Genomic DNA, 127,000 nt, shown 5'->3' on the forward strand with positions numbered 1-127,000 from the left:
CCATCACTGTAAAGAAGTCTTTCGCACATTCCGTGCGGAAACTTCCTATGCTGTACTTTCATCCCATTACCCCTAAGTCCTGTCCACACACTGAGAAAAGAGACCCAGCCTCACTCAAACGATTCAGCCCACTTCATACTTATAGGTGTTCCTCGACAGACATCCTTCAGGTTAAATTTATATAAATTCTGGAAGTCTAAGTCCATCCACTCAGTACCTTATATATTCCGCAGGGCTAACAAACCAGTTCCCTAAGTTCCTTCCTCAATTAGGGAGAATGCCTTCCAGGCCCTTCACCAACTTTGTGGCCCTCTGCTGGACTCTATCCAAGAGGATCCCTGTCTTTTTGTACTGGGGAGTGCCAGAAACTGGAAACACAATATCCAGATGAGGCCAATTACGAGGGCATAGAAGTAGATGGGGAGGATCACCCTCCCTTGACCTGCTGCCAGTGCTGCTTTGCTTAATGCACCCAGAATTGCCATTTGGCCTTTTTGGCGCACGGATGAGAACACTGACGGCTCATGGCCAACCTGCCGTCACACCAGGAACACAAGAGCGTCCCTCTCTGCAGAGCTCCCGCCCCTCCAGCAGGTCATCCCCCACTACCTTTATACTATGTATGCATATTACTGCCCTCCTTAGGTGCAAGACTTCTACACTTGGCTTTTGTTGACCCTCATTCTGGTTTCTTACTGCCCAGCTCTCCAGCCTGTCCAGGTCTCGCTGAATGGCAGACACAGCCTTCAGGCGGTCAGCCAATTCTCCCAACTTCGTATCATCAGCAAACCATGCTGAGGGTGGTCACTATCCCCTCATCAAGGTCGTTATGAAGATGTTGAAACAAGACTGGACCCAGCACAAGCCCCTGTGGGACGCCGCTAGTTACAGGCGCTCCAGCCAGACACCGCACCGCCAACGACAACCCTCTGCACTCTGCCAGACAGCCAGTTCTCAACCCACTTCACCGTCTGCTCACCTATCCCATACTTCCTCAGCTTTGTTACAAGGATGTCATGGGGGACAGTAACAAAAGCCTTACTGAAATCAAGGTAGACTACATCCACCACCTTCCCCCTGTCCACCCAGCTAGTGACATCAATGTCAGAGAGCTGGCAGTTGCCACATCCTTTGGCAGGCAAGAATCAGCTCCCTCCCCAGTATCAACATACCATGCCATCCTTAGCAAACACCAGACACTGATTTTGGCTATGATTTGGTGCATCCGAAGAGATAGGCTGGAACAACATGCAGTCAAGAACCATGGACTTCAAGTGAACAGGAAATCCAGTCTAGGCATGGCAAAGTGTGTGGCCATCCATTGTCTCTTTGGCTGCCTTTCTGTCTTTTTTGTTCCCCAGAGCAATGCATTCCAGAAATGCACAACCTAATAACTCTGACACCAGGTTTAAGTCTAAGACCGCCATCATTGCAACTGTCAGCTTGTGCCACAATATTCACCAACCCACGTCCAAGTGTGTGTACAAACACACAGAGATATCCATAGACAAGGATATATTAGTCCTTCTTTTGAGCAGGTGTTGAAATTACATGGCTGCTATGCTCAGATGGACAAAGTGGGGGTTTCTGTGCGTGTGTGCTTCTGTGCAAACCTCACCTTCAAAAACTCAGTATCTTTTTGACAGTAAATAGGCTAATCCCCAAACTGAAGGATGAGAGAAGGGCCCCACAGTAAGGGAGAGAAAGAAACTGTCACATAAACTGGGATTCTGCAAGTCAGTTCATGTAGACTACAGGGAAGCCTGTACTTGTGAAATGGTCCCTTGTGCTGCAAGAATCCCTCTGACTTTCTCACACTGTACAGAGACACAGCTAATAAATAAAGAACAGACCTTGTCCTAGGCCATGAAAAGGCAGGTGTGCACGAAGCAAAGCAAAGGGAAGTGCATGCATGCTTCCAAAGCAAAGGCAGGAAGGAGCTTGCAATGCATAGGCAGGCAGGTGCTTGCTTAGTGAAGACAGGTAAGGACATGCTTGCTTGCCTAGCAAGGCAGGCAAGTGTTTGCTTGCTTAGATGCATGCTTCTGAAGCAAAGGCATATAGGGGCTTGCAAAGCAATGGTAGGCATGTGTTTGTGTGGCAAAGCGTCTCACTCCAATTTATAGGAGAGAGGAGAGGTTCTTTTAAAATACACATACCCAACATTGAAATTAAGACACAGCAGGTCAAATGTGAGCCCAACCAGTTTGTTACAAATCCTAGTTGCTTAGGGGTATGGGGAAGGGAAGATGGACTCTCCGAAGTCCTTAGTTTAGTGAGGGCCTTTTATCCCCCATTTCTCTGTTGTTTTTGTTTCTTCTTTTCTCTGTTAGTGTGACACACCTGGCCCAACAGATAAGCCAGCAGGGAGTGGTGCCTTGGTTGCCATGCACAAGCATTATCGCCTTTTGCAGTGATCAGCTCCTTCAAGCTGCACCCCCTCACACCACCCCCCACCTCCCCTTTAAGCAGAAGTTCTGTGGCATGGTGTGTTTCCAGGTTTGGATGGGAACATGGGCTATTTTCTGTATACCCTGGTCATTTTGTTTAGCAGCTTTAGTTATCATCAATCTTTAGACAACAATTAGAGCCATTCAGTTTGCCACAGACACCACCTGGTGACTCCTCAGGAGTGGTGACATGAATGTGATGGAACAGATAGAAGAGGGAAAGTGAAGAGACACAGGAAAGCAGGTGAATAATCATACATCTAACAATAGCTATACCAACTAATAAAAATAATACCTTAGGAAAGGACAGATGTCCACTTTGACAGTACTCAGACTTGCCAGATAACATTTTCAAAGATGATCTAGTGTCTTCTCAGGACTGTAGATAAAGCAAATACGTTTTTTGACAAAAAGGGGTGAAATAAGGGGTCAGAAGGAATGGTGTCGCTGTGCAGGGAGTACCAGTAACCCAGGATGACCTGCAAAAACTCAGAACCCAAGTGTGAAGTTGAACAGATTCAGCAAATCATGCTTCTGGTTATGTATGCAGCAAGGTCCCTTCCTCCTTGCTAGGGGCCCAGCAAGACCCTTCCTTCTGGGTTTCTGCCTATGAAGCCCTCCTGCTTCTAGGTTTTGGCCCACCAAGGCCTCTTCCTTCTGGGTAACAGCCCAGCAAAGATGCATTCCACTTGGGATCTGGGACACCAAACCCCCTTCCTTCTGTATTTTGGACCAGAAAATCCCATTCCTTCTTATGCTTTACCCAACAAGCTCCCTTTCTTCTGGGTTTTGGTCCAGCAAGCCCCTTCTGTCTGCACTTCGCACCAGCCAGCCCACTTCCATGTGGCATGGAGCCCAACAAGCCCCCATCCATCTGGGTTTCAACATGTCAAGCCCCCCTCCTTCTGAATTTCTGTTCAGGAAGATTTCCTTTTGGGTTTTGGTCCAGCAAGCCCCTTCTGTCTGTGCTTTGCACCAACAAGCTGGCTTCCTTTTCTGTTATGGCCCAGCAATACACCTCCCTTCTGGGTACTGGCCCACCAAGTGTGCTTCTTCTGGTTTGCACCCCAGACAGCCCATTTCCTTCATTTCAGCCCAGCAAGCCACTTTCCTTCTGGTTTAGGGTCAGAAATCTCCCTTCCTTCTGGCTTTCTACCCTACAAGACTCCTTCCTTCAGGCTTTTGGCACAGCAAGTCCAATTACTTCTGGTTTTTGTACAAGCAAGCCCCCTTTCATTTGGATTTCTGTCCAGCAACTCATTCCTTCTCAGTTTCTATCCAGCAATGTCTGTCGCTTATGGATTTCCACACAGCCAGCTCCATTCCTTCTACATTTCACTCCAGAAAAAATCCCTTCTTTTTGGTTTGGGCATAGCAAGCACCCTTCATTTTGCTTTGTGGCGCAGCCCACCCACAACAATGCGCTAAGGTCACCCTCTCCCGTGCTCCATTTTAAGTTTGCCATAGACAAACTGGTAAATTACTTGTTTGAAGACTTGACTTTGGAACCAAATTGCTCTGGTGATGTTCCTAGCTCTTACTTGGCACAAGAAGCTTTTGCTTTGTTCTTTAACTTATTCACAGCAAACCTGAATTTAAGGTACGGGTAAACTGCCTGGAAGGTGAGTACAGTGGTGTATCCTCCAGCTCTTCTCCCTTCATGTTGCATGAGCTGCTTCTTCAAATACAAGACAGTCACAGTAGCACATCCATGTGAACTCAGAATCCATTACAGCCCAAAACAGCAGTTTATTTCTGATATTCTAGGTTTTAGGTTATTTTATTCAAATCTGTTCGTTCACATTTGTAGCTATTATTTTAACAGACACGTGTTTGCTTTTATTGTATTTTTGACTGGCAGAGGCTGTGAAGCTGCCTCGTTGTTGAGCACATTCCAGTGAAAATCAGTGAGTTTCCAGCATTCTGGAAAATCCATTTTTTATGTATTTCAGCATAACTTCAAACATGTTATACAAAGTACAGAATGAGTTGTCTGAAAGTTCTATAAAAACAAGTGTGAGATACTTGAAAACAAACCCGTTCCGTTATTGGTTATGTAATTCATTCTAAAAGATGCCTGTGCTCTGGAGAGATCTGCAATGAGCTTCTCAAAACTACCGCTTGTTAATAACTTCTTCTTTTAGTTTTTCTGCGAGCACTTTCCTCTTCTGCAGTAATTTTTGCTTCTCTTCTGAAATTTCCTACAAACAAAATGGAAAACAAAAATACTGCAATAAATAAACTGCATGACTTCCTAATACCTATTGTGGCTTCTAACACTTACTGCTACCCAGGCAGGTGAGCCACAGCAGACAGTGCTGGCAGAGAACTTTTCTCCTAACAAGGAACAGCCAAACAGCATCACTTTCAAACCTGATGCTGCATGCCCACTCCTTCAAACTCGTTTGCAACCCAGAATGATGGAAAAAGTTCCTTCATTTCTTGGGAAGCAGATCCTGCAGCGTGGATGACCTTATGTAAGTCTGCCTCCTTTTCCACTGGAAAGAGTTTATCTCCCTGCACTGCCCAGAAGACTGTGTTTTATACACGGCATTTGCCTAACAGACTGAAAAGCAGCACATGGAAGTAGGATTTAATACAAGAGTGGCTCTGTTGTTATCACCGCTGTTTCTCCTTGCACTCAGAACTTACTGTTACCATCACCGGTTTCACCTCCTTGCACTACACTCACAAGGACAAAGCCCTCTTTAGGAGAGATCTTCTGATTGTAAGGTCAGCACTGTGATAAGTGCTTCAGCCATTACTGCAGATGGAACCAGGATGGTTTTGTAGTGACAGGATGACCTGCTGAAACAGTAGAAACACGCTGCAACCCAGCCTGGTGCTGCTGCATTTTTTTTACCAACTAGAATAATGGGATGAGGATCTCTTGAGGACATGGTCTTATTATTACAGTCACAATTAAATCTTCCTTCTGAGGTGCAGAACTATCCCACAGAGCTCTCCCTGCCCTTGATGCATCTGAACAGAGGACACTCTTTATAGCTATCAACCAACATTGTTGGGGGAGTGATCATTTTGTTTGTATGTGGGACAAAAACACCACAAAGAATGGAATCTCTCTTGTATCTCTACAAGTTTACTATTCCCTTTCCTATAGTTCTTATTCTTCCACAAGTATTTGCTTGTATCGGAGGCAGCTGGATAGATGACAGCAGCATCTAATGCTTGTATTGGAAGCAGCTGGATAGATGACAGCAGCATCTATTCCTCAGAGTGCCTTGTCATTCTAAATTGCATTATCACATCACTTCTACTCCAGTGGCTGATTTGTTAACTGAAAATTTATTTATTTAAAAAAAGAAGCAAAACCCCTCTGAGATCAAGAAAACTAAGTAAGTTTTTCTACATAAAATAGGACTTCAAAAAATAATTTATTTTCCTGTCTTAGCTGGAAAAAAATGTCCCAGGGATTTAAGGAATCCCAAACAGTTGGTCAAAGGATTAGAAGAAAGCCAGCACTCTTAACAGTTCATAAACTTAATCAACAGGATTTGACAATACAGAGGTGAAATGTTATCTTAAACATTAAAACTTTTAGCTTGTACTCATCTGCAAAAACAGTGACTTGAAAATAATTCCACTGCTCCCACCACTTGCTCCTTTAATACTGCTACAACAATCAGCTAAACCTTCACTGAAACTGCCTGGCTGTTAGAAAGCAATCAGGATGATTTTAAGTATTTAAGGGTTTTAAGAACCCTTTACCTCTTTGGGAGATGGTTCCTCTTCCTTCTGGTCTGTGCTTGGGGGTGGTAATATATTATTTCTTGACTCTTTCTTTGCAGCTATTAGCATATCTCGTTTTTTCTTAAGGTAGTCCTCCCGTTGTTTCAGCTGCTGCTCATCGAGTTCTGGAGTACTCTGGATGTTCTTGAAGTACATTGGGAAATAATACACATAACATAATTAATTTATGTATTCTTTGAAGAAGCCAAGTGAAAACTTCAAACCACAGCTGTCTTACTCAGAACTTACCACAAGGTTAAAGGCTGAACACTAAGTTCTAGGATTCTACTCTTAAAAATGGAGTGTTGATCTTCATGCAATTAAAGTGCTGCATACCATAAACAGTGCTTGCATTATGAAATGCATTACAATAATAAAAAACAATATTATGACTTTCTGTCATTCTAGTTTACGTTTTGGGGCAGAAGGCATTGCTGGTTGTTTTAAACTCACTTGTCCTTCTGTTACAGTTTTCTGTGCTGCATTTTCTGCACATTTTCCAGATGCTCTTTTCTTTGTGTCTTCCTTCCCTTTGGCAGGCTGAGGTAAGCTCTCTGGACCTCTCTGTAATGGGCGGACTGCAGATTTCCGAGATTCCTCTAAACAGCAATTTCACATTAAAAAAAAAAAAAAAAAAAAAAAAAAAAGAAAAAAAAAAAGAAAAGAAAACAGTAACACATCAAATAAAAAATAAACTGTTTTCTCTCTTCCTTCTCTTCTCTTGCTGGAGATCCTTCCTTAGCAAAGCTTTCCCCTGTGAACCTGGAATTTCTTGATATGGGTAAGCAATCTTCCATTATGGCACTTTTCTATTGTGCTGATCCTCCTATCATATTGATCTGCCCCACTGCTACAGTTTGGAATGTAATTTCACATGCAGTATTCCAGTGGGCTGTTTATAGTATGATTGTACTTTCACTTTCTGTGTTCATTAGGAGTCAGTAATCAGCAGCCCACACAACAAACTTCATCCAGCTCCAAGTAAAGGGTGCTGGTTTAGCTTTCAGTTTCATCTTGATCAACCTTTCCACTTGATCGTGCCTCTAGGTGAGGATAAATTGGAAGCTGGCTTCATGCCTGACCCCAGCTGAGCTCAGAGCCCAAGGTGGGCTGGCTGGGGGCTGCCAGGAGAGCTCTGGACAGGGAGGTTCCAGCAAGCCTCAGGTGATCCCAATGTCTTCCCTCCTCAATCAGCTCCCCTCACCTCATGCAAGGCAGCTGTCCTGCATGCCACCCTGCTTAGTTCTGGCTGGTTTTTATTTGACAAATGCTGCCTGTGTTAACAAATAAACCCTCTACTGATCCCAGCTGTGCTTTTCATATCTGCAGATACAAAGGATAATTTTGCCTTGCAATTCCATAGAACTCCACTGTGTGTTTAAGATGGTTGCTGAGACTAGAGTCAGTTTTCCAGTCATTAGGCTACAGAGCAGACTATGTTTCCAGAACTTTACCAGGACTTCTCCTGAACTTACCTATGGCTATTTCTGAGTAAGGTAAGCTGCTGCCCCTACTATATTTTTATTAAAAATGGAGGGTCTTAGAGCTGTTTAAATAAAACAGTCATTTTGAGTGTATCTGTGATCTCTGAGTTGAGTTGTGCAAATGAATGCAGCTAATTATAATTCTACAGTCATGCACTACAGTATTTTTCAGTAGCGTTTAGAAATAATTGGCTTGAGTATTAAAGTATGAGCAGTTTCCCTGGCCTCTACCAAAGCACAGTAAGAGATGGCAAAACCTTGCTTCACTGACACTATTGCAGAGCAAACAGTTGTTCGCTCAATTGTTTGTAGGTTTTTTGTTGTAGGAAGTTGCTGTTGTTTTAAGTGAAAGCATGGAATAGTTTAGTCCTTCAATGCTGCTGATTTCTCTAGTACAGAAAACAACAATAACTGAAAAAAAAAACAGCGGGAAAGGCAAAGGTGAAAGAATGCTTGAAGTACAGAAAACAAGATAGGAAAGAAATGTAAAATAAAGATGAAGATTTTGTGTTTCACTGAAGTATGTCTATCTTTTTGTGATAAATAAAATTACTTAGAGTTACAGTGAGAGCTAAAAATACTAGGAAAATGTCCTCACACCAGGGCTGCCTTCTTTAAAAAGCAGAGGAGGGGGGAAAAAAAGACCTGAAGAACATACGTTGCATGCCAAAAACCTACCCCAGAACCAACACCACAAACAAGGAAAACTACTTACCAGGAAGTAGTTCTTTGAAATGTGTTGTGTGTATATGCATTTATGCTGTTGCTTTCCATACAGCAAATACTCAAGCTGGAGATGTTTATATCCTAGCAGTACCTGTAGGATGTGATCATAGGACCCACAGTTTCACTTAACCCATGAATCTGAAGAGACACTAAGAAGACAAGTGAAGGAGGGTCGACAGCAAATGTGCAAATAAGCAATGTCCCAAAGAACTGTAAGTTACTGGCATATAATCTGTTTTTTCCTTTGAGAATTTGTCTGTATGTACATTCATACTGTGGGTGACTAAGCAACGCTGTTCTTGATATGGGCAATTACTTTAGTCTTCTCAAAAGACAAGCACCCTGGGCCACTCTAGCAGATGCTGCATACTTATCCGTGCTGGGTGCAAACACAATTGCAGGTATCAAGAAAGGGAGGTGTTCTTCAGGAATGCTGGAAAGATCACCTGCACTCCAAGGTGCTGTGTGTGACTATTATTATGAACTTACCTTTATATAGGGGTGGGGGGGAGGCTATTTTTCCCTGACTGAGGACTGTTTTGTGTAAGGGGTCACATTGCCAAGGCAGCTGATGCTCCCTTGGTATGGGATACCTCCCTCAGATAAGAAATGCAAGCTACTCTATTCTGCAATAAGGTAACTCTTCAAGTGAGAATACAGCCAGGATCTGAGAGTAGGTCTGGTAGACAGTGAGGGTCTGGGACCAACCACACCGAAGAGAAAATAGAGAGGCACAAAGTGCTTTGCCTTTTCCCAGTGTTGTGTGGTACTGTGCAGAAGAGATTCAGGCTGAAGTTATGACCCTGTTATCCAAGATGGAGTTTTAGATGGGACCCCATGCTTTGGAGTTAGGTATTAAGAGACTGACCTGAAAGGCAGTCCTCAGTTCTGTATGAGAATAGTCTGGAAGAAGATGAATGGTATGCACTCTCCATGATTTCTGCCCTCAGTATCGGCTTTTCTAAGAGGTTATACTGGAAGGTAAGCTGTGACAAACTTTCATAGTAGCCTCTTGGGACAGGTATGTTGTCACATGATGCCAGTTTGACAAAGCAAGAAGATTCTCAAAGAGCTGTTTGTAGACTTGTCTCTTATTTGGAGTTTAAGGAGCATAGAAATGCTCAGCTTCAGTTGAGTAGGCTCAGCAAATGAGTTTTGACTTCCAGGCTCCAAGATCCCCTGTCTCTCAAATACAGGATTAAGTCCTGCAGATCTGTAATCTAATGGTGCCACTGAAAGGTGGCATAACTACGCAAAAATAAGAGGAATCAGAGAAGAATACAAGCATACCTGCAAGTCTTCTGCATTTGTACAAGAGTGGAAAGTAGAGAATCAGAGTTTAAACAACTGTAACAAAACTTTTCAAGAAAGGCACAAAAGATGAGATGGGGAAAAAAGAGATATTTTAAAAGGTGACACTTTTTTCATTTACATTTCCTAACGTGAAGGACACCAATGCAGTTTTAAATAACTGAGGGTCCTACAATGACTTTGTGTATTAACAGCCATAAAATGGAAAGTGCCCTACAGGTACTACCAAGGCTAAAAGTATCCAGCTCAAGTGTCTGTGATATGAAAACTTAGTGTGAATGCATACAAAGACAAGGAATAGACACATGGAAAAATAACTAAGGACAGCGCAGACTTTAAGAAACAAGCTGGAACTATGTTATTGGAGAATATCAAGCTATAAATCCTTCACAAACTCTCTTTAATAGTAAATCCCACTGAGATACAATGCCTGCTTTTGAGGATCACCTGTGTGTGTATGCTGTACATTCAGTATTGAACTTCCCCATAAAATTACCTAATGATAATTTTGGAGTTTCTTCAGAACCATCAGCTCCATCAGTAGACTCCTTAACTTCCACAGTTTCTCTTGAATCTCCTGGAATACTGGTCACAGCTGGTGACTTGCTTTTAGCACATGCCTTAAATTGAAACAGCAAACAAAACCAAGCATTACAATTCCTACTGCTGTATTCCAGCTATTAAACTACTGATACACAGGAAACTCCTAAAAACTCCTAATTAAAATGATGTTGTTTACACTATGTATACTGCATTGTCAAGTGAAGAAGGCAAAATACTCATTTTGCTTTACCTGACAGGAGTGTTTGTGCTAGCTTATAGTTATAAATGAGCTTCTTTGTTTTAGCTCAAAACTTATTCTCTACTCAACAACCAAAATCAAGAACATCAGATAAATTGACATTTTGTTTCTCAGCTACAAATGGGTAACTTGGGTGTTTGGGTCTTTTTTCCATGCTTTGCTTGTGACTTTCAAACAGACCTTCACCTACCATAAAAACACGTCATACAGTAAAAGAACTTAGGAGAATATACTGAAGTTAGCACAGAAATAAACATAATCACCTGAATAGAAATAACAGGTTGGATGATTTCTGATACTGCTTTACCTCTATGCTTGTCTGAGAAATCTTGACAATACAATCCACCTCTGAAGAAGCTGGAAGCTGACCAGAAAATGTCTATAATATTCATTAGCCCTCTCATTCATGCTTTTCTGTTGAGTTAAACTGATGTACTGAGTGAATTTGAAGTAATTCTTTAGCCAGACTTCCTGCCAATGCCTTCCAAATAAGTTTTGCATTATTAAACTCTTAAGGTCTGGTCTTGCAACTGAAAGAAGTGGCAGAAGGCATCCCAACAGGATCAGTCATGGTAAGGCAAGTTTAAATTGCATTTTTCATGTGTTCTTTACTACAGTTTTCTATGGATAGAAAGATTTAGGAATTCCACCTTTGAGTAAATAAAGCTGAAGTGCCAAGTTTTATTGTTATGAAATATGCAGAACAGTCTTCCAATAATTAAGTAGTTTGGCTGACAGAATTACATACACTGGGAAGTATGTCTTTAAAAAAAAAAAAAGAACTACTAAATAGGTGTTGTAAACCATAAAGTGCATTTCATGAGATATTACAGCCCCATACATGCATTTCTATTCCAAGAATAAACAGTTCAGTGGCTAGGCTGAAAAATGAGACCCTACTGTAATCTGGGTTGTCTATCAGGAATACTGATATTCCTGGCTGGTCTGTATGGATTTGGATAAGCCTTTACCTGAGATAGAACATCAGTTGTTAAAATTAGACAAAGAGCTTCTAGATTTGTAAAAATAGGTGACTCATTTCCTGTAATGCATCGCTGTAACATAGGAAACAATGTGTTTTTTCACCATTTTTCTGCAGTGTCAGTAGGAGAGGTTACTTTGGTGGAATTTCACTAGCATGACTATCACCTGCATGTGTCATGGGTTTGAACTAAGGAGTAAGCTTGGAAATAAAGTGGAAACCTCTACAGTAGTTACATTTGGTCTCCAGGTAGCTTCCTCTGTCAATCAGGCTGAAGAAACAGACAATGCTTTCTCTTTTCAAATCTGCTAGGCTCAATTTCCTATGATGGAGAAGAACAGAAAAGCAATTCTGTTCCCTCCCTTTATAAACAGCCTCCAATTTTGTTTTTTTTTTCCTATACTTGAACTATATGCTCCTGCTGAAGGGGAGGTTTACTGACACATTTTCACTGCTGCTTCCTCAGAGAAGCCTTACTCAGACTTCAATCTGCTTCTCAGTTGCTTAACAACTGGCAGTTCAGTCAGTCCCCACTTACATTCAGTTACCTGAGTGATGGTTTAAGTTGGAAGGGATTTCTAGCTCCTGGTGATTAAGTTTTGGCAGGGCTGGGCTGACTTAATGAATAACTATACTGTCTATGAAGCAATTCTTAACATTCCTGAAAGATTAGGAATGCTGTAGTCACTAAGAAGCTTACACTTTGAAGTTTCTTTGATCTTGACAAAATTGATAATTCAGATGTTCTCTAAATCTGAAAGGCTGATAGCCATTGCCAGAATCTTACAATTCAAATACTAAAGGAATATGTTTATGAGCTGCACCAAATGACTGGTGGATACTGGCATTATACATGGTATTAATGTCAATTATACCATCAAGAAAAATGTAAACAGAACAGACCCTTCAAATTGAAGGCCTTATTGATAGAGCTCTTATTTGCTTAGGGTGGCATGTGCTGGCTTGGAGAGATACCGTTGATGCCTGGGACAAGAATATTCAAAGTATTTCTCAATTCTCAGCATAAACCATCTAGAAAGATAAGATACTCACTTCTTCTGTCCTTCTCCTTTCTTGCTCTATTTCATATTCCTCCTTAGATTTCCTGTAATACGGGACATAAGTTGAGACTTTAATACCAATGACTTTTATGGAAGTTTAGCACTGCTTACATAGTTGGGGACTATCAAATCAATTGTTGGATAATGTGAATGTGTTTAAGTGTCCAGAATACACAGGTCACTCTGAAAGCAGAGTCTCCTATTTATGTCCATAGAAATGACAACAGATACAATGGAGCCCAATGACACAATTTGATAAGAGTAAATTCTTAGCTACAAAACAATATTTTTCAACACAATCACTATTAACTAAGCATTTTCACTGGAAATGAACAAGATCCTGTGTTCAGTGCTCCTAAAAATCTTTGTGGCTGTCTGAAGCATCTGAAGGTGTGTTGTTAGATTCCTTTATGCAGAAAAAAAAAATTGCACCCATTGACATTTGTAGATGCTTGTTCAGTGTTTACGGAGACCAGGCACTGGATATTAGCACAGTGAGGTGCTTGATGATGTGTTTCAGCAGTGGTGACAGCAGCATGTTCTGGACAGCTAAAGAAAAAGTACTTCCAGAACACAGAGGGCAAAATAATTTAATATAACCCAAATGGGTTAATATGTTATTATTTGTTCATGAGTCTTTATACATGGGTGAACCGGGAGTGGAGGAGAATCTATAGAAGTTGTATCAGTCCTCATGCATCTTAGATCACAATCAGAGTCATTAAAGACAGCTAAGGAGGCAGCTGTGGAAACTAATAAAGACTACTGCAGAAGCAGAGTTTGCCATTCCAAGGTTTTAAAGGACACAGAACGAAGTATGGTACCCTTGTTAAGGAGTAATAAAGCTGCTTTAAGCAGTGTTGGTTTATATCTCCAGACCTGGGTTTAGGGTGCTCGCAGAACAGCTTATAGCTAGTGTGCTTCTGTTGACCAGAGTCACTGAACACAGCTCTGCCTTGTGATTCAGAGGAGAATGGAACCAGTGGGGCTTTTAAAGTTGAACATCATTCCACAAATCACTAAGATGGTTCCATCATGGCAGAGTGGTAATTCTTATGTCTTCAGATACCTTTGATCACATCCACTGTCTAGTATAATTCATTTTTCTGATACCATCTTAAAGCAGTTTCTTAGAAAAGGCTAGAAGCATTAGATCCTATATCCTTTGCTTTTAAAGGAAGGTGGAAAGTAGGACTGTTTTCTTATTTTACCTTAAAACCTCCCTGAGTACTTTCATTTCTTCTTGTTCAATTTCACTGAATACATCAGAACCCTCTGTCAAACAGTCAGGCAACACACCTACCAAAAATATAAAAGTATGCATTACTCTAAAGGATGTTGTTTTGTACTCCGTTGGCATTAGTCTTCAGCCAAAGATAAGAAATAAATCTTGTCGGCAAAGGAGAGAAACTAAAAAATATACCTAATTCTTCCTTATTGTAAACTGTTTACAAAAAAGATTCCACATCCTCAGCACCAAGTTACAAAAAGGCACAAGTTTCTGAAACAAAAATGTTTTGATATCTGAGGGCAAAATATTAGGCTTAGTCTGCATTGATTGTTATATGGTATTTCCTGCAGGCTACAAATCAACCATGGTTATTCAAACCATTTTCTAATCTAGGTATTGCATCAAGCTTAAAATTTAAGAGTTATTCTCTGGAAAAAACATGTGCACGGTAAGACAAAGCAAAGTAATAACACTGAAGACATGGATTAAATGAAGGAGAGGATAAAAATACTTCTAGAAACATCAACAGAGCAGTAGAGTTGAGTGTAAAACATGTTTTCCTAACAGCACTGATCTATTACAATGACAGAGACCAAATTTCTGCTCTGTCCATAGATTTTTTCACAGTGTGGTAGGCATGAGAGACAGTACACCAACACCACTCTGCAAATAGCACAGCTCAGCTATTGGCACTTCGCTCCTGATGAGCTGATGCAATTAACACTCAATAAAATTCTCTAGCAAAAAACAGACCAAGTTTCACACAAAATCTTATAGAGTTCACAATCTGCTACTTTAAAGAGGATAATGAATTGCTGTGTCTGAGAATATAATCCAAAAACTAAATATTGAACTCCTGGTCCCATTAAAACCAGCTCACTGTTCTCCCTTAACTTCAACTAGACCAGCATTCTGTTTTCATTTCTAACTGTATTACACAGTCTTTTAAAAGAAAAAAAAGAAAGAAAGAAACCTCACATTACTACTTCTTACCATTTCTTTCTTTCATGACTCTAATGGCTTGCAACTGCATTTCCATATTTTTCTGTACCATCATTTTTTTAAATAGTCTAAAATCTTCTGCTGCCAGTACTGTTTGCAAAATGGCCTGTGGGAAGGAAGATACACGCAAATTAATTAAGCTACAGAAATCGAAACCTTCTCGGTTTGCTTGAAATTATATCAAATTTCATTCTTTTATCTGTCTGTTTTTTCTAGCTGTACAAGTAGAGTTTACAGGCAAGAAAACAATTTGAGGGTTTATTTCCTTGCATCATCATGGCTACAATATTATCACAAAGCCTGGAGGGTTACCCAGTGTAAGTTTACAATCACAGTTTGTTGGATTTCTAGAACAAATCTGTAAGCTTGAGCAAGGAATGTGCACTCTGACAAATCTTGCTAGAGGAGATATTTCAACAAAGCAAACTTGACACTGGCAGGAGAAGCTCCCACTTCTCTGCCCCATATACCTGAGACAGTTCCTAAAGATAACCTTCAGCAGGCTAAGCAGTGCAGAATCATGCCTTGTCTTCTCAGGGTAATCTCTGTCTTATAGATTTTACTGTTTATTTTTTACAAAATTGGAGGAAAACACATTTTGCTTTTATGTCTGTTTTTTTTAATCTTAAAGTTTTTCTGCTACTATAAACAGGCTGAAGGCTACCATAAAGCTAACAAATCTGCAAATAAAGGTGGCGGGCATACCTTTAAGCTTAGGGGTTTGGTTTAGATAGTACAAAGCATGGATGACAAATCTCAAAAGAGCGACTCCACACAAGTACCTGCTGCTGTTTTAAAGACACACATTTTGCCGGTCAAAGTTTATAATATAAACAGATACATTAGGTTTTAGAACATGGAAGTTTTAAAAAGAAAGCTTTTCAAATGTGTATCTGTTTGCATGTTCAAACATGCATCTGTGGAAAGACAAAGCTAAAAAATTAAATCTATGCATTCCTTAGCAAAGGAAAATATACCTGAGAAGTGTGAGTCTTTGCAAGAGGAGATGAAAAAGCTTCCTGAAATTTCTCTTCAGTAATGCCAACTTCTGTAAGATAACCTTCTAATAATTTTTCAACCTGTAAGAAATATAAACCTTACTTTCTAAGAGATTTTTCCCTATGAATCATGGTGTATCTTCTTTCTTGCTGCAATTGTGTTTTTTAAAAACTCACAAAGAAATCACTGCAATAACATAACTGATTTCTCCAATACTTCTGGCTTATTTGCTTCTATAATCCGTTGTAAACCAACGCTGATTTTTGTTGCTGAAACTGGTTATTGCTTAACTGAACCTCTACAACTTCCAGGGACCTCACCTCTCCACCTTCTCTCCAGACTCCCAGCTGATATTACTCAACATCTGTACTTGTTATGTAAAAAGATTTTCATTCTGCCAGTCTTTGTATCCAATATGCTTCAGGACCACAGCAGAAATCACTGCTGGCCTATATTCATTCCACTCATGGTTCCTGACATCGAGTACTACCAAGTCTTGTCATAAGGAAACACTTTAGAAAACTGCATGCATTGATTTATAAGTTATTTTCAGCATGCTCCAAAAACATTCTGTATTTTGTTCTGATACTTGAAATAATTCAATAGGTTTACTGGTCTCATAAGGAAACAAGTTTTACATGTTTTCTAACATTGTGCTGTTTGTCATTTTAACTTTGCATAACGTGTGAAGACTCTCCAGCTTATAAACAGTGTTCTAGCTAGCCAATGCACTAACATTAAGGAAAAATAGGTAACTGTGTAAGAAAAAATAACATTCCTGCATTTCTGTGTTTAAGCCAAAAATGCAAAGATGACTATGGCTCAAAGGATACCTAAATATTTATGGCATGCAACATTAGAAAATTCTGAATAACAAATATAACACAACTAGAAATATTATTATTATTATTATTTCTGTCAGCATATTATTTCTTAGAAATCTACCACTAATAGCAAATAACACTCACCAGCGCTTGGTATTCCTGATAAATTTCTGTGTAAGACAGCTTGCTTTCTTCTTCATCGTCAAATACTGAAAAACAAACATCTCCGAGTCAGTGTCACAAGTACCAGTACATCCAATACCAGCACCACAAAATAATTTAGAGTAAAACTGATCTTTAAAAGTTCATACATTTAATCATGTGATAAGTTAAGACATGATCTATAATAAAAACTTATTTTTCACACATTCAGGCTAAGACACGTATTTGTGGTAATTTTTTAAGACTTTTAATTTAATACTAAAAAACGCATCTTCACAACAGAAGTGATCTCTAAGCAAGCTGAGGATTCAGCAGATAGATGCATTAAGAAGTAAGACTTAATGTAAGAGCTACCATGAGAACTTGCGTGAGGTTGTTCTAATACAGCAGATGACATTGAATCGGGTTATTTGTCTCTGCATACGTTTAAATGAAGGCTGTGCTAATGACCTGAACCTTTATTTTAAATGCCGTTTGCTTATCAAGTCAGTGTGACACAGGAAAGAGAGATCCTGCTTGCAAAACAATTAAGAGAGAGCCGCAAGGAGAAGATCTGGTGCTGGTGATTTACTATTATTTGCTAAATTGTTATCTACCCTGGTCCAGACAAAAATGGGAATCCACGCAGCAGACACTATTATTATTCATATAGACTAGCATTAACAACTCTTGACTGGAAATCCCAAGCTAACAATCTCTGTACCATAGAATAGAAGCAGCAGAAGGAAAGAGAAATGGAAGAGTGGGGGTTTTACACTTACAATTTGCATTTTTATCATGTCAGCATGAACACAAGTAATGTAAAACCCAGCAATTAAAGCAGAGGCTTAGGAGTTAAGACATCATCAGTTCCCTTCAAGATTAGCCACTCCACCTTGGACACTTCCCATTTGCATGCTTTGAAGTCATTCAAAGAATGGGAATTCTGTCTTACAAATTGGTGAACATACGATATCTGCAGTGGTGATGCTATTTGTGTGACAGAATTAGTGCAACTCTGTCAAAAATTCAGAGTGACTCTTAGAAAGATCATTTTCCAGCTGCCACAACACTGAGGCATCAGTCAGAACCTCGATGTGATGTGAGATGGCTGTTCCTAATTGCTAGCATCAATTTATTACAACCTACAGCAAACAAGAATCTAATCAGAGTTCTGGCCCTCTAAATAACACAAGGAAGCTTGCTTTTCAACAGATAGAATCTGGAAAGCCAACAGTTGCTTTTGTTTCATTTCTCCATGTAGGAAAATGTGAGTCTGAGTCCTGACAAAACACTTCCAGTAGCAGTGGTGGAATGAGCACCTTTATCGAACGGAAAAGCAAACAAACACAGGACTGCAATTAAAAGTTTGCATTTCTTCAGCTGTGCTTCTTAGCAACCCTGACGCTGCAGCAACACTTCCTCAGCCTTATCTTTTCTCTCAGCAGCTGCTGGGAGTTGTCCAATGAAACCCTGGAAGACCATTTGTTCCCATTTCTCTTCTTTGCTCTTCTAATTTCTTACACAGCAACAAACCGGCAGGGGGCCATTATATAAGCCTGCTTCACGCTACATGGAAATGTACAGAGGTTCCATAAATCTTCTTACTGCCAGTAAATTCCACTCAACCTTCTAAGGAGAGATCATTGCTACAAAGAGGGATAATGCACACCCTGATTCCTAAAACAAGAGAGGCAGCTCCCACCTATCCCACTTTTGTGGCAATCAAAACACCTGAATGCCATGAGGTCTGAGCAGATATTGAGGCAAAAACTCCATCCACGCTTTCTCTGTTGCTTCCTCGTGGCAGACTCTGGTAACTTTACCCAGCCTTCTCATTTACCGCTGTACCAGGGAAAGGTGTGAGCTCTCACAGTCATCTTGCTTCAGAGCTCACAAAGAGTGGAAACAACTCTCAGGTTCATAGCAGCACGAGTTGCTGCACAGCACAAGGTGACAGCACCAGGAAGCCTTCGTGTCAATGTCCGTGTGTCAACACTGAGGTGCACTGATGAAGGCTTAAATGATTCTCCTTAAAGAAAGCACTCCTTCTATTTCATGCTGAATAACTCAGGATAGGTGACTGTTAACGGGTTTTTATTTTATAATATAACTTCATCATCACCGGGGGTTTTCTACGCGTGTGCTCGTCTGACACCTGCTTGAGCAGAGCATGCCTGGCCCACCCCACCCAGGATGCTGTGGCTTTGGGATGACAAAGAACGGCCCATACAGCTGATGAGCTGCCTTCACCCAAACCACTGACAGCTTTCCCAGCCTCTTACCACTTAAAGCAGCTGCTAATACGTCTTTGTTTCCCTTCATACCGTCCTCCTACTTAATAAACGCCCCGTTCTTAAGATACAGCCGATTGGAATGAGGGAGTAGCTCAAGCACGGCGGTTTATCAGACGCGACCCGGAAAGCCGCATTTTATTCCTCGTACCACAGAACGATGCCTTCAGCCCCTCAGCGCTGAGTGCCGGCCTACCTCAGCGGCGCGGCGCCCCCTGCTCCCACAGCACCCCCCGCCCGCCAACCCGGCTCCTTCTCCGCCGGGAAGGGCCGCATAACCCGCCGCTCACCCTCGCACTTCTGCTCCATGAACTCCAGCACGGGGACGGACCAGGCGGGCCCGCGCAGGAACCCGGCGATGCTGTCTACCACCCACTCCACGTCGGCCTCCTCCTCCTCCGCCGCCATGGTCGGGCCGCCCGGCGGAGCCGCCGGTTTTGGGATTGGGGTCGGGCGGGGAGAGCGCGCGCGCCTTGCCACGGCAACCGGCGTCACGGGCCCGCAGTGCGAGGAGGGGAGCGGGGCTGCGGGGGGCAGAGGGCCGCTGTAATGGCCTGTGGCCGTAATCAGATCATGGCTTCAGGGGAGGGGCGCGGCATTAACAGATAGACTGGAAACGAGGCCTGGCGTGAGGTCAGCGCTTCACGCAGAGCCGCGATCGCCAAACAGACTGCGTGTGCAGCGGGATGAGGTGAGACGAGATGAGGGACAGGGCGGGCGCGGAGCTCACGGTCCCTCACAGCCTCATCCGGCATTGCGGGTGAGTGAGCTGCTTTAACCATCTCCGAGTCCGCCTTCTTGCCTTTAACTTCAGTCACTATCCGCCCCCACGACGTGGCTGAAAGGCTGAAGTGCTCTCCTGGCGTTTAAATGTATTCCCCTCCTGATGCTTTGCTGCTGCTGAGTGACTGGGAAGTTGGGTTGCTTTCACAGGCAAGCAGTTTGTTTTTATAACCCAAACGCCTATTTTAAATGCATTTACCCGTCATTTCTGCTTTTTTGTTCCAAGTGAGGAACAAGTACTGTCACCATCCTGGTTGCCTCATGCACTATTCTTGTTCTTGCTTAAGAATATCTGTTGTAGACCTTAATGAGATTTTACCTGCACATAGATACAGCACAATTAATTTAGTATAATCTCAAAGAGAGATAACAATTCTATGCTGTCTTCACTACAGAGCCATACCTGATGTGGTGCACATAACTCCTTTAGGTAGCCCACCAGTGCTTCCATTTCTACAGTCAGTTTTATGGTATGATACCATTTGTAGCATAAAGGTACTGCTTGCCTCCTGTAGAACAGCCCCTTCAGGTTTGATGGTTGGCATAGTTTGATTACTAACTCAGACTTACAAGATTGTACAGTATGTTCACCTCTTCTGCTCAGTCTGCTATATAGGAACAGCGTCATTTTAAGTTTGCTCAGTAGCTGCCAGCAGTCACTTATGTTAGACCAACTTATGTTAGCTCTGTTTACACCAACAGAAAACAATGCCATTTTTCTACAGTCTTTTTCTAAAGCCCTTTCCACATCTTGCAATGCTGAGCAACTACTGTCTCTAGAAAATAAGTCGCTTTATGAGGAGTGTATTGCACCTTCACTGCAGTCATTTCTTCCCTTAGCATCCCCACCAAAGCCATGATGAAGGCAGCCCTTCCAGCTGGCTGCATGGATGCCAGAAGTGTCAGGTAATGGAGAGTGTGATGCCACAGCTGTGCACATATTAGTGCACATAGGTGAGTTGTATCACGTGCCAAAAACATGTTTTCTTGCTTATGCTAACAGTATACTTGCCTCTACTGGTGTCAGCTGAAATGTTTCTAACACACAGTGAGAAAAATCTGCTTATACTTTCAGCGCAGGTGATCTTACTTTTCACTTTTAATTTGTTGCATAACATTTAAAGTGTTTCTGAAAATTGCTGGAGTAATTATGAGGGAATTCTGTCCACTGTAATCAAAATCATTCTCCCTGCCAAGTATTGTGTTCTGCTTTCAGATCTCAGGGGAGCTCTTAGTGTTTTGGGGCTTTTTTGTTGTTGATAGCATGGAAGGTAGAGGAGGAAATGCTCTCCTGCAGCAGCTACTGCTTAATTTTCTGTCTTCTCTGTACACGTTGCTTTGGAAGACATTTTGACATACTCTTGGGTCACTGCATTATATATACACTGATGAACAAATGTGACAGGCCTTTCCAGTCTCTGCATTCCACTGAATTCTTTATGTCAGTACCCAGTTCTTTTCACCTCCAATAGGTTCCACTCATATTCATAATGCAGCAAATCACAAAGAGCCCAAAGCATCTTTCCTTCAGTCTCTTTAGTGGAAGAATTCTTGCACCAGTAGCTACAATTTGACTTACTTTTACTATGAGTATTGGGGAAAAAATATGCAAATCCATAATTTCTATTACTTTAGTAGTGGTACTTTGAAGTTATCTCTTACCCTAATGTGCTAAGTATAAAATTAAGCTTATCAATGATTGTTTTATGTTTATAGAACAGGAGTCATAAATAGTCACAGTCAAAATGTAGTCCAAATCTGAACATAGTCTGTCAATCCTTGAACATGTTATTAGATTGCATCTTGAGGGTCTAGTTGAAGCATTTTCCTCTGGATCAAAAATGGCTTTGAAAAAAGCCTTAAGTCCAGGAGAAAATCAGTTCGATTAGCAGTTCTGATTGATTCTTGACATAACCTATTGCTGTCTGTCTCTTTGCATTACATTTAACACATTTAAAATGCAGAAAATACTATAATGTTCTCCTGTGTTGCTTTTTAGATTTCTCCACAGGAACTCAAGCTCAAACTGTGACTTCTTAAGGCTTCTATATTTGTGCGGTTCACAAATACTTAAGCTGTTGTTTTTGTTTAGAGAAGATGGAGCAGAGCTTATGATGGCTGTGAGGCAGCTCTGAAGCATTAGTTTGTCAGGCTATGCTGTATGACTCTTAGCTTGCTCACTCAGATTTTGTGCTTGCATGCACTTGATCTTCTATGTGACCTCTCCAGAGAGAAGCAGCCTGAAGTCAGTAACCAGAGGATTTAAGAGTAGCACGTTTCGTTTGTCTGAGAACTCAGTCAAGACCTGCTTCTTGACCAACCAGCTACAAGATATTTACAATACAAAGAGAAGAGGCACAGCAGTCTGTTTTATGACAGCAAGGCTGTGCTTCCAAAAGAATCTGTATGTAAAATAAGGGAAAAGCTGTCTACGAAGCACTGTCTTCTCATGTGTGTTTTGGCTCATTGTGCAAACATTATAAAGTTCCGCATCCTGTTTGTCATAGAATCATGGAATCAACAAGGTTGGAAAAGACCTCTGAGATCATCCAGTCCAACTGTCCACCTATCACCAATAGTTCTCATTAGATCATGTCCCTTAGCACAACATATAAATGTTCCTTGAACCCCTCCAGCGTCAGTGACTCCACCACCTCCCTGGGCAGCCCATTCATTTCAGAGAAGCAGTATTTCGTAACATCCGACTTGAATCTCCCCCAGCACAACCTGAGGCTACATACATCAGTCTCATGTTCCTGGCACATATGTTTTCACTGTCACTGTTATTTTGCCCCAGGAAGAAAGAGTATGTTCTAGCAGATGTGGGGGGTTTTGTGTGCATCATTTAACATGCACTTAGGAAAGTGCTTTGTCCTTATATAAAATGTTTAATTAAGCTGTTTGCTGGTATCAGTATGTTTGTACAGTAGATGCCTTTGGCACCTAATTTAGCACATGAACATTCTCATCTTCTCCCCAGCAATATTCTTCAGTGTGATTGGCGGCATTAAATTTGACTTTTGAATAGGAGGTGAAAAAATAAAACTCTAATTGGAGTGGTTTTGTTTGCAATTACTTATTGATGAGGTTTCTGACAAACATTATATACTTTAGTGACTTCACTGTGCTTCAGTTAAAGGTAAAATAGAAGTGAAAATGGTTCTAAGGAAAGCAAACAAAGTAAAGAAATACGCATTAAGGGAAGATGACCTAGGGCAAGGTGAATTCTGTTTTGATTTGAATCTATGTGCTTTGTATTCTAATTGTTTCTGGCACCATGTTTTGCAGCCCTGAAGAAGTTAATGAAATAAATGAATCAATACACTGAAAAAGAAAAATCCCTGTCCTTTTTATTTTGAAGCAGATAATCAACAAGGCAAGAAAGGTAGCATGGGGAGTCCTAACCATGGAGCCCGAAGCGGTGCCAATAAAGGTACAAGATGCTTAGAAACCCTATGTGCAAAGTGGTGAAATTCATTGACCAGTACAGACATAAGCATGTTGGTTATTCTTCCACTTGTTCCATGTATGTGGCAAAAATGGAAATCCTCTCAAATAAGTAGTAAGTTATTATGGTTACTGTGGTTGTTACTATCTGAACAGAAGAAATCTTCTGGTAGGAGGCTACACAGCTAAAGATAACTCAGAGACTGGTAGAACAAAATAAGCCATTTCTCTCATGACCTCTCACTTCTCCATTTACCATTCCTTCCTGGAAAAGCAATACTGTAAGACAAAAAGGCAAAACATCTGGCCTTGGGAAACTGCAGGTGACAAAACCTGGCACATGTATACACATACAAACTTCTGACATGCACCAGCATTGGAAAAGGAAGATCTAAGAAATAACTAACTGTGGTAATAGTTCTGTGTGTTTTGAAGCGTTTAACTCTTCTCACGAGCGATTCTTCTGTTCAAAGGTTATTCTTGGTCTGGTTTTTCAGCCAACAACAGATTTCAGTCATTAACAAGGCCGGGAAACATTTTATCATGACTCTCCATTTTTAATTACAAAGAAATGCACGACCTTCCGTTAGTGTACAGGTGGAAGAGGAGGTCAGAAGTGCCTGTCAGCAGGTTGTTATTGACTGCATGAAGGTTTCTACCTCAACAAACAAAGCCGTATGGCCTGGGACATACATTTGTGTCACGCAAACAGAAGCATTTTCTGCACCCACTTTAATGTGGTTGGAACAGGTTCGTAACATGCAGCAGTGTATCTAGTGGTCTTAGAAAAATTTCTGACATTTACTATTTCTCTCCATGCTTTGAGCTGCTGTAAAGTACAGTAGAACTTCTCAGTAAGATAATACTGTATTTCAGTCTGACCAGCAATTCTGCATAATCAGTATAATTAGATTAAGGTTGATTACTGCGTAATGGGTCAAGGGCTCTGAAGATCGCTCTGACCAGAGTTTTGTCATTTTCCTTGTGAGCTGAAAATAAATCCTAAGCACGCATGTTACCTGTGACTTCAGCATTTTAAATATCCAACAGGGTGCTTTTCTTCTCATAGGATGCTGTTTCTTTCAGCAAGAACTTGACTGTCTGTTTTTCTCTGCCATGGAAAGGGTAGTCAGAGATCCAGCAGAAAGACATTCAGTAAGAAATGCTTCTTAGAATCCAGGACCTGAAAAGTCACAGGTCCATCCCAAATGTAGTGGAAGCAAAATGAGACTGTTACAGCAAATTCAAACTGTTTGCTGCTTTTATGAATAATTAAAATGAAAATCCGGAGTGTGTGTAGAAATGATGTGTTCTAATAATTAAGATGTATTGTGAGGTTTTTTTTTCCACTCTGATGGGATACATACACACTCAATGGCTCTTCTCTGATACCTGTATGATGCACATGAATGCATCTTCTTTGTTGTCTAAGTTCCTTCTGCATGAGGGATTGAGGTATTATTGTAGTTATGAAGTTAATTTCCAGTAGTTTGTCACAGCTGAGCACTGAATACCCTCCTCTTCCTAAGAAGTTCCAAAGCAATGGCAATTCCATGGGGTGGCTCTGAACCATGTGTGAGCTGGTTTAGAGGACCAGCCTAAAGCTACTCTCAGCTACAGTTCTTGAACTTGATATATGGTATTCACAACACCATTTACTGATTTTATTCTATTCTACTGAATATGTAACAGATACAGCTTTCATTTTGGTCAGTCTGAGCTGTGAATCTTACTGATAACACAGTAATATTTAAACTCCTTCAAAGCTGAGGGTCACACAAGATAAACAGAATGACTTCCTTTACATCAAGTGTCATTTTCAGTTCCTTACACTTAGGAAAGGTGCACTTTAATTTCTTTCCAGAGCCTCCCTAAAGAAAAGGCTACTCAATATTAGGATCACTGAAGTGTTACTTAAGAATATAAGGAGAGTGAAACTTCACAGTAAATCTGAAAGCTGCCCAGCCTTGAAGTTTCATAGTCTGCAAAGTGAGAAGTGTCTTAGAGGCAGTGGTTAGGGACATTAATTTGTCTTGAGCCATTTAACCTTACTGCAGTTTTCACATGTGTAGGACTTGTAATTTCCTAATTTACTTTGCACAATTCTTCCAGTATCTAACTTGCAACAAGTTCTATAAGATAAGATGTTGCTTGTGTTCCGAGTTGGAGGTTAGACTGCATGCTGAATTCCAGTGCACCCATGGTTTTCATTAAACTTGGTGTAAATTTTCATAGCTGGGTTTTGTGAAGGTCCCGTAAGTTGTGTATTAAGTGGTTTAAATTTGTGGGCTGTATATTCAGGATACAGGATTTTTTAGTAGTGGCTCTGTAGTGAAACATCAAAAAAGCTGTTTGGAAACTGTGGTCCTATGGAACGTTCACTGTCAAATGGTTCTGTCTGTAGCTGTGGGTTACGTTTTTCTGTCATGGACTGTTTCATAGTAGGAGTCAAAGCTGAGAGCTATACCGTGATTATATAGGGCTTATTTTACCCAATGCGTGTTTTATTCACACTTCTTTAAGCTCATAAAACTTTGGTAGTATGACAAGTGTATAAATCTACTGTACATAACCATTGTTTTTACAATGAGTGAACAAGAAGGGTAGATGTTGTAGAAAATAAAGACAAGAAATTAAGTTGGATGCATAATTTAGTAATGTGTGGTTTCATGCAAGTGGGACAGTACAAATCAGGTAGCATGAAGTTCGAGCTGTGCAAGCATTTTGCTGTAGCCTTTTCTTGTTTCTAGTCACCATTACACTTTCTCAAGAGCACAAGACTGAAAGTCACCCTCCTTTTGAGCTGAAAAGATCAAAGGGCTGCTGCTAATTTTTGTTTTCCATTGCATGTGAAAAGAAAAGTTCACTGGACAGTCTTCAGGACTGTTATTCCCAATAGGAAGAGGCTTTGACTATATTAAGACCATGTTTATAACTCATTCCCTCCCAGAGGTGCTCATGTTGTTTTCTTAGCTGGGTCCTAATACTGGAGTACTCTCACATGCAAGGTTACTCCAGGCTCAGTATCCACTCTTTAAGATGTTAACAATGATTTGGCTGTAGTAGCTGGCTCTCTGCAAGGTTCTATGGCCTGCTGCTGTTTTCCATATTACCATTATGGGTTGGCAAGCTGGGTATTGAGACTCATAGGGTGAAGCTAATCCCTGCTTTTGCACTCTTGCAGAAATATTGGCAGGACTTTAGGCTATGAAGAGAAATGGATGGAGAAGGGTTGGGGAGAGGCTGGAAACAGCATTTGAGACTCTGCTGTGAGTCTTACTACTGGCAGTTTGTGTTCAGTGCAATAAAGTGCTAAAAGTGCTTGTTTAGGAAAGCTGACAGGAGAACAGAAAGGTAAACTTTGCTGCTCCAGATCCAGAGCTCCTTCCTGACGCTTTGACTGGATAGGCTTAGCTTACTGTTTTAGAGCAAACAAAGCAACATTGCGTTGTGGTGCCAGAGAAGTAATAGAGCGCTTCCTGTACTTAAAAATCAATTCTACATTCCCTGCAGAAATGCACATGGTTTTCTGTGGAATAAATACAGTTCAACATGTTTGGTATTAATATTGTTGGCTTCTTGCTGTTCATATGTATTTTTGTGCCAGAATAATTTTATACAAGAAAAATATGTCTTGAAAGCTTTCATACAGATGAAAAGCAGTACTTTTCACTTGGAAAAGGCGTCCAAAACGCCTCGTGGGGCATTCTGTTCTGTATCTCAATCTATAATATGACCTTCCCAAAACATTTAGCTCCTTGCCATACACCCAGTAGGCACCTTCAGTGGGAGAGCTGGCATCCAAGATACCAAAGGAGATCTTTGATGGGAAAGAGAAGTATTTTAACTGGCAGACTGAGAAGGTGAATCTACATGAAACTAAGTCACTAAGCAAAAAGTTACTGTTTACTCCTGAAGATAACAGTGATATTTATATTTATTTATTTACTTTTGACAGGCCTTTGATTCATTCACCACCGAATACATCACAAGTGAGTAGGTTTGGCACTAGGAGGTCAGGACAGGGAGCTCATAAAGATAAGGTAATACATTGTGACAAGATGAGCGCTGTTTGGTGGATTAGGAGCACATTACTCTAGATATGTAGAATAAAACTGAGTCTAAACAGAACCCTTTGCAGTCACCACTTTTGCATGCCTGATTAGGAAGGGAAAAAAAAAAATAAAGCTTTTACTGATACCTAACCAATATGTCGTTATTGGACATGATTCTTTAAGGTATATATTACGTCTTTATTGTGAAGTGTAGCATTCATGGTATATAGGAATGGGTGTGTAACATGTCAAAAAAGATAAATGCCAACAAGCCAAGGTCTCAACTGTAGTTCAGGGTGTTTGGGTGTCAGGCTATTGGTACCTGAATCTAAGGAGTCCCACAAGCACAAAAGATGGCAGGGCTCTAATCACAACAGTAGATCTAATAAGGAAACCAGATGATTTTGTGAAAAAACAAGATATGTAGGAAGGCACCTAGAAGACTGCGAAGTAATATATCCCTTAGAGGCATCAGCATGAAAGTTAGTACCAGCTTGCTGTGCAGTCATATCACTGCTTTCTAAAAGAAGCACACATGCAACATATCTTGGCTGAGCATCACTTTGGTGGGGGCTGGCATTCAAGGCTGCTTATTAGTTGTGAAGGTGTTTTAAATTTTTTTTTTTCTATCATCTTAGGTTTTACACTTCATGGCATGGCAAACATTGCAAGTGAGGGAAAAATTATTATTCTGTGTTCCTCTAGTGGTGTCTACACATAGTTATTTGTCAAGGTAATTATAGCTTGAGTATGTATTAGGGAGATGTGTTCAAATTAGCCTGCTCAGATAAGAGTAGAAATGTAGCTGGGACAGTGTAGGCTGTGCAGCATACCAGGGGCTGTCAGTAGATGAATCCATAGTCACCGTGGCTGTGCTGCTAATAGCATAACCAGTCTACTGGTTTCCAGTCTGGATAGATCTTCTTGTGCTGCAGTCACACTTGGTGTTTGCAGGCAGCTGTCTGTATTCCTGGGGTGAGGTGAGTGTCTCAGCACTAGCAGGCCAAAGTGCAAGGCATATGGAAACTGTAAAGGTATTTTATTAGAATTCTGAGGTCTCGGAGATTTCAGTTTGGTCCTACAAGCATCATCTTCAATACAACGCTGCAGAGTTAGTCCTTTAGGTGGGTTCAACAAACAAAATTATTAACAAAATTACAGACTGGTTTGGGAGCAAAAAGGTTTGTTTGCATGTCTTAGCAGAAATATTGTGAATATGTGCCGTTTCCTGGGCTCACTCTTTCGATTTGCCTTGTGAATGTGTTGTCTACTCCTCTGCACATAAAAGAATCTCCTCCAGAGGGCATCATTGGTTCAAGCACGATGTCCAGGGTGCAGCTTCATCCTTTTTTTTCCTCCTTTGTAGTCTATTGACAAGAAAGCTTAAAAGCCTAATGATTTTCAAATCTAGTTAAAACGCCATAGAAGGTAAAGAATCTTCAATTCTATAATTTTAGTATAAAGTAAAACTGGATTTTTAGCGTCTACAGCCAGCATTTTAATTTTCACTTAAAATAGGGCCGTAGTAAAATAAAAAGGGTTGTTCATTCAGAAATTTGCTTGGTTTACCTGTTTCATTGCCACTCTCATTTCTAGCTACTACTTCAATCAGCCACTATTTGTGTGCGTGTGTCAAATTTGCATCAGTAAAATTAACTGTCACCGTCCATCCCATCATGGATTTCCTGCTGTTATGCACTATGGTTCGTAAATTGAGCAGATTCATTCTAAGAGTGACAAATGTGATAATTCTCAGGAGATTCCATCTGGTACTTTGCAGAGAGCTTCCTGTCTGCTATCTTCTCAGGTTCCCAAACCCACGATAATTAAATGAACTGCAATTTATCTCTAAACCCGTATACTACTAAATTTCTCTTATTCCTTCTGGAGGAACAGCTGTATTTCTCTATCACTGTATTGTTAATAAGCACTGGGCTAATGATTAGTTCTTCAAAGAGTAGGCTTCTAAATAAGATGATATAACACTGGCATCAGAAAGCAAGCCAAGAAAGAAATGGCAGCAAGAAAACAAAGTCACATTTAACCCCCATTTTTACTTTTGTATGATTGTCTTGCTGCAAGAGGATTTAGAAGATAGAACTGAACTACATCCTGGGTCCTGGAGTGAGAAATTCCTTCGAAGAACCAAGCCTTGTATTCCTCACAAAAAGGATTAACAGTCTCTGAATGCCTGACTAATTTCTTAAACATGGTTCATGCAGCTATAAGGAAAACTATAGCAATTCTAATACTCCACTGCTGTTTGCTTCCTCAGAGAAGACAGAGGCAGAGAAAGAAAGAAATAGATGGAGCAAAAGACCTGAGACAGAACAGTGCTGAAGTCAAGTCAGCTCATATCATTTGCGGAATTGTACATGCACTTGGTGTAGAAGGATCAGCTCTGAAATGTGAATTAAAAAAATAATAAGCTTCAGAAGCTGAAGGCACGTCAGTCATTTCTAATGGAAACTGTGGATAAATTGGATGAAGTATCAAGGGTTCGGGTGCTAATAATTCCCGTGTCAGAGGTCAGTTGTTTGCTATTTGCACTATTAGTGCTTGTGCCCTCTGCAACAGCTTCTGCTGTCCTGCCAGCTGCTGTCTGCTCCGCACTGCACACGCACCGCCGGGGGATGGAGCAGGGATCTCATCACAGTCAGACCTCTTGATATTTTGAGATAATGATTATTATTAGTGCCAACACCCCTTTCAGGGGGACCGTCGCACTAAACTACTGCACAAAATTGGCCGTCCCCATTTGTTAATTAATTTTGTTTGTAAAATACTCCTCTGAGGGAGAGGGAATAAATGTTACCATTAAGGACTTAAATGGGCTTTCAGATGAAATACCATAACCAGCTGCAGGTCAGCAACAAACCATTCTTTGTTAAGGTGTTTTCCTTTCACAGAGATACAGACTTAACAAGCTGAATAATCTCATCCTTTTAAGGTAGACTGTTAAGGTAGACTATGTCTGCGGTCAAAAATACCCTACAGCAGAAAGGAACAAGCATTGGTTCTTTCCAACCGGCCATTGCTTTTAGTATTAAATGTTCTGAAAAGAACTGTGCAAAGGGCTACAGTGTCCTCCTGCTCGTGGTTCATATCTTACACCTCCTTAGCTGCTATTAACATTATAAAGTAATCTTCAGCAAAAAAAAAATCCCTAACTGGCCCATACAAGAGCATATAAAGTATAATCTTACCCAGGTTATAAAAACAACCAGCCAACCAAATGAACAAAAAACCTCGATACTTGCTAATACTATAAGCATCGTGAAATCAGTAGTGTGTGAAATTGCCTTAGAATAAGGCTCCCCCTACAGCCCCCCTCCCTCCAAAAACCATCAGCTTAACACAAGCCTGAAATCTTGAAATTACAAGGAGAAATTACTTTTTGGCCTAACCATCCTCCGACCTTTAAGCCACCAGCACACCGTGCTATGGCCTTAACCCAGATAACCTCAGGCGTTCTGTTAGAGCATTGTTTAAGTATCCTTAAGAACCCCAGTATTGCATAACAAACTTACCAAAAAATATGGAGTTTTGTAGGTATATCGGGCATGCAAGAGGAATCTTCCTAGGGAAGATGGAAAAATATTTAGACATTAGAAAGGAATGTGCAGGAAACAACTGTTGACACAGTGGTTCAGAGAAGTCTGAACAAAATAAGCAAATACATCACCGTAGGTATTAGCAGAAGAAAACCAACTCTCACACAAACTACCTGGATACAATTCTTAAACTAAAGAGGGTAAAAAAAAAATGTCAAAAGATACATGAAATGGGAATAGCAATGAGGTGAGGTTGTTTTTCACATATGGCAGCGGTTGTGCTATGTTTATTGCTTCTACTCAACATCATTTTACTAGTTAGTGTAGCAGCAGATACTGCACTGATAGCATACATAATAGGAGCCTTGGATTTCCCTCTCAAGGCAAGCAATAGTTCACAGAAAATAACTACACAACATTAGTAGGCATAACACAAGAGAAGATGTGAATGTGTCATTAATTGTGTGCGACCAAAAACTGCCCCCACACTTACTGTGATTCACTAAACCTACTCTGAATCGATGATCTATATTTTTGAGGTGCCTTTACAAACCTTTGTGGCACAACATTTCCCAGACATGGACAGAAATAGGTAAAAATTCCAATTTTGTATTCGTCTTCAATTAAATGGAATTCACAATTAAACTGGCGACAGGGTACATTGAACCATCTGGATGTAATGCAAACAAAGGGTCCTTGCAGCTAACTATGGCCTCTGAAAGAGGTGTGAATGAGCAGGCTGTTCCCACCCTTGCAAGGAGCCTTATCAGGAATGCTATCTAGCAATTTTATTACCTTTTGTTATTATTACTCAGCAGTAGTTTTCTTGACACTTTAGTTTTTATATTAATTAACACTAATGTTTTAATATGCCTTTTTAATGTAGCGATGTAAAAGAGTAACTTGTGTTTTCTTGTTCCACAAGCACCTTGGCAGATTTTTTCTTAAGCCAGAATAGGTATTTCTTAAAAGCTTTTAATTGTCTCATTAGTACTTCATACAGAGAAAAGCCGTTATCAGAGGTAAATAATTTTACATGTACCCAGGGGTACAATCAGATATGAAAATTATTAGACAATCCTGAGGAAAGAGCTGAAAGAAAAGATTTGGATGGAGTACTATTCTACTAACAATTACATTCTTAGCATCATGTATTTTTAGTCCTTATGCGCATAACTAAGCCTGAAAGCAAATGAATCAAACACAAAGTACTCCATCCAGTTCATTATTTACTGACCTTGGGAAGATCCTGTAAACCAGTTTCATCTGATGAGGAATGCCTCTCTAATGAGACATACTAACATGAAAGGTGACCCAGGGCTCTGCGTGAGATGGAGCTAATAACTTCTGCTGAGCTGATAAATATGGGTTTCACACCAGCATTGCCCAAGCTAGTGGGGTCTAGTGATGCTGTGGCTGTAAAAATATGGATGAAAGAAAGGAGGCATCAGCAAGAGTACAAGGGAAAGGGTGGGGAGGCAATTAACAGTAACATGGTGCTGGGTGAAGCAAAGTAAACGATGTCATAATAAAATGAAACTGAGGTAAATGGATTTTGAAGAGGTAAATAAGTCTTTCACTGGAGGTACAAAACCCTTTCTGTTTTGTTAAGCTGAATGGTGAGAGTGCTCTATATGGAAGGAAAACACTAGAGAAGAAAATCAGCCCAACGTTTCTGTGCATTAGGGATCTAAAATGGCGTTGCGCTGTTGATATAATTATGTTGTCTTGCTTTTCTAGCTACCTATCTGCATATACTAGCGGTAATTGCTAACAATTATGAGACTGGGCTGCACTTTGCTGCTTCTCAGAGGGGATGCAGAACATGCCCTATAATTCATCTTCCTGACCCAGTTCAGGAGAAGCACTGGCAGGAACTTCTTTGACAGACGGCATGTCAGCAAGAGCTTTTTGCTCTGTCTCACTCCACTAGCCGTGACCAAAGCTATTGCCCTAGATAAATGCTGTTCTTGCCATAATGCTTAAGGCTTGGGTTTTTGGCTGTTTGTTTTCAAGTATTTTTAAGGGGAAGAAAGTGGATGACATTAGTAGATGTTCTTGTAGTTAGATAAAAGTCTAAATGTTCACAGATAAGGCTAAACAACAAAAAGACCTGAATTAATATAATTCTATATATTCTATGGTACAGACAATTTTTGCAGTGCGTTGAAGACAACTTTCTGATGCAGGTGCTGGAGGAACCGATGAGGGGAAGGGTGTTACTGGGCCTTATTCTCATTAACAAGGAAAGACTTGTTAAGGAAGTAAAGGTCGGGGGCAGCTTGGGTTGTAGTGACCATGAGATGGTGGAGTTTGAGATCCTGAGTGGAAGAATTAAAGCAAAAAGTAGGACTGCTACCCTGGACTTTAGGAAAGCCAAGTTTAATCTCTTCTGGGACCTACTTGGGGCTTTCCTGTTGGCCAGGGTGCTAGAAGGCAAGGGGGCCTGTGAGAGCTGGTCAGCATTTAAACAGCTCTTCTTCCAAACTCAGGATTGGTGTGTCCCTGTGAGCAAGAAATCAGGAAAAGGTGGCAGGAGACCTGTGTGGGTGAGCAAGGAGCTCATGCGCAATCTCAAAGGGAAGAAGAAGGTCCATGAAATGTGGGAAAAGGGTCTGACCACTTGGGAAGAATATAGAAATGTTGTCAGGGCCTGCAGGGATGCAACAAGGAAGGCTAAAGCCCACCTGGAATTGAATCTGGCAAAAGTGATAAAGGATAATAAAAAAGGCTTTTTTTAAGTACGTTAACAGTAAAAGGAAGACTAGGGAGAATGTGGGCCCACTACTAAGTGAGGGGGGTGTTCTGGTAATGGGGGATGCTGAGAAGGTGAAGGTAATGAACACTTTCTTTGCTTCTGCCTTTGGTGAAAAAGCTCTCCCTCAGGAATCCCATACCCTGGAGGTTAGTGAGAGGGTCCGGGGAATGGGAAACTTCCCTTCAGCCAGGGAAGAGGTGGTCTGTGAGTGCTTAGGCAGCACTAATGTTCATAAATCCATGGGACCCACTGGAGTGCATCCATGGGTGCTGAGGGAGCTGGCAGAGGTGATTGCTGAACAGCTCTCAATCATCTTTGAGAGGTCTCAGTGAATGGGGGAGGTGCCTGTAGACTGGAGGACAGCCAGTGTCACTCCAGTCTTCAAAAAGGGCAAGAAGGAAAATCTGGGTAATTATAGGCCAGTCAGCCTCACCTCTGTCCCTGGAAAGGTGATGAACAGCTTGTGTTGGATGCCATCTCCAGGCAACTGGAAGAAAAGGAGGTTATCAGGAGTAGTCAGTGTGAGTTCACCAAGGGGAGGTCGTGCTTGACCAACCTGGTGGCCTTTTATGAAGATGTCACTGGCTGGGTGGGGGGAGGGCGGTGGATGTAGTCTACCATGATTTCAGCAAGGCATTTGGTACTGTCTCCCAGGACATCCTTATAGCAAAGCTGAGGAAGTGTGGGATAGATGAGTGGTCAGAGAGGTGGGTTGAGAACTGGCTGACTGGCAGAGCACAGAGGGATGTTGTTGGCAGTGCAGAGTCCAGGTGGCGATCTGTAAGTAGCAATGTCCCCCAGGGGTCAGTGCTGGGTCCAGTCTTGTTCAACATCTTCATCGATGATCTTGATGAGGGGACAGCGGCCACCCTCAGCAAGTTTGCTGATGATACGAAGTTGGGAGGAGTGGCTGACACGCCTGAATGCTGTGCTGCCATTCAGCGAGACTTGATGATCTCTGGAGGTCCCATCCAACCCCTGTGATTCTGTGATCAGACCAGCTGACTTGCCAGAGTAACATCCCTCCTGCCAGTCCAACCAAATGAACAGGAACAAAAAGTCCTACGTGCTTCTGTCTATGGATGAACAACAATATTAAATATAACGCTTCCACCAACTGCTTTGCAGTTTGAATACCAACCTAGCTTAAGGAAATTGATACTAAAAAAGATAAAATAAATAGTCCGGGGTGCCATTCAGTGAGTTAAAGCTGACATTAAATCTGTCTCTAATTTTGCAGTTCTATCCCTGTCAACTTATGGCATTAAATTTTCTCCATTTTCTTTAAATGTGGTGCATTTAAAAAATTCTAATTGCAATTCAGTAGAAAATTATAGGTTTGGTCTCCACACAACTAAAAGAGAATCAGATCGATCTGGATGTGTTACCTACAGATGTCTGGAAATGGTAAATATCTTTTTTTTTTTTTTTTTGCAATTAGCATCCTGCCCCATGGGAAGTGTTACATATCCATATTGAGGCTGACACAGAGGACTGTTCTTTATTGCAGATACCCTTACAAAATGTTCTCTGTCTGCCATTTTGATACCTACTTCTTACCAGTTGGTACAGTTGGACAAAGTTGTAAGGTGTCTGTTTTAAGAAAGAAATGAAATGGACAGCAGCCGCTCTCCCCGAGTCCCACCTGCTTTATTCTTCAGTTTTCAATCAAAGTACTCTCATTCTGAGGGGTCTTACAGTTCTTACTCTGAAAGTTCCCTTATAGTTGACGGGAATTTTGGTCACTCAAAGATATGAAATCTTGAACTGTTCTGGAATTTCCACTTTACTTTTCATGCCACAGAGGACTTCCCCTTCTTTCCACTCCTGTGAAACTAAAAGCAACTTAGACTAGTGTAGATTCTGGGATCTTTATGAATTCCTAGCCAGACTCAACCCCTCTGTGCCTTACTCTTCATGGTATTGTCCCACCTATTCCAGTAGCCTTGGTTTGATAGGGTAACAGATTTCTCTGAGCACAAGCGTAGGAACTAACAAGGTGAATGTCCTTGTTACTTTTCAATGTCCAATGGTCACAGTCCTACTAAATCGGCCCAAGCATCCACACTTGCTTCCTATTTTGCCTTAATCTGAAGTTTTGTGAGGTCAGGCAGATCTGTGGGGGAAAGCAGCAGTGAAAGCTCTCTCTGCATCCTTCCTTTGCTTATGCACAACAGGAAGAGAAAACCACCAGGTTTTGCTTCAGATGAAGATGAGCAGGTTGTTTGCACTCTTCTTAAAAAGCAGTCCACGTGGGCAGGACCCATCAGAAATCCTTTGACAAACTCTGATAAGGTAAATGAGGCAGTAAGCAGATAGTTAAGCTATCACACAGTCTGCCTGCAGGTCTGAGGCCTTGCTTTGTGTTTCTGATGCTCTCTTTAATTTAGTATTTCTACCTTTTATTCTCTCAAAGTCTAATAATTTAAACTATCTTACCAGATCTATTGCAGCTAACATATATTTGACTTTCCAAGGTGAGGATTGAGATGCAATTTCAAACTGAAGCCACTGTAAAGAAGAGCTGTAGATGTCCCAGATAAAGCTGAAAGCTTGGAGCCTAAGGAGTCTTTAGGAGGTGTGCAGCACTGATAGGACAAGCAAAGATGGTTTCAAACTTCATGTGGGCTGCTGGTTTGCTGAGGGAGTGGTACCAGTCTGAGTTATACCACTCTCAGAGCTGTAAAATGGGTCAGGCCTGGCTACACCTGTTTGTACAATGAGCATTCCTAACATCCACAGGCATCCTGAGGTACCCGCAGCAAGGCATGCAGGCAATGGACAACGAATGCAAGTGAAGAGCTGCTAGCTCATCCGGTTTCTTGTAGCTATTACTATACGGTGAATAGTTCCCCAAGCAGCAATTCATTGTGATTGCAGCGTATACCTGAAAATGAGGCAAGTACTCTCATGCTTAGCTTGACAAAAGGTAAGAACAGAGACAATAAAGCTGTTGTAACTAAGGGACGTTGTTTAGTGGGAAAATATTGGTTGGACTGGATGGTTATGGTGTTCTTTTCAAACCACAGTGATCCTATGATTCTATAGTTCTAAGTTAAGCGTTCCAAAAGTGTTTAACCAAACCTTTACTTCAGTGTGTGTTGTTTGGGAATGCAGGAACCAGCTGGTGTTATTAACATGGGAGCACCATATTGGCTGCGAACCTCTTCTAATTTATAGCGACTGCTTTAACCAAAGTCATTATTGACTAATTAGAGCCCACAAGAAACAAGCTGATGAGGCAGGGAAGTTCCATGGCATTGCACACACAAATGCATTCTGCGGGCTGCTGCCAGAGACTGGGCATGTAGCAGTTGGGTATTCAGGCTGTTACAGAAATGCTTTTGTAGCTCTTTTTAAGGGCTGGTAGTTTGCTGGCAGTTATTCTACCCATGGATCACCAGGTCCTTGTTCTGATCCCAGTCTGTGGATGTTCCCTTGCTCTCTCTTTGTTTCACAGGAGGGCTGCGCTCCCTCTAAAGACCTCTTTTTTTTTGGGGGGGGGAGGAACACCCAGCCCCGATTGCTGTTGAATACATCAAAATAAAGCCATTCAGCTCTGAGAAAAGAAGGGGGGGATGTGGGGAAGGTCATCCTTGGACTATAAGATCGCACACACTGACACCTCAGCAGCCGCAGCACTGAGGTGTTGCCGCAGCGCAGCACAATGGCTGGGGGCAGCTCGCCGCCTCTCCCTCCACACCCCCGGGCGGTGCGGCCGTGTCCGCGCTTCAGCTCTGTGCAGAATCCCGTTCCTCCTCCCAACCCTCCTGAGGAAGCGCTCCATCCCCCGTTTTTTCCCCTCCAAGCCGCTGGCGATCCCCCCCCTCCTTTCTTTCCTCTCAGCCATCCCTCCATCCTCCCCCTCCCGCCGCAGCAGCAAAGGCCGTGCGCGCTCCGGAGGCGCGTTCCCGTGCCGTGCCGCAGCTGTCCCGGCGCGGCCCCGCCCCTCTTCAAACCCGCCGCCATCCAGCACAGCGGCTCGAGGGGGGGCCGGACGGAGGGAGGGAGCGGAGCCGAGCGGCGGAGGGATCGGCGGGCGGAGGGATCCATACGCTGGAGCCGCCCGGCGGAAGGGAGGAGGGGGCGGGTGATGCGGCGCGTCGCCGCCGGCTGAGGCTGAGGCGGCCGTTATCTGAGAGCGGGGGAGGGGGCGGCGGAGCAGCGCGGGGCTCGGAGCGGCGGCTCGGGGAAGGGCGAGGCCGCGAGGTGCGGCCGCCGGGCCGGGTGTGACGGCGTCACCGCACTGCGTCACCGCGCGGCCGGACGGGAGCGGGCGGATCGGGACCGGGAGCCGTGCCGCCCGCTGAGCACGCGGCGCTTCGCCGCCCGAGGAGCGAGGGGTTTGTTCCGCACGTTGTTTTTGTCTGATGCGGAATCCCGGGCGCTGGGCAGCGCTTCCCTTCCTGCCGCTCGGCTCCTCAGCATGTAGCGGGCGGGCGGCGATAGCGGGGCCGAGATACACGGGCGGCCTTTGAGACACGCCGCTGTTGGAAAGAGGAAGGTTAATCCTGGCCGCTGAGGCGCGGGGCTCTGGGCGGCATTGGAGCCGCGTTGAGAAAATGGGGCTGGCTGGCTCCAGCTGAGTCCGTCCGCTTGTGGGAGCTGCTGCGGAGCGGGGCTTCGGGAGTTCTGGCATCACGGAGCCACGCCGATGTCGGCCTGTCGCATGTAAAATGGAGAACGAAGTCTTCACCCCCCTTTTGAAGAAGTTCACACGCAGCCCGCTCGTCACATGGGTAAGCGCTGTTTTTTTTTGCACGCCTGTCATTCATTGGTTTCCCCGTTGTTGGCATTGTGTTCTCCTCACCCGCTGGTTGCGTTTCAGGTTCGGACGTTCGGACCCTTAGCGGAAGAGAATGGGACCAGCTTGGAGGAATACATGACGCTGGTGGATGGCGTGTTTCTCAACGAAGTCATGCTGCAGATGTAAGTGTGTGCAGCACTGCCTGCCTCTGTCACTCTGCTTTCATACCAAAACTGCTCATTTTTCCTTTGGTAGCAGCATGGGTGAATAACTTCTGTCTTTGAGAAGTCGTGTGGTCAGTGGCAGGGGAGACTTTGGAGCAGATGATGGTGTAACGTCCAAGTGATGTGATTCCAGGATGCATAGTGCAGTATGGGCTGATGAGACAATCTGGAGCTTGCTGGAAAACGAAATCGCTTTAAGTGGTTTCCCAGATTTCCACTGAGAAGCATAACGATTCGTTCCGCTGTCAAGTCATGATCATAAAAAACATCTTGCATTAACGTACTTGGGTAATAAGATTCTGGTACCTATCTTGGTTGGCAGTGCACCTCTTGAGGATTTACCAGTCGCATCACGTTGTTTGCCAGCAGAGTGGTCTGCTTGGCAATGCCTTCTGCTTCATTTCCCAGTGTTCAGAATTGGAGTATATAGCAGTTGTGCTGTAAAGCTGAAGCAGAGTGTGGAGCATTTTTTGGCCATGAACCACTGAACTTTTTTCCATAGTCTTGTCTTGAATGCTGCTTAAGAAAAAAGCAGCTCCATCGTTATGAGGTGACATAAAATCACACGTGAAGAAATGTGTAGTTTGCTATTTAGAAGACATGCAGCTCAAAAAGTTCCAGTCAGAGAAATACCGGCACATCCAACTGTGTGTTGTGATCATTATCTTTTGTTAATCATAGTTCTGACTGAAACATTGCCCACTATTGTAATACTGCTGGAGTTGCCATCCCTTGCAGTGTTCAAGAAGCGTCTGGATAGGGAGCTAGGAGATTTGGGTTAGTGGTTTTCTATAGTTATGGTAAAGGGAGGGCAGTTGGACTAGATGATCTTGTAGGTCCTTTCCAACCTTGTGATTCAATGGTGCTATGACTAGAGTGTGATACTTCTGTAAAGGCCATAGAATGTAACTTAAAAATGTTAACACTGGAAGAAAATACTCATTTTTTTTCTTACATTTACAGAAGAAGGCAGCAAGTCCATTTGCTTAGGTATGAAAAAATACAGTCTTATGAATGATGAGATAGATGCATTTATCTGCATGCATCTGCATGAGCAGCTTGCGATGACAGCTGTTCCTCAGGAGCACTGCACTCAGGATGGGCATCCTGTTACTCCACTTAGAGTTTTACTTGTACACACATACTTTTAAAGCTTTTTCTGTTGGTATCGAGCTCATATGGATAACTTGTATAAAAAGAATTCTACTTGCCACATTTAATTTGAATTGTTATCCTCTTGAAATCAGTGCCTTCTTTGTCACTGCAGCTAATTGATTTTTTTCTTGGGCTTCACATACATGAAATAGCTTGTCAGTTTTGACTGTGCAGGAGCGCATAGAGCTTCTGTTTGATAAGAAATGTTTGACAGCTGGAGACAGAAGGCAAATTTGGTAATGGAACAAAGTGATTTTGAAGAATATAACTTCAAAATTAAGCTTTCTTGGTAAGTTTTTACATTATTAAGAAAATATAACCCAATTGGTGTATAGGTGGTGAATGTGTAGAGAGAGAACAATCCTATGGTTGAAGCATCAGCATTGAACTTGGCTTTGATGGCATACTGGGATGATTGAGGTTTACTTGGAAGGCGTTGTGTGTATATGTGTAAACACAGGAGAGAGGTAAAAAAAACCTAAGTTTGGCTGATGGAACAATGGCAAACTACCTTAGAGGAACCTGTAAAAGCACTGGCAGTAACACTAGTTTTACAAATATGTAACTACTCTGGAAGGTGTGTTTAATTTAAAATACATTTGTGGGGAGTTGAGATTGATGTTCAGATTGATGACTGCTTAGAAATGGAGCTTCTTCCAGAACCTTATTCTTATTTGGGAAGGGATGAGGGGGAATATATTTGTTTTTCTTCCACTAGGATTGAAAGAGGGGGGAAAAATGTTTGTGTTTTGCAGACAAGTTCCATCCCTGGTGAAGTCAGTGGAAACCAATGTTAACTTCTGGTCCTTTACAGGATCCACATATTAAAAATGCATCTTCATTTGCAAAAAAACATTTAAAGATGTAACCTCAACTAACCAATAAAATCACATTTTTAGCATTTTCTATTTTATTAGCATTTTTCTCTTTTTCCATTTGGTGTTAACTAACATATATTGAAGAATATGGAGCAGAAAATTCATAGTTTTCTTTGGAGTTTCTTACATTTTCTGTTACTTATTTCACATTAGACATAGAGATCCATAGTTACAGGCTATGACACATTTAGTAATTCTAGAGAAGCATTGCTCTTGCAGAAGTGACCAGGAGTGCCATGCCTAGAAACACATTGAAAGCACCTCTAGAAGTTGCTATTGACATGAGTTATGTCATCTGGTACTTGCTGTTTACGTTTCTTTAGAGACACATGGGGATGCTGATGTTTTAATGCGAGGATACAGCTACCAAGCATCTGCTGGGCAAGGACTTTGTGGTGTGTTGTTGCTGTGGATTGGATTAGGTGCTTTAAAGGAAGTTAAGGATGTGAACAAGAGGAAGCTCCCAAGTGCTGGGAGGGAGGGAGGGAAGTTATAGCTTAACAGTGAGGGTTAGGCATGTTTTATGCAGTTATACATTAAAAAATACATATTTCATTACATAGCATAATTTTTTGTTCTTGGTAGTTGTGCTGAGATGGTTGGGTTGGTTGGTTGTTCGTTTTTCTACTGGAATTGACTTTACTAATACTTAATACATCAGGAAGAGGAAAAACTAATTCATTACATTCCTTGTATGTCTTTTGCTGTTGGCTTTTTGGATGTTTTAGTACACAAGAAAATTGCATGGATTCCATTTGGTATCTGATTGAGTCTGGAGAGCACTTCTTTTACTGGAGATGCTACAGGCAAGCTGGTTTTGTTTTATTTTGTTTATTTTCCTGTTTTTTAAGGTGAGTTCCAATCACAGAATATTAGCTCCTGACTTGAGAGAATGTCTCATTTCCTGTTTAAATTTAGGTCAGTTTCTTCAGAAGTATTCAGTTACCAACCTTCTGCTGGGAGCAGTCTGTGTCTGATGCATGGATGGAAACCCATCTGTCTTTCTAAGTCTGGGCCTTCATCTTTGCGTTCTTTGATACAGAAAGAGGTTATGTATCTTGGAAGTAAATCGCAATGCAGAGGGATCACCTCAGTGGGCTTCTGCCATAGCAGAGAGGTGGGGGAGCTGACCCACAATAGTTCATACCTTTGCCATGCTCTGATGTGAAGATGCTTCTGATGATGGGAAGTGGGCAGGTGCTGGAGTGACGTACATTTTGTGCACTGCTGAAATGAAGCAATAGGATACAGCAGATTAGCCATCCCTTGCACGTTGCATTAATTTAACACATTCATTGATATCACCTGCATTAATTACTGCATCAAAACATGTTGAGAACTATTTCAGAGGAAGGAATATTTTGTTTTTCCTCCATCTCACTGTTCAGCCGCGGTTTTTCTCTGTCTGGATCCACATACAGACCTTCCACACCCATAGAATTTTCCAGGTGGACTGGCTGACAGTTTTCTTCCACTCCTGTGGTGGTGTGTGCCTTGAATGTGTAGACTGCTTCAGTGAGTCATTTTCTGAGCTCTCAGTCTTCAGTTGTAAGCTTTTTTTTCCCCCAAACAGTTGAGCTTGCCAGCCCATACTTCTGGCTTGCTTATATCTCTCTGAAAACTGGACTCCATCTCCAGTGCTTCCACCAGCTGCCTGGCTCTGTGAAAGAGTGCAGGGACGTGTGCTCCAATCCAATTAACTCTTTCATGTGAAGGCCAAAGAGCAAGAGGTGGCTTCAGTCAGGTTTCGACTGGGCAAAGGGATGGGAAAAAATGATTTAGGGAAAATTAAATCGGTGAGTTTGGCAGCAAAAGTACAAGCGTGTGATATTTTAGACAAATGGCAAATAAAATGAAGCCTGTGCCATTCTCATTTGTTGGAGTGGATGGATTTGATTCACGTTTCTCAGCCTCGCTCTGCCAGGCTTCCATGATGCGGGTAGATGTCGCTAACAGTTGAGAGCTGTTGCTCTCCAAAGTGCTTTTGCAGAAATATCAGTGGCTCAGTCTAGAACTTTGAAGGTTAGGAAGCAAATGGCCTTATCTTCCCCTGCATATGTATGTGTGCTTCTCAGCTCTTCATGTATGGTATGAAGTATCCTGTGCTTGTGGCTGCTTATTTCTTCTGTTGTTTTACTTCCTACTGTGTACTCAGTGTGGCTGGTAGCTGAGGCCGAGGTCTAAAAGCTGAGTTTATCTGTGTGTTTTTACAAATGGCAGTTTTATCTGAAATATCTGAGATCAAAATAGCTTATTTCAAGCATTAAACTGTTCTGGCAAGGAAACAGCTTATATCCACTGTGGCTTTTTAGTTTTACTTTCAGAGTGTTTTTCATTTCGCTCACATTCTGTGTCCTGTTTGAAAGCACTATATAAAGAAGTTAGCAATTGCTGTGTAAGTGTATAATTTATCTCCTGATTGCCAGGAAAGGTAAAAGTGTACTGACACACCATCTCCTCCTATGGCATAGTTCAGTTAGGGCTGTTTTGTGAAGGCTTCAGGGCAGAGATCTCTGAGCAAGTTGGCAGAGGAGATGCATCCACAGAGCACAGCGTGGCAGTACTGAATAGAGCTGTCCTTATGCACGGCAAAGTTGGCTTTAACTTTCAGTCCCACAACAATGCCACAGGTGTGGTTATGTCCAGGGGAATACTTGCTCAGGTTTTGCACTAGTGGCTGTGCTGTGTGTTTTAGTGGTTCAGCTTTAGATGGATGAGAGGTTCCAGCTGTGGCTGCCCATATTTCTGACTGTGGGGCTGACTTTGCTTTTCCTCTGTCACTTCTGTGCTGCCACTGCTGTTGCTCTCCATGTAGTAAGGAAAGGCAATACACAAGCTTGTTTTGCTGTGATTTCTGTGGTGTGAAGAGCTTGCTCAGGTTGTCAGGGTGCCTTGAGCAGCTCTACAGTGTTATGGTAGCGTCACAATAATAAATACCAAAGTTATAGTTAAGTCAGAAATGTCTGGGCTGACTGGCTGCCATCTTTCTCTGGCAAGGCTTGCCTTGCTTCTGGTTCCATGGCTTGTGTGGGGATCTGAACCCTGCAAGCCTTTATGAAATATTGCCGTGCTCTGATTTTTCTTTTACAAACTAATCTGGTTAGCTGACAAGTTGGTTGCAAAATCAGGCATCTCCTCATCCTACGTTTCATTTGAGAAGCTTACTTCTGGACTTTCTTCCTTTGTTTCTTCTGTCAGGAAAGGTTTTTTTTTAGCTTACTGTTCTTCTGCATGTTCCTCTTTTTTTTGGTTCCTCTTATTTCTGAACTAAGTGCTTTTTATTTTTTATTTTTCTTCCTTTATCTTTCCATACTGCACTGCTTTTCCCTGTGTAACTGGTTATTTAGGGATCAAGACGTTTTTCATAATGCTGCTTTGTTAGAACACGTGACTTCAGTGGTCAGAGATTATTTGGTAATAGCTATGTGGAAGCCACTGGTTTTGTTTTCTTTTAAAGAGCCCTATGCTTATGGCTTGAGATGCTCCAAAGAGGCATGGCCCTTATTTGCATGCCTCTTCGGTAGTTGTTACTAAGCAGTGTTAACAAAATGCTCCCTCTTTGTTTCATTGGAGTAATTGCTGCTAAGGCAGTGAATTGAAGCAACAGTACGGCTTGACCTAAACTTGGTTAGTCTGCTTTCCCGTTGGCTCACTCCAAGGAAAAAGCGACAATTATCTTAAGTTGTATTTTTGGACTGGGAAATAGCAAGGGATGAACTCATAAGCAGCTTGTATTATTCCTGGCTTTCGCTGAATCTTTGGATCTGTGTCGTGTGTTTAGATAGACTTCAAATTTTGCTTCCTTTTCTGCAGCAGGGGGAACAGGGGTCACTTAGGTTTATTGTGGAGGTTTATCTTATTTTAAGCTAAGGGAGAAAATTGCTCTACTTTTTTTTGTTTATGTGGTATTTTTGTTTTTCTTAAGCAAACCCTTGAGCAAAAAAAAAATGTCTGGTGTAATTTCCTGGTACCTTGGGAAGATGCTTTGCTGTATGCTTAGGGCATTGTGTATCCCAAACAAAAATAAACTGCACGTGTTAGCTGATGTATTATAAAATATAGACAAATGTTATACTTACAAATGTTGGTTTGCATCTTAGCAAGGATATTAATCTTAGTGTCTTAAGATGTAAAGAACACAGCTCTTTTACAGACCCTTTATATATATGCTGATCTTGTAGCTTTGTGTGGTTAACAGGGGTAAGGTCCTTCGTGGACTGCTCTATTTATATCTAAATCAGTAGGGGATTGTGCATTTATTGATGTGCACAGAAAACTGACTGTGTGCTTCAGTTAATGAGACGAAGCAGGGAAGTTGCTGACATCGTCCAAATCCTTACAACAAACGTAATGTACTTTCTTGGGAAATCCCCATGCATCCAAGAAAGAGCCTTGCACTTGAATTTATTCCCTTCCTTGGGAGAGTCAGCACAAAGGACATCAGTTGGTAGTCAAAAATTCAGTATAAAGAAAGGTAAGGATCTCATATTGCATGGGAGTGTTCCTTGCAGATCTTATTCTTTTTTGAGAGGACAAGCGGCTCGATTTGCTGTGTTCTGCATTTCTCTGGCAGAACGTAGAACTGTTCTTTGTTCCTTTTTTTTTCTTTTTTTAAACTTAAATCTGAATAATGTACATGCAGACATGGAATTAAATATTTACCCTACTGAAATCGTTCAAAAAGCAAAACGAAAATCTTAGCTAGGGCTCCATGTTAGGATAGGTACATTTGGATCTTTATCCTAAGCAAAGCTGTGTTTATCTGAGTAAAGCTCTACATTGTTCACAGACGTATATTTTATTGTTATTAGTTTACTTACAAAACAGTCGTGATACTTCTTCAGAGTAAAGGGAGCTAGGGAAAACTTGTGTGGTTTTCTGCCTTCTCAAGCAATATTGGCTTCCATTCCTATTTGGATTTCCAGGCCTTTGTGATGAAGAATTTAGATTTACTGTTTATCATTTTTCTTACATGCAGTGGTTTGTGTGTGTGAAGGCCAGTGAACTTATTTCTGAAGAGCACAGAAAAGAAAATCTCTCAGTTGCTCTAGAGGATTTGCCACCTTTTGTGTTTCAGAAAAACCCTCTACAATGAGGACTGAAATGGTATTCTATTTGCATGTACTTTGAGCCTTTTTAACACATCTCCCAGATTTGTTTGTTTCTTGTAGGCTGTTGGGCAGTCCATGATGGGAAGGTGAATGATAAATCGTTAGCAGAGTGCTCTGAGAAGAATACAGAGAGATAGAGGTGGACCTGTACATCTTCTTTCCTGAGGTGATCTCTGCTGCAGGCCTGTGTTTGTTAGACTTTCTGGGGCTCATCTGTTTGCTCAAAGGAGGCTTTGTCTGTATTGTTTCTTCTAGAAGTCTGCAATCATTTAACACCCAGAAGTGCTCACATTGTGCAACAATTTTTAAGTCTTCTGTTATGCTCTGAGCCATAGTGATTTTCCTCTCCTTCAGTGGAGCTGAGATGTGTTGGAGGCCAGGTGAGGAGCAGGGACAGGCAGCTCCAGCTCTGCTGGGCATTCCACTGCTTGTTATAGGGATTTGCTGATCTGAATTGCTGGCTCAAAGCTGCTTTGTTTGTTTTAAACATTGTAACTTTTTAGTGTGATAAAAGAAGACTGTATCTGATGGTTATGTTGGATCAGTAGTACTAAAGCTGTTTCCTGTTGTGTGATAAAGACATCTGTTGCTCTGAAAGGTTGACAGCTATTATTATATCTTTTTGCAGAGGTGTTAATGCAGTGCTATAGGTGTGCCTAGTGAATGATAGGTAAACTGTTTTATTTCCTCAGCTTTCTCTGCCTACACTTTGATCAAATACATGCATCTTTACTATTAATGAGAAGAGGATAGAGAAAGAAACCAGTGTTTGTGTTATGGGTTTTTTTCCCCCCATGAGTGATGTTTTCAGGCACTTGAAATAACAGAACAGGCACTGAGTGGGACTAACAGTTAGAGAATGGGACTGCACTTTCTGAACACTTGTTGAAGATCTTTCATAATGCAAATGTTTTTATACTTGGCCCCAGCTACATAGTGATACTGTTCTGATCTTTCATCATCTGTTCCTGCAGTAAATAGTCAAAATACCACTGAGCACTGGTTGTCCTTTTATCCTCCGAGTTTAACTGGGTGGATATACTCCTTCTTAGTGTCTCTGGCTGCTTTTTTGACCTTAATTTTTTTTTTCTAATCTTAACTGTTCCTCAATGTAGATGATTCAGAATGGCTATCTGTTGTCTTACTGTGATGCTATGTTAATGAAGACAGTTCAGAGTGGTTATCATCACAGAAGCACAGAGCGTCTTCCATCACAGTGAGTAACAGGAAGGAATTGCCTGCGCTGTTTTTCAAAGTTGGTGCCAAAGGTACTTTCTGACTACTAACTTCCTTTTGTTCCTATTCAGTCTTTACTAAATACTATTGCCTCAAAATGTGGGAAAAATTATATGTCAGACATTCGATCTCTTGGATACACAATGATTTTGTCTGGCCGTTTGCACATGGACATGTAAACCTGGGAGAATACAGGTATGAGGGGATGCCTCTTCCTACAAATGACACACTGCTGAGATGATGAGGCTAGCAGGTTCATTTTGATGGAGGAAAGAGATGCTGGGCTGCTCTGCACAAAGGCTTGTGGCAGGGCTTCAGGTGCAGTTATTCTAAGGTATTTCCACCTTGAGTAATTAGGCAGCTCCTCTGCTCTGAGCTGAAGCACTGTGCAGCTGCCTTGTGAGTAGTTCAGCCCGTTCAGATGCTGCAGAGCTCAGGCTAGGAGAAGAGAAGCGACATATTTTGTCCTCGTCTGTTCTTGGCAGTATTTATCTTTGGGATCCCCACCAACTAGTTGGTTGTAGGCCACTTGGTTGTGTTTTTAAAGCAAAAGCTTTGGAGCTTCAGCCTCCTAATAGTTTATGATGTTGGGCATCTGCCTGGAGATGGAGTTCTGTGCAAGGAGCAAAATATTTTTGATACTAGACCTGTGATATTGGCATGAGGCAAAAAAACACTTTGATACAGCTGGTGGAAATTTGGGTGCATATATAGTCAGTCTCTGCTAAATGTAGAGTTAGCAAAGCATCCTTAAACTGAGGTACTGATGGTCACCTTATTTTGTGGTAAAGGGTAACTTGGTATTTGTAGTAACATCTTCAGGTGTTTATGTATATGTCTGGAGGACTACACAAGCATTTTGCTGTGCACTGATTGATGCCTAAGAAGTATTGTATTGAGGGTAGAAATACAGATGCTTGGCAAGAGATGGACTGTAGTAACCTCTCACTAACTAGGATTTGAGCATCCTTATACTGGCTTCTATGAAAGCACACAAAGTGGCTAAGCAGGATTCAGAAGTGAAATTTCAGCAGCTCCAGAACATACACACCTTGTTTCTCTATCAAGTCAGGCTGCAGCTGTCTAGTTGCAGTAGTCATATTGCCAATGTTATAAATACATTGCAGCCTAAGCAACGTTTACATGTAAAAATGAATACTACGCTGCAGTACCCTAGAACTCTATTGGTAGAGTAACAGTCAATATTTATTACCCTTCAAGATGTGTAACAATTATATTCATTCAGTGACAAATTCAAAATCAGGGTGTGGCATAATACTTAATCATTAAATACCAACAAGGAACAGATGGTGAGAGAGGACACAACTGATTTGCAGCTTGCAAAGGTTTAACCGTGAGGCCATTAAACTATCACATTCCCTTTTCTGATAGGTTTTGGCCAATGAAAAATTAAAGACAGTCCTTGATTATAGAAGGTCTCAAGCTGTAATTTGTGGCACTGGTAATATTTCAAAAACACTGAAGTTCTTTCTGTATTCAGTAGTTTTCAACTGATGCGTTATTGGGGTAGATGCTCTTGTCTGTTTTTATTGCTATTGAGATTAATGTATCTTGTCATAAGTAGGTTGCTCTTAAATGTAAAAGTGCTTAAGGGTATCTTTTACTGCTCTGCTTCCTATTGATTTCTTGACAGATTTGCCCTATTTTGCTGGGCTATTTGCCACTGAAGCAGTTCAGTCTCTCCACTTAATAAAAGGACCAGTTCAGAGCATGCGTTGTGTTAAAAATGCTCCCAGAGTCAAAAGCACGGTAGCCACAAGAGCCTTCTGTCTTTTAAAAACTGGTTTTTAACATTCATCTTTATAAAAGATCAATTTTAGAAATGATTTATTTAAAAAAATATTTTATTGCTTATCGCATTCCCAACAGCTCATCTTATTTCACTGGTTCTGGATCAAGTGCATTTGAATAAGTGTTAGTATTTAGTATTACTAAAAATTATCTTTTTCTTAGCGTTAGCAGTTACTGTGCTTTGAAACTCACCACTGAGAGTTCAGGTATGTTCTGAAAGCCAGAATTTTCCTCATATGTAACACTGTGGATTTGAAGAACAGTAATTGAAACTTCTTGACCTTAAATTCTATTTATTTATTTTTTTTAATCAAAAAATAAGCCAGGTATTTTCATAAAATGTAAGGAACGTCAGCCATTAAGTTGGTATTGAGAGATGAATATGTACATAATTTAAAGGAGAGGGACATATGGGGTGATTTGTTGGCAACAAATCCAAAGGAATGCTGCTTTACTTTCAATAGCAATGTTAAGTGAACAAGTCAGAAAATCTTTGGCACTCAGTGACATTAACTTCGACACAAGATTAACACCGTGGAATTTCTGATCATCTTTGTCCGGGCTTAACTTGTCAGAGTTGATCCATACATTGTTGGATTTGTAAGGATTAAGGTGGAGGCGATGAAACGTAAGAATGATATTGTTGTAGTACTGCTGACAAGGTATCTACTGATGTTCTTAATAATGTTCAGATGCCATTAGAAACTGATAGGATATCGTGTGAGGGATGAGCAGGTATTTTTGTGCTGTGAGGAGAAACGCTGGTATTCAGGAGCTGGAGACAGGTATAATGGCTCTGTAGGTCTTGATTGTACCTAAGTGTTATGACTCCTGATTTCAGAAGTGTCTTTTCATATCATCCAGTAGAACATAAAGCACATGCAATGTCTTCAGTGTGCGTAAATCCCAGCTGTGAAATCCTATGCTTCAAAACAAAAAGATATCAGGGTTGATGCAGGCGTGCGGTGAATCACCTGCATCCTAGGGAAGCTTGGGCCTATAGTTGCTTCTGTTTTTCATCCTCCCCACAAATAGCCATGGTGATGATTTTTTTTTTTTACTTATTATTTTCTTCTGCTGTTCAGGAATTTGTTTGCATGTTCATTTCCCATTTGTATTTCTGGGATAGATGTAATTAATTTCCTTTACAAGTGTGTAAAGATTGGAGTTTGCATATCAGCATCAGCTTTTGATGTCTATGTTTTGAATTAGTGTAACTGCACATGAATTGTAGCGGTGGTACTAAAGATTGTGATATTATCATATCCAGGGAACACCGGTTCCCTCCGCTGTGGGTTCTCCAAAGGGAGATTCAGTTAAAATGTGTGGCATTAGGAGTGCAGCTGAAGATGATGATAAAGCCTGGAGGTAATCCGATAGTCTTTAAGATTAAAGGTGAAGATTAAAGAGCCAAATCGGCCTTTTGAAGATATGAATGCAGGAATAGGAGATTCCAGTTGAGCCCTGTATTCCATCAGGCCATCAAGATTTATCCTGGATTTTCTCTTCTGGTTTTAACAAGTCTGAATGAATTCAGTTTTGAAGGGAGTTCAGTTTTGCATATCCATAAAAGCATAATATTTTAGCCCATTTCCTTTGGTAGCTTGCGATTGACTCAGTTAATAAATTCAGAGTTGACACAGTTGTGTAGTAGCACAATTTTGGTAGTATATTCTATGGCATCCTTTATTTATAGCCTTCTTTGGAATGGGGTGGTGAGCATTTAGTAGTGAAACAATTACCCTTGTGAAAATCCATGTCTTAATTTTTGTAGGTTGCTATACACAAGAAAATAGCAGTCTGTGTAGTGTTGTCTTACAAGTGACCGTGTTTCAGAGGTGTTTTTTAAATAAGATCCAACTTGCTTTTTGCAGCAGTGTTGTTTCGTGTTACTTCTGTTCACGTACTCACCTATCACACCTATTGCCTAACAGTGTGCCCAAGGAACTGAGGAAGGGAGGCAGGTGATGAGTAGCATCTTGGCTGCTCCTCAGAACCCAGGGCTTGTGTAGGGATTGTTCAGCCTGGATGAGTCTCTGGGGAGATTTATTGCTCTCTATACTGTACTGAAAGGAGGCTATGGTGAGGTGGAGGTTGGCCTCTGCTCCTAGGTAACGAGTTGTATGACAAGAGGTGTTGGCCTTATGCTGCGTTGGGGGGAGGCTGGATATTAGGAAAAAGATAGAGTGATGAGGTGATGGGATGGGCTGCCCAGGGAGTGGTGAGGTCACCATCCCCGGAGGTGTTTGAGAAACGTGGAGATGTGGCACTGAGCGACATGATCATGGTGGGATGGGCAGGTGGTTGGACTGGATGATCTTAAAGGTCTTTCCCAACCTTAATGATTTTATGATTCTTTGTTCACTTTGTGAAGAACTACAAGTGCAGAGCTGAAGTGTGACTGTAGTAACTGCAGGATCAGCTGTGCTGTGTGTAAAGTGACCTCCTCTCCTGTAGACAGCACTTGTCTTTAAAGAAGTAAAGAATCTACGTCTTTTCTGCTAGTATTTAGCTGTACTCCCTACAGTATTCAGCTAATTTCCCTTTTGGAGAAGGTTACTCTTTTGCATTTGACTCCCTTTGCCCATGCATTTATTGAATGTTGGTTCATTGCTGTCTGACCACTTTTGCACTTTCTCAGGATCATGCTCAGTTGTCATAATGTTCTTTGAATTATTATTATTTTGTTTGTCCCATTTTTTGCCAATGGCAGCTCTGGTATTCCATTGTCTAAATCATTAATGTGTTGAACAAAAGCAGACCCAGCAGGCACAGGGCCCTGCAGGAGCCTCCAATGAGAAGCCGGTAGGTTGGTTGTGTGCAGTATTGCATCTAACTGCACACTTACCTTATGGTAATATTACTGAACAATGTAGTAATAGCATTAAATAACAGAAGATGTGTTGTGTAGCTGCATCAAGTGAAGTGTAACTTCTTCAGATACACTGGTCCATCTCTGAGCGATTCTCGAAGCCTTTTGCAGGGAGTTGTGGGCACGTTGCACTGATTCTGCATTGTTTTCCTTGGAAAAATCACAATGACCATTGGTTACACTCTCTTGTATGTGGTTAATAACATGGTGTGTTATGAGGTACAGAAAAACGGATGACTCATCTGCATTTCCTCACACCCTTAAAACTTTTGGAAGGAAAAAGGGATTTATTTCCTCTCAGAAGCAGAGATAAAGCAGAGAAAAACCTGGCAGTATGTGAGAATACAAGACAAAAACTCTCATTAATATCCCTTTGTTGACAGATTTCAGCTATCTGTAAATACATTTAAAGTAATTTAGTATGTGAATTGTTCTGATTCTGTGCCTTATGTTAGTAAAATAACATTGTATAGCTTTTTAGTGTATAAGCATTCATTAATGAAACTAGTCTGAATTCTGTTATTCATAATTGTCTACACAATCAAGAATAATTACTAATGTCTGCAGTGTGTGCTGGAATATTTACATTACAGCCATGTTCTGCTTTCAGTATTCCATAGGGATGGTGCTGCTCATAAAGAAGTGCGAATCTGTGACTGTCAATCACAATAACATTTATATTCACTCTCTTGTCATTGAGAGCATCTCTTGCAGTTATTAGCTGTATTTAAAGATTAATTTTCATTGTGTTTAATTTTTAGTAATTTTTATTTCTTGCAGTAATCCAAAGTCCACTAATCGGAACGTAAACAAAAGAGTCAACAACGATGAATCATTAAGGATTCAGAACTTATGTATTTTAGTGAAGAAAATCAAATATTTCTACCAGGTCAGTAGTTGTTTCTTACAATACCTTTTGCCTATTGCTCTTTCTGAACATTCTTTTTCATTAGCTTTAAAAGAAATAAAAATAAGAGTAATATTTTGTGAAAACAGTGTAATTAGTTGGTTGTTTATAAATCTAGCTGTTTCACAGCTGAAGGAGGAGTCCAAAGTAGTTGTTTGTAAAAGATGTTCTGTTTTATATAGTAAATATCCTGCATCTTTGATTGCTCATTTAGTACCTTAATTTGTGCTTGTTGATATTTTCTGAATTGATACAAGTTTCTAGTATGGGTTGGTGACACATGGACAGACTATAGCACGACATGGTGGATACCACCAGCATACTTCATAGTGTGCATTTTAGTGTCTCTCATCTCCTTGGAACGTTCTGGCAAGCAGGAAAGCACGGATGTGGGAGGAAATCTCAATTATTTGCCTCTAACTTCATCACTGCAGTAGCTGTACTATTGTAAACTTTTTCTCATGTGTATGCACACACACTTTGTTCTTAAAAACTCTAAAATATAGTGAGAATTCCCAGCTGATGCTTACTGCAGTGATACATGGCAGCTACTACATGTGGGTGTAGGTGCTGCTGGCTTGTGCTCAGGCATTTCCATTTCCTGATGGTAGTTGTTTGCAGACAGTTAACAGGTACAACAGATGACACACCAGTGGCAGAAATTATCTTTACCTGAAAACAAAGCAATCCTTGTGCTTCTTGTGCATGGTACTGTTCCACCAGACGCGTAAGGCCAAACCGCTTCCATTTCACTCATTCATCTTGGTGTGATTCAGGATTTTGAATGCTAATTCAAGCCTTTGTCCTAGAAATAACTTAAAATAGATGTTTTCTGTTTTTGTCTTTTTCATAAAGTATTCTTCAGTAAGTGTTTGATTCAGTCATCATGACTTTAATGGTTCAACTCCTCCTGTATAAGTACAAGCTATATAAAACAGCTTGCACGTTTTTTTTTTCCCCCCTTTTTCTTGCCAATCTTTCACATGTCTGATCATGTCTGATCTTGTGAGATGCCAGCTCCTCCGTACAGTACAAGTGAGGGAACTTGTAAACATCAAAGGTCTGGCATTTTAGTAGGGAGTAAAAGTATTCAGTAGGTGTTTTGTTCAAATTTACATTTTCTTTACTCTGTGGTGGGTTGGTGTGGAGGGAAATGTTAGAAGATGGGTTGTAGGTTGATCATTTCTATTCATCTACTTCCTAGTTTGATGCTGCAGCATGAAAACCCTGCTAAGGCCCCATGTCCACTCCCCCTTGCATGATCCGGAGGCACTGATCATACTGATCTTTAACTGAATGTTGCACTCAGCAGTATGGCTTCTTCCAGCAGTCTGCCAGCCCCACCTGCCTCCTTTGTGGTCATTCTCTGATTTGCCAGCTTTGCTGGGCTTTATAGTGAATGAAGGGCTGATCTGTTATATTGTTAAAATTATAAGAGTAGTTGAGCACTAGCATTGGGAACTATATGGGGCCACTAGTTAGGGGTGGAGTTTGGGGCATGGAATATTGTAATGAATTTCTAGAATTAATAGTAATAACTACTCCTTGTACCATGAATATGAACGTATTCCATCTATAAATAGGGCAGGTACATTACAGGTACAGGGACCCATAAGACTTGAGGAGACGTCCTACGTGGTGTTGAAGGAGCTAGAGTGCTCCCCCTGAGAGTGGATCCACAGGTATAGGTTGGGTGATCACAATCAGTGAGGGGGTACACCCCCTGGGAGGTGAACCAGGTTCCATTACCCAGCAATGGATACTTCATAAACAGCTGCTATATAGTGTGAATGTTAAATACTGGGTCTAAGGTGTGAATGGTATTATTGTATGATCTGAGAGTAATTGGATGCTTGTTCCACGCTGAAAATAATTGCTACCCTGTATTTGCTGTTAGATGCCTAACCTGTAATGCTGTCTGGGAATTACAGTGCACACAGGAGGCTGGGGTTTAAAGAAGAACACGTATCAGGTTTAACTGATATACTGGCTATAAAGTGTGGACCTTTGGGAGCAATAAAGAATCTATATGATTTAATATACAGAGAAAGGAAGTTCCTAGGCAAACCCCACTTGGATGCTTGAAATTAATTCATTAATTGAGGATTCTGTAAGATTAGCAGAACATTTAGATCAATTTCTAGGGCCTAATTTCTATCTTTATCATGGATATGTTTACTGGAGAAGAAGTGGGCAGCTGTGCAAGTGTGAGAAAGGAATACAGAGGGAAGTTTGGGCCCTGGAGGGAGGCAGAGAGAGGAAGGATCCAGAGGATAAACTGTACTGATTATTATCACTGTTTTTGTGATTGTTTAATGTTTATGTTGTGAAAGTGTTACCTTAGAGGCTGCTACGGGACAAGGGTGTCTAAAGAGATACTGTGGAAACCCGCTGGGTTGTATCTTGGCATGTATAATTGGCATGACCAATTGACTGCAAGTTTTAAGTCTGGCTTTAACACAAACTGGGAAAAGCAATGTTGTACCCCCAGAAGTTACAAAAATCATAAATCAAGAGTGTGGGCATCAGGGGTGCCTGGCAGAGCCAAAAATGCAGCCCAATAGAAGTTAAGTTACAGATGGGAGCCAGCCTGGTCAGGGTAACGTGATGTCCTTTGAGGATGCAAGATTGTAGGAGGATAAAAGAAATAGTAAATAACTTTTTGGATTTTGGATTATTAATTGGATAGGGATCCGAATACAACACCCCAATCGTGCCAATGAAAATTTCATGGCAAGAGCTATAGCTTGATAAAAGATTTGAGGGCAATTAATGGAGTTGTTGAAGATATACAACCCGTGGTGGCAAATCCATACACTTTGTTAACCATGTTAAGGAGTGAGCAGTGATTGTAGGACACCTTTTTCTGCCTGGTTTCGCCAAAGAAAGTCTAAAATTATTTGCCCTTGAATAGGAAAACCCCAATACAGGGAGAAAAAAGGGGGAAAAAAAGCAGAACAAAAATAAATTCAGTTAACCTGGACAGTGTTACCCAGAATTGTGAGAATAGCCCAATGACTTTTGAGAACTGGTCGGCTTATGAACCTGAGACCTGGGTTTCTCCATCCCAAAGTGAAACTTTACTGTGGCATCCATGTACTACAGTAACAGAAGAGGGCTGTGTACAATGTCCTGTGAGTTTGCTGAATGTCTTCATTTCAGTGGTTATCAAGTTCCTCAACAGAAAGCTGAGCTGATGAAAGGGAAGGAAGGAAACAATTTGCCAAGCGCCAAGGACAGCAGCAATGCAGACCATCCAGACCAGCAGTGTGTGACTGCATGGAGTCTATATGTGCCAGCCAGACCTACAGGAAGAACCACTGGATGATGTGGAGGATTCTTGGAGTCATTGACAGAAGCAGTTTTTTTGTGAGACAAGGAAACTGTAAGCCAGGATATGCAGTAACTGCTACTGGCCAGGTAGTTGAAGCGAAACTATTACCTGTGGTGACTTCATTCAGAAGGCTGAATGAAACCTTGACAAGAACCATAAAAATACGGACAGATGCTAAATATGCTTTTGGGGTGGTACCCACTCATGGTACCATCTGGAAAGAGCAAGGATTGCTTACACACAAGGAAAACAAATTCAGCATGATGTAAATCTACCAAAGAGGGTGGCTGCTCTACACTGTAAAGGACATCAGAAGAGTGATGTACAGGAAACTGGAAGAGTGATGGTGGATCAGGTGGCAAAACAGGCAGCTGAAGGAAAAGAAACTGGTGAACTGACTTTAATTCCAGACGGTAAACTTAAAATCTCTGGAGTCAGAACCCCTAAGGTATTTTAGAGAGGATAGGAATCTAATTAATGATTTAAAGGGAAAAGAGCAAGCTGACAGATGGGTGCATACCCAGATGGACACATTGTTGTGCCCATTAGTATTTTATGGCAATTGGTTCTAAGGGGCAAAGTAATTATATGATCCTACTACCAGGAACAGGGTACAAGCGGGGCCTGTTGGGAAAGGGAACCTTCCATAGTAACAATGGCAAATAGATTTTTTGGAACTTCCAGGAAAAAGGAGGGTTTTGTTGTGCCAGTTCTAACAAATATCATTTCAGAATGGCCAGAGGCTTTCTCTTGCAGGACCAACAAAACATGGGAAGTAACTACAGTATTGTTACAGGAGATAGTTCCAAGATTTGGGGTTCCAGCAACTATTTCTTCTGATCCTCACTTTGTAGCTAAGGTAGTAGCACGAGAAGGTCAACTATTAGGGACTGACTGGCAATTACATACACTCTGTTGGCCACAGTCAAGTGGTAATTGGAGAAAACGAATCATCTGATCAAATTGCAGGTTGTTAAGCTAGGGCAGGATGCTGGGGTGACTAGGCCCCAAGCATTACCACTGGCTTTATTGAGAATAAGAACCAAACCTCGAGTGAAGAAAAGACTAAGCCCATTCGAAATGTTATGTGGTAGGCTGTATGTGATTCAGAATTACACCTCGAATTAAGTAGGTGAAGAGACCTTGACAAGACACTTAAAAGGCTTGCAATGACAATTGAAAGAAACAGAAAGATCAGTTTTGGGTGTAAGGGCAAGAGGATTGGATGGACCTGTTCATAATGTTAAACCTGGAGATTATGTATATGTCAAATCTCTCTCACAGTCACCATTTGAGCCCAAGTGGGAAGGACCATTTTTGGTAATATAAACATCATAGACAGTGATCAAGGTGAAAGAACAGGAGACATGGATTCATCATCCTCGAGTCAAGAAGGTGACGAAACCACAGTGGAGTGTTGAAGAATGCCTTGAGCTTAAACTCATGAAGGCCATGTGTATATTTACTTTTCCTTGGGATATTTGTATGCTGTATGCTATGTTGTTTTATGTGGATGTGTAAACAAACAGCTGATAATTAATAACAGAATACTTCAGCAAAAAAGGGGGAGTTGAATGAAGGGCTAATCTGTTATAGTGTTAAAATTGTAAGAGTAGTTGAGCAGAAACAATGGGAACAATGTGGGGCCATTAGTTAGGGGTGGAGTTCGGGGTGTAGAATAGGCATGGAATATTGCAATGATTTTCTAGGGTTAATTGTAATAACCACTCCTTGTACCATGAATATGCGTGTATTCCCTCTATAAATAGGGATGTTTACCTGCTTTTGGTGTGCAGGCTAGGAAGGAGTTATCCCCTCTGCACCTGGCCAGCCAAATAAAACATACCTGCTCTACAACTACCGCGTGTTCATCTTTCACTGCGTGATGGGCTGGAGAACCTTTCAAGTTATCCCCGTTTCTTCTTAGTCTCGTCTTCTGTTCTTGCTCATACAACAAGCAGTTCCTTTTAAGTGTGTGTAAATTGAACAAATTATTTGATATATACGAAACAGAAACAAAGCTTAAATTATAAAATAATATGGTCTTTTAAGATATCTAGGTTACAGCTTTCCAGTCTGGATATCACTGGGGTGTCAGTAGGCATTGCTGTGGGCTGCAAGAGGAATCACAATATCTCAAACTCCATCTGTGTATATCCACACAGATCATTTATAAAGCTTCCTGTATCCGAGGTCATGAGGATAATTCCAGAAAGAGGGTTGTTTAATGCCAGGATTTGTTTGGGATTTGAAGACTGTTGGTTTTGTTCCCACTCCAACCTCTAGTGCAGCCTAGCAGCTGGTGTTTTCCTGCATCCTTGTGTGCGGGTTAGCAAGGCAGCATAGCAAATTGCTTCAAGAATGGTGGGGGGAGGGGGGCAGCACTTCAGTTCCTGTCACCTGGGAAATTACCCGAAGTGGAGAAGCAAGTGCTTAAGATACCTTGGTATTGAACCTCGAGGGCTTCTCAACTGGGTGGTTCAGGCAGCCCTCTGAACAGGCATTGTGTTTGATATGTGTTCTGAATGGAATGCCTTGGAGTTGGGAGTAATGGAAAATAATCACTGTATTGGCACACAGTAATGTATATTACGTGGGAATAAGATATGGGTAATAATTATTATTATTTTAGTTTTTAGCTTTAGGTTATTATAACTCCAATAACTTTTTGTTGTGAAATTGTGTTAGTTTATTGCATGTGGTTTTTATAAAATATATGAGATGCATTCTCTTGATATACCACATAATTGCATTGAGGTGTTGCTAATGTATTTGTCCAAAAACCAGCACTGATAAAATATAACATTCAGTGTAAGCTTTACATTAGATTACAAGGACTATTATTTCCTGTGCCATTTAGTTCTGATTTATAATTACAACTGTATCTTCTCGTTTGTTTTACTGTGGAAGAAACAAAAAGCATGATTCCAGAGCTGCTGATGTGATTGCATCTGTAAATAAACATCTGGGAATTGGGGGAAGACTATTCTGCTTGGGAAGAATTAGGCTCTGTCTAGACTGGGGATTTGACCTGATTACAGCCATTGCTGGCTGACAGTAACTATCCATGGATACAATATATGGGATAGGCAAAGCTGCTGCGTGAGTGTGGGACTTACCAAACTAAAACTCTGCTTGATCAGACAAATAGGATTTTCTGTCTTCATATTCAGGATTGTCACAGCATAAATGCATCAGAAAAGCTGTAATTTCTGTATTTAGGTTTTAAGGCTGTAATCATAAGTTGAGAGAAATACATCTTATGTTGTTTAATTGAAACATTAATAATTACAAGGAATTTTGCTATATTCTAAGGCACGAAACTGATAAACTACCTCCTTACCACAAGGGGATTTCACTATGTTGGGGTGATCTTGTAAACCAACAAAACAAGGTTTGTGTAGCATAAAGTCACAGTTGTAAGCTTTCTACTTAGAGTACAAATAAGTATTGCGTATGTATGTATAAAGAGGCATATAATTTAGAATGACTTGTATTACTGATTTCATCCCAGTGCTGGTTACTGTTTGATATTTTTGTTCAATACTTGCAACACTGAAAATATTTTAATTTTTATAGGAATGTTTGCAGCAGCTGATCATGATGGCTTTGCCAAATGTATTAGTAATCGGCAGAAATCCTCTTTCTGGTAAGTTTATTTTTAACAAAGGTGAAAATTGATAGCAGTATAATCTGTTATCTCACTGAAACTATTTTTCATATATAAATAGCTGCCTTTACAGGCTGTTTTATTAAGTAACACTTTCTTTGTTCACACCAAGGGTTCATATTTGACAAAAATGTGTTCATTCTAAACCTCAGCATGGAACTCACACTGAAGTACATTTTCCAGCCACTGATATAACAAAATATACATTTCGTGTGTTCCCAGCTAGTATGTTTTCAGCTAACCCCCCCCTTGAGAAAACTGATGGTTTGGTGCATCTCACTTGATCCAAAACCTAATCCTTGTTTTGTTTTTTTTCCTTTCCCCAAACTCTGTTGCATTGTTGCCTGAAAAATGCTGCAGTTACCTTCTTACTTTCTCCCCTGAACTGACACTGTCTTCTCCATGCTCCCACCTTCTTTGCTTCCAGCTCTGAGAGTTGAAATTTTCAGACTGAGAAAATTAGCCTGTGTGGACCCAGCTGACTATCCACAGCTACTTGTGAATCTCTGCACCATGCTCTCAGTTCCAGAAGCACGGAGCAGATACACCTGGCCTGCATGGAGCCACTATGGATTGGGCAGAATTAATTTACTTGGGTCTAGTGTGTCCCGGGTATTCTACTTCTGATGTTCTAGCACCTCAGCAGAGAGGTTAGGAACTACTCTAACAGGCTATGTAGCTTCCCCTGGCTTTTCTTCTTTTTTTTATTATTGTTTTTTTTTTGGTGTTGTTTTTTTTGGTCTTACATGCCATGCATCAGTGTATGTGAGACAAGATTTTTCTCATTAGCAAAAAGAACCATCTGTGTTAGCTCTCATTTCAATTCCAGGGTTCATAACCCTGATACTTTCCATATCCTACATGCATACATACCATTTATGTAGATATCTTGATTTAATTTTCTTGACTTTTACTTTCGGCTCTTGATTATTGCTGCTTTTGCTTCTGAGGTTGTGGCATTTTTATATGTGTAAGTACTGTAATCTGTCACATGCACTACTAGGTGTGAATGTGGCCTCTTTTGTTCCAACCTTGTCTTTTTAGGCTTTGATTCCAGGCATTCCTAAGGTTTTTAAAAGAATCCATGGATTTGCTTAAAAATCAGATTTAGTGGGAAAGCAGGTTTAAAAAACTAAACAGGCCATAACGTTGTTTTTATAGTGGTAGTTTTTTATTCTCTTTAAGATAGTGAGACAAAATACATCTTAAAGGTGTTATGTACCTTAATAAGAAATTCTAATAAAAATGCACTATGAAAGGCCACAGAGAAAATTTAGTATTCAGGTATATACACAGAAGTGTATGCTTTAGTGCTTAATAAGTAAGCTTCTTCCTATTTTAGGACCTCAGTTTTTGTGGTTTGGCATTTGGAACCTCTGGTGATGCTTGTGTTGCTCTCTTCTGGAGAAGTTAATGTATCTCAGAGAAAATACAGACTTTACTGTAGCTAGATTAATATAACTTCTGGTATACAGACAAGTTTCTTGAAGATGTTTAAGATTCCTGCTGAAGTTGGTTACAGACCTATATCTGATAATGCTTTCCTCCAAAAGCTTTCTCCTCTTCATGCCCTTTTAAATACTACTATCGTGGTTCACTTGAAGAGGGCCTCATCCCTTGTAGGGATTTTAAAGCCTTTTTCTTGGTGGAGGAGGGGCATGGGGGAGGGTGATGTAGCCAAGTCCAACCACAGTGACCTTTAGAGAGACTTGCTTTGTAAATTCAATTGCATCAAGGCCATCCCGCACAACAAAAGTAGATTCTCTGATAGTGAGTAGGATTTCATCCTTTAAGGCTTAGGCTGCAGATGTGGTTTCTCTTTGGAATATATCCCATTTTGTTCCACTTGCAGTGCTTTGCACATAAGAGGTGATTGATGAGTAGAGAAATTCCTGAAGATGATGATTTGAAGAAGGTGAGAGCAGATGAGATTTCAGGAAGAGAAGCATGTTTTGGCTGTAGTAGAAGCAGTTGGTTAATAAAGGAAAATGCAGATAGAATTCTGGATTTGATCTTTGGTTTAAAAGAGTTCATCAGAGACTTTATCAAGAAACATTTTGGTAATGCTAATTGTCAGGAAGTCAGTTTGAGGAAAAAACTGTATGGGAAGAGCTGCAGGCTGTAAATGTTGAATTCAAGAGGTAAAGGATAAAGGAGATGATGAAGAGGAGAATGTTTTTTTAAATGGGGGAATGATGGTAGGTTACAGAGGATGTGAAAAATCAGGTATAATCAGTGGATGCAATAAGGGACCAAGTCTGAGAGGCACATTGGAGGGTTTGGTACAGAGGCTTCAGTGATCTACATCTGTGATGGGGTGAAAGGAAGGAAAACAGACAGGACACTTGGTAGTAGTGAGAAGTTAAGATTGTTTAATACTTTGCCATGTTCCATCAGGGTATGTAAGGAAAAGGCATGAGAGAAATATCCAGGTAGGTTTTTAAGAGCATCAGTCAAGTGCTGAACCAGCGTGCAGATGAGTGCTCCAGAGGATTTCAGGGATTGTTTTTGTTTTTAGAGAAGCATGATAGGTTTATTGGAGTAAGTATATTATTGGTTAAAACAGACACCCAGGTGGAGTTGTCCTCTAGCTGAAGTGATACGCTTCTCATGAAATGTTTTCATGTTCTGCGTTACTGTGCAAGAGACTTCAGCTCAAGTTTTTGGGATGCAAGAAATCTATATAACAATGAACAATCTCTCACCTGAATTTGTGTTCTGAAAAATTGAAGTGTTACCTGTTAGTGAGTATTGTACTTCTATCCCTCTCGGAGAAGCAGGTTGAATCATTATTGAAAAAGGCACTCTACTTAATATTGCAATGCACAGAAAAGTACTGGAAGTGGGTCTCTGCCCAGTTTAGCACCCTATTTATTTTTTTCTAATTTCTTACTTAGCGTCATCTTTTTGATCAAGATTACCATGCTTAGTTCTTTAAGGATTTTAAGTTTGGTTCACTTACCAAATACTCTAGTGGATAAAATCAAAGGGTGATTTTTCAGTCAGTTGTAATTGAGTGATTACATCTTTCTCTTATGGGACTGTATCCAAAGTAGACCTGGTTGTCCAATATAAAGGAAGTGTGCGGTCTGTGCTATTTAAAAGGTAGATTTTGGTTCTCAGTTAGATGCTTATAACCATCTCAAGATCATCAGAGGTCATCTGTGATTACTAACTGAATCCATTAAAAGTGAAATCTTAGTGACTTGGGTTAAAGAAGGGTTAGACATGTCATACCACAACCTGTACATCACCTGTGGTGTTCCTTATTTGGCCTAAGGATGAATGTGCTGCTGGTGGTGGTAGTTACACCAGCTCAGTTGCAGAACAGTTTTGTGGAATAAGGGTTAGATTTCTAGCCCAACCCAGCATTATTATGTTTGGCAGCATAGTTTTTGTCTGGTTAGCTATTAGCAAAACAAACTAATGGCTGAAATACTGAGTATATTTAAGATACTATTGACATTCTTTTTTTCTCAAAGCTGGGAGTGAAATGGAAAGTACTTTTCCTGTTTCAGTAAAGCAAAGTGATGTATGACCATGCAGAGGTTAATCCAGCTAGTCTGAGCTATTTTGCCATCCCAAAGTGTTTGCTCTGTGGCATGACATGGTGTATTTAGTAGCAGGACCAGGAAATTGAGTGTAAGAAGGAAGATGCATCTTCACTGAACTGTAAACAGGGATCTTAAGCTTTTTTTTTAATAAAGAAATTAAGATCTTAAGGCCAGATTTGGAAATATGGTTTGATGTGGAGATGAACATCTAATGTAGTACCTAATAAAGCTTTATGGGATAATTTAATTTGCCTTTTAGCTTTTGATAGCCTAGGGGTGACAGACAATTTAAACACTTCTGCAAGTATGCTGAGATATCTGAGATTACAGTTGAAAACTTGGTCGTGTCCAAAACGCTTGAAAATGTCACTTAAGTTTTGCTCTGTGAAGGCCTGAAATGTTGCTTTTTCTATCATGCATGTTAAGCTACTTGTAAGCATTAAATTGGTGGTTAAATGGCAAAAAAGGGTCAAATTTGAAAGCTGGAAAGATGGGTTTTTCTTTGCCCTTGTTTTCTTAGTTGGGATAATGCAATTTATAAGAAAATCGTAAGAAAAGCTCATGTTTTCTGAGCTTCAGTTTACCATTTCTTTTTCTTTCTACTTAGAGCCAGGTACTAATGAAATAAATAAAATACTCCTGCTTCTACTTGGTTGTGCTGTTCAGGTAAGCTTCAATAATGTTTTCTTGTCCTATTAGTTTAATACCAGAGGCTGTATGTAACTGTAGCCTACATTTCTCTAATGATGGCATTACTTCCCTTGAAATCAGGATGTTCTGACTGAACTTCACTGTAGTTTGTGCCTGCTTAGGATTTAAAAAATGAGAGGCCTGAAATATCGAACCAAAACAGTCCTTTGACGTTGTTGCTCATATTGTTAGTTCTCTTAGGTGGGGAGATGATGTATGCAGATGTGTGTGATCTTTATTGCCCGAGGGCACATTGTATCAACTGTATGAATGTCTTCAGTCCCGCTACTCAGATGTGTCTTGTCAAGCAAGAATGTGTCAATTGTTTTAGCAGTGTCGTCTCCCTTCTCACTGTTTTGTTATCAAAGTAGTTACAGATGGTAACTGTAGCCTTTATCTTCTAGACTGCGCTAAACCATATTTTGAAGATTTGCTTCTCCCTGAGGGTCTGTGCTGTATGTTTAGTAGGCTCAGCAGCGAGTGGTCTACAGGGCAGATGCGATATAAACTTGCATCAAGTTAGTTATCTCCTGGTAGCTCTTGGTTCGTGGACATAGGTTACGTCCCTCACTTAGAGAGCACCTGCTTTGTCACTGAGCTGGTGACAGTATGAGTAAGGACAGTGCAGAACAGATGACAAAGTAAAAATATTTCTAAGATAACCTGCTCCTATGATCACATATTCAGTAGACTCTTCTAATGGACTGCAGTTCTTATTAAGAAGGCTTGCACCTTCAGCTAATTAAGCTGAAAAAATAGATTAATCATGTATTTTTAACAACTTAGGTAAGCGATGTGCGTGTTAAAAAGAGGACACTGAGAAAGTGCTTATGGAACAAATAGCTATTTTAAGAAACTTCTTCCTTGCCCCCACAGCAGTGGGTGTTCTTTTTCTTTATCATTTTGTTAATGTTGAAAGTTATTGTAATTATTACAGCATAGCATAAACCAAATACTTACTGATCAAGGAAATTGTTGGGTAATAATTTAGTGATATGATTACTGAAATTTCAGCTTCATTACACTTCGATCTTAAAAATACAAAGGAGGGAAGAAAATACTTAGGATTTTATATAAATGGGCTATAATGTATATAAATTTTTTTTAGTGTCAGAAAAAGGAAGAATTCATTGAAAGAATCCAGCTTCTGGATTTTGACACAAGAGCAGCTGTTGCAGCCCATATTCAAGAGGTATATTGTTATTTTTATGCTTTTCAATTCTTTAGAGGTGGAATATGTTGTAAGAGTGCTTATTATGCTTGTTCAGAAACAGGAAAATCAAATAGAACATTCGTCTGTCTGCTGTTTTTAGTGAGGAAAAAAATGTCTTTATATTTCAGCTTGCTTCAGAAAAAGATCTGTTATCAAATTCCTTTGGGTTACGTGTTTAGAGCAGTATTTAGGAGTATTAAGTATGTTGCTCCAAGAGATTTTTAGATGTATGACAAACTGAGATTAATGAGGATGTCACATGGAAATTACTAAATAAAAAATGAATCTCCTCTGTGGCAGTATCTCATAGATACTTTTTGCTTTTTATTTTGCCAGAAGTGCAAGTTACTACTTTCAGGTAGATAAGAAGCTTTTCCAGTGCATACAACTTAATGTATTTTAAACATTTATGTATTTTTTTTTCTATGTCTTGTGTGAGAATTTAGCCTGTATAGTTTCAGCTTTGTTTTATTTATGCTTCTTTTTTTTACTGGTACAATTTAAAACGTGTGCCTTTTTTTCTCTTCTGTTTCATTCTTTGTAGATAACTCAGAACCAGGAAAATGTGTTTGATTTGCAGTGGATGGATGTCATCGTATTTACACAAGACTCTGTTGAACCTCTTTTGAAAAATATGACATTACATTTGAGAAGACTTGTAGATGAAAGAGATGAGCACTTAGAGGTACAAATGTGCTTTATTGCTTAAGAGAAACATAAGAAAAGATTTCTGAAAATGGAGAGGTTTACTGTTTTTAGAACACTTTAATATTGGTTCCATTAGTGTACAAAAGCAAGTACTCCTTGCTGCCAGAATGTTGCTTCAAGTCGTTACCATGCGCATACTTTTCGTTGAATACTGTGACAAAGCTGAGGAGAAACTAGCAGCTGATCTTTATCATAGGGGCAGATTACATAAATGTTAGAGCTCTTTTACAGTTACAAGCAGAAAAGCCAGAGCCACATCTGTAAAGTGTCCAGGAATCAGTGACCCATCAGCGTTCAGGGCAGTCACTGAAAGGTTACTGCTGTATTTGATGAGTTTTACAATAGCTAATCAATACTGTTAAGTAGCTATGACTATTCATAACTAGCTTTACATATAGAGGTGTGTAAAGGTCTTATAATTTTTTTTTCCCTGTACTTTATTTTTTAGACTATCATAGAACTATCCGAAGATCGGGACGGTCTCCATTTGCTACCTCAGGCATCAGCAGCACAATCACCTTGTGGATCTCCTGGCTTGAAACACACAGAAAGCAAACAGCACCTGTCAGTTGAGCTAGCAGATGCCAAAGCAAGGATAAGAAGGCTTAGGCAAGAGATGTGAGTACCTGTTGGCTGCATTTATGTACTGGAAGTTGTTCATTTTTAATCATTTTTGATGTCGCATGATGGTAGTACTCTACATGCATATCCTTTCTTTCAAATATTAGAATGCAGTTTAAAATGCCTTGTTAAGCTGTTGTACCCCAGGGGACGTATTTCTAGCACATAAACATATTTGTGCAAAACCAGCTGTGTCTTAACATTGCACAGCCTAATGCTGCACTGCCTTTTTCTTTTACACGCTGTCTGTAGTGTAATTTCTGAGGCAAAGTCCATTTATGCTTCTTCTGTTGTTCTTGAGCTATAATCTGTGCCTGAGTGTGCCTTTAATATGTGTGTGTTCATGGCATGTTTTTGAGACATTAATGTGACATGCTTAAAATTGCCTCAGCTGCAGTTGCAACTCGATTACTGGAGGATTAGTGTAAAACTTCACTATTCAGAAGGAGATAGGGAATCACTGCAGTGCTATCTGTAGCGTAATTAATTCATTCTTTTTAGAAATACAGTAAGAAACGTTCATCTGTTATTTATTCTTTGTTTATGAAACATGTAGTTTGTTGGAGATTAGAAGAAATCATTCATTAGAATTTCTTCGTGTGTTTTTCTGCACAGCATTTGTTTGCTCACGCCTCTTAGAACTGCTCCTTATAACTTATCCTTGTTTGCCTTGTCAGTCTGCAGAGGAAATAAAGCAAACCAAATTCCAGCAAGTCTCTTGACCTGTTGGAAACCTGGGTGCAGTTCACTGGAAGGAGGTGTTTGTGGCTATGGAAGATGTAATTTGTAATATGAACAGAATGTTTCAGGTTGAGTCAATAAAGATTCTTAGGTTCCAAGTTGTTACCTTCATCTAGTTGGGGATTGCTGCCTTCTCCCCCTAGTGGTGGTTCCGGAGCTGAGGGATATATTCCCCTTCCTTTACCTAGTCCAAGTGATGTTAAAAAAAATCAATCCAACTGTAGCAAAGATCTGTTTTCTTCTTCATGAAGTACAACTGCTTTAGTACTTATCAAGATAAACTTACTGTCCTTAGAGTTGAGGAACAAATCTGAGTAGTAGTGAAGTTCCCTAAGCAGAAAAACAGCAGGCCAGGGGGAGAATCTGATTCTGTATAACAGTGTGTTTTAGTGGAATTAAACACATGCAGTTTGAACTTAAAATTACAGATGTTAAATTTGTAGAGTTTTAATATGTGTAGTAAGTCATTTGCGTCTAATGGAAACAGCATAATTAGAGATTTTTAATCTCACACATCAGTGGAAAGAGGAGAGAGGTAAAATTAAATAGAGTTGAAAGTAACATAAGTCAAAATTACAGCTCACTGGTCTGCTTTTATCGGAGTTTGTTGATCAGATTATCTCTAGCTGGCTGGTTTAAGTATCTAGTTGATTTACGCAGTGAATCCCCTTCCCCCCACATCTCAGCTTTCATGGAGAATAGAGGACAAAAAGATGTGGCTCTTTTTTTTCCTTTCTGATGTCTGTGTTATTATGTGCCTGGTGAAACGAGCCCGCCCAAGATATTCTATAAACAGCTGCACCAAGAAAATTAGTGAAAAAATTGCTGTTATTAGTTTGATTGACGGTTAATAGATAGCCTAAACAGTGAACACTGGTATGTTCTGTATAATTTAGTACAATCCTCTCTAGCCTGTAGCTGAAGCATGCAATTAGGACAACGGTGATGGCTGAGAATATTTCACATTTTGCACTCCAATTCAATTCCTCAATAAATTTCCTTTACAAGTAGCAGGACATCTAAAAGACTAGACTTTGATAAATTGACTTCAATCTATAGCATTTGTTATTAAACGCTGCTGATAAGCTTAAAACTAGATTTATTCCAGGGTTGAAAATAGTAAGCTTTGAATTTATTTATAACCTGGTTTTGGCAGTGAACCTGGCTTAATATACACCGTAGCAAATAGAATTTCATGTGAGAGATCTTTTGAGCTTATTTTCCTCTTCAGTACCATAATACCAGCATTTGAATCCAAAGAGTGATTTGAGGCATGTGGTCTAGAATCTCCAGAATTGAAAGCTGTACACCTAATTTTCCATATTTCCATTTTGAACAGTAACACCAGGAATATGAATGTTGATAGTAAAGTTACAGTAACCTAACATAATATGGAATACATTTATACCTCCATGTCGTTTCTGAACATGAATGTCAGTGAGAAAACTTCAATACCCAATGCTGCAGCAAGCTGTATAAAATGAACCCCTGCTTATCCAAAGGCTGCTAAAGACCTTGAAATTGTACGGTTGCAAAAAGGTCATTCATTGTGAGATTTACTTATTTTTACAAGCAAGCATTATAGTTCTTCTAAAAACAAAAGTGAGGATTCTTTCCAGAATTATTTGTAGACTGTGTTATATGTACATTTATTTCCCATTTTATACTTCCGTTTCATATTGGAATTCCAAAATGCTTAGTGATACAGCAACACATCTGCATATGCGCTATACCTTTAAGTACAGGCAGTTTTGGAAATGGCTTTTTTTTTTGGTTATTTTTTCAATAGTGAACATTGTTGGTCTTGACAGAAATGGATATTGAACGTTACATATTCTATGTCTGTAAGAAAATGAGATTTCTCTTTCAATTACTCACTGCTTGAAGAACTCATTTCCTGAGCACTGAGAATTAAGTATTAGCTGGAAGTTAAGAATATGAGTCCTATAAGAAAAGGAGTGTTCTGAATCAAATTGTTTTTATTATGAGCTTCTGAATAAACTAAGGCAAGCACTACATTGTCTCCATGGAACTAAGAGTCATTATGCAGGAGGATGCTTTTCATAATACCAGATTATCAAGTAGTAACTTTTTTAGTGAGTAATGGCATATTAAAACCTCGGTTCTTATTTGTACAAAAATATGTACTATCTTTCCCCTCCCCCCCTTTTTTTTTTCTCAAACAAAAATGCTTGTTAGGAGAGTTCTTTATCCCCTAATCTTTCTGCCCTGCACAAATAAGAGATCTCAGTGAACAAGGTTATTAATGACGATGAAAAGCCTGTCCAAATTAAAAAGATTATATACAGTCTAAGTGCTGGAGCACACCAGAAGCATGTTGGCATACTAAAGTTTTACACGCTGTTGTGTTCATGAGATACTGATATTTCCGTTATTGAATCCAGTAAAGCTTGATATCTGCTTCTCAGACAGAGTGGTGCCTATGAAGCTCTTCAGTCATCTTTCACTGTGTTTTCTGTTTTGTCTTTGAAGTGAGGAAAAGAATGAGCAGTTACTTGACTATAAACAAGAACTTGAACGGGTGGAAACTGAACTAAGGAGGCTTCAGCAAGAGGTATGGGCTTTGTCAATCTATTGCCTTGTTTAAACTCCACTTTGAACGTGAATAGTTTGCTTTGTTGGGTCTGGTGTGCTGGTAAAAGATTCTGCATTAGGTTACCATTTCTTCTCTGATGTTTTTTCACTTCAGCGTTCAAGATATTAGTTGTAAATATGTCCTGTAAGATACCTGTGCTGGATTTCTGATGGTTTGTGTTTCTTTTTTTCCCCCTCAAAAACAGTACATTCAAATTTTGACTGTTTTTCTTTATACCTTGGACCTACATGGATAGTGAAGGAAAGCATATAATACCTTTGTTATTAAAATCTGAGTTGATGTGATTATTGAGGGCCGTTTGATAATATTAGTTTAGTGGTCAAGGAAATGTTCTGAAACTTAGAAAAGGTTGAAAAAGGCCAGCACAGTTCTCTTGGAAATACATTATGTTTGCTGCTCACATAGCTATGATAAATGTGTGAAGTAGCAAAGCTTACAAGTTTGTTTCTCCTTTTGTGGTGCTTGTTCTGAAACAGACATAAACTTTGGAGAGTTTATATAAAAAGTGAACATTTGACATCTGTTTTTGCTATTGCCTCTATTGTGAATTGTCTATATTAAATACCAGATAAAACCTTTCCAACAAATTTGATAAGCAGTCTGCAGGATTTTTTTTTAATTATTATTATTTTATATTTTTGGCAAATAAATATTGATCCAGGTCTCTAGTTCAATGCTAGACATTAATTACTCACAACCATAGATTAGAATTTGTCTATTTAGGAACGTGAGATTTGAACACAGAAATGGTCATCTTCCTTTCAAAGCTAGGAGTGTTCTGTGACTGAATTCCTAAATTGTGTACAAATTATAAATAACAAATGGCCTCACTGGGATACCAGCCAACATCAACTTGGTAGTGTGTCTTATGAATCAATGTGTAGGGGAAAAAAAAGTTTGTGTCCTGTAATACTGTATGTAATTTCTGTATTTTCTAGAATAAGAATTTATTCTCAGATGCCCGTTCTGCCAGAGTTTATAGAGATGAATTAGATATTCTTCGTGAGAAGGCAATTCGAGTTGACAAGCTCGAAAGCGAAGTCAGCCGGTACAAAGAGAGGCTACATGATATGGAATTCTACAAAGCTAGAGTGGAGGTATGTTAAGTTGAGAAAATACTGACTAACCATCATTATTTTGTTTGATATGACTCTTTAAAAGTTGTTTTAATCATTTAAACATTGAGATGTGGATCAGTGTTGTAGCTTTTAGCTCTGGGATACGTAGTAGTCAGTCTTATATGGTGAAGTACAGTTCTTAAGTGAGAGTCCCTGTGTCTAATCCCACACGTTTTTGGTATGGCCTTAAGTTGTGTCAGGGGAGATTCAGTTTGGACATTAGGAACTTTGTTATTCTCTGAAAGAGCAGTAAAGTGCTGGGATGGGCTGCCCATGGAGGTGGAGGAATCACTGTCCTGGAAGTGTTCAAGAAATGTTCTTATGTTGTAATGAGTGGCATGGTTTAGTGGGAAAGCATTAATGGTGTGTGGCTGGTTGAACTGGTTAATTTTGGCAGTCTTTTCCAACCATGGTTGATTCAGTGACTTCTATGATTCTGTGATTTGAAGTCAGCAGTATTCACCATAGTTCTAAGCTCACAAGGCCAATATTAGAGACTGTTTGGGATATACTTATTAGCTGTTGAGAAGCCAAGTCGAGGTGCTGATTAAACAGTATATTAAAAATGAAGTAATTTTTTTCTCCTCCATAAGTCTCCAAAGAGAAGGTAAGTGTTATGTGTTGAAGAAATACTAGTGGCATAGCTAAATGAGTATACAGTGACAAGATTCCATCGATGCAATGCACTGGGAAAGATTCATTGACACCATGCTGGAGGCACTTACCTCCCTAGGAACAATTAGTTTAGAAATCAAATAATTGTAGCAAATTTATTGGGCAAATACAAAGGTGGCAGAATTTTTTAATGAAACAATCACTTATGGGAGTCAAAACATAAGATTTCAAGGTGAGCATTAAAAAACTTGACCCTGAGGAAAGCAGGAAGAACTAAATGGAAGTGAAGATTTATTTTGAAAAAGTAATATTAGGATGCTAGTTTAAAATCTCTCTTTAAGGTAAAAATGACCAAAAAGCCAAACAGATATTAGGTAAAACTACATAGTTGCACAATATTATTCCAGATTAATTCTTCATTTAATGTAGACTCTTAAAATCACAGAACTGGATGGGAATCTCAGGATCACATTCAGCCCCACTTTAAACATCCTGAGTATTTCTTACATTTCCATAACACTCCAAACAAAGGTTTGGTGTTCATCTGTTCTTTTAGACCTCATTAGTAAAGTGTCCACAGCCTTTTGTAGCAGTCTTTTGCTTCTTTGAAGTCTGTAACATATCACATGTTCTGTCACAGTTCTTTGTGTTTTAAAGCCTGACAACATTCTGCCTTATAAGGTAATTTTTTCCATTCTCTGGGTTCTGTGCTCATTCATATCTTTCTTAAAATTAGAGTCCTAAAACTAAACCTCATAGGAACAGTAGGAGTTCCATTTTTATATGCAGTTTAAGCTAATAAAAAACTAAAATTTGTTCACATGTTCTGTAGCTTGTAATCTATCTGATTTTATTTTATTTTTTTTCAGGCATATTTGAATAGAGACAGTTATTAGTTTGGTTTGCTCCATAATAAGCTAATAGTTCTGTAGGTAGGAGTTCAGAGGTTAACATTTATCTTCAGTGATCTCTCTTTCAGATTTAGTAGGTGATTGCATGATTAAGTTTGAAATATTATCTGTTCACTCTTTTTAAAGGGTCTGTTACAGCTCTCCAATGAATATTCAACATTAAAGCATTTCTAAAACTAGGTGCAATGTGTGTCAAAGTTATATTAATAACACAGTAATTTTATTCTGTTTGTTTTTCATGTAGGAGTTAATGGAAGACAATCAAGTGATGCTAGAAACAAAGAGAATGTTTGAGGATCAAGTAAAGGCATTGCAATGCCGTTCTGATAAACTACATGTGGTAGAAAAAGAGAATCTACAATTAAAAGCTAAACTACATGAAATGGAGATGGTAAGTGTAACTGGACAATGAAAAAGAACTACTAAAAACCTTAGAGTTTTATTTATGATTTTAAATACAAGGTGTTCCTGTCACAATGGTGTGGGAGAAGAGTAAGCTATGTCCTGGTTTACTAAGCTTTTTCTGATCAGATTTGCTACAGTAGTTGTGATTCTGCTTAGGGAAATGAAAATTGCAATGAGCATTGCTCTTCCGAATTGTTTAATCAGCTTAAATTGCGCTGATGAGACTCATTAGTAAGAGGATAGGATCAATGTTTTTTGGATGATGTGGTATTTTTTTGTCGCTTAAATACCTAGATGAGTATACAGTTCATGTTTCCAATTCTAGTAATAAGAAAGTGACATATTTTCCAGTAGGTTTTTCTCAGAAAAAAAAAACCAAACAAGCAAGCATTCTGTTTATCATTTCTTCCCTCAAAAGTAAATACTGTAAAGTACAAAATAATAATCTGCCTGTTTTGCAGGTCTATTTTGTTTGCTTCCAGTTTTCATTGAAGAGCAGGAGTTTACCTTCTACTCTGAAGGTTTTCAGAAATTGATAGTGAGTTATAGCTGCGGTTTATTTTCCTACAAGAGTAGAATGTGCTGAAAGGGGGACTTACAAAGACTGTTGGGTCCATAATGTAAGAGTCTCATTCCTGCTGCAGCTTTTTTTTGCATGGAAGCAGTCTTATAAGAGAGAAACAAGTACTGATCTTTAGACTGTCCTTTTGTTAATTGTGAGTGCCACCAAGCTGTGCTTATTGCGTATGCTTCCTTTCCTGATATTCTGAGAGAAGTGAGTTTTAAAAAACAATAAATGGAGTCTTTGCCATAGGTTATGTTGAGAAAAGATTATTCTCTGCATATTTGTCTTTGCTGTTTGCCCACACTCCTGTTCCATGTACTCCATAATTTTGTCTGGTCCTTCTTGTCTCACTGCATATTAGCAAATCAGAAAAGGGACTGTGCATCTCTCTGTTGCATATTTGATAATAAATAATTTCATGCATGTTGAGATGCAACTTTTTCTGAAATTACACATGAAATAATTTTTAAGGAGCGTGATATGGACAGAAAGAAGATTGAGGAACTTATGGAGGAAAATATGGCTCTAGAAATGGCTCAGAAACAAAGTATGGATGAATCACTACATCTCGGCTGGGAACTTGAGCAGATAAACAGGTTTACTGAGCATTCTGAAGGTAAGTTCAGTTATTGTTTTTTTTTTGTGTGGTTTTTTGTTTGTTTGTTTTCAAATTTAACTCAGGCCTCTATATTCATGCAGAAGTGACCATGTATTAAAAGGGTGTATAATACCTTGTAGTTAAATGGTATACCTTGAAATACCTTGTAGTTAAATTTGCATTCAAACATTTATATTCTGTCTCAACTCTGAAAGTTCGGAAAGATTTACTAATGTTTCTTAATAATTGCAGAAATTCTTGCAGCAAGAATATTGATTCTTCTGTTATAAAATGCTCGGTCATGTTGCTGGACCACATAGAAAGGATTTGAGGAGATCTTGGGGAAATCTCTATCATGGTTATGAACTATAGGTTATGTAGGACGTTTATTGTTTGCATCTGTAGTGTTCTCTTGTAAGGAAAATGAGTCACTAATGCTGTCTATTCAGCTAGAAGGCACTGCAGGATCATTATAGGCTTCTAAATCCATTAAGTCTAAAAATGCCAAGTCTTTCCTTGAATGACTCCAGGTAGTGACAAATAACCTTTTCTCCTTTTTTATTTTCTTTAATTGTTTTATATTCTGTCACAGTGTCACATAAATCACTTGGTCTTGAAGTAACTGAATTGACATCAAGCAGATTGCTGAAACTGGAAAAGGAAAACCAAAGCTTGCTGAAAACAGTGGAAGAGCTACGAAGTACAATGGGTGATTCTGTAGGAGGCAATAGTTCAAGGATTCTGAAAATGGAAAAAGAAAACCAAAGACTAAACAAAAAGGTAGTGACCGGTCTGATTTGAGTTGTGTATGAGTTACCTAATTTTACTTGCTGTTTTCTGAGGTGTAACATAATAAACATTTTAAAGCAACCCATTACTACAGAGTCTCACAAATACCGGGTATTTGTGAGGGGTTATGTCAACCCCACTCTTGGTGGCCAGTTTGCACAGACCTGCTGAGAGTACTGGGCAGGTAATTGGCTTCTAAAAGTATTTCTACTGAAGTTTGAGTTGAAGAAGTGATGGAGGCACAGTAGAAACTCCACTTAAAAAAAAAAAAGATAAATAAAAATGGATGCTTGGGGGATATCTGAAGCCATTACCAATACTTTTTATGAAAAAGTAGTTTATAGATCATTTTCTCTGCTAATGTAAAAGAATGTCTTGTCTGCCCAAAGTCGTTCAGGAGTAGATTGAAATGAATTGTTTCAGATACAAAGCAGGAGGTTACTCTAACTTACCTTATTTGTATATATCAGAGTAAAGGCAAGCCAGCCTTTTCTGAAAGAAAAACTTTCTTTTTTTCTAGATTGAGGGACTGGAAAATGAAATTGTCCAAGAGAAACAGAGTCTTCAGAACAATCAAAATTTAACTAAGGATTTGATGAAAGAAAAAGAGCAACTTGAAAAGAAAGTTGAAACAGTTCGAGAAAACTTGGAACGACAAGTGAGTAACAGAATTAGAAGTCTTAATGTCATGCTGTATTTTATTGTTCTCCTTTTTTTTTAATTTCTCTGTAGGCATAAAGGAATTATAAATGTATCTATACCTGCAGCATGATAACTTGTTTTAGTCCTGCAGCCAGTCATAGTAATGACTAATTTTTAGCTGTCTTTACTGTTAATATTAGGACTTGTTAGTGTTTTCATGGGCTGTGTATTTGCTATAGGTAAATAGAGGGTGTATCAGCCACAATAGGAAATTGGTCGCTTTGGAGTTACACCTCTCAGTGGAGAAAAAACAAGATTCAGGTGGCTGGTCAGTTTGGAGTAATGCTGGAGTAGAAACTGAGGACTGTAGCAGCTTCTTCTTGCAGGGTCCAGTATCTGAGCTGGTCTGCTGCTGAGTCTGTGTCACTTACCTTTGTAGTTATCTAGATACAATGGGTCCTGCTCCAGATTCTGAACATCACTTGCGCTAGAACTACCAGCTAGTCAAAGCTCAAAAATGATGGCAGAATTTATTATTTTGCTTGCTAGAAATTGGAATCTGTGTCTTAGTGAAAGATGGGCGCTGTATTTGGGAAAGTACTGATGTTATCATATGGGTGCAGGCCCTGTTAGAGCTTTTGCAGTCTTTGCTGAGCGATTCAGAAGACTGGTAGAAAGCAGCTAGTAAGAGGCAAGTTATGGAGACTTCTGGAGATCGTTGTTTGTAGTAATCAAGTCCTTCAAAATTAGAACTGTGGTTATCTTTAATTCCACCACTGCTTCTTCTCAGAATGTGATCGACTGTAAAGAGGACGCCCTCATATCCCAAAGATCAGTTCTGTTTTTTCCAGGTGAAATAAAGACACTCGTGTCTGTCCCACTTCCTACCATCTCAAGTTTGGTTTAGAACCTGAGTGCAGTTTTATACTTTGTTTCTATGTTTCTAGTAGAAGCTCTCTGGAAATCACAGGATTTCAGGAAAATACAAACTAGATTTGATTAAGCACAAATGAGAAGGAAATGAAGCTAAGAACTAAAACACAGCTTTTGTGTGTTTTTGTGTGTTTTATTTTTGTGTTGTCTGAAATCCAAGAGGAAAATATTTGAGGAGTCTCATTGATTTACAGCTTTTTTTGTCAAAACTGTCACCTATGTACATATGGACAGTCTGTAAGGCTGCAAATAAATAATCAGTAAAGTCTTTATTTAAAATCCTACCGTAAAAAGGCAATAGGGTGCAGTATCTTAGCAGTGTTCAGTTTATGTATGGGGATAATTATTTGTTGACATGTTGCTTACTAAAGTCTGTTTTTCCCTTAAATTAGATAAAACTGTTAGAACAAGAAAACGAACGTTCAAATCAAACCATAGCTTCTTTAAGGCAACGCTCACAAATTGGTGCTGAAGCACAAATGAAAGAAATCGAAAAAGAAAACAAAATTCTTCACGAGTCTATTAAGGAAACCAGCAGTAAGTTAAATAAGCTTGAATTTGAAATAAAACAAGTCAAGAAAGAAATGGAACTCTATAAAGAGAAAGCAGAGAGAGCAGAAGAACTTGAGAATGAGCTACATCGTCTGGAGAAGGAAAATGAATTATTACAGAAAAAAATTGCTAACTTAAATATCACTTGTGAGAAGATAGAGGCCTTAGAAAAAGAGAACTCGGACCTGGACATAGAAAACAGAAAGCTGAAAAAAACTTTGGATAGTCTGAAAAACCTCTCGTTTCAACTGGAGTCCTTAGAAAAGGAAAATTCACAACTTGATGAAGAAAATTTAGAGTTAAGAAGAAGAATTGAATCTTCCAAGTGTACAGGCATTAAAATGGCGCAGTTACAATTAGAAAATAAGGAGCTGGAGAGCGAAAAGGAGCAGCTTAAAAAGAGCCTTGAACTCATGAAAGCATCGTTTAAGAAAAGCGAACGCTTAGAAGTCAGCTACCAAGGTCTAGACACAGAAAACCAAAGGCTGCAGAAAGCCCTTGAAAACAGCAACAAAAAAATTCAGCAATTGGAAAGTGAATTAGAAGAATTAGAGTCTGAAAATCAAACTCTGCAGAAAAACTTAGAAGAGTTGGTAATTTCTAGTAAGCACCTAGAGCAACTAGAAAAAGAGAATAAGTTGTTAGAGCAGGAGACTTCTCAACTGGAAAAAGATAAGAAACAGCTAGAAAAAGAAAATAAGAGACTTCGACAACAAGCAGAAATTAAGGACAGTACTTTAGAAGAAAACAATGTCAAAATTAACCATTTGGAGAAGGAAAATAAGTCTTTGTTTAAACAAATAGCTGTCTATAAGGAGTCCTGTGTACGCCTGAAAGAACTAGAAATGGAAAATAAGGAACTTGTGAAAAGAGCTAGCATTGATAAGAAAACCCTTGTCACTTTACGAGAGGTAAGTAGAATGTGGTTACCATTCTTGTTGTAATCTGTTTACAGTATAGAGGACTTGTATCTGTTTTTGGGGAAAAAAGAGAATGCTTCAATGTGTAAACTGTTAGCATATTTTAGGGGTTGCATAACTATAATAAATGCAGTCGTGCAGTCAATGCACACTGAAACCTCTAAGGGTGATTAATAGGTATGGAGCTATGGAGCTGTTAAATGAATGTTGTTCAGATCTTTCATCTTAGTGTTTGTTTGGACTGCAGCATCACCCCTTGATTTTGATGTTCAAGACCAAGATAGCAAGGAAGAGAGTGAATGAAATCCTGATTTTGGTTGAATTGGAATGTCTGATACAATTAACTGGGAGGAAGGGAGAGTTAGTGGCGCAGACAGATTTTAGATGGTGATAGAAGATTTGTTCCTAGACAGAACTAAGACTCTATCATTTTATTTGTATGATAACACTAACTTTTTCTGTGTAAGGACTTGGTGAATGAAAAACTGAAGACCCAACAAATGAATAATGATCTAGAAAAACTTTCCCACGAACTTGAAAAAATAGGTTTAAACAAGGAGCGTCTCTTGTGTGATGAGCAGAGTAGTGATGACAGGTAAGAAGTGACAGAGGCAGTAAAACATGGTACACTCAGTGTAATTTTCTTATAAAATCTGTGGGGAAAAAGAAGAAATTGCTTGCTTTCCTTGCTTGCTAAGATATTTCTAATGCTCGAATGTCTGCAAAACTTCATATGAGAACTCTATCATTCTTCCATGCCTGCCAGCATAAAGCAGCTTCTGCCTGCCAGCACAAAGCAGCTGCTATCTGACATCTGTTTCAGTTTCCTCTACTGTATGTTGTGTTCTGTATTGTCCTGTATGGATTTAGGGAAAACTTGTGACAGAAGAAAAGCAGGCAGATATGGGCTTCTGGTGGATCTTTCCAGTCTTTCCTCCATGATGCTGTTCTTTTCTTACAAACAAAACAAAAAAACCCAACAGAAGCAGGGGGGTGAATAGTAGCAGGTGTTGTCATGATCATCTGTTATTGCCAGTGAGTGTCATGAACATGTGGATTGCTTTAGGGCCTTTTATATTGAAAGACAACCAAATGACGATTCTTTCTCTTTAGTTTCCTTTTCTTGCTGCTAGAGATGATTTAGTGGGGTGGTGCCATAGAACCATTCCCATCTCTTGTTTTCTGCTGGTGTCCTTTATCTTCTTCTCTCAGCTTACAAAATAAGGAGCTGTGTTAAGAACAGTCCTTAGAAATTTGTCTATGAGAAAGTGGAAGCAGATTTAGGTTTGCTTTTCACATAGTACAACTTCCAAAAACACCTATACAGAATAACATTTTTTCCCATTTGATGTAGCTCCACATTCTTGAATGAGAAGTATTTTTAAAAACAGCTTGAAAAGTGGAAAGTTGGAAATTATGTTTTTCAACTGTCCTACCCTTTACTTTGCAAAGTGAAAACACACATTTTTTTTCCTCTCACTTAGAGAAAAATCTCTTTTCTTTTTCCTATCTGGGGCTAAGCTGATCCCATTTGATAAATTAGCATTGAATTCTTTCCCTCTTTACTTTGTCTTACCTCCCAAATGACAGCTGTCTTTAGGTAAACATTTGTAGATTCAGACCTTGAATCTGAAATACCCGTGTCAGTGAGAACAGAAATTTGTACCATTTCTTGTTCAGTATTCAAAGGGATGCCAGGGATTGAGTCTCTGTTAATAGTCTTTTTCCTTCTTTTTCTATGTAAGTGTATAACTTTCTAGTAATAGAACTTATTTGTAGCTGAATGCATGCTTCAGCTCGCAAAGATGAAATGCTATCAGTTCTACTTTTTCATAAACTGCCTGTTTCTTGTACCTTAGAATCTAGAATTCTCATCCTACTATATAATGTTTTTGGACAGCTTTCTACTTACTAATTCTCTGCCCATTGGTCTTCTGCTCCAGTTCCTGATTAGATCTAATGCTGTTGTCAATTGAGGAGTCTCTTGCAATTCTCTTCAATCTGAGTTATTTTTCAGCAGTTGAGATTAAGAAGGAAAGAGTTTATGGCTGCTTCTATTTTATCCTACAGCTGGCAAAAGCGGGATGTCTTCCAAATTCTGAACACATGTACAGTGACAGCAGCTGAAAACTGATTTGAGTGTAGCCTTCTAAAATCCTATTTTCTAAAAGGTCTAATAATGTATTAGAATATCCTGCACTGACAGTTTCAGGAAATACTGTTATAAAGCAATATATCTTAAATCTGGTCACTTCTCTCCAAAATATGTGATTGTTTCTTTAGGTGCCCTACAATATTATAAATATACCAAAAAAAGAAAACCCCAAAGGCCTCTTCACATGTCAGGAGTGGTAACAGTCTTAAAATAGCAGCAGCTGGGCTGAGTGAGCAATTCACACACTCATGCATCAAATGAGTATGCACCTGCAAAGAACCGTTCTTATCCCTAATGCCTCCTCTATTGGAGCAGGCAGGAAATGGGAATTGATGAAAATCTTGCTCTCCAAATACTTCACATTTGAATTTAGTTGCAGTCCCTGCTGGATTTGCTGGAGTGCAGCCAGAAAGGAGGGTGCTGTCAGCACACCCGCACACTAATTCTCCCAGTAGTCAGTGCCCTACTGTTGTGGCTGAGTATTGCTTATGTGTATCTGTTGCCCTTGAGCCTGCTGCTTCAGAATGTCGTGAACATTTAAAGAACCTGAAGTAATTGTTGAAATAAAAGCATATATATGGTTTTTTTTGGTGGCATGCTTTTGAATAGGTACAAACTTTTGGAGTCAAAATTGGAATCCACTCTTAAGAAATCTCTTGAGATAAAAGAAGAAAAAATTGCTGCTTTGGAGGCTCGTTTAGAAGAATCAACAAATTTAAACCAGCAGCTCCGTCAGGAACTTAAAACAGTAAGGAGAATGTCTTCTTTTGCGTAAGGTTAAATGAATCATATTCCAGCTACTGTTGTTGTTTCTTACTCTGTGCTTGGTATTTTTGTTTAAGACAGCAAAAAAGATGAGTAACCTTGGGGTAGCCTAAAGCAGGGCAAAGGTGTAATTGCTTTTTAAAGCTACAATAATACAGGTCCAGAATTGAAATCACATGAAAAGAAGTTGAAGATCATTGAATATGTCAGTTAGATAAATATTCTGAGGTCTGTTTGACTTGGGATGCCAAAAAAAGTTAATTCTTGTTAAGTTACTTTTCCTGAACTACTTTGAGCCTGAATGGCTAATCAAAAAAAGAAATAGTCTCTTTGGTTGTTGGACTTCATTATGAAAGCTGAGAGATACAACTGAAAGCTCTAAAATAAAGTCTCCTTTTGGTTTGTAGTCATATTTGTCGGCTTATTATGGTTGAGCTATCAGTATCCATACATCATTTTTGCAGTATCTCATCAAATGTACACAGAAATACAGAGATATAGAGCATTTTTTGTACTCTGGAAAGTGGTACGGTTGTATAATAATATATGATATAGGAAATGGAAAACTGTAAACTGAATGCAAATTGTCCTAAATAATTTCAGGTGAAAAAGAACTATGAAGCTCTCAAACAAAGACAAGAAGAGGAAAGAATGGTTCAGAATCCTCCTCCAAGAAAGGGAGAAGAAAATCAGTCAGTCAATAAGTGGGAGAAAGAAACCCAGGAAACTACTAGAGAGTTACTGAAAGTTAAAGATAGATTAATTGAAGTGGAAAGGAATGTAAGATGTGCTTTTTCTGCTGTTCTCATTTGAAATGTTTGTCTTGAGCTGTTCTAGTAATTTGAATAAGGATATTCTTAAAGAAATGTGCTATTTATCACCTAATTTACAGAATCTGTGTTGTATTTCTTAGCACAGCTGGGTCTTGTGATGCTATAAAGCACTTGACAGGCATTTAAAAGGGGAAAAAAAATGTATATCTGAATTTTTCCCTTTTGAATCCCACAAATCACTCATATAATCTTTATATACACGTCATTGAGAGTTCCTTACTGTTTCTCCATTGGTAAAATAACAGCCATTATTTCAATCTTCAACTGTAGCGATATCATTGTATGTTACTTTTGTAATATAAGGTGATACGGTTTTATTCCACTCTGTAAATATCTGTGAATGTTGTAAATCTCTTCCTTGCTGCCAAAGTACAAAGGATCATAGTAGTGTAAATCACGCTGCTTTATTTGCTTTAGAGGAAGTGCTGTTTCTAAAGTTCCATAAAAACCTGTGAACTCAAAGTTTCTTTTGTGTTGTTGCTCAAAGAATGCTACGCTCCAAGCAGAGAAGCAAGCACTGAAAACACAATTAAAGCAGCTGGAGACACAGAATAACAATCTTCAGGCTCAGATTCTTGCACTTCAGAGGCAGACTGTCTGTCTACAGGAGCAAAACACAACTCTACAGACCCAAAATGCAAAGCTTCAGGTAATATTTTCGTATTTTCTTTTTAAAAATAAATTCAATTCTGAGTTGTTTTTTTTTTTTAAGCTAATGGCAACAATGTAAGTCATGTTTTGATTCTGGTGTACATATGGAAGAGAAAGGAATGTGCAAATAATATGCACTAAGCACAATCAAATGATATTTAGTGATGATGGAGAACAAACTTTCTAGGAGTTGCTTTTATTACCTTGTGTTTCTCCTATTTAAACTTGTGGCTTTATAATCAGGCGTAGAGTAGGTTCTCTTAATCTGCCTTTTAATATATATATATATAATTTAATTTATTATTATTTCTTTTTTAATTCTAAATTAGGTCAAGGAAGTAGATGGTGTGTCCACAGAGACTACTAAGTTATTCTATTTTTATAGCTGGAATTTAAAAATAAATAAATAATCATACCTAAAAGAAAAAGCAAGGTGTTACTTATCAAATACATGGTTTGGGGCTTTTTTTTCCCCTCTGATAAATAAAATACGCTTCTTAATGGATTGAGTATGTTTTGGAGCTCTAAAAATCAAAACTACTTGATGACAAATTTAATATAAAGTCTGCAGTTCAGCACAGATAGATGCCGAAAAGTGATGAAAAGTGGGCAGAAATCAATGAGTGAAGGAATCCTTAGGTGTGTGAACAAATAATGTATTTTGTGAATGCCTTGAGTCATCTTTCTGTCTTCTGCTGTTGCACCCCGGATGCACTTTCCATCTACCACACTGAAATCTAATTAGCGCACAGTGCTCCCCATTGTGGCAGGCAAGAGTGTGTACAAAACAGAGTCTTTGTGCATATGGTGTCTCTCATCTAGTTTTTAAAATATCAGTGGGGATGGGTGTGGAAATATCTTTTTGAGTTTCAGACAAATGGGATTTATATATTTGGGATTCAGGACTTTTGCTATTTTGTAATAGAAAATTTTGTATGTCAAAGAATAACTGGGAATTCTGAACTAAATCAAATTTTGAATTCAGTCTGTGAAGTTTCACAGCATGTACGTGCTGTCAGATGTTACTTCATTTCCACTGAAGGCTCAGCTTTTTCTGCAACAGAGAATCCTTCCATTCCAACAGAAGGGGATTTGTTCCTTACTAACAGCATGTTCTGCAGCGATAGACTTACTTGGTTTTGTTTTTAATGTAAACAGATACCTTGAGGGTATAAGAAGTCTCAGTCAGTGACTTTTTGTTTGCTTTTGTTTTTGATTAAGAAAGAGGAAGAGACAAGCATACCACAGCTCTGATACAGGCATGTTAGGTATCCTCACTTCTTTAATACATCTAAGATTAGTTTTTTTTTTTTATAGGCAAAGTGAAGATTTCTATGTCTTATGATGAATACTTAAATGTATAATGGATAGTAATACTGTTCTGACATAGCTTCTAAAAAATGATACTCTTCCACAGGAGTGCTTTCTGTCAGATCCTACAATATGCACATAAGGTGATCAGCTGCTGCCATTTACAGTGGTGGAAAATGAACAGAAACTTGGTAGCTTCTCAAATAGAATCTGGCTAGTTCTCTCTGTTAAATGGATGGTAATGTTTTAAGACTAATGGTGAAGTCTACATGGATAGAACAAGGATTTTGTGGAGACAATAGATATTCTGTACAGGAAAGAGTTATACCAAAATAAAAGGAACTTGCATATTAGTAATGTCACAGATTGGGTTTACATGAGTAAACTGATCCAAAGTATTCTTAAAGATGTACAAATTTGAGTTATTGAGATAGAAGAAGAAGAAAAGTATTGTCATTAAAGGTTGTCAGGTAATGGAGTATATAGATGGTCGCAGTTAAACACTCAAAGTTGAACACTCAAGAAACCCTTTAATTAGGAGGGTTCAGACAAGATGACTCAGCCTAAGAAATTAATTTGCTTCTATTGTCAAATATTTATGACTGCAGGTTGAAAATTCTACCCTTAATTCTCAAAGTACATCTCTAATGAATCAGAATGCACAACTGTTGATTCAACAGTCTGCTTTAGAAAATGAAAAGGAAGGTGTGCTCAAGGAGCTTGAGGATCGGAAGTCACTGTACGATTCACTTCTCAAAGACCATGAAAAACTGGAGCACCTACACGAGCGCCAGGCTTCTGAGTATGAGTCTCTGATTGCTAAACATGGAAGTCTTAAATCTGCACACAAAAATCTGGAGGTGGAGCATAAGGACTTGGAAGACAGGTAAATTTTAACATGCACGTTAAAATTAGAAGACTGGTTTCTCAGCAAAAAGTGCTGCATACTTAATCAGTATGAATAAAATTTCCATTACTCAAAGATATAAGATCTTCAGAATTTGCAAGATCACCGTTTCAAGAAAATCTGTTTTCTTATTATTCTACAGAAAAGAAATATGATTTTTGTTTGCAGGTACAATCAGTTGCTTAAACAGAAAGTGCAGCTGGAAGAATTGGAGAAAGTGCTCAAAACAGAACAGGAGAAAATGCTGCAGCAAAATGAAAAACACGAGACTGTAGCAACAGAGTATAAGAAACTTCGTGATGAAAATGATAGGTAAAGCAGAAGTCTGATATATATATTTGCTAGTGGAGCTCTGAGTGCTCACCAGCATGGTCTAAACAAGCATTGCATCTGCTCATGTTTCTTAATTCCCGATGCTGTGCACCAGAACATAAATGACCCATACCTTACAGAAATTCTGCTCTGTAATAGGAAGGCTGAATCAGGGGGGAAAAAGCACAAAGAATGGTAATTTTATCCTGACTACACTGAATTTTACTTTGCAGCACAAGAATGCCAGGCAAAGTGCTGTGCAGTGTGGATGGGGGCTGTAGAGAGAGCAAGTTGCTTGAGGGGTGGGATAACAGGTTGATGCTGGTAGGGGTAGAAATGTATTGATGTTGGCAGTGAAGGTCTGCACAACACATACATACCTGTGGGAAAGTAGATTTAGAGAGATTTTATGCTTATTCTGTGAAGGTAGCATTAAGCCCTGGAAGCACACTGTTTTGAGGGAGCGTGGGTTACTAAATACATTTCCTGATATCAAAATTGCATGTATTCGTTTATGTTACCTTTTAATTCTAGGCTTGCTCATGCACACGATCAACTCTTGAGAGAGAATGAAGTTCTGCAAACTGACCATAAGAATTTGAAGACGTTATTGAACAATTCCAAACTGGGACAAACGCAATTAGAAGCAGAGTTCTCTAAACTCAGAGAAGAGTACCAACTGCTGGATATTAAATGTACAAAAATAAGTAATCAATGTGAGGTATGTGAAAATCACTGTAAAAAAAATGGGCTTGTGCTGGGTAAGCTGTATTGAGTTAAAGTGTTAAAAGTTCTTATCAGTTGCATCATGATTCAGGTTTCTGTTTGACTGTTGAAATAAATACATTGTAGACCTCTCTAAGTTTTCTGGATAATCTCATCTGTGTATAAAATAGGCTCATATGTGTATGCACATAATGTTTCATTTATTTTAACAGCTGCTTAGCCAGCTTAAAGGAAACATGGAGGAGGAAAACAGACATCTACTAGATCAAATTCAGACATTAATGCTACAGAATAGAACGTTACTGGAGCAGAATATGGAAAGCAAGGATCTCTTCCACGTAGAGCAAAGGCAGTACATGTAAGTTTTGAAAACAATGAAATTGCTGTGATAAGAGCAGTTACATTTAAAAAAAACAAAAAAACAAAAAAAAACCAAAAAAAAACCAAACCCATGTTGTATATAGAAATGAACATAGAATATAGAACATAGAACAGAATTAGCATGTTTCTCTTTTAAAAACAAAACCTTAAGTCATGCATGAACAGCAGCTGAATAGGTCGAAGAGCATTGTTTTTTAACTCTAAAGATGAGTGAGACTGCTTTCGTTCTTAGAGATAAAAACCGTCTAATTAAAATGTTGTTTATTCCTCATTTAAAGATCCTACACTGTCTGCAAACTGCAGCCTTTTTACTGAAATTGATAGAAGAGGATAAACTTATGTAGATCATGCCAGGATCATTTACACAAACCTTTTGTGGGGAGTGGTATTACAAAGGCTGATGTTCTTTTCATAGTGAAGGCTGCTTGTTTTCTTTATTTCACTGTCTTTATATATATAAATATAAAGACAGTGATATATATATATATATATATATATACACATTAATAAGAAACAAGTGTTAGATAAGAATTTCCCATGAAAACTGTCAGCTTTCAGATAGTTGATGTCCAGAGGAACATACTACTTGTGTGCTATATATTCATTAAATATTCATTTTCCAAGCATACACTATCATTAATTTCTGTTCACAGTGACAAGTTAAACGAATTAAGGAGACAGAAGGAGAAACTGGAGGAGAAGATAATGGATCAGTATAAATTTTATGAGCCATCTCCACCTAGAAGGTAATGATCAATATGGTATACAAATATATATCTGCGATGCAACTTTCCCATTCTGTTCCAACTGAAATATGAGATTTCTTTGAACTTCAGAGGAACAGAATGATGTCTGTATTCTTTCATACATAGGACAGATATGAAGACCAAAGTAATGCATTACAAATGCAAATAAACGTATTATTTTTAACAGAAGGGGCAACTGGATTACACTGAAGATGAGGAAACTGATGAAATCCAAGAAGGATGTTAATCGAGAACGTCAGAAGTCTGCAAGCCTTACACCTACCCGTTCAGAATCCAGTGAAGGATTTCTTCAGCTGCCCCACCAGGACAGTCAGGATAGTTCCTCAGTGGGCTCTAACTCTCTTGAAGATGGCCAGGTCCTGGGAACCAAAAAGAGTACTAGTGAGTACTATGAAACATCTCTTTGGTGTATTTAAAAATGAAGAGGTTGTCAGTTTAAACCTATGTATTGTAGAGGATTTTTTACAGATAATTCTTAAAGTCTTTAAGAAATTAGCCTGAATTTTTTCATTAATTATTGTGCTTTTTTATTTTTATTTTATTTATTTATTTATTTATTTTTTAAAGATTTCATGCAGATCTCTTTAGTGGGCAGATGGTACATTTAGCATTTCTGTAGCTCTAAATGAAGTTGTTGAGATGAAAGATTTAAGTGAGTTTGGGTAAGGTAAGCAGAATTTCAGGTAGAATGTTAGATAAGATCACAGGGGACCCTGTTTTGTTTCTTGCTTTTGTCCTAGCATGAATCCTTCCCCTCATCTTGGAGAGCGCTTTGTAAGCTGTGGCAGTGCTTATCTGTAGTTGCAAAATAGATCTTCTGTTTGGAGATGTTCCTCCAGCATCTCACAGAATTCAGTGGTGAAGATTTCTGACATTAGAATATGTAGTGGGAAGCATTATATAGAGACGTGACTTGTTTTTAACAAGCAAACAAAACAACAAAACTAAACCACTTGTTACTCATCTGAAGGATTAGAGTTAAGAGATTTAAGAGGGAAATTGAAGAGCATCACAAAAGTGTGGGAGGATCAGATATTTCAGATTACATTGAAAGAGCTTGGCACCCTCCATTTTAGGATGCCTACCATATAAACGACCAGGTTTCGTGTCTGATATATCAGTGTCTTTTGTCAACCACTAGTGGCGTGAATCACAAACTGTCCAATTTCTAACAACTTCAGAGATAATATTGCAGACAAGTTTTCAAGTTGCAGTGATTATGTTTAATAATTAGAAATTAAAAGCATTTTTGGCTGTGCATTTAAAAGCATCAGAATACATGTTTAATAACAATCATTTTTACCTTTTAAATAAGTTCTTTGTCTTAGGTTTCAAAATGCATCAGATGGATATTCTGCTTTCGTGGCAGCTATGAATTTTCTGTGTTAAAAATGACTGAAGCTGCTTTAGTGGGATTTTTTCGAGCTTACTACATAAACTTAGCTAAGGTTGAAAACATCTAAGAGCACTATTTCATGGAAGTTTTAAATTGGAGACACCATTCTTTTTTAAATAGTAAGATATTAAATTTGAGGGTAGACTTCATTGCTTTGGTTGCTAACTTGATGGTTTGAGGAGCTCATATTTCTCAGTGTTAAGAGTGTCTAAAGATTCAAAACAGGTAACTATGCATTTAAAAAAAGAAATGTGCATTTTAAAGATGTAAACTCAAAGTCTTACAGAGTTCAGGTCTAAGTGAAGCTATAGTGGATGTGTTTACACGTGGGGTTGAATCTAGCATGCATACTTTGGTTCAGAGTGGGTGCATCAGTAATTCTGTGTTCTGGAAGGGCATTTTCTTTGTGTTTATACTTGAGACCTTGTGGTGTGAGCATGCCTCTGCAGTGCTCCCGATGAAGCCAAAGTTGAAGTTATGGTGGCTCATCCTTAAAAGATGTTTGGGATTGTTCAGACCTTGTTAGCTTTCTGTCCATGCATCTTGTTCATATTGCTTTTAATGGCAGTGTGTTTATCCACACACTGGAAGGGCTGTTCTAATTCTGAATCCTTACTTTTCTCTATTATACGTCACTGTACTACACGTCCATAGTTTTCAATAGAATTTGGATAAATTGGATGCCAGATCAGTGCTGACAATCTTACTTGGGACAGCCTGTGTCTCACAAAATTAAGATCAGAATAAGTCAGTGAGAAGTACCAGTAGTGGGGCACATTTTGCAGTCTACCAAAATAACTTCTGCATCTCCTACCTATTTTCAAAGAAGTGACTGCAGTAATGGCTTCCACTAAAAGAAGATACGGGAGAAAAAAATCTCTGCGTTGTCTTCTGTCTATGCATGGTGTTATAGCTTTTCACACCAATGGAAGGCCATTTGTGGAACAGAACTTGTCTCTTCCCTGGCTCCACCAATCTCCTATGCCTGTAAAAGGAGGTGGTCTCAGGGGGAGGTGAAAAACCCTCCTGTGTTTCTTTCAGAAGGTAAGAGAAGGCAATTTCCATTCCCCAGATTACTGTCATTGGCACAAATCAGTGATGCACTCAAGGGTTTCTCAGTGTCCTCCAGTGATCCCCAACACGTGTGGGCTTCTATATCCTCTGTCAGTGAAACGGAGATAATAATTCCATATTATTAATTAATAATCTACTGATGGAAAATTTTCTGTGTGACAAGAAAAAGAGCAGCTGGGATGATTTTCATTGCTTTCATGGAGCCTGAAGCCCTTGTTTGGTTTCAGAGGCCTTGACTGGGGGTGTGCCTTTATGGCTGGAACATTTGCAGCACAGGGTTACATCCTGTAGGCACCGTATGCTCTGACTGCCGTTTCACCTTCATTTTTCATGTCAGTACTCAGTGGTTGAGTCTGGAGCATACCACTGATACGTGGTTTGTGTGGGTACCATTCTGAGCTTTTGTGTAGAAAACTTCTGGACTGTTTTTTTTTTCCATCTATAAGTGGAAAAGAAATACTTCTGTTAGCTTCCACTTCAGACGTATCAGATTGTTAACAGCATCCACAGAATAAGAGCTGTTACTAAGCCACCATCTTTAAGTACGCGATCCAGTAACAGATGTATTACACTATCATAGAAGTAACAGGAATATATTATACTCCATTTTGAAGATGTCTGTCAAGTGTTTTCCTGTATGCACGAACAAAATTTGGGGATTGTAGTGTTATCATTACCAAATTCACCATGTTGTTTCTGGCAAATGGCAGTGGGATGACAAGCTGGAGGGTTTGGGGTTTGATGCATGGGAGAATTCTGCGGTATTCATTTTCAGCTCAGGAAGTAAGATCGTGCTCATAGAATCTCAAAAGAGAAGGAAAACTTTTAATGCTTCCAACTAGAGTTATAGTTAGTATATAAATGATTACTAAGATAGTCCTACCAGTTTTATGGAGGTTTTTGGAATAAATATGCAAGGAGCTGAAGCTGCCTAAGGTGATCTTTTCTGTGGTTTTCTGTTTGCTTTTGCTGTAGTTCTGATGTTCCAGGATTTTTAGGACATTTCTTTCAGGCTAAACAAGTGGGCACCAAGGAACTTATTTGCAAAGGACTTTATAGAAGATACTAATTGTGGGAGACAGCAAGTAAATGATCTAAAGTGTTCTGTAGAAGGGGTTACAAATAGGTCTTAACTGCATTGTGTCCCTTGTAGCTTTTTCAATTTACATTTGCTCTCTTTTATTTTGTTAGAAACAGTCTTTTTATTGCAATCTTTTTACCCTGTATGTATATACTACCCAGGTTAGTATTGTTTTTGGTCTATGGTTTGGGCTGCTGGGAGCTGTTTGAAGGCAGCAGAGCATTCTGCTCTAAATGCAAACACCAAATAACACGATAGAAAGAGATATGTATCTATTTCAGGCTAGTTATTGTGCACTTGTAAATGTATATGTATATACGAGCATATAAATTACGTATAAATATATGTATATGTGTACATATGAAATAGAATGGATTTATAACAAGCTACTGGCTTAGTAGAAAAACAAGGCAAATGACAATGCATGTGTCTTAAAAAGTCACTGTAGAGAGGTAAAAGAAGCAGATCTCGGGTTAGACAGAATGTTCTGCATTGCTTTCACGTCTGCATAAATAAGAACATTCAGTGATTCCATTATGTTTCTTTCTGGATCTTTATATCTAGTTGTTTGCATGTGGCTCCTGTATGCTTTGCAGTCAGCTGACACATTTATCTGCTGCTTCAAGGTGAAGTAATCAGTGAATAGTAATCAGTTACTAATGGAGAAGAGCTGAATCTAAGGATGAGCAATGCTCCCCTCCCTGTCTTTAAATACCACTTGTAATTTTAACTCTGTTTCCCGGTACTTAGTATATTATATTAACTTTCCTTTAGTCCTCCTCAAATATCGCAGCAACACTCACATTTGTATTTCCTTCTGCCATTTTGTTTTTTGAATCTTCGGGGTTTTTTCAGCCAAAAGATTCATTATTTACTGTTCCAGCCAGTAAATATTGACTTCATTTTTCTAACTACAGATGCATCTTAATTTACAGACAATTCAGTAAGGTATTAAAAGCACAATATGTGTAATTGTAGCTTCTTGAATATAAGGTCCAATATTATTTCTAGCATACAGGATGTAATCAAAATTAATAGTGAGCAAAAAATATTAATTGTTTTATACCGCAGGCATTGGGCAAAAGTTACTGTTTTCAAAAGATAAGAACATACTTCAAAGTAGACATTAAACTTAATTACTTTCATTTAAAACGTTTCTGCTTCACATTTTTGTTTATGTTCAATAAATGTGTTTTTCACATTCATAAGAAAAAGTATTATCACCAATTTTTGCACCCATCTCCAAAGAGGTTCCGTGTAGTTTTCCAGGAGATGGCAGTTAGAGCTTTCAGACTGTGATACACTCCTCACCATTGTTTTCGGTGCGTTTCTGAGTATTTTAAGATTTTCACAGTGTAGTTTCCATATGTTGGTGTAGCTTTCATATTTCATTATCACACAGAAGCATGAGAGTGATAGTTCGTAGCGTAGCTTACATAGCTTAAACTCAGACATTCATTTCTGTCCTTAGTTTCAACATTTAACTTCCATCTGTTCTTCTCCCTTTTTTTTCTTTCATTTCCCTGTTTCCGTTTTTCCTCATGCTATGACATAAAAGTGGTTGCACTGAAAAGACTGCCCTTTTTGAGGAACAGACCGAAGGAAAAAGACAAAATGAAGGCCTTCTATCGTCGCTCCATGTGTAAGACTTTATGACAGTTCAGCTTCTTTAAATGGCTACACTGGCTTCCATTACTAATTTTTCACTAACCTCTCCCTGGACTGCGCTGTATTTTTCCTCCTATTTTGCAACGTGCAAGTCCTGCTACTATACAAGGAGCTGGAGCCTTTTCTCTTTCCTTTTTTTAAACCTGAGCACTGAATACCTTATATATGTCCACATGTGCACACACACATTCACATGCACATGCATATATATATACATATATATATTCAGTGCATTGCGATTACATACATTTGTATACATATTTGTCTATATACACATGTTTGCATGTGTATATAAGTTTACAGTGCACTGTGTGAGAATAAGTAGTTCTAAACTACACGTTTCATAAGCCCATTATTAAGAAATCGCTGCAATTTTTTGCTTGAAGAGAGCATAGAAAAAGTAGCGCAAGGTTGTATGGTGGTCTGTCACTCTTCGCTTGTTGTTGCCAAAATTTTGTATTGATTTATTTTCCTTTTTCATGAGGAGTGGAGAAGTTTCTCTGTCTTTGCAAACAAAGGTGAATGTCATCAGAAGTCATCATTTTCAGATCCTTTTCTTATGTGAAGTACAGTATGCCTGCAGTAACCTGCACTGTACGAGGATCCCGTGTCATTGTTGACATTATATTGTGTTAGCACCTTGCCTGTGTATTATTCGTTCCATTTTTATCATTGAAAATAGCGTATCAAAGCTTCTAATATAAATACATATTACACATCATTGCAGCACAAGCATGGTGATTATAGCTAATAAAATCAGATTTAAGATCCATACAGAACTCGGAGAAGTCTCTGACTTTCAGTGCTTCTCAATCATTGAGCTGATTGCATGTCATAACATGGATGATCTTGTGTTTGTACCTTCTGGTATTCAATGCGCTTTAATGCTTAGAGAACTGTCAAACGTTTAGCAGTATATAAAATAAGGACAAAAGCATATACATTGACCATGCTGATCATTTGCTTTCATTTGCATCCCAGCCATGAATGACCTGGTGCAGTCCATGGTCCTAGCAGGAGGACAATGGACAGGTAGTACTGAGCATCTGGAGGGTCCTGATGATATATCTGCGGGTAAAAGGAGAAAAGAATTGGGAGCTATGGCCTTCTCTACTACAGCTATCAACTTTGCAACTGTCAACTCTTCTACAGGCTTCAGATCCAAGCAGTTGCTAAATAATAAAGGTATAGGTAGAAGCTCTTTGCACCATGATGTGTCCATGTGTAACAGCAATTTTATGTATATATTTTTTTGTATTTATATTTTTTTCAGCAAAAAGCAATCTGAATAATTGAGTTATGGTGATAAGACAGTGAACAGTTTTAATAACTATAATTAGAAAATGTCAGGATTGTGCATACAGAATGTTACATAAGTAAAACTGGATTGATTTGAACATTATTAATGGAACTTACAGATGATAAGTGCATCTATAATCTCTATTTTATTTCACATCTTCTTTTGTCTCTGTGTATAGATGCTATGTCATTTGAAGATGTAAGTCCACAAGGTATTAGTGACGATTCTAGTACAGGATCAAGAGTTCACGGTAAGATGTAGATTGAAATTAAATTACTTAAGGATGTATTATGTAAATGTTAACAGTGTTTGAGGGGGAAAAGAAAAACAAAAACCAAAACACAACACCGCACCCCCAAAACAGTGAATGGCACGATGATAAGTGAGCATGCTTACTGTGATTTGCATACCTCTTGATTGCATAAGTATCTGTGTTGTTTCTTCTGATTACCCTTTTCTTCAAATACTATCAGATAAAATATTCTCTATCCCTAGTAGAAAGCATGAAGTGCATCTGAACAGGATCAAAATCTTTTGTCCTTAAAACTTGTGTTTGGAGTTAATTGTGAAATAAAAAGCTGTTATGATCCCAATCCTGAGAAGAAAAAAACACACACAAAAAAAAAACCTAAGCAAGAAAAATCACAAATGAACAACAAAACCCGGCCAGATGTGCCAGTATTTCTTGTTCAGTGAGATGTAAATGTATTGTACGTATCTTACAGAAAATCATTATAGGTTTCTTCAAGCAAAGGTATGAATTGAGAGCTGTGAGAAATTATTTAGAAGGGGAAGTTGTAAGCCCTCTGAAAATACTTCAAATTAGTGTGAACTTGTTTGAAGCTAACAAAATAACAATGCATTTCCCTTGTATTGGATAGGAGTACAGGACATTAACTGTGCAGATGCTCTTGCTCCTCCTGTTCGTGGCATTTCAACAATGTGCAAGGTTCCCTGTCAAATCTGTTGTAAGTGACCTAATCACGAGCAACTTCCTGCATGCCACTCCTTTCATCTTAAAATCCTGGTTTCCCACTAACTGCTCTGTTCCACTTCTAAACGTGCACTCTATTTCTCTCTTCCTCTCCCTTGTACTTTACTATTCCTGTAGTGCCCTTTTCTAAAGTGTCCTCTTGGACTGCCTGGAAATCCCTTCGCTTTCTGATCTGTAAGAAACCAATTTGTTAACAATGGGCATGCTAAGCCTGCGAAGTGCATGATTCCTGCCTCAGAGCATTCTGTGATCAGAATGTAAAGGTACCCTGTCATCTGCTACAATTTTGTTCATCATGCTATCTCCTCATTTTCCAATTAGCTTCCAGACCAGCCAGCCTTGATAGTGGCAGAACATCCACTAGTAATAGCAATAACAATGCTTCACTCCATGAAGTCAAAGGTATGCTGTAGGTGAATTTACATTCCTGCTTCTTTGCCATTATTTTCTCTGTAGGAATTTTTGCTTGAATTGAAAACTAAACTAAAACAAAACCAGCAACGCAGCATGCTTTTCTGTAGGTATGTTTATACCCCTCAGCCTTTGTTCCCCAAATTAGAAAAGGATTCAAGTATTAATAGAATTTATGTTTTTAATAGATTTTTAAGTGGTGATACTAATGTGTAGGTATCAAACTATTCCAAACCAAATCTTACCCATTTAGTGATCTTGCAAAATAAATATTCCCCCAAAATTATATTAAAATCATGTATTTTTTTAACAGATATTTGAGTTACTCTGCTATTTTTCCTGTAGCATCCAACCATCTGCTTGCTGCTGCTGTAATGCTATATAGCGTACAACACAAAACAGACAAACTGGTATATGTGCTACCATCCTGGAGAAGTAGCATTCCATTCCAAAATCCTTGTTTCTGAACTGTTCTGGAGAAAATAGTTTCTTTCCATTCCATCTCTAATATTCAGTATAATGTAAATCTCATTTATAGTGCATTGAAACATGTGCTTTGCAAACAAGAACAGAGTCATATCTTTAATCTCTCAGAATACAGCATTAAGTAGAGGTGCAAATGATAAGTGAAGGGTGGCTTTTAATTCAAAAGCTATTGTACCACATTTAAGAAGCTATGAGAGGTAAGTCAGGGGAGTGAAACTGTACTGTATTTGGTTTGAGCCCTATAGGGTAACTATGCTTTTCAGTATTCTAAATGGAATTATTGTGAATTGAATGTGAAAGTGTTCCAGTTTGAGTTGCAGTGTTTTAACAGCTTTCATATTTTTTTTGACGGATTATTTAATACTGTTTACCCCAAAAGCAGGTGTGGTGAACAATCAAAGCAGACCTCAGAGTCACAGCAGTGGAGAGTTCAGTTTGCTACATGAACATGATGCTTGGTCAAGCAGCAGCAGCAGTCCTATTCAGTATTTGAAAGGTCATACAAGGTCTAGTCCTGTGCTTCAGCAAAGAACTCCTGAAATACTGGATCGCTGCGGAAAACAGATCAAAACTGATTCTCCTGGAAGTGAAGTTGTTACCCTGCAGCAGTTCTTGGAAGAAAGCAACAGAAGTACCTCAAGCGAGGTTAGTTCAGAACATGTTTTAACTGTTATTACATCATAAAATTTACTCTAGTTGATAGATTTAATAGAATATTTATCACAAGTAGAATTGCTTTAGAATTCTGTGGAAACTCTGGTTTTGCCTGCATTTAGTAGTGTGGGCTGTCAGCTAGTAAACCATACTTGCTGTATTTTGTGGCTTGACTTCAGGATGCTGAGGTAGATAAAGTCATTCTCTACTGCACACAATTATCTGGTGCACTGGTGCATGGTACGCTCATCAGGATTTAGCTGGAAACCACAAACTCAAAGACAGTTTGCTGTGCATCTTCCAGTTCAGCTCTTGTCTTCAGAGGGAGCTGCTGTCTTACATCAACAGCAAAGGAGATATTTTACTTCGGTCCCCAAGGAGAGAATCTTGGTGGTTTCATGTTTACTTCCTTATTTAACACCACTGGGCAAAACACCTAGCCTTGGAGTCACTGAAATCTAGGAGAGTATGTTGTTTAAAATCAGTCCCAGTTTGTTGAAGCACAGAATCACTCTTGTCTCTGCTGCTGCTCTAAGTCCTTCATCACTCAAAGTTGATCTGTCTGAAGCCTAGGAGTGCTCTAGATGCTAAAGCAAGGCATTTACACTGGCTAGAGCCTATCAAGGGTAAGGATCAACCTCCCCCTGTTTTTAGTTACATGGTTATAATGGAAATGTACAGATTCACATCTGAATTGATTGGAGTAGTCTGTGCCTTGAATTAGTAGTAAATCCCTGGATTTTTTGTTAGCTGCTTAAAAATAATGCAGCACCTGTTATCTCTGGCAAGATGTTTGTGGTGATTAGGGTTTTTGTTTGTTTTTCATCTGTTTAAAACATTAAACAATATTCTGGAAACAGAACTAAGAGACCACCTGAGTTGTCAAATCTAATCCACCGCTGCTCAGGGATCAAAGAATCCATTTCATAGAACCACTGAATAATTCAGGCTGTAAGTATCTTCAGAAGTTCTCCCTTCAGCCTTCTGCGAGAGCCTTTCCTGAAAGCTTTTATCTTAAAGGTTTATTCCAATTTATTTCCTTTACCGTTTCAAAAAGTGCTGAAGTCTTTAAGTCTGTGAAGTGTATTTGCTTTTGTTTTTTTTCTATTTCTGAAGTCCTCTACAAAAATAACTTTTTGAAACCCATCCAGATTCAGCCACCGAAGCTCTGTATGCTTTGTATTGTTTTCCTGAGGTTGTCTTTTATTGTTTGAGTGTACAGAGGTCGTAAGCTTTTAGCTCTGTATTGTCTGTGTAAGTTAGAGTGGTACTTCATTTGAAATTGCGTAGCAAAGTAGTGATGGTTGGTGGCAGACAGCAAGTGGGTGAGAAGACGAGCTTAAAGTTCTCAGTTTTTGCACTACTTGGTGCTATAGGTGCTAACTCCAAGTAGCTGTGATTGCTGTAGTAACCTGGTTTTTAACTTGCTTGTAAGTAACTTGTGTGGAAAGCTTCTAAGCATTTAGATATAATACCATTTTCACTTCTAAGATTTTATATTTTAAAACGCTTTGAGAATTGTTCTGTGTCCTCAAAGATTAATGAATGGAAAAAGTAAAAATTACAAGCTGTACATTTACAATACATTTGATATTTTTGACAGATGAAATCTGGGAGTGAAGAGAATCTTTTAGATGAAGTAATGAGAAGTTTATCTGAGTCATCTGAGCTGACAGGAAAGGAAAAGCTAAGAAAGGCATCTTCTGGTTGTGGAATTGTGAGGTCATCGAGTGTAAAAAATCCGGTTCATTTCTCAGATGGACGATCCATTAAACCAGAACAGCTTGTAAGGCCCAGCCTTCGTAAAACAGAAGATGCCTATTTTACTAGCTCTCCAATAAAATTTACATCAGGCACTCAAGGGAAGGCCAAATCAGTGAAAGAAAAGGTGCAAACATCTGTATCACAGCGACAATCAAGGGATTGCAATCCTTACGCCACCTTACCTCGTGCGAGCAGTGTGATTTCTACAGCAGAAGGAACTACTCGAAGGACAAGCATTCATGATTTTTTGTCTAAGGACATTAGGCAGCCTGTTTCTAGTGATCCAGCAACATCCACCGCTGACAGAAGTGTTCCGGCAACATCTAGTGAGTACTCAGCACACCAGTTATCCTCTCATTTTTTTCACTGTGTGGCTTACGGAGTAGGTTGTGTTCCACAAAGCAGTGCAACTAATACAGTTAAGTCCCGTAATTTAGGATGCAACCCCGATGTGCCTAAGACTTCAAGGATGGAAAGGTCCAGTTTTTGTGAGAAAGCTTTTTTAAGCACAAATATGTTTAATGATCAAGGCAGTCTATCTGGTAATGAGAACACAGGATCTTTTACTGTGTTGCAGCCATTTTTATCCCTTAACACTGAATTAGTTAGTAACATAAGTGGATTGCCTCCAAGGTCTGCATCAAAAGCTGATCAGGCAAACCTGTCAAAATTAGTATCTGTACCAAAAAATCAGGAAGAGCCTTTTACCAATCAGAACTCTGCTGATAGGGACCTGTGGTCAGCTCTGAGTAGTGAACTTGTTCCTACCACCTGTGTGAACACACATGAGGCAGAGTCCCTGCTTCTTGTTTCTGAAGACAATAAAACTGTGTGGTATGAGTATGGTTGTGTATGATAAGAAAACTGTATTACTAAATATATAATTATATAGGACACGTAGATGCTCTGTTGAATGTCCACTGGACTTAGAATTTCACTACAATGAAAAAGTAACTCATTTAGATCTGTGGGTTATTTTTTTTGCCTAGGAACAGTGGCACGCAGCTGAGTTGTGTGCTCAAGCATGTGTTTGAATGTAAAACTGTAACCTCGTCCAAGTTTGCATGAAACATTAATTGCGCTGTATATATTTTGCATGCTTTCAAAACCTTTATAATGCAAGCTATATTTTTATTTGTTGTCCATTATAAATATTTTGTTGGGTTTTTTTTTCCTGTACGTAACTGTATGCATGTTAAAGCCACCGCATGCTGTATAGCCAGAAATTGCACAGTGAACTACAGCGTTGTCAGTGCAAAGACTGTGCCTTTCAGTTGCGCTTACGCTTCCTTGATCAGTAACGTGTTGACTTTGTGTTTGAAGTACAAACACCTTTTCCCTGTACCAGTGAAAAGCAGCATTTAGGGAGATTTCCCTTGCTCCGTTCCTTGCTCTTAACATTTATCCCACCTCCCGTGTGTTACCCTGCACAAGAAACAACTTATAATCCAGTAACTCAGTGACTCTGTCTTGCACAAAAATGATTCACATTCCATATTAATGATTAAATATTTTAATAATTAGAATTACCATTCATAATTCTAAACCTAAAATAATGATTTTATTTTTTTTTTTTATTAAGAGGTAACAATGGAACAACATGCAGCACTTGCAGTGAAAAAATGACCCTTTCCACCTTTTCCCATTCGTATGTGTTGTCTTTCCACATCTGGTGTACAAATGTGGTGCAGTATGCTGTTTCACTAGGAGTCAAATAACACCCTTATCTGAGAATCCATGTGTTGTATGGTAATAAACTTGTATTGATTATGGTGGAAATTCATTTTTTCTTCTTAATATAAATAACATTTGTGTAATAGAAACCAAGATGTGTAGCAGAGTAACAAAAACTGTTAAATATTAGTGCTGCAGAAGGCAAGTAATTCAGAACTTGCTTATGAATTCAAGTGTGTAACTCATTAAATTTCAGACAACCAGCTGAACAGCAATGTTGGAAACCGATGTCTTAATAAACCATGGTTTCAAGCAATTCCTTGAAACTTTGCAATGATAAATATATATAATACATATAGAAAAATATACTCGTATATACACATAAAATAATGAAAAACCTATTCTGATTTTTCCAATTGAATTTGTTTTGTCAGCAGTTTTGTGGCAGTCGTGGTGCTGCTGTGGGTGCTGGATTTAAATTCCCCAGTGTTTAACTAAGGAGGAATAGAAGTGATGCAAAAATACAGTTCCTTCAGAGAAAGCAGCAGACGTCCTTTGTGTTGTTGGTCTCTAAAGTCTCCATTTAATACATGAGAACTGTTAATTAAATGTGGAGGTAGCTCTTCCAAAGACTCATACAGGTTGGAAGGGACCTCTGGAGATCCCCCAGGTCAAACCTCCTGCAGCAGGTCTCAAGGACAGTGTCCATGAAGGTTTTGATTATCTCCAGGGAAGGTCACAGCCACCTCTCAGGGCAGCCTCTTTCTCATGTTCAGGCAGAATTTCCTGTTGCAGTTTGTGCCTGTTCCCCCTTGTTCTGTCACTGGGCACCACCAAAAGTGCTTGCATAGCCTCATCTGCTTGACACCTGCCCTTTCAATATTGATGAGTGTTGATAAGATCCTCTCTCTGCCTTATCCTCCACACTGGGCAGTCCTAGGTCTCTCACCCTTCATTCATAAGGAAGAGATGTTTCATGCCTCTAATGATTTTTGTGGCCTTCTGCTGGACTCTCTGCAGAAGATTTCTGTCTAAACTGCGGAGCCCAGAACTGGACATATTCAAAATGTGGCTTCACCAGGGCAGAGCAGAGGGGGAGGATCACCTCCCTCGACCTGCTGCTCAATGCTCTTTGTAATGCACTCCAGGATCCCATTGGCTTTCTTGGCCACCAGGGCAAGCTGCTGGCTCATGGCCAGCCTGTTGGCCACCAGGACCCCCAGGTCCTTCTCTGCAGAGCTCCTTTCCAGCAGGTCAGCCTCTAACCTGTACTGATACATGTGGTTATTCCTCCCTGGATGTAGGACTCTACGCTTGCCTTTGTTGACCCTCAGGTTCCTGTGAGCCCAGTTCTTCAGCCTGTCCAGGTCTTGCTGAATGGCAGTACAGCTTTCTGGTACCACTGGTCAGCTACTCCTCACAGCTTCAGGTCATCAGCAGACTTGCTAAGGGTTGACTCTGTCCCTTCTTCCAGGGTGTTGATGAAGATATAAGACCAGACCCAGTATCGACCCCTGGGAATACCATAAGCTATTGACCTCCAACCAGACTCTGGGCTGCTGATCACAACCATCCCCTCATCTATACAGCTAGTCATGACAGAAGGCTACCAGATTGGGTCAAGCATGATTTCCCTTTGCTGAACCCATGATGGCTATTCCTTTCTTCCACTTCTTTGGAGATGACATCCAGAATAAGTTGTTTCATCACTTTCCAGGAACTGAAGTGAGGCTGTCTGACCTGTAGCTTTGCATGACCTCCTTGCCCCTTTTGAAGATTGGGGTGACACTGGCTGTCCTCCAGTCTTGATGCAACCTCTCCTGTTCTCCATGACCCTCCATAGGTGATAGAGTGGTTTTGGCAGTCACTTTTACCTGCTCCCTCTGCACGTGTGGGTGCATCCAGACCTTCAATTACTTTTTGAGATGAGGAAAAGGAGTAGGAGGGGGAAAAATGGATTTATTGAAGGCATTCTGTGGAGCAGAAAATTATTGTTTCAAAAAATAAAATAGCCATCCCTTGCCATGCTTGCAGGCATCTGTTATTATCAAGCTGATGATTTTTCATGTAAGTGTTGCTCATCGTTGCCGTATTTCCCCTTCAAACTGTTTCACCCTTTAAAACAGAAATAACAACACAGCCTCAAATCTGAAGAAGAGACTTAATTTCATACCAATTTTAGTCTTCACTCTTAAACGTTGCCTTCTGATCTTGCATCACATCATTCATCTTCATTTCTGTTAATTCAGATGTGCTTGAATTAGCTTTGAAAACAGTGTTATCGAAAGCAATGTGAGTAGTATATACTGTAGGTTATTTGAGGAATTAGAGAAAATCTTTGTAGCATTACCAGTACTTCGCGTGAACTCATTCTGTGCCTCCAGTATGTTTTTCTTAGCTGACTGCTCTTTGTCTCTTAGCAAAGCTCCTTTATGATCAGGACAAGGTCTGTAGCTAGAGACAGTATCTTCTATTTAGATCCAGTTGTCACTGTTTGAGGAATTCTTCAGGTTTCATACATGCTGTTAGCTCTTGTGTGGAAGCCTTACCTTGCTTAGGTCCTTTGGACTGTTACAACATTGAAAAATAGCAGCATTGTCTCCAGGTATATGCTTATTAGGAACTTTTCCTGCACAAGCAATAGTCCCTAATTGTAATGAGTGACTGTAATGAGGGAAGCCAGCCTAAAGAGAACTCCTAAGGGTTCTCCCCCTGTGGCGTGTAGTTAAAGCTTGATTTCAGTGGGACAAAAGAAGCGTTTTTCCAGCCACAGCTCGTGGGGCACTTCAGTTTGCATTGCTTCATTTATTTCCTCAGCGCTAAACTTTCACATAAAAAACAAGACTGATAGTGTTTATACCTGGTACTTTATGTGTCATAGCCTGTGTTTTGCATTACTCTCAAGAGGAGGGAGCAGCACTAAAACAGCTGCTTTCACTAAGACAAAAGGCTTCAGAATAGCTGAATGTTCTGCTGGTATCAGATCCTCTTACAGACAAAGAGTTCTGACATATCTCTTCCTACCCAAGCTACTAGTTTGCATTATTTTATAACCTTGTAATGAATTAAACTTCAGTTCTGAAGATGATGATTATTGTACTCCTCTTCTTGCTCCACTGGGTTCACTGCAGCAGGAAAAGCACGCTCCTAGTTCATGAAAGAAAACTAATGCTCTTGTGTATAATGGGAACTGTTCAGTAAACTTAATTTACTTTTTATAAACACCTCTTGGCCTTCTTGGCATAGTATTATGTATGTTGTGGGTGTCTCTGTTGGTCTGTGCACAAGGAGTGGAAGAGTCTATGAGATTCATTACAGATCCAGTCATTGCTGCTCCTTGGCCATCCATCAAGGAGGCTGACTGTCAAACACACAGTGCACTTGCTCGTTCCCTGATCCCTGCTGCCTTTAAAATAGGATGGTAGAACTCTGCATGGTAATTATAGACATTAAATAGTGGCTGCTAGCCGAAAAGGGGTGGTTGCTCAGGTTCTGTGATTTGCTTGCTGTTAAGTGTTTGCTTGATGCTTTGCTTTGAGTGAATAGTGAACTAAGATACTGCACTTTGCACGTTCAAGCTGTTGCATGCAAAGATAATTTTCTGCTTAGCAGAATTAAGTGTGAACATATCTGTAAATAGGAACAAGGTTAAACAAAAAAAGGAAAAGATGAGTTAAGTTCTCAGCTAGGTTGTCAGCCTTGATAAAATACGATATTGTTTTCTCATCACACAGGCAGAGTTATAGGTTTAGTGTATATACAAGTTGAATGTATCTGATTGTGGCTTTGAAAATTGTACCTTATTATTTTGAATGCTAAGATGAACTTTAATGACTGTCATTGAGTAGGCACTTCCATGAGTTTCTTCTTTCCCTCTTCTCTGTTCTGTCCTCTCCAAAAACCCTAAATGTTTGTATATCCTTTTGCTCTACCGATAAGTAGAATGAATGTATGCATGAGGGTATTTTTCTTGTCCTGATCAATGTGATGAATAATATGAAATGCTTTTCTCTGCAGATGTGGAAGCTATCCCAGAAAGCAGAAATTCAAAATGCAGGTCTAGGGAGCAACAAAGCTCCTAAATCTATTACCCACTACATGAGATGTGGGCCAAGTGGTGAGTTTTCTGCCCAAAATGTAAATGAGATTAATTTCATTTACAACAAACTAACAGCATTACACATAAGAACGAGCGCACATGGCATTAACCAGATGTAAATACCGCTTGCTTAACTGGCTTTATCTTGCTTGTTAGTTAAGCCAGAATGTGTTGTTTTAGTGCAGTTGTTTTGCCTGTGAAGGTAGGGAAGTACGTCCCATTGAGTCTTTCTTTTGCCGGTAAAGATGCCGTTTATTTTCAGTTTTCAAATTTCTCTTGAAGAAGAAAGTACAACAAAGGCAAATGAAGCACAAATAGTGAAGTCAGTTCTTAGAAAAGGACAAATAAGTCTAAAAGAACAGTTAAAACAATTTTGTTTTGCAAAATATTCCATCGTATAAGAAAGCAGCCTTTGGCTTGTCTTTGGCATTCTGTCCTCCTTTTGACGTGATTAAAACATCCTTGATGCGTGCTGTTAGTGCTGTTAGTTCTGTTAGTGACTTAACTCTGTATTTTATACTTCTGCACTTCAGCTTTTCTTACGTTCTTTTCTCTTTCTACCTTTCTGCCTTTCAACACAGAGAGAAAAGTGTCCTTCAGTGTCTCAATATGAAGCCTTTATTTCTGAAGTAAACAAGACAGCAACTGTCATTAATAAATATTAAGGGAATTTTTTACATTCTTCGTGACTAGAGCAGGCAAGAAATAAAAAGCTACCTACCTTCCTTCCTTCCTTCCTTGAATCAAGGAGCTCTACTGGAGTCTGCTGCCGAAAATTGGTAGATGATCATAGGAATTATTGCACATTGCACTGTTAAGACCTACTGAATAAAGGACAGTTCTCATCTCCCTAAGGACCAAGGATTTTAAGGTCTCAAGAATTACTCCAGGAAAAATAAACTTCTTTCACCTTCTGTTTATGAAATTAGCCACTGATTTGCTTAAGCTTCTGCTAATACTTAGCCAAAAAAAAAAAAAACAACAAACCCAACCCGTAACTCGCAGTTTATATTAACTTCTGTAAATTTACAATAAATGCTGTAGTATTTTGTTGAAAGCAACTGTATATACAAAAACCTCTCAGCTTACTGGCACTTCCCTGCCTTATCGGTTAGCATAATCTGCATGGAACAGCTCTTTACAAGGTTTATGTTAATTTCTTCTTGTTGCATACTGCGGGGAACAACAATTGTTTACATACATGGAAATATTTGATAACTAACAAATGTGGGGGCTTGTGGGATAATCGTGTAATATAGAAAATGTTTGTTACTTGCGTTTTTCACATTCCCGAGTTATTCTGCATATCCATGTTCAGATGCCTTTGATGGGAAATTGTCAGGTCTGATTTTCTGTAACTTTTTCTTTAGCATCAGGCTGGTTTCAACAAATGGCATTTCCAGGAGAAGGCTGTCATACCGTGTTTGTGTGCTGACTGTTTGCTTCTTTTATTGTTTGCCTTCTGACATGAGTTTGATTGCAGCTTAGGTAGTTTCTTGACGGCAAAAAAGAAAAACAAAACACATTAAATAACATGTATGCATTTTACAATCAATTCCTCTTAAGGTAATCTCATAAGATATATTTTGTTGCTTATTGACTTATATTAAAGTCAACAAGTGTAATTGGTACATTCGGTGGTTGTCTTGGAAGCATTTGCAGTAAGCTCAAAGGAAGTGTACCTGAACTTACAAGCAGGTCTAACATTACTGTAATCTTTCTTTATTTCAACACAGCAGGGCATGTTCATGCTTCTGTTCTCCAGGGTCACATCAGCTGTGTAACCTCCTCGTGTCTGATCTCCCACTGCAGCTCTGTGTTCACATAAAGTAAAGTAAGCGTGGCTCAGAACTGGGGCTGCAGTGTGCTTCTTAAAGGACCACACTGCTGCTCAGACTGTGATACGGCAACCACAGCTCCTTTCACTTCATCTTTTTTTCTCGAGGCTTCCAGGTTTTGCCATTTATCAAGTCTCAGGCTTTCAGGGATAATAGGGACAGAATCATTTATGACTGGAGAGAGAACGCGGTCCTGCAGATTTAAAAGCGTGCTGGCAAGTTGTCTCTTATTTTACTGAAATTTAGTCAAAAAGGAAAAGGAAGAAAACAAAAGTAAGTCCAATAAGTTTTAGAACTGGACATTTTATTTTCCTGAAAGTGATTTCTTTCTGAAATACTTCTTTATGACGGAATATGTTACAAGGTCTCCATCAAACGGATTATTTTGCCTTGGCAATACAAATACCTGGTTCAGCCTGAGTGTTTTTTCCACAGAGTTTAAACTTTTTTTTCCCCCTGAAACTTGGACAAACTTTGCAGCTCTACACCTTAGAGGAGTTTGATTTTTTTTCCTCTAACGACGTTTCTGGTATTTATATTCATCAGCTGAATTTCAGCACGAACTCATACAAGTGTCTCATTCTGGTCCCCTTATTTTTGGTGCCAAAATTTTCCTTGCTTTCAGAGGAAGCATCCTGAGTTTTGCAGAATATTGCCATAGTTCAGTGATCCCAGGAGTGACCTGAAGCCCAGAGCGTTCCTGACATCCAGTAACACAGTGTCTTTGCAGGCAGTCTGAGGTCATTTGCACGTGGAATAACTTCCTGTGCTGTAATTGATAGCACAGTCTTTTTGGGAAGGACTCCAGGTGCTCCAGGGTGCAGTGACATTTCCAGGTGTCAGATGCTGTATTGCAGGTACTGCTGTGTCCCTGTGTGCAGTCAGAGCTCAGGTATTACCAAGGTTCTTCCTCAATACAAAGTGAGCCAGACAGAGCCCTGGTGTGCTCTCACAGTAAAATTACTGTAAGCAATAAAAACATGATGTCAGGCCAGCTTTCTCTGCCATTCCCATGCTGCAATAAAGGCATAGCCATAGGGACTGAAGGAAAACTTGCCTTACAGAGCTTCATCAACATGTGATCGTGTCAGTAGCCCTCACTAAAACCATAGCTTTTAGGAAAGATAACTGAGATAAGTAAATACTAGGAAACTAATTCTCAATTTTGCTAATTCCAGGTTTGTTTCAAGGCCTGAGTGTTGGTGCATTCTTCCAGTACCTCTCCTTGGACTGATGCACTTGAAACTTTTAAACCCTAACCAATTTGTAGTGTCACTGTTTCTAGAACTCACGTGTCTTGAATTAACCCATAGTGCCAAACACTTTTATTGCAGTATCTGTGCAGCTGTGTGCGCCCTGGCTTGGCGCATACTCAAAGACCTGGGAATATTGCCATGGCTGATGTGTGTCATGTTGCCAGGCACATTGCAGCCTTCTGCCCTCACTACACATGGCTGTCATTCCTTCACGGGGACTCCCCTGACTTGTCATTTTTTGGCTCTTTTCTGTATTCATTAAGTTGTCCAGAGTTTTCCATCATGGCCGGGATGCTTAGTCACAAATGTGAAAGTTATTGGTCAACTGATAACGTGTATTGAAAGTGAAAAGCCTTTGTCCAAAAACCTAAGTGCATTTCCCTTGTTTGAGACCATCATCAGGAATATGGGGATGAGGCAGCAGAGTTCATCCCGCTTACACAGGTCAGAGCTGTGTGCTGCAGTGCTGGCTGCTGTCCCCTGCACCGTTCTTGGCAGGGTTTGAGCTGCTGGGCCAGCATCAGCACAGAGACAGAGGGAGGGGGGGATTTTGGTTTGTATTCACCAAGTTACACCAAAGTAGCACCAGGGATAGATTTACATTGAGATCAGACCATAAGACTCCCCATGCTTACCTTTGCAAGGGCTTTTCAGAGCAGGAGAGCTCTGCACTGTGATACAGATCTCTTTCCAAACTGGTGGTAAGGCACCTCATCTTTCCACACAACTAAAAACCAAACTCTCAATGTAATTTGGGAGCCACCAGGGGGTTCTGTGAAACACGGCCTCCCAGGGGAGCAGCACAGTGGCTGTGGGGCAGCCTACAAGAAGAGCACATCACTGTTAGCAGCAAGAGTTGAGTTGCCAAACGTGTCACTGTTAATTCAAGTTTACAGACTTTATTTTAATGCTGTACAATGTAGAATTTCCATTTGCTTTGCTGATAGTCTGCTGTTATTTAGCAACGTTCCCAACTTTGTCCAAGACGTGGTGCGGCCTCAACAGAGCTCACGGATGATTCCTAGAGGTAGATGATAACGTATATGTAAATAATGCTTTGATATTAATAAAACTGCCTTAAAGGAATGTACTTAGGTGTGAAACAAAACTTAAAAAAGCTCTTATTTAAAACTGTAATTTCCTTTACATATTGATTTTTTTTTTAATGTTTGCCATTGTATACATTTATTAATGATGTTATTAAAATACCAAACCAAATAATTTTTATCCTTATTTTGTGTACATACATTGATAACACACATGTTCTGGAATCTGCTGTTACTGGAAGGATATTGGTGTTAAGTGGTGGTTGTGCTCGGTTGGTGATGTGTTCAGTATTTCTTCCGAAAGGAAGCCTATAAAACTGTAGCAGAAATACTCTGGGCGCTGCGTAGTTTGTTCCGTGCTGTTTGTTTGTAAAGACTCGTGTACTTATTGCAGTATTATTTTTAAGATACACGAATAATTTCATAGTAAATACATTAAGAATTGCTGGCAGATCTGCCAAATGCAGGATCTAGAGCTTTGGTTTTGCTTGATGGTTATTTCTGCTGAAACAAGGCTCAGAAGTTCTGATAGCAAAAGTAGTTTTAAGTTGTGCAGATCTATGGATTGGTAAGTGTAGGAATCTGCTGTTGTGCACATCTTTTCAACTTATTATCTATTTAAAGCTTTCTGCTTTTAAAACTTCACAAGCTGAGTTTATTGTTTTTTACTCCTCCTTTTTGGAAGTGAGAACTCACGAGTGCCACAAGGGATAAAGCGAAGGCAGAGTGGCACAGACAAACCTCACTGTCTGCCTGTGTTAGAAGCACATTTGTCAGCCTGGAGTTTGTGAGGCCGTTCATTGATCAGTGGGGGGAAATAACTTTGGATGTTGTTCTTCAGCTCTCTGAGCTGTTTTGGCCTTAACTAATGAAACTGAGTCAAACTGGCTGACATCTCCTTGTTTAAAACGTCTCCCTTTGCCATTGTTAGAATTGCATCCTGTAGCAAGATGCAGTAGCAAATACTAATAAGCACCACAAGTCCTGTGGTTTTCTTCACTCTTTTTCCCCTCTTCCATTTCCAGCTGTGCTCATCCTGCTGTTTGCCTTTGGGCATTTTCCTTCAACCACAGCCGTGTTCATTGGGCAGTATTTAAAAGCCCTCTCACCTCTCATCTCCAAAATGTTGTTCCTGTCTCTGGGTTCTAACATGGGTATTTGTGACCAGTTTGGCTGCTGGACTCCATAGACTTTCCACTTCTGTCTTAAATACAAAGGAAGTGTTTGAAAGGGGTTCTACTCATTTAGAAAGGAGAGTGGAGAAATAATTTCATTGGGAATTCAAAGTAGAGAACATGCTGGTCTCGTCCCTATAGTAGCATATACTTTTCTATACCAAATATATCATCCTAAGCCAATTCAGCCTCCCCACTGCTTTCCGAACATTCAGACATTCATATGGTCGGTTCCCCCATCTCCTGAAGGGAGAAACTCAAGTCTATCTGCTGTCACACCATTCTTTCCATTTACATGGTACTGGTTTTAAGGATACATGTTGCTGAAGCAGCAGGAATTGTGCACAGAAGCTCATACTGTGCCAGGTGAGGTAGACCCTTCTGTACTGCGTGTTGATAAACAGTTTAGACCATTTAAGTTAACTTGTTATTTCTAAACTACGTTTAGTCCTTCAAGCCCAGTACCACACAGAGTTCCATGGATGCATTTTATTAACATAACATTATTCATATAAATGTTATTCATATAATGCCTTTTCATCCTGCGGGATGCTGGCAGACTGCAAACATTTGCTCAAGAATATTCCGTTGAGTATTTGTTTTTCCCCACTGAATATTACAGTGTACAAAAGAGCAGGCCTGCTTCTCCAAGCTGTATTTATTGTCAAACTCCTCCCACCAGTTTTACCCCATAGAATCGATGCTGAGCCACGTGAACCTACTGAATGTCTTCATTGAAATGTACAATGATGGGATCGTGGCCCGTCGACTTCACAAACTTCAGGAAGTCCTCAGGGCTTAAGCCCATGGTCGCACAGTTTGTCATGGGATGAAAATACACCTTTTCGTGGCCGCCCTCCAGGAAGGCGGCGTCCAGCACGAAGCTGACGTCCCCGTGGTCGCAGAACAGAGCCAGCGGTGTGGCACAGCCCTGGCCCACCCGCAGCTTCTCCAGCATGGCGTCTTCATTGGCGAACCTGAGGTTTCCGCTTCCGAGGCCGAGTTTCTTTGCCAGGTGGTTTAAATCCACCTGCCTGTCATGCAGGACAGTCACCAGCCAGAAGCCTTTCTTCTTCTTGTCCTTAAGGAAGAGGTTCTTACTGTGCCCTCCTCTCATGTGCCCAACGTGGGCCATCATCTCATCCACCGTCAACACCTGGAAAACACAGTGAGCACAGCATGAGGCTGCATCCCATGGGACTCCATTGCGTACTGCCAGCTGGTAGTTAAACACTTAGAAAATACCGAATCAGCTCAGCCTCAAAACCGAACCCTTTGATGGAGAAATTTATACAGAACGCCAATAAAACGCCACATGCTGCTCCTGCTTCCTCTCTCGCTCACTCTATACATGCAGCGGGTGGGTCGGAAGGGACCCCAAAGCCCCCCGTTACACAGCCCAGAGCAAGGCCGCCCGCAGCACGGCCCCACCTCCGGGTGCTCGGCGGTGGTGACGGCGATGCCCAAGTCCTTTAGCCGCTGCTCCAGCTCCTCCCGCAGCCCCGGTCCCGCCGCCATGCCGGGACACAACGCTGAGGCGCGACGTGGCGCCCCGCCCCACAGCGCCGACATTGGCCGCGGGAGTGGGGGGCCCTGCGCCTGTGCAGGGCTCCCGTCACTCGGCGCATGCGCAGGGCCGCTCGGTGGCGTGAGGCGGTGCGTCCCTCAGTGCCGGCCGGGCGGCGGGGCAGAGCTGGGCCGTGCTCGCCGGTGCTCGGCGGTGTTATCGGGGCAGCTCGGCCCTACCACCGCCCTTGGCTGTGGGGTGAGGCGGTTCCTGAGTTCTTGCCGGGCCCGCAGACGTTGTGAGAGCTGTGTGCTTTGCTGGAGGATGGTCCGGGGTCACCTGTGAGAGGAGATAGCTGAGGTACTGAGAGAGGCACCTGCGGCGGCGGGTAGGGGCCCGACATAGCGAACTGAGTGGGAATAATGGATATATAGGAGAAATACAGGGGGTGGTTGGCAGAATGGGTGACGGGGGTGGTCTGACAGAGGCATTTACCTGTGATTTACCAGGACTTGTGCAGGGCCTCTGATATGGCCCCACGTCTCATCCTTATTTCTGAGCTGGGGAGAGATGGGTGGGCTGTTTGGTACATAAAGAATTGGTTTAGATAAAGAATGGTCACAGCCAGAGGCTCCGTGTCCAGGGGAGGCAGCCAGGAGTGGTGTCCTGAAGGGCTCTGTGTCCTGAAGGGCTCTGTGTCCTGAAGGGCTCTGTGTCCCGAAGGGCTCTGCCTTGGAGCCAGTGCTCCACAGCATCCTTAGCAATGACACAGAGTATCAGGGTGCCCCCTCAGCAAGTTGATGTCACCAAGCTGAGTGCTGCAGTTGATACAGCAGGGGAAGGGATGGCATCCAGGGCACATGGACAGCCTTGAGAAGTGGGGTTATGCAAACCAAATGAGGTTAAACAAATCCAAATGCAACGTTTTGCACTTGGATGAGGGCAATCCCAGACGTGAGTACGGACTGAGAGAGCTCACAGAGAGCAGCCCTGCAGAGGAGGACTTCAGTCACGGGGGAATGACTTTAATCTGAAAGAGGGTGGATTTAGGTTAAATGTTAGAATGACGTTTTACTCATTGGAGTGAGGCCCTGGCACTGCTGCCCAGAGGGCTGTGGGTGCTCCATCCATGGAGGTGCCCAAGGCCAGGTTGGATGGAGCCCAGGGCAGCCAGCCCATGGCAGGTGGGTGGAACTGAATGATCTTCAAGGTCTCTTCCAACCTAAGACATCATATGATTCTGTAATCTTGAAACATTCACTTAGTAAACCACGGCTTAGCTTTGAAAGATGTTCCTGTGCACGTGACAACACTGATACCATGACAGCGCTGCTGTAGTGGTGCAGCTCATGTAAGTGGCACTTTGGTTTTATAGATGTGGAGTTAGGTTGCAGCAGGGAAGCTGTTAGTGCAGCACAGAGAGCACAGACATCCCTTCCTTTTTAGGTCATGTCACGGAACCCAGAGTAATGATTTTAGTAGTTTATGTTAAAGTTCAGTAGAGATGGATGGAAGGCCTCTAAGCTGTGATATTAACAGATCCATGTTTGAGATGGGATAGTGAAAGGGCCGGAAGGTAAAGCAAAAAATGAACAGTGTTACAAAGTAGTTCAACTTTGTCAGTATCGAAAAGCCTGCTTTCAAGCTTTAGCAGTTGTACTTGATGGTCTTTAAGCTCTTTTCCAACCTGAGCAATTCTACGATTATGACATTTGTGTGTTGTGTTCCTGTGAGTGTTATCCTGGCAGAGAGCAACTTTCATTGTGTCCTTTTGCATTTTCAGTGAGGAAATGAATCGAAGGCTGATACTGAAGCTTGAAAATCTGATCCGTTTCCATGGTGCTTGCAGTCAGTTGCACACTCTTGTCTGCAGGAGAGTTTGCAGAGCACAATGGAAGCCTGTGCCGTCATCTGTGCATCCCACAAGGTCCGTTCATCCATATCCACAGTGCTGGGAGAAAGACAAGTTGATCAGAGCTGCCTCATCGCCATGCAGATGTTTAGCTACAAAGGAGGTAATTAACGAAACCCAGTAATCTCTGGTTGTATGTGAAATTTCAAATGGCAAGAAGTCAATCCGATATACATATACAGAAGCTATTCTAAATTTTTATTTACAAAATGTACTTACTTAAGGCTGTACTGTGACTCCTCAAGTATTGACTTGATGTGCTTTTACCAGCAGCGTTGTGGATCTTTCAAAGGCAGGAGAAAATGATTTTTTTCCTTGTTTTGGAGAAGTGAAAATTCAAAACGATTGAAGGATTGTGGGTATACATGTTAGGTGTTCTGTAGGGTGTTTTAAATCATAAGTTTATCTTAGTGTTGCAGACAGAAAGATGTTTTTGCAACATGAAGCTTGAGAGTCTTTTTAATGTTGTTTTTATTATATGTTAGTTTATGTCAGCTATGTGTTCCTATATGTATGATATATATTCCTGTCTAATTCCATGCAGGAGAAGAAAAAGGACAGGAGGAAATTACCGATGACCAAAGGGGAAGTGGAGATAAGGCAGCAGATGACTATTGAGGAACTTGCAAGAGCAATGGGTAAAGACGTAGGTGAGAGCTTCTCTGTTGTTCAATATAAATGTAACTGTGGTATGTCCATCAGTTGTACCACTTCCTTGAATGGTGAAGTCAAAGATATTCTAAGGTGGTGTTAGTGGTTACCAATCCGTCCCTTTGCAGTGTAGGCCCATACCAAATAACTTGTTTCATCAGATTTATTTAACCAGAGAGGAGGAAGATGTTGGTAGGCACGATGCCAGGCTGAAGAGGAAAAGATGCCAGGCTATCTGAACTGACAGGGAGGACATTTCAGTGTAAGGAAGCCAGATCTCTGTTCGTTCTCCAGCAGATGGGCTTCAGATCCAGGTAGGCTGCTCTCTGGTTGTGCTCCCAGAGGGCTAAATTATACTGTGGGAAGAGAAACATTGCATCCTGCTTTGTTGGAGGTGGATCCCTGTGAGCACAGAGTTCAGGGCTAAGGAGGGTAGGCACAGAAGAGCAGCTGTCTGCAGTCCAGTCCTTGGATAAGTTTGATTCAGGAGCAATTTGTGTTCCATTAAAGCAGCCGTTTGACTAATTGGGAGAGCGTGGTGTCGGGGGTGGCTTAAGAACTTGCCCACAACACCATCCTCTTCAGGTGATTCCCTAAAACTGCATTGCAGAAGTAGGCTTGTTTCCTGTAACCCCATGAACCATTCCTAGTTGTACAGTGTCTCAGTTTAATCATTTTTCAGGGACGTTCTAAGCAGTTAGTGTGCTTTTTTGATGGGATTATTAAATGTCTTTATCTTCTTTTCAGATCATGTTTATGAAGCCCTGCTGTACACAGATATTGATGTCAATTCCCTGGAACCAGATTCCATTTTATATGAAGACTCGATCAAGTTAATTGTTAAAAAATCAGGAATGAAGTATAAGTCAGCAAAACTGAGGGAAGAAAAAGAAAGAGAAAACAAAGATGCAGTGAAACGGTGAACTATGAACCATTCCTTGTTCTTTTCAGCCTATTTGCTCCTCCATGTGTTGTTTGTGTAGTGTGTTTTCTTCTAGCAGTGTGCAGATGTGGTCAGAGTTAGGAACTACACACTATAGATAGCAAACTGTACGTTTTAAATACTGTTTTGTTTCTTTACCTGTTACACTGATGCTCAGGTTTGATTAGTTTTAGGTGAGTTTTGTCTAAGTGGTTCTCTGAGGTAAAGCATCTTCAGTGCCCTGAATTGCTGCATTAATTGCTGCAGCAGGAAGAATGGATGCTAGGGGGTGGTAAACTGATGTAGCTGGGGTTTGTGCTTATGGTGGGGAGAAGCTAGGCTTACTTCTGCCTCACAGGGTACTGGCAAATGGCAGTTTGTTAGTGGGCATGGCGGTGGCATGGTGAACTGTTTCAATGCTTACCAAAGGTATTTTGTCTTGCTTGTAGACCTCCTGCAGACCCGGCATTCTTAACTCCGCGACCCCCAGTTGTTACTATAATGGGCCACGTTGATCATGGGAAAACAACTTTACTTGACAGCCTGCGGAAAACTCAAGTGGCAGCCATGGAAGCAGGGGGCATCACACAACACATTGGTGCTTTTCTTGGTATGATCCAGGTGTACTTGTGTGTGTGTGTAAAATGATTTATCTTACATAAAGAGAAACATTGAGAAAATAAGGCAACAGGGTGATCAAATTTCAGCCTTTCAGTACCTGAAGGGAGCCTATAAACAGGAGGGGAGTAAACTCTTTGAAAGAGAGGATACAGCAGGGCAGTGGTTTTAAGCTGAAGGAGGGAAGACTTAGGTTGGATGTTAGAGGGAAGTTCTTTACTGTGAGAGAGGTGAGGTTTTGGAACAGGCTGCCCAGAGAGGTTGTACATGCCCCATCCCTGGACGTGTCCAAGGCCAGGTAGGATGGGGCCCTGGGCAGCCTGGTCTGGTACTAAATATGGAGGCTGGGGATTCATGATCCTTGAGGTCCGTTCCAACCCTGGCCATTCTGTGATTCTGTGACAGCGAGCTAACTTGCTGACAGGTCACTAGGGAAAACATTGCAGCATACCCAGTTTGTATGCAAGCAGTGAAAAAGGAAAGCACAGCTTGTGGTAATTAGAAAAGAATAGTTCAGTTGGAAGAGACCTACAGAGCTCCAACTGCCTGGCCACTTAAGGGCTAGTCAGAAGTCAGAGCATGTTACTAAGGTCATCATCCAAGTGCCTGTTGAGCACTGACACACCTGGGTCGTCATCCACCTGTCTTAGGAGCCTACCCAGTGTTTGATCGCCCTCACAATGAGGATGATTTTCCTAACACCCAGTCTGGGCACTTGTTGCCATTCCTGTGCATCGTGTTGGTTAGCAGTGAGAAGAGACCAGAGCTTCTCTCTCTGTTTACTCTGCTCAGGAAATTGTAGGGAACAACCAGATTACGCATTGGTCTGCTTGTCTCTCAACTGGACAAATCTATGTAACTATATGGGTGAGAGTTTGAAGTGGGTTATGTGTGAAGCTGAATATATCATTTATTCACAGTGCATCTGCCTTCTGGGGAAAAGATCACTTTTCTTGATACTCCTGGGCATGCAGCTTTCTCAGCCATGAGGGCAAGAGGTACATATGTGACTGACATCGTCATCCTGGTTGTAGCAGCAGAGGATGGAGTGATGCAGCAAACCATAGAATCCATTGAACATGCTAAAAATGCAGGAGGTACTGTCAATGTTACATGTATAAATGAGTGGCAAGCCATGGGGTTAATATACAATGTGTGTGTTGTTGTGTAGCTCTGTATTGAGTGCTTTACACACATTTCTTCACCTCTCAAAGGAAACTGCTTGAATTTAAATCCATAACACTTGTAAAGAAACTGCTGTCATCGTGCTGCCTTCTCCATGGGGGAGGTGTCTGAAGATATGCTGAATGTTACAATACCACCTAAATGTATAAAAAGATTTGTTTCAGGATTTGCAGATTTTCCAGAAAAACACATAGTTTGTAGGTAGCTTTGTTTTCTTTCTTTTTTCCCCTCCCTACAGTAGTTCCTCCAAGCTTCTACTTAAGGTAGCTCAGTTGCCTTTGGTTTCCTAAGGTTGCTCAGGGAGTAGGTGCAAAGGGAGCTGATTTGTTCTAAGTAGTCACAACCTGTTCTAACCTCTTATTGCAACTGTACAGGTAGCAGTGAGTTTTTGTTAGGTTAATGATGGGTTTGTTCTCCCATTTTAGTTCCTCTCGTCCTTGCTATTAACAAGTGTGACAAACCTGAAGCTGATCCTGAAAGAGTGAAGAAGGAATTGCTGGCTCATGGTGTGGTCTGTGAGGAGTTTGGAGGTGATGTTCAGGCTGTAAATATTTCTGCACTCAAGGTAAAGTTTTGGTCAAACAAACATGTCTAACATGTGCATCCATACGTATTTTTGTTTGACAATTGGAAGATGAGTGCTTATCTCTCTGGAACTGGGCACGTTACCATGAGCTGTTACCTCTTATCAGAATCACTGTTTGATTCATTTTTCCTTGGGAAATGTAGTGAATGTTTTTCATGTCCTCTCATTTTTGCTGGTAGTACAATATTTCTGCAAAATCAAGGCCAGTGATAATGCTGTGAATGAAGGGAAAAAATTCAACCTCTCCCTGTGCAGCTGTGCCACTGCCTCACTGCTCTTTGGGAGAAGGAATTGTTCCTAACAGCCAACCTGAACCTCCCCTGGCACAACGTGAGGCCATCCCCTCTCGTCCCATGGCTGTTCCCTGGGGGCAGAGGCCGACCCCACCTCACACAGCCTCCTGTCAGGTGGTTGCACAGAGCCATGATGTCTCCCTTGATCCTCCTCTCCCCCACACTGCACAGCCCTGGTTCCCTCAGCCGCTCCCCATCCACTCGTGCTCCAGACCCCTCACAGCTCTGCTGCCCTTCTCAGTGTGTGTCCTATAACAAGGGGCCCAATATCAGTACTTTCTCCTTACTAGTCCTTTAATTTTGTTTATTACTACCTATGCTGTTGGTCTTGTATTGCTAGAAGTTCTGAACTGAATGGCAGATCTTAGTACTGATTTCGACTTCTGATGTTTTTAATTTGTGCATTACTTCGCTCTTGTTTTGTTCTGTTCCATATAGGGTGACAACCTGATGGTTTTGGCAGAAGCAACTGTTGTTTTGGCAGAGATGTTAGAGCTGAAGGCAGATTACACAGGTCTGGTAGAGGGGACCATCATTGAGTCTCGCAAAGACAAAGGGAAAGGGTAAGTTATCCATGTTCCTTGCAGCTCTAATGAAGAAGTCTGTAACAGTGCAGCAGTACAGCGCAGGTGATTGATTTTTAGGTTTAAAGTTGTATTTAAATTAGAAAAAAAAAGGCATGTAAAACTGAAACAGTTTGTTTGCAGTGCTTGTAGCTAAGCATTAAACTATCATTCTACAGCATCATGTACAGAAAAGGCATTCATAAAGTGCTAGAGTACAAAGTGTAGTATTACTAAAATGAAATCCTCTAAGCTCAGGAAAAAAAATACACCTGTTGTAGCATTTCAGTGTCACTGAAAAGCAGAGCTGACAAAGTTCATAGTCATAATGTAGTAAATACGCCGCCATTTGCAACAAAAAAGTCTGACGTTTTGCTCTTCCAACTGTCGTGGTCCTTTTGCATATTCTCTTTTATGAAGGTGTGTTCTTCCCTCTTTAAAATTAAACTGAAGGCTGAGAAGTTGGGTTTGCTTTTGTGTGGTGTGGGATTTTTTTTTGAGTGAGGAGGAGCAGGGATTCACTTCATGCAGAGTCATTCGGTTACTGAAAAGGAAAGATTGAAGGTGTCAAATCTTGTGTTAATCTGCCGAAATGAGGAGTGCAGCCTGGGTTTAGTTACAATTACAAGTCAATTTACATTTTCCTTAGCTTGCTAATAGGATGTATCACAGGAATATTCTGCCTGTGATTGATTGCCAAAACACTGTGGTTTTTTTCACGTTAGCTGACCTGTGATAACCCTGAAAATGGTTATTTTGTTAATGGAAATTTGCTTGAATTTGGTCTGTTCTTTTTTTTTCCCCTCTGCTTTTTGCTAGTCCAGTTACCACAGCCATCATCCAAAGAGGAACTCTGAGGAAGGGCTGTGTTCTGGTTGCAGGGAAGACCTGGGCAAAAGTGCGTTTGATGTTTGATGAGAATGGCAAAGCTGTAGATGCAGCCTCTCCCGGCATCCCAGTGGAAATCATGGGCTGGAAGGAAGTCCCTTCAGCAGGAGATGAAATCCTTGAAGTGGAATCTGAGGTACAGATAGAGCTGTTTAATGGCTTAGTCATACTGCAGTAAGATGGGAAGCAAGGACACAAGGGTTTTCTTTGTTTATATGTAGAATATACATATTTGGAAATATATATGTATTCTAAATACCCAGCATAAAGTGCTGAAAGATGGGTATTAAAGGCTTGAGTCAGGCTGTTGCAGAGTTAACCTGGGATATGTTTTAGAGTCTCTGCTTTCAGAAAGGGAGTTTTCTCTTTGCTGTGACCTTACCTGGAGAACAATCCAGTGCTTAACATATTTGTGTTGTAATTTTATGAGAGCTGGTTTCTGACAGAAGAAACAAAAGGATAAAATGGGGTTAAGGTGGAGATTTTCTGCGCAGTGATTTGAAAGATGAAAGATCTTTATGTATTTTTTTTTCATGCCCAGCAAAGAGCACATGAAGTTGTGGCCTGGAGAACCTACGTTGAACAACAAGAGAAGATGAAAAAGGACAGAGAAGTTATTGAAGCAAAGCAAAAGGAACACAGAATGGAATATGAGAAGAAGCAACAGAATTTAGCCCATTTGACCTGGAGACAAAGAAAGGCAGCCCTGTACAAGGAGGGCAAGCATCTAATGCTCATAAAACCAAAGGAGAGAGCAGAAATAGACAAAAATGTGCTGTCGATAATCATTAAAGGTGCTTTCCTGTTCTATTTACTACCCTACCACATCAGTTTTGTGCTTCTCAGACGCTCAGTCTGCAGTGTAGTTCTAAAGCATTAGCAAAACCGCAGTTATCAGAAGCTTGATCCGTTTAAAACTGAACAGAATATTGAACATCTGTCAGTAAGGAAGGGAGAGGGTCACTGGAAGTGCATGTGGGTGCACGTGTGTGTGTGTGTGCACAAGCTGTTTGGAGCAGCAGCACTGCATTAGCAGACCAGAGGAAAAGAACAGCATATTAGTCAGTTTGACCACATGTTCAGTGCTGTATGTGCATTAAAAGTAATAGCTGAGAAACTACGCAAACGTGACCTGAAATAGCAGTAAGTGTGAAGCTTCTAGTTGTATTACATGTAACCATTTCGCTTTTGTATGAAAAGGCTTTTCAGACGTGTTTTAACGTACTGCAGGAAATACAAAGAGAGTATTAAGTAGATGAAGATCTGGATTATTTTGCACAATGTGGAGTTGCCTTAATTCTTCAGTATCATGTTGATTTATGTGAAGTCAACAGCGCTGCCGTTTCCATATACAGGTGATGTGGATGGATCTGTGGAAGCTATTCTGAATGTTCTGGACAGCTATGACGCAGATGATGAGTGTAAATTGGAGGTCATTCATTTTGGAATGGGAGATATCAGTGAAACAGATCTAAGTCTTGCTGAAACATTTAATGGTGAGTGTATGTTTAAAAGTAAACTTCTCATTAGTAGAAACTGAACTGCTGCAAGTCTGACATTTCAGGAGCTGGCAAATGCTTTTGCTCACTTTAAGAAGTCATTACTGGCTATCAGTTGCTGTTATATTTGACAGGCGTTGTTTATGGATTCAGCGTGAAAGCCAATGAAACCATTAAAAAGATGGCTGCTAAGAAGGGAATAAAAATTAAACTCCACAACATCATCTACAAACTCATTGAGGATTTGAAAGATGAGTTGAGTAGCAGACTGCCCCCATCCGTGGTGGAAAATACAGTCGGTGAGTCTGCAGTGAGTGTTACATTACATTTATTCTCTGATAAAGCGTTCCTGCTGTATCAGGCATTTCATACTTCTCTGTTGCTGCTTTCCTGTTTTGTTAAAGCGCTTGGTAAATGGAAGCTTGGTTTTACTTAGTTTTACTATTATTTTTAGGGGAAGCTTCTGTTCTTGACACCTTCTCCGTAACAGTGGGAAAAAACAAAGTTCCAGTAGCTGGGTGCAGAGTACAGAAAGGGCAGCTGGACAAGAAGATGAAATTTAAGTTAATCCGTAAAGGGAACGTTATTTGGAAAGGTAAGTATAATGGCTACAAAACTAGCCTGGTCCAGCAGTCTGAGTTCCTGTGAAATTAGTGTCAGCTGCATGCATTTAGATGTGTCAGATGTGTTATTCAGAACTGAATTCAGAAGCACCACGCCTGGTAGAAAAGCAGCAGCAGCAACACAGATTCACCCACTAAAAAGCACTGATGTCTGATCTCCATTAGCTGCGCATGTTCATCATCCCAAGGCTTGCTTTCATTTTGTAGCCACATCTAAAATCTTTATGAAGTAAGACAGGGAAAGCAAAGCATCCCCATGCTCTGATGCTGTTAGTGGACTCTGCCTCCCCTTCTCTCTGCAGGGTCTTTATCATCACTGAAACATCATAAAGATGATGTCCAGGTAATAAAAACAGGTATGGATTGTGGATTAAGTTTGGACAAGCATATAGAATTCAGTATCGGAGATGAAATCATCTGTTATGAAGAAAAGGAAATTCAACAGACAACTTCCTGGAATCCAGGGTTTTAGAACATGATTGGATACCTCACACTGTAGAGGTTGTGCCCTGCTCCTTGCCTTTTAATATTAAATGAACCTACTTATGAAAAAACTCTTATGTGTCCCTGTACCTACTGCTTCTGTATTATTCCACTCTCAAACCTCATCCAACTTCTGTCCTTGGAGCACAAGATTACACTGACTTAACAACAAGCACTTCATGTTTGTGGAACAGGGCACGTGTTCTTCCAGGCCATCTTCTTCCCCCCACAATGGTACTGTGCTGTTCTTCAGCTCCTGGTTTTCCTGATGGGGACTGCAATAGTACTGTCTTCTCAGTTCATATTTAAGCAGACCACTAAGGTTTTGCGTGTCTGTTGTCACTACCTTTCCCCCCCTTATAAAATGCAGTCACTCTGCCTGTACATAAATGTTTCCAGGACTAATTTACTCTCATTTTGCTACACTATACAAAGCAGGTCAGAGATTACTCTCTGCTCTGACCAGGAATGAGGAAAGAATACTTTGGTAAGCTTAGGAGTGTGTATTTCATGCACTGAATTATCAGCAGCGCAAAGTAGGTTTAAGCCTCACAAGTAAAGCTAGACAGGACTTTGGCCATTGAGGTCTGCAGGATTTCATCCCGTTTTTGGAAGAGACTCATCTTAAGGCACAGAATGAAATTTAAACAAAACCCAGCACTCTGCTCTTTTAAGAGCGAGTATTTTCACACTGGTGAATATAATATTCCCTGCATATAATCTGCATAACAATCTTAAATAGGGGTTTAAAAATGCAACAAGTTTAACCTGAGCAAAGCACCACCTTTGGTTAATAAGCAGCCTAGAATTTAGATTAGGTTTGTATTACATCTTCTCCAGTCACTAGTATCACTCAATGACTTAGCTGGGAAAATCTATCAGGAAGACAGCATTATGGTATTGCTGCACTCTAAAGCTACAAAGAATGCCTTCATCAAAGGCACCCTTGAAGTTGGTGCTTCAGTTCTAGAGTGAAATGACTTTCACTGGGGTTGGCAGTCACATTCTGGATTTAAAACCCTTTTAGCTCCTCAGAGGAAACACCACACAGAAATAACTCCTCACACGGTACAGAACTTGAGATTTTTATTGTCTCGTACATTTACTTGTCTTCAGGCTTATTGAAGCAGTACGTCAGACAGCACTTGCCGCAGTAGTGTCTGTCGAAGTGACTGGCCATGAAGACTCCGGCCCCGCACTCCTCAGAGGGGCACTCGCGGCGCAGACGGCTGATCTTGCCGTTCTCATCCACCTGCCAAGGACAAAGAGGGAACATCTCATCTCTACATGCCACTTTTAGCACTGATTATTTTCAAGCGCTTTCCTCCTACAAAGTATTTTCTGTAAATGTTCCTGCATCAGAATTACCAAAGCAAAGTTCAACAGGGCCTGATGGTAGCAGTCAGACTTCTCTTATTTATCAGATGGGATACTTGCAAAGAGGATTTTAATCCATCTGATGACACGCAGGCTAATTACAGGTTCCACATGCTGTAACCAGTCCCTCTGCAGTGAGGCCTAAGCTGTGCCAACCCTCCTCAAGACTCAGCTCTATACGTACCTTGTAGTACTTAAGCACGGCGAGTTTAACCTTCTTCCTCTTGTGCTTGTTCTTCTTGGGGGTGGTGTAAGACTTCTTCTTCCTTTTCTTAGCACCACCACGCAGCCTCAGCACCAGGTGAAGGGTTGATTCCTATTTGTGAAATACACAAACTCAAAATGCTTTACTCAAGCAGAGTAGTATTTAAGCAGGTCTTTTTGTTTTGCCTTCAGGGTATTTAAGCAGCAGGACTTCAAGTTCCAGCTATGAAAGTTCTAAAAGGATTTTTTGCTAGTCTGCAAATGAACCTGCTCCACAGAACTGTGTGCTGCTGCACCCCAAAGCCCAAAAGGGATCAATATTGAATCTGTTGTGTCTACATTCCTCAGTTCTATCTGAAACTTCTGAATAGTTTCACGATGTAACCTGACTTGTAGCTGAAAATGGTGAACTGTTCTTCTACTTCTCAGTGGCATCACTGCTCACCTGGCCTCACAGTGAGGTTAACCTGGCAGGAGCATTCAGCACTTCAAAGTCACTCACTCGTCACACAGCACCAAGAGTCAGGGCTGATAGAGCAGAAGCAATCACAGAATGACCCGGGTTGGAAGGGACCTCAAGGATCATGTAGTTCCAACCCCCCTACCTGGCAGAGCCACCAAACATACACATTTACTAGATCAGGTTGCCCAGGGCCCCGTCCAACCTGGCCTTGAACACCTCCAAGGACGGGGCATCCACAACCTCCCTGGGCAGCCTGTTCCAGGACCTAACCACTCTCCTAGTAAAGAACTTCCTCACAATGGAAGCTATTGGAAATGTTGTGTTTCTGACCAGCAGCTAAGAATCTTGTGGCAGCAGCCATTAGTCTCAGCACCAAGCTCGCAGTGCTGCCTGGGCTGAATCCAGGTGGAGCACTTCAATTCCCACAGACACAGCCTGTTTGGTGGGCTCAGCTCAGTGCTTCCTACTCACCTTCTGGATGTTGTAGTCAGACAGGGTGCGCCCATCTTCCAGCTGCTTGCCAGCGAAGATCAGCCTCTGCTGATCGGGAGGAATGCCTGATAGAGACACAGCGAGATGGGGTAAGCAATGCAAACCACACGCGGATCTGACTGAGATTAGGATGCGAGAAGCGTTTAGTACTGACCTTCCTTATCCTGAATCTTGGCTTTCACATTCTCTATAGTATCCGAGGGCTCAACCTGCGGTGAAACAGGGCAACGGGGAAAACAAAATATAACAAAAAAAGCAATAACCCGCAACAACCCGAGCACGGAGCCCGCAGTCAACCAGCCCGGCCTGCCGCGTGCACTACGGCCTCGCATCGCCAGGGCCGTGGTGAGGCGTTCCCGGGCCGCCTCCCGCCCTCACCCCACGCGGCGCCACGCGGCCTCACCTCGAGGGTGATGGTTTTCCCCGTCAGGGTCTTCACGAAGATCTGCATGTCGAGCCCGGGGCCGGGGCCACGCGCGGCAGCGGAGAGCGGCGGAGGCACGTCCCGCCCGCGGAATGGCGGCGCACGGAAAGGGCGGCCCGGCCGCACGCACGGGGTTTCTGCAGCGCCGGCGGAAGGGCGGGAGGAGGGCGGTGAGGCGGGAGGGGCCACGCGCTGAGGGATGGCGGGACATGGAGTCTGTGAGGGAGCCTGGGGGCGTTCACAGCCTCATTTCCTGCTTTATTACTTGAGAAAGGGAACTGTACGGCTCACTGACTGCAATCCAGTGCCTGCAGTTCTCAGCAGCCCCAGGCACCTGTACAGGCTGGGAGGAGTGGTCCTTGAGAGCAGCTCGGCAGAGAAAGACCTAGGGGTCCTGATGGACGAGAGACTCAACATGAGCCAGCAGTGCGATCTGACAGCACGGAAAGCAAATGGGATCCTGGGCTCCATCAGGAGAGGGGTGGTCAGCAGGGATAGGGAGGTGATCGTCCTCTCCTACTCGGCTCTTGTGAGGCTCCCATCTGTTGTACGTGTCCGGTGGAAGCCCTCCAGTACAAAAAAGACATGAGATTTTGGAAAGGGTCCAGAGGAGACAGGAAGATGATCAGGGCTGGAGCACCTCCCCATGAGACAGGCTGAGGGAGCTGTTGTTCAGCCTGGAGAAGAAAGTTGCGAGGTGACCCATTGCAGCTTTCAATACCTGAAGGGAACTTACTCCCAGGACGGGAGTAAACTCTTCGAAAGGGCTGATAATAGCAGGACTAGGGGAAATGGTTTTAAGTTGAAAGATGGAAGATTTAGGTTGGATGTTAGGGGGAAGTTCTTCACTAGGAGAGTGGTGAGGCCCTGGAACAGGCTGCCCAGTGAGGTTGTGGATGCCCCGTCCTTGGAGGTGTTCAAGGCCAGGTTGGACGGGGCCCTGGGCAACCTGATCTAGTAAAGGTGTATGTTTGGTGGCCCTGCCAGGCAGGGGGTTGGAACTACATGATCCTTGAGGTCCCTTCCAATCCGGGTCGTTCTGTGATTCTGTGAAATCTCTGGTTGAAGTATTCTGACACTCAGACTGCGGGGCTCCGGACGGGAGCTGCAGTGACTCACAGCGGCCAGCAGAGGGCGCTCTAAGCTCAGTCACGCTTATAATCCTTGTTGCTGTGTGAATTGTGGCAAACACACCAAAAACACACCAAGAATGCAGAAAAAGTGCTGAGAATTCCTTTACTATCAAGTATCGATCACCGGCCCCTTTTAGTACACGTGTATGAGAATGTCTACGTGTCAGCACTTTGCTTAAGTGGAAATGTGTTCTCAGTATGGAAGGAAATTTCCATATAACGCTCAGGAATGGTACATGGTAATAGCACACGTTTCTCCATGGCATTCCCAGCTTCTGTGTGTTATGTCTGTGCTTTAGTATAGCGCTAGAACGTGGAACTGAGTGATTTGAGGGCCATATTGCACAGTAAGAGCCAGTCCTGGGTGTCTTATCCTGGACTGGCTGCCAGCTGATTCACTGGGCCATGTTGGCAGAGCTTGCTCCTAGTATAAACAGGAAGATACTGAATGTCATCTGCTGTTGTCACTGTGCTGTGTGTTCCCAAAGAACGGCTGTCTCTATAAATGTCTCTATGTTCTGTGAACATGGTCGTGAATAAATGACTTACGTGATGCATAATCTGCTTAACATTGCAGCAGGATTTTGATTAACACTCAGGCGCCCTTTCCCTCAGTTACTGCCAGTGAATTGCTAATTAAGAAGGTAGATCTTCCCTTTAGTGCTGTCCATGCCATTGAGATCAATGTAATCCCATGTATATATACTGATGTAAATGCTCCAAGAGCAACCCAGTGAAAAGAATCCTATGCTGGCAGAAGATGAATGATATTAGCACGGTGACTTAATATGGTGAATAAGGTCTATTTCCATCCTGCTGCAGCCCCACTGGAACCTCTGAGTCACGCTAAGAATGCTTGGCCTTATACCTCCTCGTCCACTACATTTTATGACTGTGAGTCTCCCTTCTGTGTTTCAGAGCTGTACAACCAGTTTGCATCATGACTGAAGCCTTTAGTAAGAAACAGCCATTGGAATGGCAGCCAATTGGAACTTAACTAGCCACCAAACTGAGCTCTCCCAGGCACCATTTCTTAGGTCCTGGGTGTGTTAACACTGCTTTGACAGATGGACTCAGAGACACTCAGACCTTAAACATTTTATTCCAAATTAACTGATGGAATCTACCTGGAATAAGTAGATTTTGAGTGAATGTTGGGAGCCGGGAGGCAACTCCTGGTGTTGCACATACTGTAGGAACACAAGGCCTTATCAAAATGATACTTTAAAAAAAGTCAAAGGAATTTCTTCAATAAAACAGCACTAGAAAAGAAATCTCTGCGGAGCGACTTGCAAAGATTGTTTCTTGTATTTGTGGAAGCACCGTGACCACGTTCTCATTTCACCAGATATTGCTCAAATACCAGGAGACAGACAGCAGAGATGAAAAGAAAACAAAGTGTATGTATTCAAGGGATGTGGAAAGGTCATTGATAGATGTTCTTTTGATCTGGTTACTGATCTGAATTCTAAACTAAAGGAAAAAAAAACAAACGAAGAGTGATGTGCTGATATCAGCTGAAACACTTAGAGGTGAGTATTCTGATTCTAGAGATTAATTACCTGTTCATAGAAACATAGTTCATAGAAGGGACCTTAAAGCACCACCCCCCAAAGCCCCAGCTGCTGTGGGCTGGCTGCCCCCCACCAGCTCAGGCTGCCCAGGGCCCATCCAACCTGGCCTTGGGCACCTCCAGGGATGGGGCACACACAGCTCTCCGGGCAGCACTGCCAGGGCCTCACCATCCTCTGAGTGAAGAAATCCCCCCCAACATCTAACCTATGTCTTCTTTCTGTTAGTTTAAAGCCATTCCCCTTGTCCTGTTGCTATCAGACTGTGTGAAAAGTCCTGCTTATAAGCTCCCTTCAGGTACAGGAAGACCACAGTGAGTCTTCTCCAGGCTGAACAAGCCCACCTCGTTCAACCCTTCTTCACTGGAGTGGTGGGTGCTTCATCCCTCTGAGCATCTTCATGGCCCTCCTCTGGATGTAGGGTAGTTGACTGCAACCCTCTGGCTGTGACCACCCAATCAATTGCTTATCCACCAAACAGGATATTCAAATCCATTTCTTTCTAATGCAGAGATAAGGATATGGTGTGTGACCATATCCTTGCACGACCTTGCAGGAGTCCTGGTAGACCATCTCAGTTCCTCCTTGAGTTCATTTGTTCTGTTAGGACTGGAATTAAAGAGCAAGAAAGATGGATGTTGGGTGAATACAGCCCAGGTTTGTGGGTAAGCTAAGCGGCTACTCATTTGGCAATCTTACATTTTGGGCTATTTTACTTATGCTGAACACAAATGTAAGGTGGCTACTAGGTGCCCACCACCTTGTAAGGAGGGCACACCCAGCTCAAGGCACGTTAACTCAGCTGAACTGTGAATTTCCTGTGCCTGCTGCTGTTGCTATCACCAGGGTTAGAGTGCAGTACTATTGCAGACAGCCCACCGCTGAGTGAGAGCTCCTTTCTCCTCAGCTGCAGTTGCTCAGGCAACGAGCTTGATCAGGCACAGAAAGAAACTGTGGGAGTGGGAGGAGGAAGGTTTCCCAGGGATGTAGAAAGGGTGGAGGACACAGGAGGGGGAAGACAGAGATTGGAGAAAGTCTATGCAATAATAAAGGCAAATACAGTCGAGAAAGAGAGGGGATCAGAGGTTGC

The 127,000-nt window shown here is 40.5% G+C and overlaps 5 protein-coding genes and 1 long non-coding RNA gene across 26 annotated transcripts; 3 read left to right on the plus strand and 3 right to left on the minus strand.

The window, feature by feature from the left end:
- Positions 1–4,198: 4,198 nt before the first annotated feature.
- Positions 4,199–19,614, minus strand: CFAP36 (cilia and flagella associated protein 36). 4 transcript variants are annotated; one of them, XM_015856833.2, is made up of 10 exons: positions 19,348–19,614; positions 16,767–16,831; positions 15,777–15,878; positions 14,791–14,905; positions 13,778–13,865; positions 12,559–12,610; positions 10,218–10,341; positions 6,654–6,799; positions 6,180–6,344; positions 4,199–4,651 (listed from the first exon to the last, which is right to left on the minus strand). In XM_015856833.2, exons 1-10 carry the CDS (start codon positions 19,463–19,465, stop codon positions 4,565–4,567), a joined length of 1,062 nt encoding a protein of 353 aa, XP_015712319.1. In that variant the 5' UTR covers positions 19,466–19,614; the 3' UTR covers positions 4,199–4,564. The 4 variants fall into 4 exon arrangements, with proteins under 4 accessions (XP_015712319.1, XP_032299712.1, XP_015712320.1 ...); XM_032443821.1 differs by lacking the exon at positions 19,348–19,614 and adding an exon at positions 19,049–19,103; XM_015856834.2 differs by lacking the exon at positions 15,777–15,878.
- Positions 19,615–19,706: 92 nt separating this feature from the next.
- On the plus strand, positions 19,707–32,311 carry LOC107310829. Its single transcript, XR_001553745.2, has 3 exons — positions 19,707–19,817; positions 20,681–20,794; positions 21,840–32,311. It is a non-coding gene; the product is annotated as an uncharacterized LOC107310829 (long non-coding RNA).
- A 5,633-nt stretch (positions 32,312–37,944) lies between these two features.
- CCDC88A (coiled-coil domain containing 88A) lies at positions 37,945–107,670 on the plus strand. 18 transcript variants are annotated; one of them, XM_015856822.1, is made up of 35 exons: positions 37,945–38,393; positions 38,483–38,583; positions 52,470–52,578; positions 59,510–59,579; positions 63,762–63,820; positions 64,953–65,036; positions 65,602–65,742; positions 66,214–66,383; positions 69,621–69,702; positions 70,683–70,841; positions 72,633–72,779; positions 73,830–73,974; positions 74,549–74,736; positions 75,266–75,403; positions 76,713–77,783; positions 78,260–78,387; positions 80,557–80,695; positions 81,316–81,492; positions 82,033–82,194; positions 84,116–84,393; positions 84,583–84,726; positions 85,261–85,447; positions 85,665–85,810; positions 86,487–86,579; positions 86,767–86,981; positions 91,710–91,793; positions 92,801–93,004; positions 93,298–93,369; positions 94,001–94,087; positions 94,231–94,287; positions 94,435–94,515; positions 95,390–95,655; positions 97,268–97,754; positions 103,120–103,219; positions 103,783–107,670. In XM_015856822.1, exons 1-34 carry the CDS (start codon positions 38,331–38,333, stop codon positions 103,182–103,184), a joined length of 5,799 nt encoding a protein of 1,932 aa, XP_015712308.1. In that variant the 5' UTR covers positions 37,945–38,330; the 3' UTR covers positions 103,185–103,219; positions 103,783–107,670. The 18 variants fall into 18 exon arrangements, with proteins under 18 accessions (XP_015712308.1, XP_015712312.1, XP_015712295.1 ...); XM_015856826.1 differs by lacking the exons at positions 94,001–94,087; positions 94,231–94,287; XM_015856809.1 differs by lacking the exons at positions 103,120–103,219; positions 103,783–107,670 and having other exon boundaries at positions 97,268–102,190.
- Positions 107,671–108,990: 1,320 nt separating this feature from the next.
- On the minus strand, positions 108,991–110,099 carry LOC107310824 (prolyl-tRNA synthetase associated domain-containing protein 1-like). Its single transcript, XM_015856829.2, has 2 exons — positions 109,948–110,099; positions 108,991–109,672 (listed from the first exon to the last, which is right to left on the minus strand). Exons 1-2 carry the CDS (start codon positions 110,086–110,088, stop codon positions 109,235–109,237), a joined length of 579 nt encoding a protein of 192 aa, XP_015712315.1. The 5' UTR covers positions 110,089–110,099; the 3' UTR covers positions 108,991–109,234.
- Positions 110,100–110,168: 69 nt separating this feature from the next.
- Positions 110,169–120,335, plus strand: MTIF2 (mitochondrial translational initiation factor 2). The gene is made up of 14 exons (XM_015856830.2): positions 110,169–110,383; positions 111,807–112,038; positions 112,480–112,585; positions 113,334–113,505; positions 113,958–114,118; positions 115,047–115,223; positions 115,737–115,876; positions 116,629–116,753; positions 117,573–117,777; positions 118,183–118,435; positions 118,997–119,137; positions 119,275–119,439; positions 119,595–119,735; positions 120,066–120,335. The coding sequence occupies exons 2-14, from the start codon at positions 111,814–111,816 to the stop codon at positions 120,233–120,235; spliced, it is 2,181 nt and encodes a 726-aa protein (XP_015712316.1). The 5' UTR covers positions 110,169–110,383; positions 111,807–111,813; the 3' UTR covers positions 120,236–120,335.
- Positions 120,336–121,310: 975 nt separating this feature from the next.
- On the minus strand, positions 121,311–123,339 carry RPS27A (ribosomal protein S27a). The gene is made up of 5 exons (XM_015856831.2): positions 123,186–123,339; positions 122,937–122,991; positions 122,762–122,847; positions 121,808–121,939; positions 121,311–121,498 (listed from the first exon to the last, which is right to left on the minus strand). The coding sequence occupies exons 1-5, from the start codon at positions 123,231–123,233 to the stop codon at positions 121,349–121,351; spliced, it is 471 nt and encodes a 156-aa protein (XP_015712317.1). The 5' UTR covers positions 123,234–123,339; the 3' UTR covers positions 121,311–121,348.
- Between the last annotated feature and the right edge of the window lie 3,661 nt (positions 123,340–127,000).

The sequence above is a fragment of the Coturnix japonica genome, chromosome 3, assembly GCF_001577835.2.
Source record: "Coturnix japonica isolate 7356 chromosome 3, Coturnix japonica 2.1, whole genome shotgun sequence".
NCBI classification, from domain to species: domain Eukaryota; kingdom Metazoa; phylum Chordata; class Aves; order Galliformes; family Phasianidae; genus Coturnix; species Coturnix japonica.

Bases quoted from the DNA above. Each gene is read 5' to 3' on its own strand.
- RPS27A (XM_015856831.2), bottom strand. From the start codon at position 123,233: ATGCAGATCTTCGTGAAGACCCTGACGGGGAAAACCATCACCCTCGAG. The intron at 122,992-123,185 runs GTGAGGCCGCGT...GTTTCACCGCAG, and splicing joins GGAAAACCATCACCCTCGAG to GTTGAGCCCTCGGATACTAT. The intron at 121,499-121,807 runs GTACGTATAGAG...TGTCCTTGGCAG, and splicing joins CCGTGCTTAAGTACTACAAG to GTGGATGAGAACGGCAAGAT.
- LOC107310824 (XM_015856829.2), bottom strand. From the start codon at position 110,088: ATGTCGGCGCTGTGGGGCGGGGCGCCACGTCGCGCCTCAGCGTTGTGT. The intron at 109,673-109,947 runs GTGGGGCCGTGC...TGTGTTTTCCAG, and splicing joins CCACCGCCGAGCACCCGGAG to GTGTTGACGGTGGATGAGAT.
- CFAP36 (XM_015856833.2), bottom strand. From the start codon at position 19,465: ATGGCGGCGGAGGAGGAGGAGGCCGACGTGGAGTGGGTGGTAGACAGC. The intron at 10,342-12,558 runs GTGAGTATCTTA...TTTCAATTTAAG, and splicing joins AAAGGAGAAGGACAGAAGAA to GCATGTGCTAAAAGCAAGTC. The intron at 6,800-10,217 runs GTAATTTTATGG...ATTGCTGTTTAG, and splicing joins AACTCCAAAATTATCATTAG to AGGAATCTCGGAAATCTGCA.
- CCDC88A (XM_015856809.1), top strand. From the start codon at position 38,331: ATGGAGAACGAAGTCTTCACCCCCCTTTTGAAGAAGTTCACACGCAGC. The intron at 52,579-59,509 runs GTCAGTAGTTGT...TAATTTTTATAG, and splicing joins AAATCAAATATTTCTACCAG to GAATGTTTGCAGCAGCTGAT. The intron at 65,743-66,213 runs GTACAAATGTGC...TTTATTTTTTAG, and splicing joins AAAGAGATGAGCACTTAGAG to ACTATCATAGAACTATCCGA.
- MTIF2 (XM_015856830.2), top strand. From the start codon at position 111,814: ATGAATCGAAGGCTGATACTGAAGCTTGAAAATCTGATCCGTTTCCAT. The intron at 113,506-113,957 runs GTGAACTATGAA...TCTTGCTTGTAG, and splicing joins AACAAAGATGCAGTGAAACG to ACCTCCTGCAGACCCGGCAT. The intron at 119,138-119,274 runs GTGAGTGTATGT...TATATTTGACAG, and splicing joins TCTTGCTGAAACATTTAATG to GCGTTGTTTATGGATTCAGC.